This window comes from Abramis brama, assembly GCF_963993115.1.
Source record: "Abramis brama genome assembly, chromosome: 11".
In the NCBI taxonomy this organism is placed as follows: domain Eukaryota; kingdom Metazoa; phylum Chordata; class Actinopteri; order Cypriniformes; family Leuciscidae; genus Abramis; species Abramis brama.
In genome coordinates, this window is record NC_139973.1 from 17,283,200 (window position 1) to 17,406,853 (window position 123,654).

The following is a 123,654-nucleotide window of genomic DNA, read 5'->3' on the forward strand; positions in this document are numbered from 1 at the left end:
CTCAACACATGTATTCAAAATGTAATGCTTTGCTAACAATTTTCTTTTTCTTTTGAAATGCTATCAACTAATCATTCAGCATCATAATAAGACCATATGAACAAATGGAAAAACCTTACTGTTCTTAACTTACTTTTCTTGGAAAAACCTTAACTTACTTTTCTTGGAAAAACCTCACTGTTGAAATTCGTAGTAACACTCCCATTCAACATGTCATTATTGTTTTTTTTACATATTTCTGTACAAAAAATGTAGACATTTATGTTGACTGACTGGTATATCTAGAATCCTCATGGCTGAAGTATAATGAATAAATAATAAGCTTCTCTCAACCTTCATCCTGTTGTTCTATTGTGCCATCTAATAACAATCCACCCGGTTATGTTATTTTGTGTATTTGTACAGTGATTCACTGTGGAAAAACTAACACAAAGTTACTACTTTCCACATTTTGAAAGGTTCCCTCTGAAATTTCAAATGGATTTTTAGAACAGCCATTTTTGTTAGGATTAGTCAAAGAGACTTTCATGTTTTCCAAGCTGCCTTTGTCTCTAGATTCAGACTCTCATATTTGGTTTGGAGTTCTCAGCTATATAAAATTCACCTTTTTTTCTTCATTCCTGCTTTTGAGGAGCTTTACTCCTGCTTTGCAGTTAAATTATTTGTTCATTATTCAATCTTTATTCAAACAACCAAACAGCTAAAAAATAATCATTTCTATTAATCATTTCTATTACTTGCATGAGCTAAAAGGAATTCTTCTTGTTTGCCAAGTACTTTTGTTTTTCCTTGTAATGGATTCAATGGAGAGATAACACCATGGAAAGCTCTATATGTTGAAGAACTACATTCATCAATCATATTTCTCATTTGCACAAACACTCATAGAATTATTAATTATTAATTAATTAGGCTTCATTGTATCACGTGATCTTTCACTGTCCCACATATGACAACATTAAACATCTTATATGACTCTAAAGGCTAAATTCCTTAAACAGTATTTGGATAAGTTGATAATAGAGTAAACAAATAGATGCAGTTTTTTGAGTGATCTCACTGTCTCTAAAGAGATAAGCTACATCTTTTCTATAGGCCCATAAAGAACTGAGACGCCGTGTCCTCAATCACAGACCGCTATCAGTCTGTCTAAGGAGTAAACGACTCAAGCCAACAATAATATTTAAACAGGAAATATATAGTGTCTCACATAGTTCTGTTTTCATAGATAATGCAAACACACTGGCTACTTGAAAGCTTTGTCATATGTACCGGTACGCAAAAAGAAAGCGCTGTGGACGCAGTGGTTAACAAAGATGAAAACATTTGAATACATCAGTTTCAGATTACAGACAGGAAACAAATATATTTAACATATATTGAAATTTGGAATGTGTCCGAATCTCTGAAGTTTTTCAAATGCCACACACAAGCAAACTTGCAGTCTTCTGTCCTTACATTCAGCTGCAATTATTTTATTTTGATATGTACATGCAATTTATCACAATACAAATACATGAATGTATTGACATTTATGAAAAGAAGGTGCATAAGCTCACCTGGTTTGTGTAAGCTCGTTTGCATGTGTTATGCTTTCACTGTACATTGGGACTGATTTGCATGAAGATCTGGAAGGCTGTGTGTAGTCATACAAAAGATAAAAGACTCATGACTGGTATCACTTCAGATCTATTGGTGTACTAAAGTCCAGTTAAGGACTCAAAAAAATTATTTTCAAAAAGTTAAATATTACCTAAATGGAAGGTGCTGAACGAATGCTGATATTTACTTATCAATTTTTATGCATGTCATTAAATATTTTAGTAAGAATCATATATAGGCCTACCATTACATTATATGCTGTTGACTCGGACTCAGTTGTTACGTTTATGTTGTTTTTGCTCTTTCATGTTTATTCTTTGTTTGCCTGAAAACTATGAACATAATATTTTGTTGGTAACATGCAGTTTTTATGGGAGCATAATAATGATAATATAATTTGCATTATTTAAATTAAATTATTGGTCTTGGTAGTCCATCGATGTCGATGATGACGATACTTGTCAAATGCATGACAGCTGGTCATGTGATGTCAACATGCCTGCGCCCATAGAGATTTCTCGTTACATGTAGAAAAATATAGCTAGAAATCTTTATTTTATGTGAGTGTACATCTTTTTAATCTTTCTTCTCAAAAGTCATCCTCACTTTAATTAGAAAAAATACATTTCACGTAGTGCACCAGTGAATGTGGTGTAGCTCACCTCATATCCGCTGGGTGTCTGTCTCGAGTGAACTCGTGAGCGCTGTTTATATGAGCGTGCACACGACGCGAGCACGGCTAGAGAGAAACAGCAGCAGGATGGCGAGCAAGGACACAACACAGAGTTCCCCACATCCAACACGAACAAAATCATCATGTGTTGGACTTCTACGCCTTTTATTTATTGCATTTATTCACGTGGCACAGGCGAACAAACAAGGTAACCTCCTGAAACGCGCCGTGTGTTTTTCAGCTGTTTTTCGCCAGTGTTATGGGTTGTATGTATACCGCGGCTTCACTGCAAGCTAATGACTGTTAGCTTCGAGCCTTAGCGCGTCAGAGAACAAAATAAAGTATGTAGTCATGTCTTATCCACAATATTGAATTCGCAGTTCTGGGTTAGATGACATGCGACTGCTCTGACTGTTTGTATTTTCTTTACGTAAAGCTGCCGGATAATAGTGTTCAGAGACATTAGTTTAGCTAAGTATTAAAGCTAACGGGCTTAGTCATATTAACGTTACATTAGCTATCACACTAAACCTGTCTGAAGTTACTCTCACTCTCAAAACGAAACAAAACAATGGCTAATGTGTTACAGAACTCAAGCCTGTCTAGGATAGGTTTTATCCTTTATAATAACACGTTTTAATGAATCTGTAGCCTACATTGGTGACTACTTCATGGCCGTTTTAGCTAATAAATGCGGGTTTGGTACTAAACGGCTAAGTTTTACCCTGCAAACAACGTTCATGATGTGTCATACCTTAAAAGATCTTTTAGCAGCTTTATGCGGGTGAATTAGCGGAAGGTCTCAAATAAAGTGTGAATGTGAGAGTTTCGTTTCTGAGGCCCAGTCTGTCAGTGACATGTCAACTAACTCAGAGAGAGAGAGGGAGGAGTTGACTGCATACTGCAAGTTCATGCAAGTTTTTAGGATATATCTTCTTGTTGCATCAAGCAAAGTTAAATGCAGCAGTATTGCATGTTACTGGTTGTGTGCAGTACAACAGTAAATACCAGAGCTGCAACCTGCTGATTTATTTTTTGGACTGTTTCTTAGTTTTTTGTGTGCCTGTATTGAAAGGACTCTGAATGTCAATAGACAATTTAAGAGATAGTTACCAAAAAATGAAAATTCTGTAATTGTTTACTCGCCCTATTGTCGTGAGGAAATCACAAAATAAGTATTTTGAAGGATGTTGGTAACCAAATAGTTTTGGCGACTATTGACTTCCATTGTATAGACCAAAAAAAAAAAAAAAAAAAAAAAAATTCAAGTCATACAGGGATGAGAATGGATAATGGACAGAATTTTCTTTTTTGTGTGAACTACTCCTTTGAAGGACTTGTCAGTAGTCAGTGGTCGACCATTGTGGGCTTTTCATTGTCCAACATCAATGTCTATAGACTATAATAGAATATTTTGACTAGTGATAATTACTTATTTTACACAATACTCATGCAATTTCCCTTCAAAGGCAAACCGCTGTTATACATTTTGTTGAAATGAAGTTATGACTGAAATCGGTCTCTTGGTCTGTGATTTGTTCTTTGATACAGGTTTGGCTCTGCTATGCACAGTGGGAAACTTTAGGCTATATCAAATCAGTTCGATCAAAAAACATTTAAGCCATTTTCCTTTATTCTAGTGTTGTCATAGGTGCTGCTTTTTCGGAGTAGGATCATCCATTGTCAAGATTGTCTGTGGATTTTGTGACAGACACTGGGAGTAAACACAGGGAGGCAAAAAATATTGACCGATTAATTGCCCTGGCCGATTGATCACTCTATAACTACTACTAGTTAGGGATAGCAAAAACACATCATGCTCCGACTCATGCTTTAGCCCTGTAGATCAGTGAAGGGCATGATCTTTGCCTTTCAGAGATGACATGTCTCTCTTCTCCACAAGCCCTGGATTACTCTGCTTCTTTTGCATGGGCACTGGGGCAATCCAAATGCCGTTTTATGGCTTTAATGTGCATTTGCTCTTTGGTGATTATAGTTTATTTTGTTGGTTTTGTCTGTGGTGGTTGTCAGAAATTTTGTGAGTTTTTACATATTGTGAGCATATATGCTGTATATATTGTCATTTTTAGACATCTTAAGATTTCCAATTCTTATGAAGTCCTTGCGATTGTAAGTACAGTGTTTTGTTGTAAATGTGAAACACTTATGGTCTAAGCCAACTGACAGAGTAATAAACCTACTCACACTACTTAGTTCTTTCTTTTTGAAATTTTCTAAATGGACCTAATAGCTACAAAGAGGCCAGTCAGGCCACACAGAGGCTTGAGCAGATGGGTTAGAGCTCTTTGGGAAGCACGTGTGAGTTAAGTGTTCTCACTCTTCCCTGGAAATGAATGCACCACTATTTCATTTACTGTGTCAACCCAGTTATTGACTGAAGGGACTCGCTGAGCACATGGAGTGTTTTTTTTCCTCCTTTTAATTCAAGGAGGAATGTGTTTAACCCTTTGGCTTATCTTCACAATGAGACAAGAATCCAGTTGTCAATGACATCACACTAGGCATGTGTCAGTAAAGCAGTGACTGTAAATCTTTGTAATGACAATCGTGTGTGTGTGTTTAGTAGGGGTGTAACAGTTCAAATTCCACATGGTTCGATTTTTTTTAATCATGGTTTTAGGGTCACTGTTTTGGTGCGGTTTGGTATGTGCTATGTTCAGGGGGAAAAAGGGACTACTGTCAAATAAAAAATTAAGAAAATAAGAACAAATAATCAAACTACAAGGAATATCACAAATAAATACAATAGAGCAAAGATACAAATAAAATAAACCGTGCCTTTCAGGTTTTTCCAGGAAAGTCAAACCGTAGTTTTCAGGTGCAGAAATTGAATAAAGTAGTTACATGTAAAATAACTGCATCTTCACTGTATAAATTAAATGAAGATTAATCTAGGGCCCCTGTATAAAGATTTGTTTAGTCAACCACAGTAGTCATTCATTTAAGCCATTATTTGACCAATCGCATTTTCATATTAATTTAATTACTTAAATATATACTGAGAAAATACTTTATTTAAAAATTTTCGTACTGACACGCATGCCTGCATATTCTTCGAAGCTGCCGCTTTTACCGCAATAAGCTTTTCTGTTACTGTTAGCATTTTTAAGATGGTCTTTTTGGGCTCGCCATCTTCTAACATTACACTCTGACACACATTATTTCTTGGCTGCTTAATTGTTGTTTGACTCCGCTGTGTTTATCAGTCCTGGGCGGAACGCTCGTTTTGCTCACATTTGGCACTCCCTATTTGTTGCGGGTGTATTATTGACATGTTAAAGTTTAGACCCCGAATATAAGACGACCCCATTTTTTCAGATGAATTTCCAAGAAAAAAACATTTTCTTATATTTGCAACAATACGGTATATATATATATTTATTTAAATATATTTAATTATTAATTTATTTATATACTTTTATCTTCTTGTGACATGTGGGTTCTGCAGTTATAGCCGTTAAAGTAGCAGAATGTGTGTCCAAATGTCAGCACGTGAAAATTGTGTAAAATCTAAATGTGCAAAATAAAACATCTTTCTTTCAAGGTCTTGGCTTATCTGCTCAACAGATGCCTGAGAGAAGGGAAATGGTTGATGCTCTATCTAGAGATGCTCAATTGCTGTTGCATAATTCTGTTCATGTGTGCAAAAGCACATAGTGTTCTAACTTTTCAAGGCCTATGATCTCACACAGTGTTAGGGTCTCATTGAGCATGAAATGTTTAAAGGGGCATTCCACCCATAGGAACATTGTTTTTTATTGAAAGTTGGTCATATATGTAGTCGAAATGTAAAATAAATTTTGAATTTGGTGCCTTCGTGACCGAGGAAAGACAAAAAATAACTTCAGGACGCATTTGTATGAAAGACAACAACTCCCACAATGCACCACATTGCACAGCTCCGCAAGCCACTCCCACTAATCCAGAACAGCGCATATCTGCCTATAAGAGAAATCACTCTTCCGTCTACAAGGCTAGTTACCACCAGAGCTTGAAATTCATTTCACACAAAATGTCTAGTTAGTTGGCGAACTCATTAGTGCATTACTCCTCGTTTTTATTTCTTTCGAAAAGGTGAATTATTGCATGGTACAGGGATGTTCAGTCAGAACATATGCGGTGCGAAACTAGGATAGTTCACAACACAAACGTCCGTGTCCTCGTCTGATTCAGAGATTTCGTCCAGGAGAAATTGTCATCGTTGAAATTCTTTGCCGCAGACGGACTCAATCTCTGTGTTCGTAGTTGCATAGTGAGATCACCGGCGCCACCAGTCCGCCCTAACTCGAGCCAGTCTGGGCTCCTCGTCCGCGGCAGGCAGGTCTTCTGCCTCGGCTGCTCTTCGCTATAATGCGCCTTGTAAAGGTAGCCACAAACACCTGATTCAAGCATCAGACTTCCGAAATCCTCTTCTTCTATATCATATTGAGTACTCTCCTCCGCTATTGTCATAACTTTACATCTGTCTCCACAGCGCCTGTTAGCTTAGCTTCAAACAAGATGGAGGATATTGCTTTCAGTTTCAGAGAGTAAAGTCCCACCCACTGATCTGTAATAGGTCTGTAGCGTGAGCGGGTCCCGCCCCTGGGAAAGATTGGAGAGATGAGGAACTAGTGCTTGTAGTCTCAACAGAAATCCCCCCCTCTAACACTTCCTCTGACAATGACGCAAAATGACGATTTTTGCGTCATTGTGGGAGGAAGTGTAAGAGGTAAATAACGGATTTCTCCCGTCTCAGGGGAAAATGAGAGAGTGTTGCACGACCATTCAATAGTATGACTGGGTTTCTAACAATGCAAAGCTTAGTGCAAATGGGTGGAGTGTCCCTTTAAATGTTCTGTCATTGATTCGATCGCTTCTGTTTCTTTCCTGCACTGATTGAGTAAAATAGCAGTCAGTGTCTTATACAGTGGCCTGAACTACAGTTGTCCATAGGTTTGTCTGTGTTTGGCTAAAAGGAATCCATCAAAGGTGTGTGTACATGAGCAAGAATTAGCTTCCGGAGTAGCGTGTTGTTTTTGCTCGTTCAGCAGCAGCTTGCTCCCTCCCACTGTCTCTCTACAAAGCCAATAGTGAAGGGTCTGACACACATTCCTCACAATACAACATCCATGATTGTCTTCTGGCATTTAAAATGAATGTGTAGAAGCCACCTTTGTTGAAAATGAACACAAGCCATAGCTACATTTGTTTGGTATCCCTTTGAATGGTTTGGTATTGTTAGCATGTTTGACCAAGCATCAGATTAAGAACTGAGATTTCCATGGACTTCCACTACAAGCTCTATGTATACTATAGCAGGACTCAACAGGCCAGTGGTTCAAATTTTTACTTGCCCTGCCAAAATGTTCACTGGCCCCCCACCCAGGGCTTGACGTTAAGGTATACAAAGAGACAAGTAAAATTATATATATTTTACATGTCACTAATTGCTGAAGCTTTTATCACAGTATATGGTATTATCACAGTAATGAATTAAGTTACAAAAATGGTTGTATAACTTTTTCTTATAACAAAAAAAAACTCAAATACAATTTAAATACAATAAAACAATACACAAAAATATATAAAGAAAGAATCAGATCATTTTCAGTCAATATCTAGGCCATGTTTTAGTCTAGATTTAAAATGTAAAAATGTTTAAGTTTGAAAATAAGTAAGGGATAATCCACAGCCAGCTGTTTTAAAATGGCCAAACTATTTTAATGCACAACGTGGAGGCGAAGCGGCGCAATATTTTACCGGAAGTTTAAAACTGCCGGTTGTTTTCGTCAGTTACCGCTCGTTAGATCTAGCATTCTGCTCTCTTTGAATCAGACACATGAGATAAAGTAGTGCATAAGATTACATTTATTTGAATGAATGAATTATAGCATTTATTTGAATTAAATTATTGAGAGATAGTGAATGCATACCTGCATCTGTTCAGCGCCTCTCTCTCCATTAACAGCAAAGATGTTTTGTGAATGTTTTTTTCTTTTCTTTGTCCTTTGTTGTTTAATTAACATTAAAAATAAAGACAGCAGCAGATTTATTAGGCTGCTGTCACTTTAAGAGCTGCACCCCTGGATCCAATTACACATGCATTTTATTTCTCAACTGTTTACGTTCACTTCAGACATAACTGACTATGTTTTTAGGAGGATACTCGCCAATACGGCATTTTGACATAATTTTGTGTGAATACAGAAGAAGACAAGAAGACGTGAAAGTCAGAGAACTCAATTCAGCATTCGTGCACTTTCTAAGAGCCCTGCCAAATAATACTTGAATTTAGTTCTCTTTTGCGCTTGAATATTTAAATTGAAAAGGCTTAAAAACACATGCAAATGATAAACTTTTGTGAAGATGGACAGTTCCTTTAACTGTCGCGAGCTTCATTCATGCTGGCCCAGGGCCGTCGGGCAGTCCTTATTGTCGAGCCCTGGGAGTTGTAATATACATACTATGGAATCTTGTTGTGATCTATTTAAAATCCCCTTGACATCACAGTATCTTGGCAAAAATTGTACTAAGTAACAACCACACCGCTAAATGCAGCAATACAAAGTCAATATTGAAGTATTCATAGTAAACAAGTTTTATTTAATACCTAAGGCAAATTTTAAGTTTAGTTAAGAAGTTTTTAAGATGTTTTATGAAAAAAAAAAACTATTTTTGCAGTAGGGCTGTCACATTATCAGATTTTTGCATGCTTGTTGATGGTACATTGCGACATTCCTATTTTTGTATATGTATTAAATGATGCAGCCCACGGTAATCGGTTTTTGATTTTGTTCTTGCCCAAATCTAAAAGGATGGGAATTGGTCCATTTGACACTCGACTCAAGATTAAATTAATGTTTGTAGATGAAATGGACACCACAACATGATGTGGTGTGGAAAGTGATGCATGTTTTGTGTACCCATGAAAGTGTATGCAAGGGATGTTTTGAGCTTCATGAGCGTGACCAGCTTCTATCACTATAAACTTCACTAGAGTTACAGAACTGCAGACTAATAATAGCACTGCAAGTACACTGACAAGAAGCCGAATATGAGATCTTGGCAGCTCTGGGAGGACTTTACTTTTACCATCTGTTAATCTGTAAAAAAACTTTAATGTCATGTTTTAGTGTAAGCACAAGAATAATTTCATTAGCTATTAGCTAACAGTATAAGTGTTCACTCACAATTTTATGTTTGGGTTAACTTTATTCTGTGTCCATTTTTGTGCATTTACTGTCATCAGTGGTTTTCCTGTTTGAAGGAAATTGATGATATATTGATAAAGTGATGAAGATACGCATTTCAAACATCTGAAAGCAGACTTAGGTAAACTTCATGTTGACCACAAGCATTTCTGACATTTCCATTTCTTTTTTGCTTGCTTTTTTTTATGTTTCCTGGCCTCAAAACCTGTTTCCAGGAAGCTGTGGCAACTATAGCTTCTCTTACAAAGTAGCGCATGAGACAGTGAAACTATATGGTTCTCCACACGCCTTAATCAAGAGCTCACTTGGGACATATCCAGACAGTGAATGATCGCAAAATGACTGTAATGATTCCCTGTCTCTTCAGTCCTTTGTGTTGCCTGATGGGTAATTGTGTCCAAATCTGATACACCCCTAGAGAGCCACTTGCACACACTGCATCAACATGCATGGCATTGTTTGCTGATATTCAAACCTCATGGGAATTTTCTCTGTCTGTCTACAGCTTTCATACAGTCAGACAACATCTTGGAGGTACTACACTTTGGGGAAGGAGGCCTCTTGCAGGTACGTTTTTGTGACTGCGATAGCTGATAACATGAAGCTTGCATTGCAGTTTAAAGGCCATAGGAAAATCGGGTTGAACTGTGAATACATTAAATACTACAAACCCTGATGTGAATAAATGACAAACAAATTTGATCATGATTAGTGGATGAGACTGTAAAGGTAGTGAGACAATCAACAGAACTATTTGATTAAAAAAAAAAAAGGAAAGTGCTAGTCACTTAAATGCGAGTCTTTGTTCACAGAGCAACAACTGTGAAAAAAAACTGAAACACTGTGTTTGTCAGCTGTGAAGTTTTTTGAAGCTGTTGCAAACAGAGTTACATGAATAGTTAATCCAAAAATGAAAATCATCCTGTAAATTTACCTCAGGCCATCCTAGGTATGACTTTCTTCTTTCACTTGAACACAATTGGAGTTATATTCATTAATATCCTGGCTCTTCCCAGCTTTGCAATGACATTGAATAGTGCCCCAGTTTTTGAAGCTCCAAAAAGCGCATCCATCCATCATAAATGTAATCCATATGACTCCAGTGGGCTAATAAATACCTTCTGAAGCGATGGGGTTTTTATAAGAAAAATATCCATATTAAACTATATTTTAACTTTATAATCAATGGCTTTCGCCAACGGCCGTACGTAAAAAAAAAACAGACTTCTATAAGAAAGACTGACACATCCACATAAAATAATTACCTGAATTGAATGGATATTGTGAAATACCACTTTTTGTGATACTCCAGTTTTCCATAATTTAGTTTTTACTCAATGTTGATGAGAGCTTAGCAACAGCTTAAAAGCTTCATCTAATTTTATATCTGATTAAGGGTGTGTTTTGCATTTGGCATGTTTGGTTTGATTAAAACAAACCCTAGAGCGATTGCTCTGTTAGTGTGGTTCATTTAAATAAGTGTGAACGCTGCCATCTGAACCTTGGTGCGCACCAAACAAGCGGGATGAGACCGCTGAAAAGATGAGTCTCGGTCCACTTCCAAACAAACTCTGATGCGGTTGAATGCAACACCGACCAAATACATGTAAACAAACCAAAAATAGAACATGATGTCTCAAGATGCAACCCTAAAAAGGACAGAATGCTCAAGCGTACCTGTTTTTTTCTCGTCATAGTCGCAATGTTGCCCATCACAGTTCGGTACAGGCATCAGAACCGCGTCTCCATGCAGCAGATCTACGTTTGTGTGTGTGACAGAGGGATTCCTGTCGCTGTTTTCACTACTTTACTAATTTTATCAAAATGATACCATCATATGCAGGCTACGCATATACATCGAGCACATTTAGCCCAGCACACAGCATTGTTTTGGATGTTCGGTAAGTTCCGTCGCGAAATATACGTCATAATAGCCAACCAATCAGGTTGTGAATGTTTCCCTATCCCTCTTGGTTCGGTGTTAAAAGATCAATGTAAACACCAAGTGGACCAGGACTAAATGGGTTTTTTTTTTTGGTCCAAACCAAGCGAACCGAACTACAAGTGTGAACACACCCTGAGTCTTTTTAAGTCTTCTGTTTTATCCTTTTCTACTACTGTATGTTTGATACTTTGCAGTAGGGGTGTAACGGTACTCAAAAATCACGGTTCGGTACGTACCTCGGTTTTAAAGTCACGGTTCGGTTTATTTTCGGTACAGTAAGGGAAAGAAATGCAAACATTAAACTGCAGGTTGTTTATTACTATAAACTTTTTTTTAACAATTTGTTTACACTTTTTTAAACACTTTTTAATAAAATATAATAAAATATATATAAAATAAAAAAAAGAATAAGAAATAAAATACTGCTGCAAAGTTCTCCACTAAATAAAATACTCTGTCTCAAACCAATATCACATAATAAATTTAATGAAAAATATAAATAAATAACTATGATTACAGTGCAGCATTACCAATCCCAGCTTGTAGGCCTGCTCATATTTAAAAATTAAGGCTGGGAATCGATTAGAGATTAGCAGAAAGCGCAGCGCAAACACAGTCGAACATTGAACATTGAGCGCGCGCACACACACACACACACACACGGAACGGAGAGTGTGGCGGCGCACACAGAGCGGAAAAGCTTTTTTTCGCCCTGCAGTCGATTTCATTGGTTTAGGTTACAGTGACGACGGGTAAAACTTTAGAATCGGCTGCAGGGCGGGATTTGCGCTGAACGCGGAGACTTCCGCCACTTAATATGTTCTTGTGGAAACACGAAAATGTACCGCACGTGCACCGAACCGAAAGCCCTGTACCGAAACGGTCTGGTACGAACACACGTACCGTTACACCCCTACTTTGCAGTACTAGTTATGGTTTATTAGCCTTTAAGAGATAGGTCACCCAAAAATTAAAGTTTAGTCATTCTGTCTTCTGTTGAACTCAAAAGACATTTTGAAGAATGTTGGTAACCAGACAGTTGACTGTAGCCATTGACTTCCATAGTAGGAAAAAAGAAAATACTATGGAAGTCAATGACTACTGTCAACTGTCTGGTTACCAACATTCTTCAAAATATCTTCTTTTGTGTTCAACAGAAGAAAGAAACTCATACAGGGTTTGAACAACATGAGGGTGAGTAATTGATGACAGAATTTTCGTTTTTGGGTGAACTATCCCTTAATAAACAATTTTGTCAGATGGATTTCATTGCCCAATAAAGTTCTCCCTAATAAAATAAAATATCTGAGCGGTTTTGAAATTATAGCTGTAATAGTCCCTTGAATGGGACTATGAACTCTATAATCTTAGTGGTTTTGTGTACATGTGAGTTTGGACTTTAGTGGAAATGTTAAGGTTTATAAATAGACCAAACCATATTCCCCATCCTGCCGTTTCCATTTTATTTTAGCCCTACAGGATTGGACCTCAGTGAGAACATCACCACGAGCGTCTTTTGAGAGTCTAACTCACACTCAGTGTACACAAACAGTAGCCCATACATATAGCAAGCTCCTTGTCCAACAGTTAGACTTTAACACTTTGGTGGGACATGTTTGACCTAGACCTTCTGTCTTTATAACCTGCTCTGTCTCTGCTTTAGTTGTCCTGCATATTGGTACTATTACTTTTAGAGGCTAATTTTGTTTCTTTTCTTCCTACAGACAGAGTCTGATATTGATCTTAGCTCATATCGTCAAAAAAGGTAAGGTTATACTTTCATACACCCAGAGATTCTCTTCATGCTTTGCTTTGTACGTGCTTGGCCATAGCCCGCATGTGGTTTATATTAGACTTTCCAAGAAACATTTGTTTGGTTCTTAACGAGACATGTGAACTGAACATTCCCACTAAACTATGAGACATTCCTGTGCTCGAGGAAAAAACTGATGAGCAAAAAATGCAAACGTCACCAGCTGTCATTTCACCGGACTTCTTTCACATTTCAAATGATTTAATCAGATTCAGATACTCTCTTGGCGGTCATTGGCATTCATTGAATTGTCACACAGCTGAGCGAAGGGAATGAATGAATCAATGGATGACTGAATGGTGTGGCTTTGCTGTGGCATTTTAAGTACTTCAGTGATTTTACTCTGTAGATCAGAGTTCAGGTAATAAGGTAATTCCATCCCTTGTGAATACCTATTAAATTGAGTTTATGAAGAGTTGCACAACACTGTCTTTTAAGTTTGTAGGCAGAGGAACTGGTGTTAAAGAGCAGTGAGTCAAAGATGGAAAAGCTATTGTTCTCTTAAATGCCAGAAGAATTTTGATGTTCACCTTCCCCCTTGAATGTTTTTATTTCAGGCGTGTTTTTATCTAATTCCAGTAGATCAACTTTTTGTGTACTAGATAGCCTATTCATTTCTCAACCAATCAAGGTTTTCCAGCTCGAGGGCTTGGCCAACCTACTCGGCTGTATGCTAGCGGTGGCTGGTTTTCATTGGCTGATTGTCTGTGTTATGACTCGTCATCTCAGCTGCAAGCGGACACACCCTCAGTCGACACCATCAGCTTGGCGTGAACAGTTTAGCATGCATGTCAAGTGTAGTGCAAGCAAGAAAAAGAGGAAGAGGAAGCATTTTACAAAAATGTGTAGCTTTGTGGTCTAGTGCTTAATAGAGACTGTGTTTTTCTCTTATGCTTATGGATGGGCAGTTTTTCTGTTGTGTTATCAGATCTATTATTGAACTTTGTCTACTTTAGGGGTGTTTTTATTGCAGCTCCTCAGGTTTTTTTTTTTTTTTTAAGCACAACAACACACACGCATACTGCAGTTGGGAAGTGGTTGACATTACTGTGTTAGGGACAGCTATTTTTCATTCTGTGGTTTGTGCTGCCAGACCTGTCAGCCTAGTTAATGCCTTTTGAGACTTTAATATTTGAGGTTATCTCTGATCTCATCCAACAGAAACATTGCATGACACATTGACATGTTTTTTGCATCTTTAAAGTGTCAAATTCATCTGCTGGTGGTGTAGTTATTTCACCCTTTAGCTCTTTTCTAACTCGTTTTGGCTAAACTGTGTATCCACAGGTCATGATGACTGTTTATTTGAGTCAAGCTTTAGAATCATCTACATATAGTTCACATAAGTGTTTGTTGTTATCTCGGCGTAAATTACCCCTGCAGTTGAGAGATTACAAGATACAGGCTGTATTTCACTCAAACACATTGGTGTGCAACTTGACGCGTCACATTCTGTTAATCCACAAATATGCTGCTAGTCTTGCCCCAGAGCGACAATGTCCTTAGTCAAATGGAATGAGTGTCTGTCACTGTTAACACTTTCATGGTTTGAGAGCCGTTATAAGTTTTTTTATTTTAATTGTTTTTGTTTAATTTTTTTTTACATAAGATTTGCCTTATGTTACCCCTCTATGAAAACATTTGTTATGTTAGTAACTTGTAAATGTAATAAATAGTTCTAGTAGAATTTGTTTGACATCCTGTTAAGATAAGGGTTTACTTCAGTCTTTTATCTAGAGATAAAAAATGCTATTACTATAATTTTTTTCAATTACCTATTGGTATTATTATTTATTATGATTGACGATGATAATAATTAAGTCATCATCTTCAAATAAGTAAATAAAAAAATTAAAAAAAATAATCATACAATAAATATTATTATTATTATTATTATTATTATTATTATACTCCCATAAAAACAGCAAAGACTTAATTTCAAAACATTTTTTTCTTAGTTACTAACTAAATCACTTCAGCTTCCCTTTGTCATTTATTTCCCATGATCTTTGAAACATCCTTACAGTGGAAGGATGTTTCACCTTAGTGGGTTTCTGAACTTTAATGTTTGGTGTAAACCTGATGCTTCCATGCCAGACAAAGACTATTTGTTACTGTGTAGGTATAAGTGTGGGTGTATCTTTCTCTTTGCCTAAAGGGAAATAGAGAGGCGTCATTTGATCCTCAACGGGCCATGTTGTGGTGTGACAAAAAAAAAGCACATTGGATTACAAAAAACAGTGTCTCTCACTGTGTCCCCCTCATTTACAGTGTATCTCCTTTCTCTTGCAGTGCATCCTCTCAGCGGGGGAACAGCAGACCCATACGCTTTGAGCCTCCAATGCTGGACTTTCATGAACAGTAAGACAGCGCTAACTGGATGGTTGACATGACATTTAAAGCTGTGACAACATTGTCCCACAGTATCATGTGATATTGAAACAACACAAAAACACAATTTTTATTATTTATCTATTTATTATGATATGATGCATGAATATTAATGACAAGCCACTATTTATATTAACTGTGATTCTATATGGAAAAAAAATGAAATGGTGAAAACATATTTATTATTTCCTGCAGGCTTGGTGTCACTTTTCTAGCTTAAAAAAAAAGGCCAATTAAGTTCCTGAATAGCTTGCTTTTGTAGATGTATTATAACAAGCTATATATAACTATACACTGATTACAACATTTCCAATTTAATCTAAGTAATGATGGGTGGTTTTCCACAGAAGTTAGTCATTATTCAGTGGAATATTTTAAAGTATTTTGTGTGCTCTTGAATGTAGTTGTATTATTAGTCTTGTATGCACTTTAGTATGTGTCATTTAAAGAAGCCAACACCCATCCCTGCCTGATTAGATGCATTAGTTTAATAAGCTCCCTCCCCAGCTGGTCAGGTGATCCCAACAGAATGACACCATACAAAATGATGAACCTGCTGTGAAATGTTTGTTTTGAAGCAGTTATACTTGAGTGCTTTGTTTTCCAATTTATATGCCCTACATGGTTATCATTTATGCAGTTTGGAATGAGTTGTAAAACAAGCTTTCCTATATTATCCTTAAAAATATGGATGTATGATATTTTCTGCTGGTGTTACTATTCTACCAGATAACCCTTACTTCACCCCCTCTTGTTTGCATTATTTCATGCTAAGTTCAAAGTCTCTTTAGTTTCCTATGAAGTCATTGTACAGCATCGATCAGGCCAGTCCCTCTTTTGCCTGCAGCAAGCAATTGAACCTTCGATAAATTCATAGCTCACCCTGTATCTCGTGCTTTAATCTCATGCTGATAGCATGTGTGAAAAACTGTATATATCTGTTATTCATTTTTTAACATTTAACAACAATTATTTGTCTTATAATTCTATCAAAAACACATTTTTAACACATTTTGTTCATATGTACTTGTACATAGGCTGATAAATAGAAATGAGCCACCTCAGATGCTGAATACATAATTTTTTTTAAAATTTACCTGCGAAGTCGTCAGTATGTACCATACTCTTCTGTCCTTTTCCTGGTTGCTAATTGTTCTTTTGCCTTTATCCATAGGCCAGTTGGAATGCCAAAAATGGAAAAAGTTTACTTACACAATCCAAGTTCAGAAGAAATAAGTTTAATATCAATATCAGCAACAACATCACATTTTCATGCATCCTTTTTTCAGAATAGGGTAAGTATGATTTTTTATTTATTTATTATTATTATTATTTTTTTTTTATATATATCATGTTTAAATCATTGACAGTTATTTCATACACTACCGTTCAAAAGTTTGGGGTCAGAATTATTTTTTTTTTTTAAAGCAATTTAATACCTTTAGTTAGCAAAGATGCATTAAATTAAATTAACCAAGATGACAATTCATTGATATCAGTTAAATAAATTCTGTTCTTTTGAACTATCTATTCATCTAAGAATCTTGAAAAAAATGTATAATGGTTTTCACAAACATATTAAGCAGCACAACTGTTTTCAACATTGATAATAAGAAATGTTTCTTGAGCACCATTTTTTGCGCTTGTATGAGGTGGTTTTTCAGTCAATTCAAAAAAGGAATATTCCGCAAAACTGCAAAGGAAACAGTTTTTTCACATTTACAGGTCACCTGGCGTACATAAAAGTCGATCATTCTTTAAAGATGACGCAGTATGTTTGGACAGAAGATGAGACGGTTCTTTATTAAACTCATAAAAGACAAAAGAATTCTAGGAATTCTGGATTCTGAACAACAAAGAAATGGCACTATTTATCAAGACCTCAAAGCAGATAGGAGGGAGAAACACTCAGAAACGCCTCATACGAGGCCACTCCAAAGTATAAGGGACTTTCCTTGCCATCAATGCTTGAATAACATGCCTACGTCTCCTTCAATTAAAAATAATGGCTAGTGTGGTGGCTGCGATATACATAAACCTACCAACATCCGTTGGCATGATTTTTGGAATGACTTATCACGAGAAAAAAAAAAAGTTTTATTCGCACAACATCGGTTAATGGAAATGCCGTCGTTTCGAAATAGTTTATTTTATCGACATTTAGAAAATATCGCAAAAGTTTTGTGCAAATCTGTAATGGAAACCCGGCTTCTGAAGTCTGCTGTAATGACTGATTATTTATTTCAGCATTTATTTTATATTTCACGATATTGCTTTTTTTATTAATGTATTATTGGTCAAATAGATGCAGCCTATTTCATAAACTTCTTTATGAAATTGAGAATGAGACCTCTTTCATAAACATCAGAAATCTTACTGACCAGAAACTTTTGACCAATAGTGTGTTGTGTTATGTATCACAGAGAAACCCTAGGTGTGATCTACAAAGTACTGTGTCAGTTTTGACTTCCTGTTTAAACCTAGCAAAAAAAGAACTGAAGAAATGTTCTTTTAACTTGTGTGCCAGCTTCTGCATCTGTGTGGTAAATGCCTCGTCTTATTGTGTGGCGCAAGACATGACATAAATAAACATCTGAGCTCACACCAAAGCTCATCTGTCAAAGACCTCAGTGGAGACACCACCTTCCCTTTGTATAGTTTTGATGTGTGAAGGGAGTCATTGAATGTCACCCATACACACATTCACGTCAGTGAAACAGCAGGACACTGACCTCACTGAAGCTTCTATTTAAAGCTTTTAGTGTGTGTGTGTGCTCACACTCCAGGCGGTTATAAATTAAACACATCCCACCTGTTCTTGATGTCTGCATAAATCAGCTACACTCTGCCCTGGCTAATGACTTGTGGGCGACCAGCTGCCGTAAACTCGGTGTACTCTTGGGTACCAAAGGTTACACTTGGTGTTAGCATCCATTTCAGGTAAAACATTTGAAATTGGGAGATGCTAAATTCAAGTGTAAACTGGGTCAGACATGTTTTCAGAATCATCCACTTCAGCCAGTTCAGAGATGGTTGAAAAAGCATGTGACCACGTCATGTTTGCATCCAGCTAAAAACTTTGTTTGTGTTTAGATAAAAATAATAATAAAATAATAACAAAATGTAAAAATAATAATAACCGAAAAATAATGTCCATATTATTTATTTATTATTTTAATTATTAATATATTTATATTATTATTTTTGCTCCTGCATTTTTTGCTTTATATCAACACTAGGTAACGGTCTGACAATAGTGAGTGAAGTGTATGGAGTGACGCATGTAATCTTGCATACTGTTACATGTAACACTTTCTGTTGTTTACTTGCAGGTAATTCCACCTGGAGGCAACACCTCATTTGATGTGGTGTTTCTAGCTCGAGTAGTAGGGAATGTAGAAAATACCTTATTTATTAACACATCTCATCATGGAGTGTTTACATACCAGGTACATTTCATATGCTTAAAAATGTTGTTCTGCATTTTGGTGTACAGGCATTACATTGATCTTTTGGACAGAAGATTTGACTGTAGTTTGATTTTAGGTGTTTGGTGTGGGCATCCCCAATCCTTACAGACTCAGGCCCTTCGTAGGGGCCAGAGTTCCAGTAAATAGCAGCTTCTCTCCACTCATAAGCATCTTCAACCCACACAGTGAACCACTGCAGGTACGCAAAACTTTATAACTAGTTCAGACTACATGACTTAAAGTGTCTGCAGATCATTGTGGTGTTCACACTACGTGAAACTACATAAATGATCTGCAACAAGGTGTCAAGCAATACACGAGCTGACAACAACTGTCACCCTACGACTCTATCTGGTCCCCAAACCACGTTTTGTTTTGTCATGAATTCACATGCGAGAAGTGGAACACCAAACGCACTTGCAAATACATTACCAACCAAATATAAAACACATTTTTATTCACCTCAGTTTCCATTATTATACACATACGCAACAAGTGCCCCTTAAAATATTTTAACATTCTCATTTTTCTCCTTTCTCCTAATGCGCTTGATTAATTAATTACATAGAAGTTATTGTCTCATGAAGTTAAACGCATGGACTGCAAATACATGACCAAAAAAAAAAAAAAAGCACTCCATCCATGAGTGATCCAGGCTGATATCTGATGTTCAGTAGCGGTTCACTAAAAATAAAATAATTAATTAAATTAAATTAATTAAAATAATTAATTAAATACCTATTCACAATAAGTACTTAACTCAAAAATAACTATTAAAAAATAAAATGACTAGATGACTAAAATCAGCTTGAAAATGCTATCTAATGAAACAAAGATGAATTTAAAGGTACACTGTGTTATTTCATCAGTCAGTTGTGAAAGTCTGGTGGTTGAAAGCTTTTTCAGTTCTAAAGAAAGAGCAATTAGAGATTCACAAGTTTTCAGGACAAAGTTTGAACGTGCACACATAAAATCTGAGCGAGAGCAGAGCCATGCGACCACTGTATATTTGAGAGCGCGCGCCCAGTTTTGTGCATGAGTGAAAGAGAATAATAATAATGCACTCTCGACAATTCTCATTAAAATAACGCCATAGAAACGGCATCAAACGAACTATAAAAACGAGAAGAAAGTTGTGTCTGAAAGCTGCAATCATTTTTCTTTATTATTGGTTAAAATTAATGGCAATTTTCCGTGGGCGCTCGACCATTTCCTTGGGTGCTCAAGCCTATGCTCTCATTGGCTGTTGTTCATTGCGTCGAGTCAGCCGACAGCTCCAGATATTTAGCATGCTAGATATTTGTCTGGTGTCGGTGAGGCATCAGCGAGCCTCTTTGATGCGTTGAGTAGTTCACACATAAAGATTGGCGAGCGCTGATCACCCGCTGATTTGCCCCCGAACACAGCCCGACCTATCGGCAAGCTCGTTGACTCGGGCTTAAAATCCTGTAGTGTGATCTTGGCATTTGCGTGTGCTTCTATCATATTTTATTTTACCAGTGAGCCATTTTGGTTCTTTATCTTTATCATTGTCTTTTCATGGTATGTTTATGGTTTCAGGTTGTAGAGATGTATACCAGTGGAGGAGACCTACATTTAGAGCTGCCTACTGGACAGCAGGGTGGCACCAAAAAATTATGGGTGAGCATAACTTTTTATTCACACTTAAGTGTGCTCACTTAAATCACTGTCGTGGTACAATTTATTATTTTCATGTGCTTCATTTTCTGTGTTTTATAGGAGATCGCTCCTTTCGAGACAAAGGGTGTGATGAGAGCCAGCTTCTCCTCTCGAGATGCTGACAACCACACAGCCTTCATAAGAATTAAAACTAATGCGTCCAACGAGGACGAGTTTATCATCCTCCCTGTGGAGGTTGAAGTCACCACAGGTCAGTTGGAATCACCTTTTCTGATACCATCTGATCAATATTATTTCAGCCCTGACTCATGGTTTGTGCATCTTTCCAGCACCTGGTATATACTCCTCCACAGAGATGCTGGACTTTGGTACGCTTCGATCGCAAGGTGTGCTTTTTTTCCAATACATTTGACAGCAGTATGGTAGATACTGTGGGGATAAAGGTAACAATTCTTTGTGTCCTTTCAACTTTGCAGATCGACCAAAACAACTGAATTTGCATCTGTTAAATTCAGGAGCAAAAGATGTATCGATCATGGTAATTTACAGGGCTTATTTACATGGATTATTTGTACACTACCGTTCAAAAGTGTGGGGTCGGTAAGTCTTTTATGCTCACCAAGATTGTGTATGTTGTTAAAAAAAATGCAGTATAAACGGTAATATTATGAAATATTATTCCAGTTTAGAATTTAAAATGTCATTTTATTTTATTACAAATCATTCTAATAAGCTCATTTGTCACTTAAACATTACTAATTATCAGAGTTGAAAAAACTGTGATGCACCTTTTTTGGGATTCTTTGATAGGAATGTTCAAAACAGCATTAATTTGAAATAGAAATATTTTGTAACACATGATTTTACTGTCATTTTTGATCAATTTAATTCACCCTTGCTGAATAAAAGTATTAATTTCTTTAGGGAAAAAAAATCTTACTGACCCCAAACTTTTGAATGGTAGTGTAAGTCTGGCAAGGTTTTTGATTTAACTGGTGAATTAAATATCTATTTTAATGCTCTCTATGTGTTTGTGTTGTATAGAGTGTTAGGCCAACTCCATCGAATGAAGCTGTTGTAGTTGAGTTCAAGCAAATTACACTAAAAGCTGGAGAGAGCCGATATGCCAAAGTTGCAAGTATTAGTTTTGATGGTAAGTACTGTTCTTCTTCGAGGTATCATTAGGAGGGCATTTGGCCTTTGTCCTCATATAGATTAACCCGTCATCATGCATCTCTCTATTGATTTGATGATAATCCCTGTCAGTAAACAGATTTTTATCCATAAGTCAAAAGTTTATTAAGTTTGAGGAGAAGGTAGAAGCATTTGGGGTTTGAAATCTGTAATGATCATGTGGATTTTGATTAGAAAAAAATGTTGCTAAAAAAATAAATAACTTAATAACATAATAACTTAGTCTGATCACATCAAAGCAACTAAAGTCTGTTTACAATGTTACCAGTGCTTTTTCATTATCATGAAATTATTTTAGACATTTTTATTCATTGTTTTACATGAAACAAAGTGTTTACAGATGTGTGTTGTGTGTGTTTTTTTTTTGTTTTGTTTTTTTTCCTTCCAGCTTCAAAAGCAAGAAGACCAGACCAGTTTTCTGGAAAAATAACAGTGAAGGCAAAAGAGAAAAGCTACTCAAAGCTTGAAATCCCTTACCAAGCTGAAGTTTTAGAAGGGTAAGAATTCTTTAAGTTCGCCAGCATATATTTAGAGTTTTGTAACTAGTTTACAATGTATTAATGCTTACTGTTTCTAGGTACCTGGGCTTTGACCACACAGCCACCCTGTTCCACATCAGAGACAGTCCTGTAGATCCAGTGGACAGGCCCATCTACCTCACTAATACTTTCAACTTTGCCATACGCATCCACAATGTGTCCCTTCCCGAAGAAGCCAAGACAATGTTCAATGTGAGCAATTTTTCTAGCCTTCACAATTTTGTCAGCAGAAAACTTCTTTCAAGTAAAAATATTAAAATGAAAGTAAAATATTGGTGTGTTTTTTTATTTTTTATTTTTTTTTACAGGTGCATAATTTCAGCACACCAGTTCTTATCCCTCCCCATGAGTCCCGCTACATTTTCTCCCTTCTGTTTCGACCAGTAAGACCCTCCATCCACATCGACAGCAACATTCTCCTCATCACCAATGCTTCTAAATTTCACCTGCCAGTCAGGGCCTACACAGGCTTCTTGGAGGTACATTAGAAACGGCTTACATGGGACAAACTGTCATCAATCAAACCTAATTCTGAATTTTAAATGTTGTGAATTAATTGTTTCATTTTAGAGATTATATGGCCATGATTTGTCTTTGCTTTCTTATTTAACAGCCCGTTGTTCTTCCTCCCTGTCTACGAGAGCATATCTTAGACTTTGGTGTCCTTAGTGCCACAGACACCAGCAGTTTGGTGTTTGTGGTGGTCAACAGCAACCCAATTGAGGTGCGAGGTCATCATGTTCAGTACTTTGTCACATTTTTCTCATTTGGATAAGAATAGCAGTCCTCTTTTAAACTTTCAAGATGTTACTGGAGTGAGCAGTAATGTCGATATGGCTTTTTCTTTATGAATATGTGTTCAGGGATTTCTCTGTACTTACAGTTGGAGATAAAGTCGTGGTTGGTGACAGGAGACAGTCTGTCATTGGAGTTGCTTAACACAGAAAGAGGGAACAGAAGTATAGCACTGAGCAGAATTCAAGAGCTGCAGAACACATCAGCTGCCCAATACAAAACCGTAAGAGCGCAGTCTTTATCACTCCTTTACTGCCCCTTACCAGAACTTATGTTTAAATCATTCCAGAATCATTTTCTTTGTATTAGACAGCATTTCACAGAGCTTAACTTGTCTTTTTGCTGGAATATTCATTAACTAAGATAATTATTTCTGTATCATAATAAATATCTGATAAAAGTATTTACAATCCAGATACGCTAAGTTATCCAGTATAAATATATAATGTGAAATGTGTGGTTAAAAAGTATTGTAAAGTGTGGAATTGTCAAAAGCTGTGCTAGTGGTTGTAAAAGTGATACTAATACCATTATGAAGTACTGATGCTATTACTAATACTGTTTCAAAATTCTGAAAATGACTACATTCAAAGATTCTGAATGTTAAAATTGATCATGACTTGTGCAGCAAAATAAGACTGCAATAGCACACTAGTAATTCATATTTTGTTTTCATTTTATGTTCATATTTTTATTTAAAATAAAAATATGAACATAAAATATGATTCTTTGTCCTCAAAGAATCAACTTAACACCTGAAATTATGCACTCTCCCACGCTAAATATTGATAAACATTTGTTGTACCTTCTCTGTTCTAATAGTTTTAAATGTATATAAATATTTTGTGGTCTATATGTGATTGAAAATATTTCAGATTTTAAAGATTGGAAAAACAGCTGATAACCAAATAGAGCCACACATGGCTATCTCAGAATGGATTATATCTGCAGGCAGTCATATGACTTCCGGTGGAATCTTTACATGTCCGTACTTGTGGTAAAATTGCAGAAGTGTTGCAAGATATGTGGTTTTGGGGTACTGCAAGCACAGGAGTTATTTCATATATATATATATATATATATGAAATAGATTCTGAGATAGTAGAATAGATAGTTCTATAGAAGTAGAACTATATATATCTCTATATATATATCTCTCTATATATCTATATATCTATCTATCTATCTATATATATATATATATATATATATATATATATATATATATATATATATGTAGAACTATATATATCTCTATATATATATCTCTCTCTCTATATATATATATATATATATATATATATATATATATATATATATCTATATATATATATATATATATATATATATATCTATATATCTCTCTATATATCTATATATCTATATATATATCTATATATATATATATATATATATCTCTATATATCTATCTCTCTCTATATATCTATCTATCTCTATATATCTATCTATCTCTATATATCTATCTATCTCTATATATCTATCTATATATATATATATAAATATATATATATATATATATATATATATATATATATATATATCTATATATATATATAGAGAGAGAGAGATATATATAGATATATATAGATATATATATTTATATATATATATATAGATAGATATATAGAGATAGATAGATATATAGAGATAGATAGATATAAGTTCAGAGCCAAAATACCAAAATAAGTTAATGTAAACTGATTGCTACAGTTCACAGAGAAATGCTTCAGTTAGACTATAGAGTTTTTTATGTACACCACTTAACGTTAGAGTTACACTAAAGAGAGCAGTGGCCTGTTGCACAAAGCTGGTTTCAGTTGCTACTGTAGAGACAAAATCTTTTTGTCTCATCTTTTGCAGCTAATTATTTATTATATTTATATTATATGAATCAGTGTTTATTCCTGCCTTGTAAATGCTAATTTTCAAAATGATCTCTTAATCTACAGAACTGAGAAGTAATTTGCGCTGTCTCTCTCGCGAGAAGTGAATCAAACTGACGCTCTCCATGCTCCGTTTGCCGCACTTGTCACTTTTAGGTGCACGCGATTTAGAGTTAATCGCAAACTCTGGATCAAACCAGAGTTGACAGTTGACAGACAACGTTTATACCGAGCGTTGTGACCCCGCTGAACCTGATCTATTTGTCAACTCTAAACCTACTCTGAAACTCAGAGTTTGTTCATCTAACTTCGTGCAATATGCCACTGGTGCATTAAATGTAAAGTTTATTATTCCATGTTGTGATATTTATAGGGCCATCACACAATGTTCCAACATTAATGATTAGTATAGAAACAAACATGCTCTCATCCATCTAATGATGGAAGATTTATAAATTTAATATTTTTAAAAGAGTTGTTTGCCATGTGTGCCATGTTTTTCATATTTTAAAAGTAAATATGAGCATCGGTTAGGTTTAATGTAGTTGTGTTCCAGTATGTATTCGCATCCTGCAAGAAAAGCAGGATGGTTACAGGACTGTCATTTGTACGCATAGATGTTCATAACTCTGTATTGCATGTCTGTTTCCTCAGGTAATTTTAGCCTCGGGCTATTATGCAGCGTTTAAAGTCACTTTGGTGGCTAAAGCTCTAGAGGGAGTTTATGATGGAGCCATACACATTACAACAGACTATGAGGTATGTTTCATCCTGAATGTGTGGGTCTCTACTTCCGCCAATAGTTCTAGGAGTTCTAGGAACTATGAAAAGATTCCTCCGATGCAAAAGCCTCTATAGGGGCTTTCACACCGGAGGAACCTTTTCATATTTCCTAGAACTATTGGTGGAAGTACCTGGTTTTTGGCGTGTTCGCCATACCAGAACCGCAGGAACTATATCGTGCGGGAACTGTTATACCGCAAACTAATTTAGCTCCTACTTCAAGGCAGGATGTAACCCAGCACTATAGGAACTACCAGTGACGTTAGTGTTCGCTGATTGAAAAAAAAAAAAAACCTGTGTAAACACACAGATTATAGCCTATATATTTACTCCAGAAACTAACTCTACGAACATGGAAAACAGTGATAGATGGGCGTCTTAACCTGTAATTCTGATCAATTCTTTTCATATACTGTCTACTTTCTATGTATAACAGTTCTATCTAATAACGTATTAGACTTTTAGACAGATCGCAAACTAATCAACACGGACAATGCGAGCACTGTGTGCTCAGGCTCTGCCGTTCTCAGCACCGTGAAAATAAAGGACCGCCACAGCGTTAAAATAAGTCACAACAAGAAGCGCGGCTTACTTCATATTTCAGAGTTCCTACTGGCGGTGCGAACGCAAACAGGAAAATGTTCCTAAGTCTTCCTAAGTGTTCCTAAATGTTCCTAAGGGAACCATTAGATCTTGGACCTAGAACTACACGCTGCGAAAGCCCATATAAAGGCTTTTGCATCGGAGGAATCTTTTCATAGTTCCTAGAACTATTGGCAGACGTATGTGTATATATATATAACATTACTTTCATTAATTTATAAGGGGAACTTTCTAGATTCTTTCACGTCAATCTTTGCAGATTGAGCTGTTCTGAAATTTTCATTTTGGTGTGTATATTATACTGGGCTGACAGCCACTGATGTTAGCGGTTCCTGGTTTGATACCAGCAGGTTTTAGGGGTTTTGTAGGGGAGCAAAAGTTTTAGAACAGTTTCAGATCAAGCTCCTGCACCAGCTCAGGCACACTATAGGTAGAAAAGTGGCATATATATATATTTAACAACACAGTGGCAACCATTGAGCAAATCTTCAGCTAATATGTTTCTCTTTCAGATATTGACTATCCCTGTAAAGGCTCTCATAGCTGTTGGAACATTAAGCTGTTCACCCAAACAAATCATTCTTCCCCCTTCATTCCCGGTAAGTCTTAAAAACCATAATGTTATATAGATTCTCAGTGTCCTTCTCAAAATCTTAGTCATATCCTTTTGTCTCTAGATTTATTATTGTAAATGGTTCAAAAGTACCTGTTCATTGAGATCTCAACATACTAAAGACACTTCTATTGTACATGTAATGTGAGAATGTGATTCATCCCTGCTTTTACCCCCAGGCACTGTTTGATCACCACTCCCTGTGTCCAGTGCCATGTGCTAACATGACCTGTTTTGCAAACCACTGTTTTTTTTACAAGACAAGAGACCATTCATTAGGTTTCAGACTATTTCAAAGTGATTTTCATCAGCTGTTAATGTTTTTCTGTGTTTTCTGTTTAGGGAAAAGTAGTTCACCAAGGTTTCAGCATACAGAGTTCTTTCTCACAGAAAGTAAGGCTTCAGCAAATTCGCTCTCTCACGGAGGATGTCCGGTTTTACTTCAAACGACTTCGCAATAACAAAGTGGAGTTGGAACCCAGACGAAAGTCCAAGGTGCCAGGCCCAATTACAACACTATAACGCTATACTAAATGAAATGCACCTGCCCACAGTTTGCTCAGTTTACTTTGCTATAAGTACAATAATACAATATAGAATCATTTTGGATGAATCAGATGTTTTATATCTTAAGAATTTACTTTTGTTTTTTACTCCTTTTCCAGATAGCAAACATTTATTTTGATGCCAGCTTGCAGTGTGGTGATCACTGTTATGTGGGATTACCGTTTGTATTGAAATGTATGCTTTCTTTCTGAAAGAAATTAAGTCTTTATTAAAAAAATTAGTTGTTTTCTCAATTAATATTTATCCTATGTGTTTTTCTTTCTGCAGCGGAGTCCAGGCCCCATGGTTTAGTTATGCAGGAGGACATGTGGGATGCTGATGTAGATCTACACCAGCGGCTCCTGAAAAGATGGCGAGAGCTCAAAGAGCAATCAGGCCTTGAGTGAGTCTGATACATTTTGCTTGAAACCAGATTTAGATAACCACACAGTGAATGTATTGTGTATGTATCTTTGATGTGATTGTCTTGTTTGTGAAGGGTTGAAGCTTTCTTCGAAGTGAACACAGATCTGCAGAAGAATGTTCAGGCCAAAATCTTAGCACAGCTCACATGGCCCTCGCTGGTCAACTCATCACAACAGATCCATTTTTCACTTACAAACACCAACAGCTCATCGGTGAGTGTATTCACACACCAATCATTTACAAACTTACATACCCCTCTCCCCTTTGTGTGCCTATTTATTAATATCTTTGTATTAATTTGTTTTAGCTACAAATGATTGTCCACTATAGTATTTTCACTGTAGTCAAATACATTGACCTGAACTTGTCTTTTTAGGAAGAAGAAGTGATTCTAGAAAACCCAGCCGATGTCCCGGTCTACGTCCAGGTTCTCCCTCTGGCTCTGTACCCAAATCCTTCAGTGTTCACAGGCAAACTTGCTGACAGGTAAGGCACTTCTAATGCGTTTTCATGTATGAAGACCTGTTTATATATTTACATCCAGGGCTTGATATAAGGACTGCCCGATGGCCTGGGGCCTTTATAGTGCAAGAAGATGTGAAAGAGAACTCAATTCAGTACCCGCAAGCTGTTTTATAGATAGTTTTCCGCACACACACATCTGAAGCATGCACACAGAAAGCCGCCTTTCAGACCAAATTGAGTTCTCCTTTTCATCTTATCGCGCTTGAATGGACAAATGCACACAAAATTCACAAAAGTATCCTCGTAAACAGATTTTGAATTTTTCTTAAGTGAGTGTAAACCGTTGGAGAAAATCGAATGTCTATCAGTATGTTAGATCCGTACATAAGTCTGAAAGTGACAGCAGCCTAAATATACCTGCTGCTATGTGTGCCATTATTGTTAATCAAACAACAAAAGAAAAAGAATCACTCATTGCTCTTGCCTGAAAACATTTAGCAGATAGTAGCTTCAACCCTTTCACACGCAAGTTTAAAATATTTGTCTACGTTTTTTCTAAGGCGAATGTTATTTTAGACCGGATCATCTTTTATTTCCATGATGTCGCGTCATGCTTTTCATGAGACATACTGCAGCCACAATAGCGCTGTATGACAGATGTATTGCTTTTATTTCGTTTATTTTTTTATTCAAAATATATGACAAAACACATTCACTTACACATATTTGACAATCTGAATATATCAGATAGTTCATGATATAGTTAACAAATTTGTGAAATATTCACAAACTTATGAACTATCTGATAAGGGGCTTTCGCACCGGTTAGTTATAGGAACATAGTTCTAGGAACAAGTCACCAGCCACCAACGAGTGGTTCCCCTAGGAACATTTTCATGTTTGCATTCACACCGCTAGCAGGAATGCTGAAGTGACGTAAGCTGCGCCTGTTGTTGTGACTTTTATTTTGACGACGCGGCGGACCATTATTTTTACGGCGCTGAGAACGCCAGCCAGAGCCTGAGCACACAGTGCTCGCATTCTCAGTGTTCATTCGTTTATGATCTGTCTAACAGTCCTGTCTAATACGTTATTAGACTGAACTGTTATACAAAGAATGTAGTATATGAAAAGGTATTAGTTTTCAATTGCCAATAGTTCTAGGAACTATGAAAAGGTTCCTCCAGTGCTAAAGCCCCTATATATTCCGATTGTCAAATATGTATAAGTGTATGTGTTTTGTCGTTTAAACACCTTAATTATAATTATGTTCTAAATTAAAGGAGAACTCCGGTCAATTTTAACATTGAGCTCATTTTTTTGTAAATTTGGAGTGCTGTCAGTACAGAGAACAACAACAAAAATCGGTGTTGCCTACACCGTGTTATCCTCTTTTTAAAATTTGCAGCTCAATGTTAAAATTGACCGGAGTTCTCCTTTAACACGAATAGGCATCGCCATGTTAGTTCGTGCCTCATTTCAGTGAATCAGATCTGTTGGATTTACATCATGTTAATTCACTCACTTCTCCCAAAATACATGAAAGTAAGTGGTATCTGATATGAATAAAACATGTCGTCAAATTATAATTGAAAGGATTATTATTGCTGCTTCCATAGATGTCAGTGTGTATTTTACAAACTATAAATGTATATTTGCTTGTACTTATGTGTATTTAAATGTCTGAAAACTAACATAAACATTATGTGGTTGAAAACTGAATAGTTGTGATGTCTCTGGCTAAGCGCCAGCCAAAGTGCGAAAGCACATTTGAATTTAGCAGTTGATCACATTATACAGTGTGATCGTACATGTCAAAGGATTAATCTGTTTAATTTATACAGTAAAGATTGTGCAGTCATTTTACATTTGATTACTTTATTCAATTTCTGTAGCATTTCTTACCTGAATACTACTGTTAGACCCACCTGAAAAACTTGCACTATGTATTTCACTTGTATCTTTTTGTTGTTTTTATTTTTACTGTTTATTTCTCTTTAATTATTTTTAAACTTTACATTAGTTAGGCTTGTATTAGTTGCTGTGGTATTGAAATTTTTGGTGTTGCAACAAACTTATTTATTAGAATGCAAGGTATGTGTCAAAAACAATGAAAACAATTACTTTTTTGTTTTTTGTAGCAATGCCAGTGACATTTTTGGCAGGGCAAGTAAATATTAGAAATACAGTAGAAAAAATCTTAGCAAGTGGGATATTATATGAAAACAAAATATGGCTTAAAAATAATAAATACATCTCCAGATAATATTTTATTTGTATTAAGTGCTAGATGTGAAAGAACAATATGTACAGTAAATGTACAGATGTTAGTTCTTTTGCAATATCATGCAGCCCTAAAATGGATTTCATCTGATGTTTTACTTCCTGTTGTTCCTTAAAGGTTTCCATTAGGAAAGTTGTCCAACATCAACATTGACACACATACACTGGAATTCCAGGTCCATAAAAATCATGTAAGTAACAATGACTTTTTTTGACCATGTAGTGACATTTCATTGTATTATTGAATCAATTTAACTTAATTCTTCTACTTGGCAAAATTCCTTTCATGATGTCCACCCAAATAAAGAATTGCTGCACCATGGTTAGGGTGTGTCTATGCTGCTAATGTTTTGTGTATGTTTGTCAGTCTTCAGTGATGAAGAGTTCCACAGGATTTGTTGAAGGTTTGATTCGGCCCTACATATACAATGTGCTCCTTATGCCTGGGGAGGTAAAGTCCTTCAATGTGAGGTTCAGACCCATTACCAATCACAGTGTCTCTTCTCTGCTAGTCGTCAGGTAATTTTAGTGTGCCAAGTGAGTGCCAAAAAAAAAAAAAAGAATGCTATGAGAGTGCTGTTGCACATTACCCTTGTCATGTTTGCACAGGAACAACCTGACGATAGTAGACTTGATCATGGTTCATGGTCAAGGCACAACAGAGAGTCTTAAACTGGCTGGTAAAGCCCCAGGTCTAGGCAACTCTCTGAGGTTTAAACTTACCGAGGCATTCCTCAAAGACTGTTCAGATGGTGAGTGTCAAAGTTAAATAAGACTTCTGAAGTTTGATATTCTTTACCTTTCTATTCACATACTTATTATGCTGTTGTGTTTGTTTCTCAATTCTTTAAGTTAAAGCCAAGGAACCAAACTTCACTCTTCGAAGGACTTTCAGGCTGGAGAACACAGGTCTTCTCCCGATTCACATTCGATCTATGGAGATCAGTGGCAACGCATGTGAGGGTTATGGCTTCAAAGTTCTCAACTGTGAAGAATTTGCACTCAAACCAAACAGTTCAAAAGACCTCGTCATACTGTGAGTGGTTTCATGGTTATCATTTTTAACAGAAAATAAATGTTGTGTTAATAATGTCTTTAAAACGTAGCTGCTTTTCATTCCAAATGAATTTCATTTCCCTTATTTTAGAGAGTTCGGTCATAAATAACAGTTGGACAAAGATATGATTAACTCTTTTCCATCTTGTGATGTGCAGGTTTACACCAGATTTCACATCATCCAGAGTGATCCGGGAGCTGAAGTTGGTGACTGCGGGAGGCTCAGTGTTTGCGTTCGTGCTGAATGCATCACTGCCATATCACATGCTGGCAGTGTGTGCCGAGACCCTTCCCCGACCCAACTGGGAGCTTGAGCTCTACATCATCGTCTCCCTCATTATGAGGTCTGATTTATCATATTCGATCACCTGATAGCTAAGAAAGTCTAAACTCGTACTCATAAAATCTTATAAACATTGCACAGCAAAAACTAAGCCTTTGTTCACACTGCACAAAATTCTGATTTGTTTTTTCAAATCTTATCTTTAGGATTAACTGTCCACACTGCTCCACTAACATTCCAGTAAGATTTAGGGGCCAGTAAGATTTATTTTTATTTTATTTAAAAAAAAAGTCTCTTATGCTCACTAAGACAGCATTTCAGCATCATTACTCCATTCTTCAGTGTCACATGATCTTTCCGAAATCATTCTAATATACTGATATTGTGCTCAAGAGACATTTCTTGTTATCAGTTTTGAAAACAATTCTTTGCTTAATATTTTTGTAGAAAAATAGTTTTTTTCCTGGTTTATTTGATGGAAAAAGTAATTTAAACTACAGTATTAATACTTAACTCTTTTTAAAAAGTATTAATTTCTTTTAGAAAATACTGACCCCAAACTTTTGAACAGTAGAGTATTGGAGTTGGTTAGGCCTAAAATTCAAGTATAAATAAAGTATGAAACCCTGGCATTCATTTTTGACATTTTAAGAAATGTTTGCTATAGATAGGCCTATGTATATTATATAAATTGAGCATTGTGTTTGTAGTGTATTAGTATCGTCTTTCTAATTCTGTTTCATTTATAATATTTTTTTATATATTCTAACACATGGAATTAATAAAATACTTGTTTCTTTATCTGTAAATGAATAACAGTGTGATATTTCTTTAGCTCCATGTTCCTGCTGGTCATCGCTACTGCCTATCTGGAGGCCCAGGGAATATGGGAGCCCTTCAAACGACGGCTGTCTGTGGAATCCAACTCTCCCATGGAGACTGGAAAACCTTTTGATCTCAGGGAAATTGTACGAATTCAAAGTGATGCTAAGTGAGTGAGGATTTTTTTTTTTTTAAATAAAATAAAAAAGTGAAATGCCATTTTTGTTTCTCTCTGATTTTCTCTGCATCATTTTATGAGAAGTTTTACGAAATGCATTTAATCCGTTGCAGCTTGAATGATTTTGCCGACTCAAACCAGAACTCAACAAGAGGAATGTACGGCTCAAACGTTGGTGGGCGGACTGGGGGTCGGCAAGGTGGTCCGCACTCCACTTCCAACAGCAACGGTGTTCTGCCAGACAGCAAGCCCAGATCTGGTTCAGGCCGCTCTGGATCTATGCAATCCTCTTCCTCCTTTCCTCTCAATAAAGATAGTGGCCAAGGACTCACTCAGCTGACTAACCGAAAGGCCCGTAGTTCCAAACAACAGCAGCACGGCTCAGGCCTCCTGGAGGACCTCCCGAGCTCAACACCCTCACAGTCCAACAGCACAAGGGCCAACAGTACAGAAGATCAGGATTACAACCGACTCCTGGTAGCCATGGATAAAGACATTGACAGGCCTGAGTCTTCTGCCAATAATGTGTCTTTAGAACACAATTCACAACAGTTCTCACAAAACAAAGGTAATGTATAACAATATAGAAATATAACTGTATAGATTAACATTCAACTACTTATGCCAGGTGTTTGCCCCAGAGGTCAGTGTAATTTGCAGAATGCACAATATAACTTAATTTACTTGAATGTTTTTCAGTGCTTGAATCAAAAGGGAAAGTGAAGAATAAAACAAAAGCTCTTAAGAAGAAAGAGGAGAAGGAGAGGAAAACAAAGGGAAAGGCTCAAGGAGAAGATTTAAAAGAGCCACTGGCAGACAATGATGACAGCTCCTCTACTACCACAGAGACCTCTAACCCAGACATGGAGGCCAATATTAAAGAGGTACATACACGTGAGACATACTAGACCAAGGGTCTCCAACACGTCGCTCGCTCGCTACCAGTAGCTTGTGGATTGATTGGAGGTAGCTCGCCAAGGGGTCAGTTCGTTAAGTTCGTGTCAAGTTCGTTACTTCAAATGTAGAATTTTGAAATGTAGAAAAATGACCGAATTTTACTATTAATAATAAAAGATAAGCTAATGTGCATTGTAAATGTCAGTAATTTATCCTTTTGACTCATTCTTTTTATAAAAATGATTTAAAGGATGAAAGATGTGAGGTTTATCTTTTTATAAAACCTAAACTTTATTTTAACTTGTACATGTTAGTAGATGCTAATTTTATTTGCTGGTTTTCGACATAAAACTGATTTTATTGTGTAGTATTAGTACTTTTTTAACAGGATTTGGTGATAACCGTGATCATTTTGGTCACTATAATCATCAAATGAAATTTTCATGCATTTTCATCTCTAGTTATGATGCACTATAAAATCAACTATAATTATGTGTTTTTACAGTATAATATGCAAAGTACAATTTTCTAAAAAAAAAAAAAATCTCTGATTCTGTTCTTTTCTCTGACATTTAAGGGTGATATATAGGCCTACAAAAACTCTTTTAGGTCTAAAATAGTTTGGATAGTTGTTAATATGAGAGTTATGAGACATTATTTAAGAGATTTAAGTATTGTATTACATGAGTTTCTCTCGGCCACTTTCATTTTTAAAAAGTAGCTCTCAAATGAAAAAAGGTTGGAGACCCCTGTACTAGACCAACAGAGTACTTCCAAATCAGCTTGCTATTAGTTGCTTTTTAGATGAACTCTTTGACTACAATTTGTCTTATTAACCAGGAGCCAGTGAAGGTGAAAGGAAAACCTGTGTCAATGGACAATGGAAAAGAAAGAGAAGAAATTACTCCCTTTCCTACTAAACTAAAAACTAAGAAACAACCAACCACAAAGAAGGAGAACCAAGTGGAAAAATCCAGGTTTGTTCAGAGATTGTTGGTGTTGGGGGATTTGGAAGGAACAACTTCTGGGATATTTTATGTAATTTGCAGGCGTCCAGGAGACACTATCAATATGCCAGAGACTCACTGAACTACTGGGAGATGTGGGATGTCTGCAGAATTGCATCAAAGCAGCTTTACAGTATTAAAAAAAAAAAAAAAAAGTTGTAGTGTCAGGTTCAGTGTTGTAAAGTTCAACTTAAGTTTTTCAGGAATCAGAATTTCAATTACAATTGCAGATTCAATTTCAACTATAAAGCATCTTTCCAGTGTATTCACAGTGCAAGCTTTCGATGTCAAATAAGGTGGAGCCTATTTACCCACCTATTTATAATCATGACCAATGGTAGTCTGTAGGTGTTAAACAGCCAGTGAAAAGTTTTCTGGTAGTTTCAACTTCAACTTTTGTTCGAAATGGCATCACACCTGTTTATTCTTTGACTTCCTTTTATTTGTGCAACCCGATGTGCTATTAGTGGGGCAGAAATGGCGTACTTCATCTTGAAGGCCTTAAAGTTTCCAGTGAGCCTTTTATCTGTAACTTAGAATACTGAATATAAATGAATTGAATTATGGATTTTTGTTTTGCATCAGATTTACACAATCTCTATTATTACTCTGATCAGTTTAATATATTAAAAAAATATGATGTATTATAAATATGATATCATATTTTCTACACAGCTCTCTTGAACTCCCTTACGTCACACCCCTGGAAAAACAGGATAAGCAGCGCAAGACCTTCACCAAAACCCTTGCCAATACAGGAATTCACAGCTTCTCCAAACCACGAGCTCTGGGCAAACGTACGTGTCCGCTTTTCCACCCAACTTTTGAATCTTGAAACCATTTTAAAATATTTTTTTTTACTCTATCCTAGTAGTCAGTGGGAAGATGGGTGATGACCGTCTATCTCCACTTGGAAAGTTTGTATCCAATGGCTCCATGTCAGAGCTGGGTCATAGCAGTGGATCAGAAGGAGAGAAAGAGTCCCCCCCACCAGAATGGGATGTTCCTCTCAGCAAAACTGGCAACCGTAAGTAATGAGTGCAGAAGTTTAACCTGGGCTTATTTTTGAGTCAGCTTGTTATTTTATGTACTCTTATCCCAAAATTTAAACATTTGTCTCATGTCTTATCAGAAGCAGACAGTCTTCAGCAGATCTCTATGCAGACCATGCATGCAGACCCCTTCCTGAAAGGACCCAGTTCAGTCATCTCCAGAACCTGTTCCCCACCCCCAACCTCCCCAACCTCCCCTGGCCTGGTGCCTCGTGGAAGCTACAGCAGCGTGATCCACACCAACTGGTAACTTTAACAGGCGTCTGCTTTAAAGTGCCCATACTACTAGAACTCATTTGAGAAACTGCCATCAAGGCAGGTTTCATCATGTAAATCCATGAGTGACCTTTTTTTCTTGTATATTTTTTTATAGCGAGGCTACTTTAAAGAAGGCTCCAGGGAATAAGCTCACCAAGTCGGCCTCTTTGCCTGGTCAGAATGGAAATCCAACTTTTGCAGCTGTAGCTGCTGGCTATGACAAAAGCCCTGGTGAGTTTGTACTTGAATGTAGTTGTGCACCGAATTTGTGGGTGATACCATTAACTGATATTTATTTTTAAAGTGCCAACACATTTATGCGTAAATGTTATACAAGTTGTGTGCTCTTGTTTTCACAGGTGGCAGTGGCTCAGCTAGTAAAGCTGACAGTCTGGGGAAGGTGCCACTGTCTCACATGACATCAGTGGAGAGTGATGGATCTGACAGGTGCAGTGCCTTCATAATGAAACATTGCTTAATGCATTGCTTAATCAATGTTTTTACAAGTATATTTATAATGTCATTGTGCATCTTTTAGCTCTGGACTCTGGAGCCCAATAGACACCACCAGCAGCCCCGCTTTTGTTCCAGTTAACTCTTTCTCTGCTTTTGGACCCAACAACCCACTTAATCTCTCTGGAGGTATGCAAAAACCAGTCTATATTTAAAATTTTATCAACCAAGATAAAATGCTAAAAATCAGGCATGTGATCAGCTAAAGACAAAAAGGAAGGAAAACTACGCCTGACCCCAAGGCAATTATTATTATTATTATTATTATTATTATTAAAATAAATAAATAAAGATACAAGAAATATTGCAATAATACTACGACTGCCCCTGACTAAAGATTTTTCTAGTCGACTAGTAGTCATTCATTTAAGCCATTAGTCGACTAATCGCACATTTTTATTAATTTAATTATATACTGGGGGTGGAATATATGCCTATTCCGCGCTCAAGTGCTGATAAAGTTTGCTGCAAAGCACTGGCAAAAATAATGATTATGATTGTGTCGGAAAAAAATAGCAAGGAGACGTTTTAATTGTTTATTAATATACTATTGATATTTGAGTCTGTGTCGGCTGCAAAGATAAAGTATTAGAGAACGTATCATTTTGCGGTAACTTTTAGTAATTGTTTAAGGCCATTTTGCTATTTCAGTCATCATACAGTAACCACCACCCTTCCCCAAAACTCTTTTTTTTTTTTTTTCTTGGATATTAGCAACTCATGCGGTTCATACTTTTCAGGGCAGAAAATATGGAATTCAATGCGGAAAAATTACATCCCCGTAAAGTCCAGTTTGCAATGCTAGTGTATCCAATATTATGGTTATTTTCTCTATCAGTTTTCAGAGGCATGACCGTTCCCAAGAGTTCAGAGCCCCAGCAGAGTTGGCCTGAGTACACTCCAGTGTCTCCGTCCATCTGGGAGACTGAGCCTGGTAACACCTGGGCTACCAGCACTGGATCCCCATCAACTCCAACAACTGTAAGATTTCTCTTCCTTTGTCAGCAGAACTTTTTAGTAGTGTGTGCATGTGTGTGTGTGTGTATATATTATACATGTTTCAATATACAATATACTTAACATGTTTCAGATTTCCCATGACTATGTGTGTGTATATATATATATATATATATATATATATATATATATATATATATATATATATATATATATATATATATATATATATACAGTGAGGAAAATAAGTATTTGAACACCCTGCTATTTTGCAAGTTCTCCCACTTAGAAATCATGGAGGGGTCTGAAATTGTCATCGTAGGTGCATGTCCACTGTGAGAGACATAATCTAAAAAAAAATATCCAGAAATCACAATGTATGATTTTTTAACTATTTATTTGTATGATACAGCTGCAAATAAGTATTTGAACACCTGAGAAAATCAATGTTAATATTTGGTACAGTAGCCTTTGTTTGCAATTACAGAGGTCAAACGTTTCCTGTAGTTTTTCACCAGGTTTGCATACACTGCAGGAGGGATTTTGGCCCACTCCTCCACACAGATCTTCTCTAGATCAGTCAGGTTTCTGGGCTGTCGCTGAGAAACACTGAGTTTGAGCTCCCTCCAAAGATTCTCTATTGGGTTTAGGTCTGGAGACTGGCTAGGCCACGCCAGAACCTTGATATGCTTCTTACAGAGCCACTCCTTGGTTATCCTGGCTGTGTGCTTCGGGTCATTGTCATGTTGGAAGACCCAGCCTCGACCCATCTTCAATGCTCTAACTGAGGGAAGGAGGTTGTTCCCCAAAATCTCGCAATACATGGCCCCGGTCATCCTCTCCTTAATACAGTGCAGTCGCCCTGTCCCATGTGCAGAAAAACACCCCCAAAACATGATGCTACCACCCCCATGCTTCACAGTATGGATGGTGTTCTTGGGATGGTACTCATCATTCTTCTTCCTCCAAATACGTTTAGTGGAATTATGACCAAAAAGTTCTATTTTGGTCTCATCTGACCACATGACTTTCTCCCATGACTCCTCTGGATCATCCAAATGGCCATTGGCAAGCTTAAGACGGGCCTTGACATGTGCTGGTTTAAGCAGGGGAACCTTCCGTGCCATGCATGATTTCAAACCATGACGTCTTAGTGTATTACCAACAGTAACCTTGGAAACGGTGGTCCCAGCTCTTTTCAGGTCATTGACCAGCTCCTCCCGTGTAGGTCTGGGCTGATTTCTCACCTTTCTTAGGATCATTGAGACCCCACGAGGTGAGATCTTGCATGGAGCCCCAGTCCGAGGGAGATTGACAGTCATGTTTAACTTCTTCCATTTTTTAATGATTGCTCCAACAGTGGACCTTTTTTCACCAAGCTGCTTGGCAATTTCCCCGTAGCCCTTTCCAGCCTTGTGGAGGTGTACAATTTTGTCTCTAGTGTCTTTGGACAGCTCTTTGGTCTTGGCCATGTTAGTAGTTGGATTCTTACTGATTGTATGGGGTGGACAGGTGTCTTTATGCAGCTAACGACCTCAAACAGGTGCATCTAATTTAGGATAATAAATGGAGTGGAGGTGGACATTTTAAAGGCAGACTAACAGGTCTTTGAGGGTCAGAATTCTAGCTGATAGACAGGTGTTCAAATACTTATTTGCAGCTGTATCATACAAATAAATAGTTAAAAAATCATATATTGTGATTTCTGGATTTTTTTTTAGATTATGTCTCTCACAGTGAACATGCACCTACGATGACAATTTCAGACCCCTCCATGATTTCCAAGTGGGAGAACTTGCAAAATAGCAGGGTGTTCAAATACTTATTTTCCTCACTGTGTGTATATATATATATATATATATATATATATATATATATATACATAATGTGTATATATATGTATATATATGTAGTTTTGCAGGTTATGAGATGATAGTCTTTCTCTTTCTGCTTGTGTTTAGTCCATTTTGGGCAGTGCGCGCAGTCCCTGGTCCTTCAACAGGTCTATCTGGTCCACTGGCAATGACTCCACCCTGCACCCCTTCAACCCTCCTCCTTCCTCCGCTCTCCCTGACTTGGTCAGCCACACCGCACCGCCCACACCTGCCCCCAACGACGTGGGTCGCACCTACAACCCCTGGAACATGGGGTGGTCTCCCTCACTCAATCGCTGGAACTCAGAGCCCTGGCCCAACAGCCCCGACAACAATGGCATCTGAGGCAGAACAGCCTCACTGAGCAACAGAAAATGCAGTGGTTTCTAATCTTGTTTTATTTTTCCTGGTTGAATATAGTATGATGTACACCAAGATCATTTTAATGATTGGAAAAAATCTTGAATTGTAATGGTACAAATGTCCATTGGAAACCCAGTGTTGCAATTCCAATTCACCTCAGAATTCAGACCTATTTATTTTAGTGGGGTATAAAAATGCCTTGAGTTCAATTTTAACAGACAAAGTGAACGAAAAATTTACGACATTGGTTTAATGCTATTGCCCTTGTAGGGGTATTTTTCTTTACCATTTTAGAGATTCCCTGTTTTGAGTAATACTGCATTGTTTGGAATTAAAGTATATGATCCAGTATTATTGTATTAAAATGCAAGATGCAGTATTACTCAACCTTAAAATAAGCACTTTGCGTAAATCCCCACTCCTACAAAATGCTGTTATATTGGTTTGATGATTTCATTCTTGGCATTGTCTGGCCACACTTCTTGGTTGATTTAACATTTGGGAAGATGAAAGTGGTTAAGACTACGATTACCACATTGATTTGAACCCCTCTAAGTCCAAGCCAAATCGTAAAAGTATTCAGAAGTTGAGATTTTATTTTATTTTAATTGGCCTCAGCTTGAAGCGAAAAGCTTCATTTGCTGAAATTGGCTTTTAATTTGAGGGAGCTTAAAGAACTTGAAATGTGTTCTGTTCATCATTCATTTGTCACTTCAAGAGTGAGCGTTTGGTCTCATTGGTTGAAATAAACATATCAGGCTGGAATATTGACTTCTCGTTTTATTTCTGCCTAAATTTTAATTTGCTTAAAGGGACAGTAATTGTCATCTTGTCCTTATGAAATTTCAAACTTTCATCTATGAAACATGAAACATCAGGTTTAATAAAACCTGAGAGATTCCCTCCATTGATGCTTCAAAAAGTTCATAAAGACTAACAATCCATATTAACGTTTTATTTCACGTCTTCTGAAGAGAGACATGCAATTTAGATTTGCATTTAATCAGTGATCAACGCATGATTCATATGGATTACTTCTCAATGTCTTTATGAACTTTTTGAAGTGTCAAAGTTTTGGTTGTGTGGACTTTCAGTGAAGGGACAGAAAAACATCTTTATTTGTGTTTTTGAAAACGTATGAAAGTCTTGTGGGTTTGGAATGACGTGAGGGTGAGTGACAGATTTTTGGCTAAACTAACTCTTTAACAGAACAGGGACACTTGCAGAGGATTCTTCATGTAATACAAATGCATTGCAAAGAAACTTATTTCTATGCTAATTGTAAAGAAGCTTTGAGCATCAAGCTGAACTTTTTAAGGTCACATGTCTTCATCACAAACGCAAGATGGCCTTTCTTCAGAGTATTGGCTTGGTCCACAACCATCATGCCTCGTCCCAATACGCCTTGTACCTCCACGCGAACGGCACACTGTACACTCTCTGTAATCACGCTGCTGTCCACACAAGCTGCCACAGCAAAGGCATCGTAGGGCACAAACCCTTGCCCAAAGAGCACATCTTTGTTGCTGTTGATGGAAAGCTCTCTAGAGAAGGCCCAGCACTTGGAGGTTATCTTCTTCATGAATCGAGCAGCTGATGTATCCTGATTGACCAGCTCATCAAAACACTCCTGGAAAAATATGAAGCACACAAGTTTGTCAGGCCTATAATGTTCACGCAAGAATGGATTTTGCTCATGTTGGGGGCTCTTACCCAAGATAGTTTGTTTCTGCAAGTGAACTCCCAGGTTGCGATGTGTGTTGAGCAGGTATATTCCTCCAAAACTACGTAAGCTGATTCAGCGTCCATTCTAAAATTAAACTCTGCCGTTGGTGTCAGATTTCCCTTCCCTGGAAGATTTAACAGTGGACAGTGTGGAGAGATGAAGCTCAATAGAAAGAGACCCGATTAGGGGAGCGTGTCTTGACCTGTGCTGTTCTCAGCACTGGCTTGGTTTTTATGTTATACATAATCACTGATATACAAAGTAAAATTTGGAGGTACCTGCACAGCAGCTTATTTTCTTACCTTCCATATTACCGCCCATAATATACAGATCCTTGAGTTTCTGAGGGAAAGTGGGGTCTAAATTAACAGCCAAAGCCAAGTTAGTGAGTGGACCAAGAGCAATGAGAGATACCTGTGTATTTAAACAAACAGGGATGTTTAAGTTCCATTGTCAACCACAAGATGGCATCACAACATTCAGAAGAGTTCACTAACTGCATTTTAAACATTCTTACCCAGTGGTTCTTAATCTTTTTGACCTTAACCCACTATTGTTAAAAATAATATATGATTGCACTTCAAGTTATTTCTTGATACTTCTGTAATGACAATGCTGCTTTTTTTTTTAAACGTTCAAACCAGAAATATACTAAAAATTTCAATCACTTCAGGGCTTATAATTTTTATTACCAGTGTATACATGACTTTTCTAGTTGATGGTGTTTACAGGGTTTTTATTCCTGATTATCAGATTATTTTACAACCCTGATTTTTAAATAAAAATAGCAGTTAAGGGAACAAATTATATTTAAAAAATATATATATTATCTTACATTTTAGCTTATTTTAAATTTTTTTTTTTTGTAAGATTCAGGTCCTCTCACATACTGTTCTTTAGGATCTCTGAGGTAAATAAAAAATAATCTAAACACTACATGGCCAACAAAACTAAACAAATACTGCAAAGTGACCATAGAGACTCAAAATGTGTGATTTGAGTTCAAATGAACTAAAACAAAGCTTATTAACTAAAAACAAAATAATACGCAAGTTGATAGAAAATGTTACATATTGTGCTTGAATGTTTTTTTAATGTTTCTATTCAAACTTTTACATCAATATTCTATAACTAAAGGGGGTTATTAGTTTACTTCTTACCTCTCCCTGGTTTTCATTCACCAGTCGTATCATGGCATGAACGGCATGCTCTTTCTGTATCTGCCTCTTCCAAATCTCAGAGTTCTGCAGAACATCTCCAAGTCCATCTGTGCCAAAATGATCTTTACATGGTGTGTCAGATCTAACTAGAGGACCAGCAGACCCTTTGAAGACTGGAATCTGAGGGAAAACAATACAATAGAATGCAATTATCTCATCTTAGTTCTTGACATTTGTATTGGTACTGTTTTAAATGCACATACCTTGGTTTGTTGACAGACTGACAGTACTCGCACCACATTCTGACATACATTATCCACATCAGTGTTTCCAAAGCAGCAGGTAATGCCCAACACCTTCACATCGGGAGCTGCAAGAGCAACTATGATGGCTAGAGCATCATCTATGCCACAGTCTGTATCGATTATTAGCAGCTTGCAAGCCATGCTGGTTAGATTCTAGAAACATCAGTCAAGTAAGGACACTTGATCACACAATACAGGGTTGGGATGTTATCTGGAGATTAGTAACTACTAGTTGATTTGTAATCAACTTGGCATTGCACCATTTGTTCTTAAGGTCATAAACTTTCTGTAAATCATTGTGTAATAGCCCTAATATTATATTTGATGTGATAAAAGATTAACATGAATATATATATATATATTAAATATAATTATATATATGGGTACATTTAGGTTGAATGGGACACTCATAGCCTTTGAAATGACTTGAAATTTGAATTTTTTTTCATGCTAATCTTTTATCACATCAAATATAATGTTAGTGCTATTACACAATGATACCTTAAGAAGAAATCTTTTCTAACAATATAAATCTTTACTATCACTTTTTATCAATTTAACACATCCTTGCTCAATAAAAGTATTAATTTCTTTCAAAAAAATGAAAGCAAAAAATTACTGAGCCCAAACTTTTGAATTTAATATAAATGCTGTTATTTTTTCACCCTAATCCTGAAAAAAGTATCACAGGTTATAAAAAAAAATATGAAGCAGCACAACTGTTTCAACACTCATAATAACTATGTATCAAATCAGCATATCAGAATGATTTCTGAAGGATCATGTGACACTAAAGGCTGAAGTAATGGCTGATGAAAATTCAGCTTTGCATCACAGAAATACATTTTAAATATTTTTTAAAGTATATTAAAATGGACAACCATTATTTTAAAATTGTACTAATATTTCACAATATTACAGCTTTTTTCTGTATTTTTGATCAAATAAATGCAGGCTTGATGAGTATAAGAGACTTATTTCAAAACATTAAGCATTGCTAACAACTCAGCTAATGTGAGCCTTATTATTATTATTATTATTTTTTAATCAACACTGTCCCAAAATGGTCAAGATACAGTTCATTTTAATAATAATAATAATAGTAAAATTGGAGTAAAAAATATCTAGTGAAAAAAAAAAAGCTTTGAGGTGTCATGATGCATCAACAATCAAGTTTTGATCAGGTAACTTTCTGCAGGTTAAACATTTTCAATAAATTGTTTCACATGGAACGATGCTTTAGTTTTTAGCCACACTTCATAAACTCGCTTTATTTGATTCTTGTTGCTTACCTACCCAGGTCTTTGCACCTCCTTCAGTTCAGTAGTTCACTGACAGGCAGTTCAGTCCTCTTTAAAGACAACCATGCTCTACTTCCCCTGAAAGAACAACGGAGGTGGGGCCATCTTTACCACTATCTTCATTTACAAAACTATCTGCCATAACATTGCATGTATTATACGAGCGTTCTTAAAATATATTCAATAAAACGGTACACCGTTATGTAGACCGTTTAAATCCGATAAAGGAAATATTAAAATTTTCTATGTCGTAAAACACCCCTGTCTTTGAGATTGGTAGAGCCCGTTAAAACACAGCTAGGCAGTCAAACAGAGAGCTCGCGCAGAGCATTATACATAAATTATTCTTGCAGAATTGGCAAGGTAGGTGTTTATTATGAATATTTTAACTAAGGTTAAGTAAATAAGGATAAATATTTGCGCTATGAAACCGCATTCATGTAACTTAAGGGTTAAATTATTTCGAAGAGCCCATTGATGCTACATTGATGGTGTTTAGCTATTATTCAGATATCTATATTATTTATATGGTGTTCTCGGTGGTTTAAACTTACATTGCAGCGATTTATCTTACAATCTATTCCTGAAATGATGCCTACCGACCATCATCGATAAATAATGACCTAAAAACGATGGTAGGTAATGTTGTTGACGATGATGATGTTGTAGGTCGAATTCAACCATGTGGTACCATTAATCTATATAGAAGATTAAACGTCGTTTAAAGCTATTGTCAGTTTCATAATTTAAATTAATAGCAATCTCTGGCTTAGTGTAGGGACTATATCATGGTGATGGAGACAACAGTGTCACACCACACCTTATTTTACAAAAAAATCAAACAAGTTTTTGTTTACATAATATTTGTGTTTTTATATAGCCTATTATATGTCTGTGTGTGTATATCGAGTTATATATATATATATATATACATACACAGACATATAGTATATAAAAACACAAATATTATAGACATATATATATATATTATATATATATACACACACACTTATATGTAAACAAAAACTTTTGTTAGATGTGATTAATCGCGATTAATCGATTTGACAGCACTAATATATATATATATATATACATTATTATTATTATTATTATTGCACTTTCTGTCTTATTCTTAATTGTAGTTAGTGGATGAGATTCTTTCTTTGAGCTCTCTTCTGGGACCAAGCCGTCACAGCTGGAGTACACCTGTATTCTCCTAACCGTCATCCCAGTTCTCCGTTCAATGCCTAACACTGTGGAAAGTGAAGGTGCCAACGGATCTGCTAGAACTGATCAAGAGGCCCCATCACGGGCCCCGGGCAGAGAGGATGAGCGCGAGCGCAGCTTCCTGAGCCCGTTGACGAGTGATGCGCTGCGGGTGCGACGGGCCTCCAGCGCAGAGCTCCAGCTTCCTTGGACCTGCCCTGTAACACACTCCCGAGAGAAGTTCTACACCGTCTGCTCGGACTATGCTCTGCTCAACCGAGCCCGACCCATCATCACATCTGAAGATGCACCACCTACCAATCCAGACACCGGGGTATCATTAGTCAAGACTAACACTGCAACCCCCTCCCAGTGTCACTCAGGGGGAATAAGTGTGTCTTTAGATGGGAACTGTGATATGGAGGTTGTGTCATCCAGCAACAAGCCTGTGCTGGCCTGGGAGATTGACACCTCTGATTTTGATGTGGTTTTAACGCGGAAAACCAAAACAAGTATGAGTCTCTCTAAAATTATCACAGACATCTACATACTGTTGACCAGGAGTTTTCAAACTTTTTAAATTTCTTCCAATTATTTAATTCAGGAAACATTAGATTTAGTTGTTTTCATGATATAACATTTAATATTTTTCTCACAATATAAATTATTTTAATAAATGAAAATATAAAGCTGCCTATATATTTCAGGTCAGGATAGGGCATTATCATGTTTTGGGAATTTTTGCTGTAGACCACAGATCACACTGAAGAATCCTTTGAAAATAATGTTTAAGCTTATTATGACAATAATTTTATTATCGGTAAACTAATAGTGAAATCTGAAAAGTTACAAAAATATCAGGGTCATTTTTATTCTACAAGCTGTTGAGCAAAATATGCCAGGAAAATGAGCTCATTGACCATCTGCTGTGATTTATGTAACTGCAGTGATGACTTCACTGACACAAGTGACTCTGTCACATGCATTTCACCTAACTAATTTGTAATTATTCCCAGATTCAGCGTTTATAGAGAGAATGCATTGGATGTGTGCCATCACTCAGTGCCTGATCAAACAGAGTCTAGAATTTTTTAGACTGGAATTACTGATCTGAGGAATCTTTAACTTTATCCAAACTTCAGCTAAGCCATTTTTAACTGCATTTTAAGGGTCTTTTATATATTCCAGTGAAACAAATTCTTGTGACAAAATTCTACTTGATAAGCGAGTGTAAATTTGAACCAGAATGAGTATAATATATATTAATATATATTACCTAGAATGATTTTAAAGGATTAAGTGTGTTTCCTCAGGTAATTTAAAGAAATTCAACTCTAAGAAAATGAAATCATCTGACAGGCTCAGCAGAAACCTACAAGATCTCCCACCACAAGCCTCTCTGGAGGAGATCAAACAGAGAAAAGTCTTGGACCTCCGTAGATGGTAATACACTAATGAATGAGAAATGACACTCAAAAAGTGCACATTTAACCACTCCTCTCTGATGTTTAAGGTACTGCATCAGCCGACCCCAGTATAAAACATCTTGTGGAATCTCTTCACTTATTTCTTGTTGGAACTTTCTCTACAGTACTCTAGGAGCAGGCAGGTGTGTTCCTTGCTGAAATTTATCAACAGCTAGCTAATTTCATATTGTAAATGATATAATTTTTGGTTCGGCCTCTGCTGATTTATTGCATGAGACTTGGGACACTGTTCAAAAATATACCAAGGAATATGTATTTTTAGGAGCAAAAACAGCACATTCACTTGATCTATTTTAAGATTTCTAATCTGGTCTGGTAGAAATTGCAAAGAGTAACCTTTAGGATTGATTTGTTTAGTCTCCCACCTATTTCTCAAGAAGAAGCCCTGAATATACTTGGTTTCCAGCCTCCATTTGAAGACATCAAGTTTGGACCGTTCACCGGCAATGCCACTCTGATGCGGTGAGTTTACTGTAGTTTTTGCATTTTAACAATTTCTCAAAATGTGTTAACATACATTCATTACCATTAAAAAGTTTGGGGTCTGAAAAAAAAAAAGTCTCTTGTGCTCACCACAGTTGCTTATTGTTATAAAGTTGTTATAACAGCAATATTGTGAAATATTATTACAATTTAAAATGTGTCACATGATCCTTCAGATATCATTCTAATATGTTAAAAAACATTTCTTCTTCTTCTTATTATTATTATTATATCATCATCAGTGTTGAAAACATACTCAGTTACTAACGTAACCCCGGTTCCCTGAGATAATGGGAACGAGTATTGCGCCGCAAGACACGATGGGGGGGAAAACAACATTTTCTGTGAATGTTGAAGCCTTATTGAATAACGCAGTGAAACTGCACAAGCCAAAGCACGAGCCTATTGGCTGAGCAGTGTAATCTGCACGAACTTATGGCGATGCAGTGGACCTGTGCGAACCAGTGTCTGCAGCCCGTCAGAATGGGCGGAGCATCCGTCTATAAAACGGGCCCGTCTCGCCATAGGATTGAGATCAACTCGACTAAAGTGACGAACGCCTAGTCATGTAGCATAATAGCACGGCCAGCTACATAATACGCATTCCCGTAATGTTAGTAACCAAGTATGTTCCCTATCAATACGGTTCACTTGTATTGGAATGGGTAACTAATCCAATCACGCCGTGCTATGATTGCAGAACAACAATTGTTCTAAAGCCTGGAACACACCAAGCAGACGGTCGGCCGTCGGGCAGTTTCCTCAGTGTGTTCCGCACCGTCGGCTGAAATAGGTCCTTGTCGGCTTTTTTCCGTTGGGCCGTCGCCGTTGGGCGTTGGGCCGTCGGTGAAAGAGGGAACTCTGATTGGCTGTTCAGCTTAGTGAACGAGTCAGTGCACGAGAATAATAGCAAACCAGCGAGCAAAGTCAAAACGGTACAGATTGAAGGCTGTTCTAATGTTATGTCATCTTACCCGAGTGTTCCTTGGCAAATATTTCAATATTAACACGAGAGGAGTGGAATAAAGAAAGTGTTTAGCAGGATTGATATTCAAAACGGTAAGCACGCACTGCTTTGTTTACGTTTGTGTATCTGCAGCCGGCAGCGTCGGTTTCCCTCTTTGAATGACGAATATAGACGAATATATCTGCAGAAATAGACAGTTTTCTCATTTACACGCAGGCGCAGAACGCGCATTCTAGCTAACAGTCGGCAGTAGTTCTCTCGGTGTGTTCAAGTGCAGCTTTTTACCCCGATGCGAGGCGACAACACAGTCTGCTTTCATCAGCGCTAGTTCGTAGTTCGGCGTGTTCCAGGCTTAAGGCCCCAGTCTAAGACACTTGTATATAAGGGTCTAGAGGGCAGTAGGGCTAAGCAAGGGCAAGGTATTTGCCCGACTAGAAAAAGGGGCTCGGACCATTAGATGGAGCCTCCAGTGGGATACTAGTGGGCTGAGCTCACTCTGAGGTCAAACCCAGCTAAACAGAGAGGACTCGGGCTTGTAGTGCAGGAACATCCAAGTTGTAAAACCTGGCAGAGGTGGACGGCGAGGGCCAGCCGGATGCCGCACAGATGTTGCCAATGGATACACCACTGGAACATGCCCAGGAAGAGGCCATGCCTCTGGTGGAGTGAGCTCTTACACCGATAGGGCACTGAAGGCTCATCAAAGTGTAAGCCAATGCAATAGGCGTCCACTATCCAGTAGGATCATCTTTGCTTCATGACCGGATGCCCTTTGTTGCGGCCTCCGAAGCACTCTTATACACTAATCCTAATACACTCTTATGCTGGGGCCACACCAAAACACACCAAGACAACACACCACACACAAACAGATTTTCAACCAGAGGTCCAACTGTGTCCATATCCATTCCACTCTTTGCTGCGCCATGACTGCAGTTGTTATGCTTCCATCTTCTGTCAGCTCCTTTCTGATTGAGTATCATTTCATTCCACCTGACAATCAACATAGTACGTGCACGTTTGTCCTTGGGGTTCCCCCCACACATCAGGATTTCAGATCGTAATTATTCAACATGTTTCGTGATCGGGGCGGCTCCGACGTTCTTCCGAGCAGGTTCTGTCACTCTTAACACATGTCACACCACAGGAAAATCTGAAAAGATCATCTGTAGAACCATCAAGATAATTGGGACTTCACTTAGGATTGTCGGAAGGGGAGAAATCGGCCCGAATATCTTGTGGTGTGGCCCCAGCATTAGGGCCCGAATGGTGCAGAGTAAGTGTAATTCACACTCATCTTAGTAGCACCTTGGGCACGTAGCCGTGTCTTGGTTTGAGGACGACTTTGCAGTCATTAGGCCCAATGGCTTGGCCGATGCTAAAGCTAACAGGAGAGCGGTCTTAAGCGAAAGTGGCTGCAGCTCGACCAACTGTAGCTGCTCGAAGGGAGGTTGTTCCTGCCTAGAGACTGGCCGGCCACAGGAGCGTGGTATGCTGCTATGGCTGCCCGTGTCCATAAAAGGGATGCAGCCCGTGTCCATCTGCTCTTGTAGGAAAAACAGTTACAGGAAGTTGGGTCTTTGTTCCAGACTGCACAACAGTCAGAGAAAACAGACCAAGGAAGTAAAGATGTCTCGTGGACGGGGCTCTAGCCTCAGAGACAATGTTTAGGACTCTTTCTAGGAGGTCCGTAAGTTCCCATTAAGGGGCCATACATGGAGGGCACACAACTCGGGTTGGGGGTGTCAAATCATTCCTTTCGCCTGGGAAAGGAGGTCCTTCCTCAGGGGAATTGGCCATGAGGCTGCTGCTAGCAGCTGCATCAACTCGGGGAACCAAGGCTGGGTCCGCCAGAGGGGGCCACCAGAAGGACTGTGTGTCTGTCCTTCATGATTCGTTTGATGCATTTGGGCCGAGTCGAGAACTGCTCACAGGAAATCGATTCACTGGCTGGAAGACAGTGAGCTCTTTGGCTAAGTTGATCCTGAGTCCCAGGCATTCTCAATGGCTGAGGAGCAAGGATCTGTGAGTGTTTAACTCCCACTGGGCAAGGATCTGTGAGTGTCTAATTTAGGCTCCGACTGGGCTAAAACGAGCCAGTCGTCGAGGTAATTCAGGATGTGTGCTCCCTTCTGTCTCAGAGGGGAGAGGGCTGCATCCATGCACTTCGTGAAATTGCGCGGTGACAGAGACAGTCCGCAATCTGGATATGAAATTAGGCATCTTTCAGATCCACTGAGAAAAACCAATCCCCTGGGCACACTTGCGAGAGGATTTGCTTCAATGTTAACATCTTGAATGGGTGTTTCATAAGGGCGCGGTTCAGATGCCCGAGATCCAGGATGGGCCTGAGGCCGCCATCCTTCTTGGGGACGAGGAAGTAGCGGCTGTAAAAGCCTGACTCGCTGTGGGCCGGCGGAGGTTTGTGTAGATTACACTGCTCAGCCAATAGGCTTGTGCAGATTCCTGCACTGCTTTGGCTTGTGCAGTTTCACTGCGTTATTCAGTAAGGCTTCAACATTCGGAGAAAAAGGAGTTTTCCCCCCTATCGCGTCTAGCAACGCAACACAAGTTAACCGTATCGATAGGGAACATTTGTGCTGCTTTTTTGAAAACCGTGATACATTTTTTCAGGTTTCTTTGATTAATTGAAATTTCTAAATAAATATTTTTTAACAATGTAAAAGTCTTTGTCACGTTTGTTCAATTTAATTGCATCCTTGATGAATAAAAGTATTCATTTCTTAAAAATATATATCGTACTGACCCCAAACTTTGATTTTTTATGTACAATATGTATTTTTATATTGGTGCAGATGGTTCAGACAAATCAACGATAATTTTCGTGTCCGGGGATGCTCTTATATTCTGTACAAACCTCATGGGAAGCACAAGACAGCAGGAGAGACAGGTGTGTGAATTCTGAATCCTTTTTCATAACAGTTCATATCAGACAGTGATATGACAGTAGTCAGCAGAGAGTAGTTAAAATGTAATAATCGAGTCTGATATTTCCTTAATCTTATGTTTGGGTTTAGATATAGACAGTTTATCTATTATAAAAGAATATTATTCTGTCATAAAAATACTTGAGTTGCATATTATAGAGCATGTGTGTTCCTTCTAGCTGAGGGGGCGCTGCTGAAGCTGACGCAGGGACTCAAAGATGAATCAATGGCCTACATTTACCACTGTCAGAATCACTACTTCTGCCCTGTGGGCTATGAAGCTACACCACTAAAAGCAGCCAAAGCATACAGGTACAACATACAGCAACTTTGGTTTTCATTTTATTCTCATATTTGTTAAATTCAGGTCATTATGGTTGTAAGAAAAATTCAAATAATGTATTCAGGCCTATTTTTTCCCTTTTTTTGTTCAAGCTTTTACTTGCCACACCAAAAAAAAAAAAAAAAAAAAAAAAAATTACCAATCATTCAGCGCATATAACATATAATATATACAAATTTTTTTATATATATACTATATACTGTTTTCATTTTTGAATGCCAAATGTTTAGGTTTTTAATGCAAACAAGCATATGTACATTCTCGTTCAAATGTTTGGGTTCAGTAATTTTTGGGTTAAGAAATTAGTGTTATCATATGTTTTTAAGTAAGTTATATTAAACTTTCTATTCATCAGAGTATCTCGAAAACATGTATCAAAGTTTCCACAAAAATAGTAAGCAGCACAACTGTTTTTAACATTGATAATTATAATAAATGTTTCTTGTTGTGCACCAAATCAGAATTTTAGAATGATTTGTGAAAGGATCATATGACACTAGCTACGTTTACATGGACACAATCGGAATGAAATCAATCCGATTGATGAATCCGAACAAGGTGTTTACATGAATGATAAATAAAGTAATCGGGTTGATGTGCGCGTTTATATGTCACAAGTTTCAAATCGGATCTGATGTTTTGACATGCGCACACTGCATGAATATACAGAGTTTCCCGCTTTTCACGCATAAATATTCTCCTCTATTGGTTCTTTATTTGTTTTAAACAGCAGACGTAATATTAATTCGTCTCTGATCATAATTTAGAGCATATTAACCGTTTTGCTGTGCTGCTTATTGATCACGCAGTAAAAATGCCCCTCCCCGCGGCCAAAACCAGTCATCTGTGGATGAGAATCCAAAACAAGCACTGGTGGGACGTTGTCCTGCTTCACTTCACAGACGCGCGAGTGAAATGAGGATTTTAGAATGATGGGAAACGTATTAATACAGGGCTGCCAACTTTTGAGTTTAGCTTGGAGTGAGATTTTTTTTTTTTGGCGAGGGGGAGGGGGGTATGTAAGAACAAATATTGCATCACAATAAGTGTAATTGTGATTGTCAAAACATTTGGTAACTAAATAGAATTTTATGAAGTTTAGTGACAACATGTTACAATGTTTACATTGTACAATGACTGGTATAGGATACAGTTTTTATTATTGCTTGACAAAAATTTCAAGATTTCAATTCCATTCTTGTGATTTGATTCCGATTTTGATTCAATATTGACTAATTTGGATACATGTTTATTTTAAATTTTATTTAAAAAAATAATCTCACCTAATGCTGTAAACATAGAGGGCCCAATCTGCTGGTATTATTAAAGGTTAAAAATAACATTAAATTAAATATAATGCAGTTTTTGTTATAATAACAATTATTTAATGACATAAGTAAAAATATAATAAATATGTAATATAGTGCTCAGCAAAATCTCCTCTCTAGCTATTTTTTCTATTCAATTAACATGCTATGGTCGTTAAATGGCTTTCCTGAGGTAAATAACGTTATGTGACATAATTGTTCTCCTGCTGTTATATTGACCTCTTTCCTTGGTTGAAAAACACTAATTGGTCGATATTATGTATACTTTCGGTAAGTTGTACTGCATCTTTAAATAAAAAAGTAACAGGTGATCGGTTCACGTGCACTTGAACTGAGGCGCTCAGCGATCTGTCACGTCACATTTACAAGCGCCAAACGTATTTTTGTCTGAATTTCGTAATAAAATTGACGGAATCTAAGAGCTGAGAATTAGTTTAATATTAAAAGTAGGCTACCTCTTTGCACCACAATTTTTCTGTGCGTGAGAAAATGGATGTGTGGCGTGAGAGCGTGTGAAAAGTGTCAATTGCGTGAGTCTCACGCTCAATGCGTGAGAGTTGGCAGCCCTGTTAATATGACACTTTATTCAACAGGAAGAACAGCTCGTTCCGCGCGTCATACGTCATTACGCTAGTTAACGTCATCGCACATGCGCAGTCCTTTCAGTTTCGGTTTTCAATCCGATCAAGGGTTTACATGTTCTCTCGATCGGATTACAAAAGGGATAAACCACCCCTTTCAATCCGATAGAAATTTCATTCGGATCGAGCTCAATCGGATCGATTAAGGTGTTTACATGAAGGTTTTTTAGTCCGATTGAGCCGTCAATCCGATTAAGTGTCCATGTAAACGCAGCTACTGTTAACTGTAATAGATGCTGAAAATTTAGCTTTACCATCACAGGAATAAAAAGTTGTTTTAAATTTTCTACTATTACAGTTTTGTAATATTTTACAATATTACTTTTTTTCAAAATGATCCCCGAGCTTCCCAGTGGTAAATACGACTTGAGAAGGCGTTCATGTCCAATTTTTAAATAGGAAATTTGTATTTATGATAATTCCGAAAGCACATGAAGGCAGCATTTGTGACAATCCACCAAAAGTCAAAAAAATCTCTCACACTGACCCTGGGCCATCCTTATTATTGAGCACTGGTATTACAATATGAAATGTCATGAAAGTGTAGAGGAAAATTACTAACTCTTTTTCTTCTAATTAAGAAAGAAAGCTCATTTCTTTATTTTTTTTTATTTTTTACAGGGGGTCACTGCCGCTTAATGAGATGGAACACTGGATTCTCATTGGCGAACCAAGCAGGAAACACCCTGCAATCCACTGTAAAAAGTAATGGTTCATTTTATGGAATTGTAGTACTTGGTCAAATTATAATATGACGCACACATTCTAACCTAATTTTTAATCAGATGGGCAGATATTGTGACGGATCTGAATACTCAGAACCCAGAATACTTGGACATTCGTCATACAGAGAGAGGCATTCAGTATCGCAAAACCAAGAAGGTAAGCGAGTTGAGTATGGTGATGGTACTTCTACAATAATTTGGACATTAGAATTGTTTCACATATTTGTTATTTCAATAATATTTTTATAGGTTGGAGGCAATCTGCATTGCATTATGGCCTTCCAGAGAGTGAACTGGCAAAAGTTGGGACCATGGGCACTGAATCTAGAAAATCTGAGGCATGATCTCCACCATCAGGCTTCAGAACACAGAGGTCAAGCTGCAACAGAGGACAGTTCTGAGGAGCGAGCGGTGAAACGTCTGGGTAGGTCCCTCAGTACGGGGAACAAGTCCGACAGTGCCTGGAAGCGTTTGTCCAACACAGCAGAGTACAGGCACAGAGGCTCTCCAGACAGTGACCTGGATGAAGACATAACTGACTAAGTCTGAAGTCTCCAACCCTCCTCCTGAAGAGCCAATTGGGTTTCGACTGTTTAAAACAAGAATATTTATCTCTCCAGGTTGTTAGCAACAGTGAAAGGTTAGATATGATAGATGCGGTTGCAAGCCAAATGGTGTTGCTTAGTAGGTATGGCTGGTAACCATAAGAATGCCGGTTTGATGCCCATAGGAAGGACGATAACCTCTCGTTGGGGAGGTTCTTGTAATGCTACCATTCTACAGCAATGTGAATCAAATTTCACAGGCCTTGGTAATGTGAAAGTGACATGTGGCCAAGTATGGAAACCCATACTCAGAATTTGTCCTCTGCATTTAACCCATCCAAGTTAGTGCACACACATTAGGAGTAGTGAGTAGATAACACACACATCAGGAGCAGTGGGCAGCCATTTTTGCTATGGTGCCCGGGGAGCGACTGAGGGTTAGGTGCCTCGCTCAAGTGCACCTCAAGTCATTTCCTGCTGGTGTTGAGAATCGAACCCACAATTTTCGGGTTACCAATCTGACTCTCTAACCATTAGGCCACGACTGCCCCATTGTGGGATTAAAAATACTACTTAATGGCTCTCCGAGAAGAGGTTAAGTCACTTCTGATGCTGCTTTGCTAAACACATTGTGAATAAATGAATCATTAAATAAATAGTGCGGTCACATTTACCATTGTGTAGCTAATTTTTGCGTGCAAAATCCATGCGATCGGGAATTTTGCGTGAGGGCTAAAGATTTCCCCATGCAGTTTTCACAATGGGTTCAAGTTGGTTGGGTTCGAAATTTCGCCAAAATTTGGCTCCGGAACAGAGGTCGAGATGCGACAGAGGACAGCAATAAAACGGTTTAAATTGGTCATGAGGATTCAGTGACCAACAGAAAGCTGCTTGGTTTCAAAGCGACATTAAAGTGTGAGTAAAGCGACATACATTGCTAAACTTTTTTGTCTGCAAAATTTCGCCGAAATTTGTGACTGCATGCACCTTAAGTATACCAAGAGCATTTAGTGAATATTTGATTTTCTGATCAAAATCATCATTCCATTTTAGTTATATGCTATTTGGTGTATATATATATGCTACTGATGGTAGATAATTGGAGGACGGTATGGACTTAAAAATGAATAATCTGCATAAAGTGCACGCAGAATGCTCCGAACATTGCATAGAAGACTGTTCTTTATGAAGACTACACAAAATGGTTTTATTAGTCTAAGTCTAAAAAAATACAAACTAAGTTATCATGAAGATATCAGACTGTTTAATAATGTGTCAGTGGATCAGATTCAGGCTATAGTGAAGTGACAGTCCATTAAAATGGCGCTATCTTATTGTAAATACTAACTTGAAGGATTACAATCACGTTTTTGTGCAACGCTGTGAGCTAAGATTGCATGATTGCTTCCATGTTATGTGCATTGTGATTTGTGTTCTTCCTTTAACACAGCGACACCTAATGTATAATGTTCAATGTCTAGTCATCTAGTGTTGGTATTATTTTTATTTATAAATAAAATATTTATACACCTTCTTACACATCGGTGCATTATTTCATAGGTAACTAGATGTGAACGGTGTCATGTTTCATGATGAGTCATTGCTATACATGTAGCTGTTGCTTCAGTGCAGTTATATCAGCAGGACCAACACGGCAGCAGCCACCTGTTAACAGAAATCTTGGCGAGTCAGCGCAACAGTAAAGGAGTAAAGCAGTAAAGTCTTAGTATTAACTGGTGCAACTCGATACCAACCAATCCACAAAGCCCCTTGTTCTTTCCAGTCGAGACTTAATTTGGCAAATGACGTCTGTTTTTCCGTTATCCATCTGAAATAGATTCAGAACAGCCTTACACAATGAAACTATTGAGACAAATTGTGTCAGATACAATCTAAGTAAATCAATTCAGGGTTCCCATACCTTTTGACCAATCAATTTCTATGAGTTTTGCAGTCATTTGTGATTATTTGATTACAACGTTTTATTTAATTACACGGTTCAAAGGTTGAGGTTGGTAAGAATGTTTAATGTTTTTGAAAGAAGTCTCTTATGCTCACCAAGGCTGCATTTATTTGATCAAAATACAGGACAAACAATAATAATGTGAAATATGATAAATTAAAATAACTTTTCTGTTTTAATATTTTAAAATATCATTTATTTCAGTCATGGCAAAACTAAATTTTCAGCATTAATTACTCCAGTCTTCAGTGACACGATCCTTCAGAAATCATTCTAATATGCTGATTTGGTGCACAAGAAACATTGTTTATTATCAATGTTGAAAACAGTTGTGCTGCTTAATATTTTTGTGGAAACCGTGATATATTTGAGCAAAAGAAATTCACATTATTTTATTTCATTCGAATGGAACAGCCACAAGTGCTGAATTATACAGGTCACTTTATATGACAAATGAATATTGTGGGGTAACGCAACACTATTTTACTTGGTCAAAACAATGTGTTGAAAGTTACTCTGTGTTTACTCGGTGGCTGGTATGAGACACTTGTTGCACATTGCAGTAAGCTAGATCGATATTAGAATATCATATATTAATAAAAGCTGGATGACTTGTGTCATATTGTGCCTTTAATAGCAATGTCTAGCACACTCTTACTTGTTTTAATCACATAAATGGTTGCAAATGTGTTGCAATTTCTCATTGCATATCATAATATATGTGCGGTATTTGTAATTCAAGGAAAGCTTATGTAAAAGCTTAATATCAGTCACCTTACAGGAAAACGAAAGCCAGGCTTTAATTTCGGGAAATTCTTTGAGTACTTCCACCAAATATGCTGATTTGGTGCACAAGAAGCATTGTTTATTATCAATGTTGAAAACAGTTGTGCTGCTTAATATTTTTGTGGAAACCGTGATATATTTGAGCAAAAGAAAATAACAGAATTTATTTTAAATAGAGTTTACTGTCACTTTTGATCAATTAAATGCATCCTTACTAAATAAAAATATAAATTTCTTATAAAAAATTACATAAAGATTACATTCACAAAAAGCGATTTTTAATATATGAAATATATGGGATGAAATGGAATCAAATATTAATGTCCATGTCTTTTTCATGTCTGGAAATGATCATTTTAATGATCACCACGAACGTTGGAACCCTGTCAATTTAATTGAATAAATGAAAAGTTAAATGAAAAAATTATTGATTAATCTCACCCGGTCTTGGGGTCCCATCTCTCTCCACTGTTAGGATAGACCACCCAGCTCAAATCTGCTTTCTTGTGTGACTTGGCTGACTCTAGAAGCGGTTTCACCAAAGGAGCGGGACAACAGTTCACGCCCACAGCAACCAGCTGTGTGGACCTACAGGCCACCTGAACCGCCTCAGAAAAGCTCCTCCCGCTTGAAATGTTATGAATGTCCTGAAACACATTATTGCATTAAACATGTATTTCCAAGAAAAATATTATATATTCAGAACAATACGGTAAGTTTTGCCGCTAGAGGTCGCTTATTAAAAACAACAACAAAGGTGTAGCTTGATGACGCCATGATGAGCGTGGAATCATGGGAGTTGTCGTCCTCACCTCCACGGCCAATGGAAAGCAATTCGAAGGAGCTCAGGGAGACATTGGGTTCATGGATGAGCTAATGTATTAAAGATCTTTTAACGTTACTGCGGTATGAAGCAGGACGGGCCGAGAGCCAGCAACATTACATTGCTGTTTTTATTACGCTTATATGCCGCAGTCGGCCTCTGCCGCTCTTTTTATTTTGTTGTTTATGCATATTTTACAATTAAAGTTACGTTTAACGTTCACCTTCCTCTCTGAACTTGAACGTTGTTACAGTTACGTTTGATCACTTAAATTCACATTATTTTATTTCATTCGAATGGAACAGCCACAAGTGCTGAATTATACAGGTCACTTTATATGACAAATGAATATTGTGGGGTAACGCAGCACTATTTTACTTGGTCAAAACAATGTGTTGAAAGTTACTCTGTGTTTACTCAGTGGCTGGTATGAGACACTTGTTGCACATTGCAGTAAGCTAGATCGATATTAGAATATCATATATTAATAAAAGCTGGATGACTTGTGTCATAATGTGCCTTTAATAGCAATGTCTAGCACACTCTTACTTGTTTTAATCACATAAATGATTGCAAGTGTGTTGCAATTTATCATTGCATATCATAATATATGTGCGGTATTTGTAATTCAAGGAAAGCTTATGTAAAAGCTTAATATCAGTCACCTTACAGGAAAACGAAAGCCAGGCTTTAATTTCGGGAAATTCTTTGAGTACTTCCACCAAAGCCTCCGCCTCTTTGAGACCTGGAATGGTCTCCATGGCAACAAGATCAGCTCCAGCTTTTACTAAGCACTGGATCTGTGGACGATGCCAGTCTTTCAACTCCTAAGACAAAAGAGAAAACATGCACTTGATATTCTTGTGAGGAGGCAGCTTGGGCGGACAAAGATCTTTATCTTTCATTACCTCCAATGTCATCTTGTCCTCATAGGCCCCTGTGTACTCTGACCCGTCATGTAGAAAGGCCCCATATGGACCCACTGAGCCTGCAACCAAAGGTTCTCTTCTGTCTTCTAGGGGATATATTCATTTTAGAATTTGTGTAGCAGAACTTTGACCAAATTAGTGATTTAGCAGAAGTTAGACTTGCACACACCTGATTCGGGTGAATGAGACATGAACTCACGCACTGTCTCTTTTGCCAGTTGAACCCCTGACATCATCATCTGCTGCGCTTCCTCAGGCCGGAGACCAAGATATTTCACGAATCCCTCCATGGTGGCCTGATATGTGGCTGTTGTTATGACATCAGAACCGCTTTGAAGAAATCTATTTTAAAAAGTCAGATCAGTCATTCATCAAATATGAATTAATTCTTGTCATAGAATAGAGGCATTCAGAAATACCAAAGAACTGAAAGATTAATAAATTATGGTAAGATGTTTTTTAAAAAAGTATCTTACGCTCACCAAGGCTGAATTTATTTGATCAAAAATACAGTAAAAACAGTAATGTTGTGAAATAGTATTACAACATTAACTGTTTTCTATTTTAATATATTTTCAATTGTAATTTATTCCTAATTTATGGCAAAGCTGAATTTTCAGCATCATTACTCCAGTCTTCAGTCACATGATCCTTCAGAAATCATTCTAATATGCTTATTTGACACTGTTATTATTGTTGGAAACAGTTTTTTTGGAACCTGTGATACTTTTTTCAAGATTCACTGATGAATAAAAAGTTTAAAAGAACAGCATTTATTCAAAAAAAGAAATCTTTTCTAACAATATAAAGCTTTACTATCACCTTTCATCACCCATTATATTTTTCTTGCTGAATAAAAGTATCATCAAAAAATGAAAGAAAAAAAGACCCCAAACTTTTGAACGGTAGTGTATATTGTTACAAAAGATTTATATTTTTTAAAAAATGCTGTTCTTTTCAATATATATATAGTTTTAATAAAAATTACAAAAAACACTGCATGTATAATAAATATACAGTAATTATTAGAATGATTCACACTTCCAGCACTGCATGACCACCCAAGTACAGAACATAATGAAGCCTGTAATAACCTGTAATGTACGTCCTTAATGGCCTGTGGGTTTGTATGCAGAAGTCTTGCACTCCACAGTGGATCTCCCTGCAAACACAATATAAGCGTGCGTGAGTAAACTTGTGATTAGTGACAGTAAGTCTGTGTAATAGTATTAGTACCTACCTGTAATTGGAACCCACTTGCTTCAAGTTCTGTTGCAAGACCTCCATCTAAAATGCGTGGACTGGGATCCATTTTAACTGCTGTGGTTAGTGGAAATTCCTCAAACTATAACGTTAAACCTCACCTATACAGTAAATTACTTTTGAAATTACTAAACACCTTTGTCTTATATTGTGAAAGGTTTGCAACATTTTAAGCTAACCCCAATTTTAAAAGCGTGTTAAATTGTAGCCAATAGCTTAACAATTCTGTCAAAAAGCTCCTAGTAATAGCGAAACTAATGTCAAAGTCCACACCATAACAAACCCATGTGCGAGTGTCAGTTGGCGGTAAAAGGTCAGAAAGGACTACTTCCGGGTTACGATAGACAATCGTTCAAGTAAACTATTCGTTCCCTAAACGTCTGTATACTCTCCAGGCTTTAAATATCTAAGTCAGCCGAATGTCAAAACACTACGGAATATAGTTACGAGTTCACATGAGATATGTTTAACAATTTTATTTGGCGGTAGGCGTTTGATGTTGTTGCTATGGTGATGGGACTTAACAGCGAGGCTAAAGCAAGACAATCAACCGTCTGTTAAACAACAATCAACAACATTATCTTTCCTATAATAAATTAATTCAGACATGGTAAGTGAGAGAATATATTTTCCAGTCTTAATATGTTCGTAATGAAGGACTGAACCATAGACTAAAAAAATGAACTCATGATGAATTTGTTGTTGTTTTTTGTTGCTTTTTTAACAATGTTTTTTTTTTTTCACTGAAAGAAATAACGTTACAAGTCACATAATCCACTGAGACGTGTTGTGTTCACTAAATATAAAATATAGCATGTAACCTCTCGTGTAAACTGTAATCTGGTCTGTTATAGAGCGATTCATGATGAAGTTCGAGCAAGTGAAAGTTGACACTAGCATCTTGGATATTTAAATCCCAGTTAAATAAAGACACTTCATAATAATTTAGAAAACAAAACAGTTTTGTAACTGCATAATTTGTAAACTCGTTTTCAGCATTTTTTTTTTCGTTCTGAATGCTCTCATTTAATGTGCCACTAGATGTCAGTATATGCCTGCAGAAGGAAGGTTGAAATTTAGTTGAAATTACAATTTAGTTTAATCAAAAGCTCTAATGTCACTGAGTGGAATAATATGCTTTTTTAGTGTCATTTGCACAACAATCTAAACTTTGTTATTCTGTGGGTAACAGGATACTTTGCCCATCATTTTTCTTGCTCTGTTGTACTCCTACGCTATGTTTATTTTCCAATTCGCATTCTGTCTCCTTAAGTAGTGTACATTGATCCATCTCCATGCAGACAGCATGAAATGTTTGCAGTGATAGCATAGGGCAACAGCAGGTGTCTGAGAAAGTCTCAGCTTCCAAGAAGGCCTCTGAGAGGAAAGCCCTATTTTTCATAGTGTTAGAAGTGGCAGATAAGCCCAGCTATATCTAGTTCAATCTGGCCAGGATCATTAACCAGGAGAACAGTGATTGTGTAGTGCTGGAATGTTCATTTAGATCACCATGCCCCCTGAACGTGCTTTCATTCCTGCTGTAAACACTCACATACTAAAAAACCATTCAGTTTTTATGACACTTTCCTTTTAGAAAAACAGATAGGGTGCACTGTGTGGTGCTTAAATGAGTGAAAAAGCCCTCCATCTTTCTTATTAGACATACAGATGTCCTCAGGTAACTTTGGCCCAGGCAGAATGTGGATATATAATATCTCTTATTTTGCACAAATCTGTAGGGGGTGACTACCTGCCGAATCTTCCCCACTTAGATTGGTGAAATGCCATAAAACTCCTCAGTAGTCTTGATTATGAAAATGTAGGCTAGTGTTTTATTACAAGAGCTGTTTTTGTCATATTGTCAAAGCACTGCACTGCAAAAACTGATTTTATTGCTCAGTTCTTTTGTCTCGTTTTCCGGTACTAAAGTCGATACTTTCTTAAGTCATTATATATCTGTCAGTGGGGTGAAAAAAATAACCTTAACTTTGTAAACGCCTGACATATGAACAGTTTATTGAACCTTTAGAAAAATGCAAGCGTCACTCTATATCTCCCAATAATGCGTTTTAGTAAGATGATATGTGACCCTGGATCACAAAACCAGTCACATCATGTCGCACGGGTATATTTGTGGCAATAGCCAACAATACATTGTATGGGTCAAAATTATCGATTTTTCTTTTATGACAAAAATCATTAGGATATTAAGTAAAGATCATGTTCCATGAAGATATTTTGTAAATTTCCTACCGTAAATATATAAAACATTTATTTTTGTGAGTGAATGGATCAACATTGCGAACATACATGAACAACTTTAAAGGAGATTTTCTCAATGTTTTGATTTTTTTGCACCCTCAGATTCCAGATTTTTCAATAGTTGTATCTCTGTCAAATATTGTTCTATCCTAATAAACCATACATCAATGGAAAGATTATTTATTCAGCTTTCAGATGATGTATAAATCTCAATTTCAAAAAATTGACCCATGTGACTGGTTTTGTGGTCCAGGGTCACATATTTAAATACTTAGTTTTATGATCAAAGCTCTGCAGTTTTTATTGTGAACGGCAAACCATATAATGCAATAAAATACATTGAGAGATGTACTAAATAAACGTTCCTCAAAAGCTGTGATGTATCATATTTGATACGCACATTTTAACATGATTTATCCAAAATGATGTATGGATAATCAAGTAAACCTTAAGTTGCTTCAGTCCAGTGTTTATCTTAAAATATTACTAACAATATAAAAGTTATTATGTTTAATTTATAAAAAATCAATGCAAAAAGACAAATGTATCATGACCTGAAGGGGGACGTTTTTAGAATTACTAAAAGGCCTTTTACTAGCAAAAAAAAGTGCAGAAGGCATGTAGTAGACTGTGTACAACAAGTTTTTCAGCAAAGTTTTGATCATGATGATAAATTTAGAGGCATTAGTTAGAAATTTGTGTAGGCCTATATGATACAGGAGACTTTTCAAAGGAATTTTCACAGGTTATTTAAAAGGAAAAACTAAATTATTTTACTTACTCCATTGACAGATATTTTTGCAAGTAAATTCATCTTAATTAAGAATTGTTAGATATTAGTAATGGAACACAAGATTTAAAAAAAAATACAAATCAAAAACTATTTTATGTAAATTGTTTAATGTTTAGTGCTGGCAAAAAATAGATTTTAGCTGTCTTCACATTTATATTTACATCTTGTTGACTGGTACAAGGCCTCAGACACAAGGTGATAACTACTGGTGTCAGTGCAGACAACATGAGAGCTTTTAGCTTCAGCCCAAACCTTCACTCTAGACATCACTCTAAATAGAGTCTGGAGATGTGTTTTATGGCTTTTCAGACCTGTGCCTCAAGTGTATTTTTGTACAAAGAAGGCTGTTCATTGTCAGTATCGTCTCTGTCACAGCTGACTGAGAGGTAAAAATAGCTCTTGTTTGGGGAAGAGGCCCTGTTAGGTTTAAGATGGATCGCTCAGTTATGTTAAAAGGATCCTCATTCTCTCATTGAGTGTAAGGAACGATGAATAAGATAATGTTGCAGATGCACTTTTGATTTGTTGTTAAATTAGATAATGTGATGCTGTTAGCCCTCACTGTTGACATGTGTCCTTGCCTCTATAAATTATCGAGCAAGAAGGATGGATGGCATAGGGCCTAGAAATGCAACATCAAATTACTGCCATTCTAATATGCACTGAAGATGATTATTTATCTGCCAGTTATTATGTCAATTATTATAAATATTAATAACTATTATGAGTTACTGTTGTAGGCCTACTCTCATGTGCATGACTTTAGATGTCCACTGATCAACAGAAAATCAGCAGATATTTTCTCATCACTATGCAGCTTGTGCGGTCGGTTACGTGCCCCTCAATCACATGTGCCTGTTCTATGAAGTTCACCCACAAGGTGGCGCTCTGCAGGGACAGAGATCACACCAACATGCTAGCTCTCCATGTTTTGTTCAAGGGCACCTCTGAGTTGGTATCAAGGTGAAATCGGCTACTTAATAGTGGAACAACAGTAACACTGATTTTGGTAGTCTGATCTATTTTAATAACATCTATAATTTGTTTTCAAGTGCTATATTAAGTACTCATGAAATAATATTTTTTGTATTAGAGTGGCAAAGTCCTAAAGGGTCCTGATTTGGAAAAAAAATTATTGATTTCCTTATGTATTTATTTATTTATGGTTGCATTCATTGTCTGGTTGTTAGTATGTTACTTTAGTTTATATTCAAAGCATTATTTTTGTGTCTACCAGTTTATACAGTACAATACATTTACAAACTGTTACCTACCCGTCATAGTGTGTGTGTATGTGTGTGAGAGAGAGATCATGTTGTGGTGTCTAAATTCACATATCTATAGGTGCAACCCTAATTTGCAAACTTATGCGCTATTAGAGTATTTATATTTAGTATAGTAGAGTAGTGTGTTTACACAAAAAATTCCAACAATAACAAGTGCACTCTTATGTTTAGTTTAGTTTTTTTGTCATACATGGCTGGATACAACAAAATTTCCACAAATTATTCCATTAGGAAGAGAGTGTTTATTGCTTATCACTTTGTCGGGTTAGGACATTGTATTAAGTTTTTAGGATTTTTGTTTTGTTTATTATTATTTTATATTATTTTTATGTTTTGTTTTGCAAACACGGCTGGATAAAACAAAAACTCAATTAAGTAATTGTATTAATATGGAAGAGAGCTTTTATTGATTGTATTGAGTTGGGTTGTTTTGTTTTGTTTTGTTTTGTTTGTTTTTAATTAATTTTGTTAGTATTGCGATATAATGGGCCATTCTAAAAATTCTTGGAACACAATTTTTATTCCATCTTCCTCAGGCTCCATGAGTAAAAGCTATAGCCTATAGCTTAAATGCCCCTTCTAATCACACGGGCCCACGACAACATTTTTGGGTTGTGCCCTCCAATGACGACATGTGGATTTATAATATATTAGCGATCATATGGATAATTAGTTGTGCAGCCCTAATGTTTGCGCAAGTGTGTAGTGCTTGTTTTTAGGAGCAGTTGGATTATGGCTCCCCATTTGCAGCGATGCTCCCCAGGGGATCATCATAGGGCTGGTTCAAAGTCGCAACCTTTGACTCAGCATGTTAACAGGCCCAGCTGCCCGTCTCTATTGAGGGTCAGAGTGCGGCTGTTGTGACTCCCTGTCCAAGCAAGAGGGTCAGATCAGTGACATTCCCCTGCCGGGCCTGGCTTGACTGTGTGTTTTGTTGTGTCTGTTGTGTTATGCACAGGAGGAACGCTTTGCCTTTCTGGCTGAGTGGTTGGACCCCAGCGCTGCTCTGCTGCGACGATACCAGCTGCTCTACTACCCTAAAGATGGCTCCGTGGAGATGGTGCGTTCCTATACTCAGATTTCAGCGCCTGACTTTCAGCTATGCTTGAGCTTTGTCCCTTCACATGTATGTTTCTCTTATACAGTTTGATATGAAGAATCAGCGTACCTTCCTACGGAGGATCAAGTTTGATGAGCTTCATCCAGAGGATCTGTTTGTTGGCAACCGAGTAAACGTCTTTTCACGTCAGCTGAACCTCATAGGTTATGGGGATCAGTACACCGCCAACAAACTGGGCAGTAAGAAGGAGAGGTACTTTATTCTTGAACATCTACTGAGGCAAGACCTGTCTTATTAGTCACGAAAACAGAGCCTTAAGGCCCGTTCACACCAAGTACGAAAAATATAAAGATAACTATATTAGCGTCCACATCAGCGGACAATATGGTTCTGTTTATTCTAAGCGCTTGCTTGTCTGTCACTTTAAATGCTCAAGCTCGTTACAGCAGGATGGATTCTGATTGGCTGTCAATGTTTTTATCGTTCATCAGCTGGATAAAATCATTCTGAAAGTGATTCCAACGATATCGTTTCTCTGTGCCGTTATCGTTCTTGATGTGGTGTGAATTCTGCTATTTGTTAATTTTGAGAACGATTATCTTTATCGTTACCTTTATAGTTATCGTCCTTGGTGTAAATGTGCCTTTAAAGGGATAGTTTGCTAAAAATATGAAAACTATTTACTCACCCTCATGTCTTTCCAAACCTATATGACTTTATCTCTTCTATTCAATTCAGCGCTTTTCACAATACATATTGTTTCAAAGCAGCTTTACAGAATATTTTTCATTGTTACAATTATGTATTCTGAAGTATTCTGTCATCAGCTAGAGTTGAACGTGTCAAAGTAATGTCAATATGGGAGTAATATACAGCTATAAGAAACTACATGTTATGTGATTAGTTAATGTCATTTACAACACCAATGCCAGAAAAGTTGGGACATTTTGTAAAATGCTATAAAATGTGTGCTGTGGTCGGATGAGTCGGAAAACGTACATTGAGTTTTGAGTCCCAAAGATGAAAAGGACCATCCAGACTTTCATCAGCAACAGGTGCAAATGCAAACATCTGTCATGCTAGGGTGATGCATCAGTGCAAACAGCATGGGTGATTTGCATGGGTGTGAAGGTGCCATTAATGTGGAGGCGTATATTGGGATTGTAAAGAGACATATACTGCCATCAAGATGACATCTTTCCTGGGAAGCAAGACAATGGCAGGCCTCATTCTGCACGTGCTAAAACAGTGATTTCTAGACTCTACACCATAGAGTGGATGTGCTTGACTGCCTGCAGTCCAGATCAGATTTAAAATGTATGGCCCATCATGTAAAGGAGAATCAGACAACTATCACTACAGAGCGTTGAGCAGCTGACTTGTATCAGGTGAGATTGGGCAAATATTTCACTTGCAAAACTGCAGCAATTAGTATTCTCAATTCCCAAATAAAGGAAAAAAAGGAAAGGTGATGTGACACAGGGGTGAACATGCTTCTGTCCCAACTTTTTTGGAGTGTGTTGCAGCCATCAAACCATCAAAATTTGTCATTTAAATAAAGGTTCAAGAGAATTAACAAATCACAGATTCTTGATTTTATTGCAAATTAACAAAACGCCACAACTTTTCTGTAAATTTGGCTGTAGTTATACAGACACAATGAACGTGTTAGGCAGCGATTACAGCTTGTGCTCCAAATATTATACAAGGATATTATATAATAGTTTTTTATATAGATCCAAAGTTGGCAAGTTTCTTCTGCCGAACACAAAAGAAGATATTTTGAAGGAAGTTGGCAACCAAACAATTTTGGTTACCATTGAGTTCTGTTGTTTGGACAGTGAGACGTTTCTCAAAATATTTTCTTTTATGTTCCACAGAAAGTCATTCAGGTTTCATTTCATGAAGTTGAGTAAATTATGACAGAATTTTCATTTTGGCCAACTAATCCCTTTAAAGGAAAGGTTCACACCAAACAAATTAAATGATATTAAAATCAAAATATTGTTAAAATAAAAGTCATCAAAAAATCCCGGGTCTTCTGAAGTCATACTATAGTTTTGTGTGATAAAAGGCCTAGATTTTGTCATTATTCACTGATAATCTTCCCTTCCACTAAGATGTTAACCACTGCATTCATTGATCATTGAATTACTCACTCATTGCGTTGAACTGAACCAAATCAGTGAATGAATAATGAAAGTCATATAGGCTTGGAACGGCATGTAGGGGAATACATTATTGAGCTATTCCTTTAAACCAGATCGTCACAAGACATTTAATCATCTTCTTCATTTAGGGTGATGAATAGCTTATTGTATGTCACAAGAAAAAGTAATTAACAGTTCTTTTTCTTTTTTTCCCCTGTGGCGGCTCCTCCTCAAACACCTGCTAATGTAATTTTTTTAAATATGTAGATGAGCTGCTGTGTCTCCTATTAAAAATCACTGAACAATGATTACTACTGTAATGAATCAGCTCTTCCTGTTATATCACTCACATTCACACTATTTCCCACTGCTCTTTCTCTCCTGTGAGATTCATGGTGGTGTGCCATGAATATAAATTTGGGAAATATCACAGAGGGACAGACTCAAGGCAATATATTATGCAATCTTCAAAGTAAACTTAAACTGACTCAATTGACTGCTGTTGTTTAGCCAGACCATCATATCTAGTACTGTGACAGCAACTTTATCTAATGCTTAGGGTAAATTTAAAAGATTCAAGTTTCCCTTTTTAAAGAAATTATTTAAACCCTGTATCAATTTTTAACTAGATTAATTTGATGATAACTTGATGAAAACCTCAATTGATTTTTCAGTGACTCATTAATATTTATGAACCAGCCTTTGAGAAGTCTGAAAGCAGCAGTTGTTGCTTTGAGATGGAAGCCATTTGCTGTGTTTTACTTTACTCTTTAACCAAATATTAACAAGAGCTAAATGTTCATGGTGCTGAACAGCTGCAATATGTATGTGGTGTCTTTGCCTCAGATATGCCTATATGTGTGGCTGTGTTTAATTATTGTACTGGGCAAAAACACTGGCGTCTTTGCCTTGCATTTTATATATTTCTCAAAAACGTTCTTCTCAATAAATCTCAAAACATGGTCTGTGCTACAAAATATTAAATATAGGGTTCCAAAATGTAATATCTCCAGGCTGTTTCTACTTTGGTTCAATTATGAGACATATCTTACTTTCTGATTTGCTTTGTACTTGGGTACTATATTTTTATACTATGGTAGTATATCTGTTTTGTGTCTTCTTCAGGACTTTGGCTATGATTAAGCCAGACGCTGTCACTAAAATTGGCGACATTATTCAGATGATTTATGATGCCAACCTTATCGTCACCAAAGCCAAAATGATCAAGCTTACATGGTAAGTAATTTATGTTTAATTTATGTAGACTTTCAGAATGATGATACTGGCAGCAGTCCTTCAGCAAAATTACACCCTACAAATAGGTGCAAAGAAAAGGATTCGTGCTCAAAGCAGTTTAAGACTAATTATTCTAATGAGGTGTTTCAGTTTTAAAGTAACCCACGAGTGAATTCTGAGAAATGGTCATGGGTGGATTTGCCAAAGTCACATGTTCAGTTAAAAAGTATATTTCAGCAAAAAACTCATGCACTGCTTGCTCTATACATTAACCTGGCAAAGACATACACTTTTTTTAGCACAGACAGATCAGGTCAAGAATGAAAGATTTGCACACTATATTCTGAAGCAATTTGCTATGTAAGACTTGCAAAGAGCAGGGTGTTTCATTAGTGGCTGCCTTTGCACAGTACCAGGAGTGGATTATATTCACAGCACAATGCAGTAATTATTAACTGAGGTTGTGAGAAGGGAGAGCGTAAGAGAAAAGAAGCAGTGTTTAAAGCTGCAGACATGATTTCTTTGGCCTGTTTTGTTAAGATCAGTTTATGATTTTAAAAGTGGTGGTAATTTGGGCACTGTTAAAATAAAAGTTACAAGTCTGGGCTGCCAGCACAAAGACTGTGTGTTCAGTCACAGGGAGAAATGACCCAAGAACCGGGGAGTTACTGAATCACAATTGTCTTCAAGTAAAATTGTGCCCTTGAGCAAATCAGCCCAGATTGCTCTACTGGATTCGCCCTTCAGATTAGAGGAGTCGTTACGAGTAAATCTGAGGACATTTCTGGTAATTTCACAGTAAAATGGCTTTAAAGTGATTTGTGAGCTTGTGTGTTCATAACTACAAAAATAGGTAATAAAGGACACAAACCACAATGAGTCGTGCAAAGCAGAGACCTTCAAAATATGATAAGTTAACTTCAACCAAGGTTAAAATCAGTAACCAGCAAAATAAATGCATTATTGTTCCTCCAACATTAAAATCTATTAGGAATATTATGTTATAAACACTACATATGTAAAAAAAAAAAAAAAAAATGCATTTGCTTTGTAAACATTATAACAAAGTATGTAAATGCAATGATATAGTACTATACACATTAATAGGCTCAAACTCAATTAAAAAAATTTCAGTTTTCATTTTAATTTTAGTTTGTTTTAGTCATTTTGTTATGTGCCTTTTGTTATTTTTATTAGTTGTTTTTAAATAGTTCTATATGCTTTCATTTATTTTTATTTCATTTTTAGTCATTTTAGTGCTTCAATTTAAACTTTAGGTAGTTGCCAAAGCAACATTTCTAATTTTCATTTAAGTTTTTTTAAGTTTAGGTTTTTCATCTAATATTTATATTTTTTATAAAAAAATGACAAGTTTAAGTTTATTATTATTATTTAGTTTTTATTAGTTTATTAATTTTAGTTATAGTTTAGTTTTAGTTGTAACAACACGGGCCCAAACTGCAACACTAAACAACAGTATTAAAGGGAAGTCAGATAATAGTACATAGCTTATTTGTTTTTTTTAAAGCTTGGACAGCCTGATTGTATGAGAGGGAATAACGTTTTCAGGTCTTTTAGATGCCTGAAATGACAAAACTAGCGTTGTACATTTGTAGACACCCCATCAGCACTAAAACATTTGACAGTTTTATATTTATGTTTATGTATTTGGCATAAAATATGATTCAAAACTACAGTGAATTCAAACTATATGTTTTTGTCTGTATGTCACTATACATGTGGTTTAGTACTACATTTTTTGGAGAATGGAAAATGCTGATGTTTAATCTTTCCTTTTCCTCTTGAAATATGCTGACTCTTGAGAGTTTCTCTGATAGACCATGTTGTTTTAGCCTGGTCAGGTTTTGCTGCTTTAACCTTTCCTCAAAGTAGCAAACAGCTGTTCATTGACAGAGACAGTCCTTGTCAGAGTATGAAGATGTGCAAGTTGTGTTAGTCATATTTCTCACACTAATTGACGTGTCATCAGATTAATATATGACATAATTACAAAAAACGGTATTAAGATGAAATTCACACTTTATAAAAACTTAAGGGCACTTTTTGCTCCTTAGTTTCATACATAAAACTCTTTCACTTTGGAGTCAGCCGAGAGATGGTAGGGTTTGGAGATCACTTATTAACTCTGTGTACTTTTATGGCTTTCTTACAGGAAGCAGGCAGCGGACTTTTACATGGAACATCAGTCAAAGTCTTTTTTCAAGTGAGTCTTTCCTGAGTCAATGATTGACTTATATGTAAGGGCTGGTTTTGAAGGAGACTCTGACACCTGAACCACCAACACTGAGATTGTCACAGTGACTTTGACATGACTTCTTGTTTTTAACCACAAATACACTCAGAAACACCAAGCATAAAGTTGCTTCTTCTTCAACAACAGTAATCTGGTGCAGTTTGTAAGCTCTGGTCCCGTGATTGCTATGGAGCTGATGGGGGATGAGGCAGTGTCGACCTGGAGAAAAGTTCTGGGCCCGACTGATTCTGGTGTGGCACAAAAAGAAGCAGCGCATAGTCTCAGAGCCCAGTTTGGTACCGATGGCACTAAAAATGCAGGACATGGTTCAGACTCATTGGCATCTGCTGCACGGGTAACAAAAAAGCAACTGTCAAAAGCAATTATTCAAGCTTATAAGTCTTTTCTTAATCAAATTATTCCAGTAATATACTAATTAAGTCAAAGGAAATGATTGGTTGTGTTTTTAATTATAATTAAAAAAAAAATTAATTTTAATTATATGTTTTTTTTGTCTGTTAGGAGCTGGAGTTCTTTTTCCCCTCCACTGCTGGTCACGGTCCCTCCAACACAGCCAAGTACTCAGACTGCACCTGCTGTATCATCAAACCGCATGCCATCTCAGAGGGTAAACCCACACACAGACACTGACAATATCATGTCTAATCAGTCATCTTTGAAATGACCTATTATAGATGAGATATAGCATAGTTAAATATTTGCTATTTGTAATGTGCTGTTTGTAGTGTATTATTAACCCATCTCTGTTTATAAGTGCACATTATCATTAGAAGAATGTGCCGATATGTCATACCCCATCATTCCTGTCCCAGATACTAACTTAGGCTATGTTCTCTTAAATGCTGGTCCAAGTATATATATATAGTATTTTAAAACTGTAAATGTTTTTTCTTTGTACATTTTGTACTATATTTTGCCATTTGAAGGTTTAAACTAAACCTATTTTCCATCTGGGAACAATGCTCTTGTAGAGTGCCGAACTTGCTCTGAAGCCATAGTCACGGCTAATTTGTGAGTAAATCTTTTTTTTAATTTTATTTTTAGATCTTTTCAATAAATAGGTAAAACCAGTTCATAAATTGGTATATAGTCTGTTTTTACAGCGCATAGCATGCTGAATTCTGAATGATGCACTATAAGCCTAAGCTTTTATGAAACCTATTGCTAGAGAGGGAATCACTCACCCATTGTTGGAAAAAAGACATCTGTCAGGTTTGATCCGAAGGTACACAGTGACAGACATTCAAACAACACTTCCTGTTCAGTAAATCTGACTGAATCCAGACCGTTTATATTTTGCCTTTTGAAGTTTGCGTTCTGTTTGAAGTAGATTAATTACTATTTAGTTGTAAGTTGGACTGTTGAAAAGGCCTCACACAAATTAGATCACAACCATAAAATTATAAGAACTTCTAAGCAATTTATCAATGGATTCTGATAACCATTCTATAATTTATGGTTTCATTTTATGCTTTTGCAGTTATGTGTGCGATGTGAAAAAGGCCTCCACCCAGACCAGTGCTGGATTTTAAAAACAACAATTTCATTTTTCATATCTTCTCAAAATAATTATTCTTTTCAAAGTGAAACCAAAGTGGTGGATTTGGTGGAAGTGCAAACTCATTTCTTATGAATGAAAGGAGCAGTTCAGCTAGTGAGGGTGTTACTTCAGAGTCCTTTGGTCCTTTCGTGATTGTCTTTTGCTTATAAAACTGTCTTCATGCCCTCCTGGCCTACTGTTGTTTTGCTTGTTATACGTTGATGAGTATAAAACCCCCAAAGCCAGTTCGTACTCTTAACCAAGCCTTCGCTCCGGATTTGTTCAAATCCTACTCCTGATCCCTGTTCATGGAGCATGCCGCCAGGGCACTGACCTGTGAAATCTCAAATCCTCTCGATAGGGCTGAGGTAGATATTTCACATAGTGGCCATGGGCTAAGCAGGCCCCAAGTTGATTTTGTACATTGCTGTGGGCTGAGTAACCTGGAGGGAATGTTACACAATCACACACACACACCAGAACCCCAACAACAGACCCAATCAGTCATGAACACAAAAAGATACGTGCTTCAAGACCTCAAACAGTTTTGACGCACTTTATCTGTCGATTTTAGGGGTTTCAATCCTTCACTTTTAATTTGCCTCATTATTGAAATGTTCTTTTCATATTGTGAATCTCGCAGTCCCATCAAAATAACATTCAAAATGGTCACTGTTAGTCACCAAGTTGTCCAACCAATTGCACACCCACACTCATATTCCAGCTACCAACCTCCTGCAGTGTGTTTGTTCTCAAGAACTCCATCAAAAGTGCTGGCAACCACTGATTTAAAGAGGATTGCAGCCCTGATTACCTTTTGATTGGAGATCTGGAGCCCACCAGGTTTCTAAAAGGAGTAAATAAAAATAGCCAGTAATAAAAGTCCCTGCCGAGAGAGCCGCTACATGACTGTAATTAGACAGATTATGCGGTGACTGCTCTGTTAATTTTTTCAGCATAGTCATGTGGCTTGGTTCACTTTGTGTTGTAACATTACTTTTGGATTATAGACTACAATAGCATGTTGTTCTCATCTCTAAACTGTAGTTACGCACTGATTTTAACTTAAAACTATAGTCTCATCCTGTGCAATGTCATAGTTACTGTGCAATGTTACTGTGTAAGATTGGATTGTGTGATTGTATGCTTTCCATTTCTCGTCTCCACCTTTAGACCTCAAACCTATTATAAACACTTTAATCCTCAAAAAATGGCAAGCCGAATGGAAGCAGTGTAATTTAAACAAACTTTATAAAAAAATCAATTCTGTGGTTGGTGGAAAATGCTGTGTCCATTTAGAAAATTGGTGGGACCCTGTTATCTATACTCACTGTCGAATAGACCACTCCAGACTAACCCATAAGTTTTTGTTAATGGGTGAAGAAACTTCTTTTTGCCAGAGTGGCTTGAACTCGGTTAGGAGTCTTTACTTTTCAGTTGACTCTTATGAAAAGTAAGACCAGATTTAGTTTTAGATCTTTTTTTATCAAAGATAAACTTTAAAAAAAGTTTATGATTTTAAACATTCTAGATATATTTTTATGGTTGTTTTTTTTTAACTTTTTATATATTTAACTTTTTTTCTCGCCATGAATATAGCCTGGGTAGCTGGCATCTCGCCCTCAACAGGAGCAACCTGGAATGTTGTATTGGGCCTGCCAGTATAAACCCCTATAAATTTTAGCAGCGGCACTGCTACAAATTAAAAACATACAACACAATGTTGTATGAAATGTTAATACAATTTAAAATAACTTTTTAATTTTTTTTATATATTTAAAAATGTAATGTATTCCTGTGATGGCAAAGCTTAATTTTCTCCAGCCATTACTCCAGATTTCAGTGTTACATGATCCTTCAGAAATCGTTCTAATATGCAAGAGGCATGTCTTAAAATATTTTTGTAGAAACAAATTTTTTATTTTCTTCAAGATTCTTTGATAACAGTTCAAAGTTCAAAATAACAGCATTTATGTGAAATAGATTTTTTTTATATTATAAGTGTCTTTACTGTCACTTTTGATCAATTTAATGTACCCTTGCTGAATAAAAAAGATTAATTACTTTAAAAAAAACTTAATGAGCCTAAACTTTTGAACTGTAGTGTATACTGTGGAAAATTTGCTAATTATGCCATATGTGACCTTGGTTTGTTATATTATATAGTATGCGTAGTGACAGTGCACACTGTAGCTGTAGGTAGGGTAAAGGTCATAATTCTCTGAAATGTCTGTGCTTGGCATATACTCGACCAAACAGCATGCCATAATAAATGGGTAATGATTTACTCAAACCTATTGTCCAGGGTTAGGGTCATATCACAGAGTTGTTGTGCATTTTTACCTTCCCAATTTCTCTGTTCTTTTAATAGAATACAATGATTAACCTAGTATGCAGTGTGAAGTGAGTTTCTTTTGATGGTTAATGTTGTCATCAAGGTCAAGGTCCTCCTTCATTAATGAATTCATTCTGAGATTCACGCCATATGGTCCGAAGTCTATAACAATAAGGTCAATAGTAGCTGAAAGCATTTGTCTGACTTACTGATATCAGACCTTCAAACACATTTGACTTCCTTTCAAAACTATTAGCCGATAAAAAGTCACTTTAACAATGCAAGGGTTTAAGTATTAGTAAATGTCATCCAATTAATCCGTATTTTTTAAACTGAAAAACCTCAACCAATAGTAAAGCAGTTTGATTTGTTTTGAATTGGCTCATGACTGGAATAGACAAATGTGTTGCCAGGCAGCACTGATACCATTGCCTAGCAACAGGGCTGATTGTGTCTGGAAGCTGCTATCAGAAATGGAACCTTTAGGGTCACCAGTGGTGCCGAGGAAAGGTTGGGGATGTGTGAAGATGTAATTTATGTTACAAAAGAAAATTCTCCCGGGCAGTTACTACTGTGCATAGGGAAATAATCTGTTTATGCTCTGTCAGCTACATATCATTTGCCTCTTATTTCTTAGAAAATTTTAAATATTACATTTTAAATATGGAAATATTAAACGGATCCTTGCCCTTTTCTGCTATTGAAATAAGATTGAAATCACATTTGATTTGTGCTTTGCAGTATTTGCCTCTCTTAAAGATATGAGAAAAAAAATAGCAAATGTAATTGCTTTTTTGTCAAGGACAGCCATGAACATATCTGACTGCACTGTGAAACAAATTCAACATGAATATATATATATATATATATATATATATATATATATACACTCACCTAAAGGATTATTAGGAACACCTGTTCAATTTCTCATTAATGCAATTATCTAATCAACCAATCACATGGCAGTTGCTTCAATGCATTTAGGGGTGTGGTCCTGGTCAAGACAATCTCCTGAACTCCAAACTGAATGTCAGAATGGGAAAGAAAGGTGATTTAAGCAATTTTGAGCGTGGCATGGTTGTTGGTGCCAGACGGGCCGGTCTGAGTATTTCACAATCTGCTCAGTTACTGGGATTTTCACGCACAACCATTTCTAGGGTTTACAAAGAATGGTGTGAAAAGGGAAAAACATCCAGTATGCGGCAGTCCTGTGGGCGAAAATGCCTTGTTGATGCTAGAGGTCAGAGGAGAATGGGCCGACTGATTCAAGCTGATAGAAGAGCAACTTTAACTGAAATAACCACTCTTTACAACCGAGGTATGCAGCAAAGCATTTGTGAAGCCACAACACGCACAACCTTGAGGCGGATGGGCTACAACAGCAGAAGACCCCACCGGGTACCACTCATCTCCACTACAAATAGGAAAAAGAGGCTACAATTTGCACGAGCTCACCAAAATTGGACAGTTGAAGACTGGAAAAATGTTGCCTGGTCTGATGAGTCTCAATTTCTGTTGAGACATTCAGATGGTAGAGTCAGAATTTGGCGTAAACAGAATGAGAACATGGATCCATCATGCCTTGTTACCACTGTGCAGGCTGGTGGTGGTGGTGTAATGGTGTGGGGGATGTTTTCTTGGCACACTTTAGGCCCCTTAGTGCCAATTGGGCATCGTTTAAATGCCATGGGCTACTTGAGCATTGTTTCTGACCATGTCCATCCCTTTATGACCACCATGTACCCATCCTCTGATGGCTACTTCCAGCAGGATAATGCACCATGTCACAAAGCTCGAATCATTTCAAATTGGTTTCTTGAACATGACAATGAGTTCACTGTACTAAAATGGCCCCCACAGTCACCAGATCTCAACCCAATAGAGCATCTTTGGGATGTGGTGGAACGGGAGCTTCGTGCCCTGGATGTGGGCCAATATGGGCCAACATTTCTAAAGAATGCTTTCAGCACCTTGTTGAATCAATGCCACGTAGAATTAAGGCAGTTCTGAAGGCGAAAGGGGGTCAAACACAGTATTAGTATGGTGTTCCTAATAATCCTTTAGGTGAGTGTATATATATATATATATATATATATATATATATATATATAATATTTATTTATTTTTTATTTTATTTTTTTCTTAAATATGTTATATGCGCTAAATGATTGGTATTAGCCTTTAAAACAAACAATAAAAACTTACTGTACTGAAATTGAAACCACAACCCCCTAAATCAGTTCTAATATATATATATATACCCTGCTGTGCCTTTTATTAATATAATCTTTCAGCACTCAGTCCAAAGGAGAGGACCTGGAGATTCGCTCTCGTGTTATTGAGATCAAAGTCTCTCCTTTGAAGTCACACCTTCATGATATTGTGAACTGTTTTTGGCCTTTAACTCAGCATGATCTGGTTAAACAGAAGGTCGAAAGTCTTACTTGCCACTTAACTGATGTGGCTAATGCAACATATAGTTCTTTAACTGCAGGGACAGTCACCCTAGAGCAAGGGCGTATAGTCGAAAGAGCAGGATCACATGAGTTCCTAGATTACTGCTACTTGGTATTGAACTTAAACCTTTGTGTTAGCATCTCAAAGCCTTAATCATTAGACTTCTCTCTAATGATTAGTCTGCTCTTAGAAGTGCAAGTTATGTTTCCAATAGCATGCGAATATACCCTGCACTATACTTTGCTGTGTCCTTAAAGGGGAACATGTCATTTTTGCAATGTTTAAATATACACTTATTAGGGTTACACACTTCACTTTTAAATTGATTACACACTTCACCTTTAAATTTAAGATTCATTTTAATCTTTTTTTTTTGTCTATTTTTATTTGAACTTTTTTGTTATTTATTTATTCTGTTGGGCCTGAAAAAAATCCTTAATTTATACATTCACTGTACCCCATAAAGCTATATACTCATATGTGAATGATTAAAAAAAAAAAAAAAATCAGTCTGTGTTTGCATGGTTTATTCTTGCATTCACAGTCACAGGTAGGTCTAGAGAGATTTTTGTATAATGTAAGATTGCGTTCATTGCAGTTTTTGCATTTTTTGCCATTTTAAATGAGCATCTTTCATTTAAACTCTCTTATTTTTTTCCCAGCGTTGACAGGAAAGATTCTCAAGTCAGTCACAGAAAATGGATTTGAGATATCTGCCCTACAAATGGTAAGTTCAATTAAAATTTCAGTCTTTAGATGCAAACTTGCATACAATAGCTATCATTTCAATCGTTTGAATCGTTTCAAACAGTGTGTCCAAATAATCGTTCAATTAATTTCAGCAATGAAAGATATACACATTTTCTGGATATTAAACCAGCCTCTCAGCCTTTAAAAGAACAAATGATCAAACTAATTGCAAACATAGGCGAAGAAAAAATAATTTCTGTATGAACCAAGGGCAAACACAATTATGTTTTCCCTTTGGTGTAACCTGACCCCGTCATCGACCATACATTCTGTGGCCAGATCAGTAGCCTCCCACATCTCCAAATGAGTCCCCTGCTGACCAATTACAGGGCTGCAGCTTTGTCACATGACCCTGCCTAAAATAGTGTATAGAGTATGCCCCTGGGCAAGAGTGGATCAATGGTGGTTTTGTTACTATTAGAAAGCATGTATGTCCAGGGCTGAGTTGGTGGTCAATAAAAAGAATATCAGAGAGTGATAATGGTGTGTTGGAATGGGAGATTTTATCTCCAATGTGTTGGATAACCCTCTCAAATGCACCATTATAGTCAGAATTGTGATTAATACATAAATTTTGCTTGTGAAAATAAATATTCTTGTTTATTTGTTTTTATTTTATTTTTTGATATAATGCAGATCTTATATTATTCCTTGAGATTGACTATATTTACACATTTATACAAGTAATAATATCCTTCTAGGTGTTTTAGTTTGTTTTTATTTAGTATTCAAATTGTGGCTTGGTTTTCCATTATTCCACAGTTCAACATGGATCGAGCGAATGCTGAGGAGTTTTTAGAGGTTTACAAAGGGGTTGTAGCCGAGTACACTGTAAGTATACGTTGCTTCTCTCTCTACTATGATTTCATGTATTCTAAAGAATACATGGCTCACTTTATATTACATGTCTTTAAATATTATGTAATAACATTTTAATTAATAATTTGATACAATGCACAAATTGTGTTGATACACAATAGTATTTGAAGACACATAATATAAAGTGGAACCAAATACATTTAAAAAACCCTGCTATATAGTATACAATTTGATTGCCGTTTTAAACTCTATGATAATTCAAGGGTCCAGTCTAAGAAGTTCAGTTCTGCTCCCTTTTCCAGCACAAATGAGATTCCAGTTGTTTAATTATTCATTGAGTGAAAAAGGCGTAGTCGCAGAAGCATTGATTGTAACTGCATGCACACCTGTCTCCTGCAAACCTCTCTGAAAGGCACCGACAATCGCTCGCCTCATGGCAATTTCACTGTTTTGGGCAGTGTGTTGTTACAGTACGTGGAATTTTGGTTCACAGGAACAACCTTCACATTCTTGTTTGCTATTTAGCTTCAATAAATCACTTTCTAGTCTTTGTATTTCAGCCAAAAAGCGATAATTTATTTTGATAGCGTCCACACAAGTCTTTTAGACCAAAAATAAGCCATTTTCGGTTCTGGGTCATTGAAGCCAGTGGCGTTTGGAGTACGGGTCCTTGTCTGTTGCCATGAAAACTGTCTCATCAACATATTGATTGCCTCACATTTACAAAACACAGACTGCATGCTGCAGGTGCAAAGTGCCTATGAAACAGAGTGTGCCACTATTTTTGAGCTATACTAGTATATAGACAAATTGAGAGAATGGGGTCCACTGATGTTGTTCTGCAAAAATACATAAAGTTATGGATTGTCTTTCTCTGGCTGCTGGAACAAAGTGAATTTTATGCCCAGCAGATCTTATTGTGATCTTATCAGTTATACATGTTAAGACAATGTGAATTATAATACAGCGAACAGTGATTTTTCTCAAAATTCATCACCATGTTGACATGTCATCACTCAATGACTCATCCTCTTATTATGTAATACATAGCACAGCCTTTGGTAGTAATTTTAGAGTAACCTAAACCAGTATCTCCACTAGAGGCATGCTCCTTGCATTGCTTTGAAATACTCAAATATATATTCCATGTTATCATTGTATATCATTGTAACAGCACTGCACATAGGTTGCAGAGATTGCGGTTACATTGGCACTGAGTGGAGATTTCTTGTGAAATAGGGAAGCTCTTTGATGCTTCTCTATCTTCAATGTTTAACGATAACCTACACTTAATGTTGCTTTATTGGCATTTATTATTTCATATAACCTTTAGCATCCATGGAACCTTTCGGTTGCACAAAAGGTTCTTTATTGTGGAAAAAGGCTCTTTAGATTATTCAAATGAAAGAAAAAAATCTTTTTAGATCTGTATTCTGAATTGTTCTCTGGGTAACCTGAAATTGTTCCTCTTATGGCACTGCTGTGAAAACCCTTTTTGGAACCTTTATTTTTAAGAGTACAACAGTTTCTCATGCAGGTTATAAATGGTTTATGATGGTAATTTATTGGCTATATAGTTTTTTAATTGTTGCTATTATTATTGTAGATCTCATAAATACTTGTTTGTATAGTCACAAAAAGTAACCCGTACATTGTTAATAGGTTTATCTGAAAGGCTTTGTGTCTTTTACACGCAAAAATGGAACCAAGTACTTATTATTCTTTTTGAAATATAAAACTAAAAAGATGCAATTGTGGACACCACAACTAGATCAGAGGATGTGAAAATGGCTCATGGGCTGTTTAGTGGTCTGTGCTTGGTGGGCTCTTCAAATTCGCCCCATAATTTTAATAGCCCACAAACTTATACATACAAAACACAGAGGCCAACTCATCAAACCAGATTAAAAGAGAATTAGAACTAGTCTTGTTGCAAATAACCTGTTCCAAGAACAATAGCAACAATTGTTTGCTTTAACATCCTTTAATTTATATATTTATTAAGAGGCACACTGGTAACTTGAGTCCTCCAGCTGCTCCAATGTCTTCCCAAGGTCTGTTCAGATAATAAGCTCTTTCATTGGTACAGGCACCGCAGGTAGACCAGGGGAATCGTTAACTCTTGACTGCTTGTGTTGCAGAATATGGTGGATGAACTTTGTTCTGGACCTTGTATGGCCCTGGAGATCCATGCTGCCGATGCGGCCAAAGTCTTTCGGGAGTTCTGTGGACCAGCAGACCCTGTGAGTGACCAGACTGCTGAATCCCCTGCCATGTTATAGTGTGTGTTTCTTTCCCAAAAACAGCTTAAGTAATGTGCTTATACCCACAAGCATAGTATTAATAATTTCAGTGCTCTTTTTATATAATGTATGTAAGCATACATCTTTAACGTCACTTCAAGGTCATATCAAGGTTTTATGAAAGTTATAACAGAGACTTAATGGTCCTTCAGTCTCTTTTACTCAGTGACCTCTTTTACCTTATGTATCATGTTATCTGTAGTGCTCTGAAGGCATATCATTTGTACGCCCCCAGGTAAAAACCTGCTTTGTGTCTGCATCAACCAGTCGAAATGTACACCTCCATGCAGGTTTCGTCTTTTACGAAAGATTAGTCTGCCCACTCATGTTGCATGACGACTGTTTCCGCTCTAGGTGGCCACAATTCTGCCAAGTTTTCTACAAATGTCAGAGATAGCTTGTAAACTGCAGGTACCAGTCATGATGTACCATTAGATAAGAATTACAATCCTTGGAGTCCTTGGTTAGGGTTTATCAGCCTTACGCACAGTACTAAAAGGTTTGATAATAATGTGGACTTTGTCATTTTCAGTATGGCACTCGCTTGTGGTCCATTTGCTTTCCTTTGACGGATAAAAAGGTGGACGCTAGAGTTTAGCCTTTTGGTTAAAGACCCCATGAAATCAAAATAATGGAATATTGTGACTTTTAGTGCTTGTTAGCTTTTAGTTATCTATATATGTACTCATTAAGTTAAAAATAAATTGACAAAATTATCATAACTATTTTCCATTTGGCGAGTTGTAACTAATTCGTATGAAGTTGTATCTCATTCGTTCATTTTCATACGATCTGCTTACGCCCCATTGATGGTTAGGTTTATGGGTGGACAGGGCTGCAGACTAACATTTGAGAGCATTAGCGCTGGTACCAAGGTTATTATAGTTTTGCATTTTTAAATTAGTTTTTATTTTAATATCATTTTCAAATTTCAGTTAGTTTCATTAATGGTTGTGTTAGTTTTAGTTTAGTTTTTATTTTGTGAACACATTTCTATTTAGTTTTTATATATTTAGTTTCAGTTTAGTTTTAGTAATTATAGTTTAGCAGAGTCAACAGAATACTTCCAGTTAAAAACATTTAATTTCAGCAAAGTTTAATGTTTGCAGTTTACAGTTAACTCTTGTGAAAACCTCTTAATAATACAAATAAAATAATTATTTGAGGATGAACAAAGAACCAAACAAAGGCAACTAAAAAGTAAAAATTATTCATTATGTTATATTCACATTCATATTAAAAATTAAATCTTGTTAAACGTGGTGTAAAAGAAAAAGATATGCATATAATTATTATGATTATTCTTTAAGGTTATTTCTATGATTAATCCTTTCAAATATTATTCTTGTATAGATCAATTTATGCTTTTTGTCTATTGCATCGTGTAAAATCATATACTCATAGTTATACTTATTTTCAAATGTTCTATTCAGACCAGACATTTAGTATACTTCTACTCTGACAAATATACGTCTATTTCTGGGCTATAGACATGCTATTTGTTTTTTCCGTTTTCTGTACAGTGTGGTAGGCAATATCTTGTCTATTATATGTGGTAGGCCTATCTTGTTTAGGCTAGTTTCACATGAGATGGTTATCTTACCTGGAATTAAGGTACAGCTGTATTTGCATAAGGTCTGGACATGATGGAAAAACTTATTTTACCATTTCTGCTTCTTAGGCTGGTTCACACAGAAAGCGTTTTTTCTTTGAAAAACGGTAAAAAGACACAGGCACAGTGGAATGGGGCAAAAGCGCAAGGTCTCGATACTTGTCTTTTAAAAGTTTAACTTATTTTAACTTGAGTGCCGCGTTTTTAGAACGTTGTGTCATGCACGTGATGCTGCAGAAGACGCGAGACTCGAGAGCAACGGTTATACATTGAAAAATAAAGTAGCGCAGTGGAACTTAAAAAAAGTGATTTTCTGGTAGGCTAGAGGATGAGAGCTTAATAATTACGAAAACGATTATTTATTTTTGCTAATTATTATTTTGTTTCAGTTAGTTTTTCAGTAACTGCTGTTAGTTTCGTTTAGTTTTAGTTTTTCATTTATGTTGAAATTTCTGTTTTATTTCAGTTTACGAAAAGTTGAGATGCAGCTAAAATTAACTTTTTATTAACAACAATAACATTTAAAACCCTTTTTTTTTCACACTATATCACACATTTAAATTGTATATTATTTAGAGCTTTGAAGTGCTGGAAAAAGTGTGAACTTAATCAGTTTTTTGAGTAACTTGAAAGTAACTTGAGTTTCACTTGTGCAAGGTTGTATGAACCCTGAAATGAATAATGTATTCCTGCCACAATACCATGGTTACAGTTAGCGTTATTACATTAAATCCATGGTGAGTGTTAGTAATTTGTGGGCTGTAAACTATAATGACTAACTTGTTCATTCATGGCACAATGTTTCTCCTGGTTTCCACATTAGTGCTGTTTAATCTGATAATCTATGGGTTTATAACAGACAATTCTGCTCTAATTGTGAATGCTTCTCACTAGATTTTGCAGCGATGTTATTAATTCTGCACCAAATTCAAACGGTTTCTCATTGGATCTCCCACTGCTGTGTAGTAGTAACGTGTCCCGTGATCAAGATCAGCCCGCGAGTAATCCTGTTCTGAGCTTGCACTGTGCTGTCTAATATTGGTCCGAGCTGAAAAACTGCCAGCGCTGCACAGCTCAAACGAGAAGAATGCTTTCATTTTGTTTGCTGTTTGATGTTTTTCATATGCAACAGAAATGGCAGCTCTTATCAGTTGGGAAACATTGTGATCGCACCAGTGCAACCTCTAACAAAAACCATTTGATCACAGTCTGGACCCTGGTGGACCATTTTGCTTTCCTAAAAATCATGTTTTTGTTTAAATCAAATTTATACGAAATTGCCACCCTGTAAAATAGCTGCTTTTTTTCTGAGATTGAGTTGGACCTCCAGTTGTGCAAACTGTCCTGTTGTTAGCATTTTATTACTTTTATTACCTTACACAAGCTGATGCTTCCCCCCTAGATATTTGTGTTCTTTGACACAAATGGCTTTGATATTCTGAACATGGCTCCAGTGTTGTGACCTTTACAAGGTCAAACTAGATTGCTCAATCATGGGTTCCGGAAAGAGCTACGCACTTCTCAATTGACAGCCCCGCCCTGGGTCCTCCCCCACCCTCTTTTTCTCACACACACACATATGGTGCAGAGGGAAAGAGAGAGAGCGTGAGAGTGTGTGGTTGGTTTTTAAATACTCTGACAGGCTGTATATCAGCATTGTCTGGTCACAACAGCAACAATATTGTCTTATATCTCACAAGTTCTTTGAACTCATGCTCTTTATTTTGACATGTTCTCCTGTTTTCCCCCCTCCTTTTGTGCTGGATCTGTGGCTGCATGTCTGTGGTTTATAAACACTGCCAGAATGATGCATAAAACATAGTTATTATGTGTGTTTTGGGGAGATAGACTGGTCTAGATAATGTACCGTAAACACTTTTTGATTGTTGCTGTGAATAAATGAGGGGTTACAACCCATTCCCTTCCATTTACCAAATCACACTAAACACATATACAACATAAACATGTGCTGAGCCGCCTTTTACCTCCATTTATAATGTTATAAAGCCTTGTATTTAGCCTAGTAATTTATTTCCTTCATCAACATGAATAAATGTTAAACTGAAGCTCAGCACTTAACAAGGTATGTAGATACTGTATTTTGTAGCCTTTTTATTGAAAGTACATTTAAAATGTTATTATTTCTAATTTTAAATTCAAGTTTAATCTATTTTTATGTGGTAGTGGTTTATCGCTCGAGCTGTATTTGAGCACATTTTTCCTGCATAAGAGTGTTGCAGCTATATGTTGGAGCTAGCATAGGCTACTAACTGCAAGGCCTTACTGAACAACTCCAATTTGAACAGTAATTCTAATGTTTATCGTTTGGATTCAGTGAATGTTCTTACAATGAATGTTTGCTAGATAGTCTTGCGATATGCACAGTTATGTTTTGTGTTGATGACCAGATTTATTTCAGATGAATAGGCAAAATAAACTGGCTGGAGAAGGTGCACCACAGACCGCTTCATCAATTGTAATGGAAGCAATCTTGTGTTGATCACAAGCATCTAGTGCCGACAAACCTAACTAAACGTTTTTCAAAGATGTGTGCATGCTGACATATTTGTTGGTGTCTCCTAGACCAGGGGCTTTCAAACTGTGTGTCGCAGCAGCTAAATTTGCATTTCAGTGAATGACACACTTACACAGACACAAGCAGTTTAGTCTAGGGCTGCACGATATACCAACATTAAAAACTGAGACATTACCTATTTCGAATCGCAAAAGCTATCATTAAATAATATAAATATAAATATATGCGCTGTGTTTCAAAGTCGAAGTATTGCATGAGATTGCATTTGTGAGGCTGGAAGCTTACACTGTAAAAAAAATCTGTAGAAATTACAGTATTACTGGCAGCTGTTTGCCAGTAACTTACTGTAGATTTAAATTGATGTTATTTACTGGCAACAGTTTGTTCAAAGTTAAATGAACATTAAACATTAACAAGTCTTTATCTTTACAGAATAAAACTAAAATAACAGCCTCATGCAAAGCATTCTGGGAACCAAAATCTGAAGGAAAAAAAAACAGAAAAAGGTTGATGAAGATTTCTGGTTCCCAGAATTAGTGGTCGACCGATATTGTTTTTTGATGGCAGATGGCCGATATTTATATATATATTTATTTTAATCAATATTTAATAAATTATAAATAAATTATAAAACCATTTTTTAAAATAAACATGCTTTTATACTTTAGATGGCAATTTCTTAAATTTGCAATACTATTACAGTATGTTTCACAAAGTAATTGTTTAGAAATATGTGAATATGTGAATAAAAAGAAGGTAAACACTGTAACGGCACTCAGTAATCTGGTAATTTCGTATTAATCATATTTTTTCAAATAAAGACAAGGTAACGCTAATTTTACATACAGCACAGTGAAAACGATACGAATTTGACACAGTTGGCAACTGGTTATATATCAGCATATTTTAAAATGAAGGATTTAAAGTTTTTCGATCGCGTCTCCTGAAGCTGATCTTCTGTTCGCATTCACTCACTTCGCACAGACCGACCGTCACTTGCAGACAGTAATGCACACTTCACAAGATATCACAGCTGGATTCAATTAAATCTGCAAGGTTTGTGAAATTAAATGTTTATTCGATATTCAGAGATTTGTTTAAATGACATAGATGCGCATTTGCTGAATGTTGACGGCAAATGAGAAAGTATTTTAGCCTGTTTTTTTTTTTTTGCCTTTTCTGTTACAAATAATATAAAAGCAAACGCTTTACATTACTTACTTCGCATAAATTACCATTTACTTTCTTTGTTTACCAGTTCTGTCTAACAAAGTATTAGATATGACTGACAGAGATCGTAAATTTATGAAGACGGAGAATATGAGTGAGCACTGTTTGATCTGAGGAGCAGCCGTTGCCGTTCTCTTCTGGCGCTGGTGTTCTCAGCGCCGCCCGTCAAAATAAAAGTCCCGCTTCCAACACATCGGCCAATCAGAAAAACTTATCGGCCGATGCCAATACTTCAAAAATGCCAAATATCGGCCGATATATCGGGCTTGGCGATATATCGGTCGACCACTACCCAGAATGCTTTGCATTAGATTGTTATTTTATAGTTTTATTCTGTAAAGACAAAGACTTGTTAATGTTTAATGTTCATTTAACTTTGAACAAACTGTTGCCAGTAAATAACATCAATTTAAATCTACAGTAAGTTACTGGCAAACAGCTGCAAAACTACAGCAATTTTTTTACAGTGTACGTTGCTATTTTGAACCAATAATTGGAACAAAAGGCAGTTGAAGGATGACGTGTATAATTCAAATATTTATCTGACTCCAATATAATTAATCTGACTCCATTAAAGTTGTTGTTATTCTTTAACCTCTTATTCTTTAAAGGTAAAAGGTCTTTCTTAGAACTGATAGGAAAACGTAGGATTTAACCTGAACGTTTAGATAACGAAAGTTATCATCACTTTAGCTTTCAACATAATCAGTGAAAAAAGGAAAGATTCTCAAAGCCTTTAAAGCAGGCAAAGTTATTTATTAAGTTACATGTTTAAATACACAGACAGTAGAATGGAACAACATACGGTATAGAAAACAACAAGTTATAACAAATAATGCACTGTTGTGCGGAAGAGGCCGTAAAAGCCTTTCTCCTAGTATGAGGTTACGCACCGGTGTGCGAGAGTGGCGGGGTTAAAGCCTTTCTCCCAGATCAACAGTTACCTTTCCTCCTTATACCCTGAGCAAAGCATTGTTAAACATGAGTGGAATACCAACACCGAAACCAAAAGATGAGGCAAATGGGTATTGATCAAGGGGGGGAGAAGAACATTAACATATTCTCCTCACTGTATGTTTAAGCAATAGTACCTAGATTGTACATTAGGATACTTTAATATCTCTATTAAGTTCACCACAGTATGAACTGTGTGATAAACAGTATGTAGTTGAAAGCATATGTCCTGTGAAGCAAATGCCCTACACATTACACCAAAATATTCAATGTCATGAAAGGCTGTGTTAGGTCTGTTCGTTCATCTCTGTGGTCTGTTCAACTCGACGCTGTTGTCTTTCAGAGACATGGTCGTGTTTGCATTCCCTCCTGTGCATTTCGCTACCTCATGTACACACGGAACGAGCGTGAGAGCGTTTTCTGCCCTGAACACGTACTTATATGATACTATGTTGTTAAATGTTTAATTTGTATCTGCCATGCCGTTGATGGTGATATCACAATAAACTCAAATACTATTACTACTACTGCTGCTACTGTGCTGAACACCGCAATGAGTTTAAAAACACTCGGAGCAAACATGTCAATTTTTGTGGACATATTTCATATACTCTTTAATGTTTGTAAATGAAGAAATTAAAATGTAAATATTAGTATTGAAATTGTACGGTTGTTATACTATAAAATAAAATTATTATTTTTAAATGCTCGATAAATGTTTGATTAAGATTAAGCTTACTGTACTTCTGACACACCTCCCCCATCCCAAATATTTTAGTGGATCTTAAGATAGATTCTGCTTGTCTAGGTGGGTCTTGGAATGGAAAAGTTTTGGAACCCCTGTCCTTGGATACAGCAATCCTTAAGATTACATTGCTGGACCAAAATGCAGAAAGACCAAATTGAGGCGGATATAAGGATAAACCATTAACACTTTGAGACTCCAGGATTGTGTGAACAAAAGAGGGGGAGCAATATTTTCAGTATTGTTTGTGAAGGATTAGTTGTAGTTCATAAAGAGAGGATAATACTCTTCATCGCTGTTTGAGTCTGAAGGCAGGCGTGTTTTTCTTTCATTTCAGCCGAAATTTTCAAAATCCTGTGCAAACACAAAGATTACATTAATTCGGGATGGAATGTGTAAAGTTTTATGAGAGCATCATAAAGTTTTCCGAGCGCAAGTCAGCTTTAATGTCATGTTCTGTTGCACAGTTTGGAGATCCGTATGATAGATTTTAGGGGGAAAGGGTCAATGGTTGATAATGTGATTAGTCAGTCTAGATTCAACATGCTTCGTTAACCACTCTTCTTTTCTGGTAACCTCCACACCTCTAAGCTTTTCCCACTGCTGAACACACTTTAGAGTCGTGTAATGCCTTACCAAATGGTAGTGAAATGAGAAGGACCATGAGAGTTGCCTTGTAAAGTTTATTTATAAGGGAGCAGTACCACAGCATGGTCCATCGTATGGTGGGAAACAAGAATAGAACATGTGTCTAACATTATGTCAGCAACATTGAATGAGAACACATGCTTCATTTGGCAGAATTTAGCTAATTTTGGACCACTTTGTGTGCTAGTGTAGCATCAGCCCCTGTAAAGAAGACATGAGATCAGTCAGACCTTGTTGTTTTGTCCTTTAGAACAATTATCAGTTTAATGGTTGTGGTCATAATTTTAATATCAGTGCATTCCCAGTTTTTTTTAATGTTTTGGCCGATATTACAAATTTATGCTAATACTACTAAAACATTTTATTAAAACTAAATAAAACAATAAAAACTAAAATAAATAGTAGGAATGCACAGTATTTTAGTACCATATCAGCTATTGGCCAATGGATTTTTTTTAAATTATCGGCATCAGTTGATATTGAATATTTAATTGTTCATTTCCCTACAGTTAGCATATGTTCGCTGTCGTCTAACGTTTACTTAAAGTTGATCTTTAAAAACACTAATAATTTAATAACACTGTTAATGTAATCTTTGGCAAGTCTCAAAATGAATAGCCTATCTTTTTTAGTATTGTACATTATGATTTATGCCTAAATTCACTTGTAGCAATTAAAATGACTTGAAAAGCATTTTAGTTTTTAATTTTTAATGTATTTGGGCCATTTATTGGTTGTCGACATAAGACGATAAATATTGTAATGTTAATGGTTGTCAGTTATCGGCCATAATTTTTATAGTTCTGCATCCCTAATAAATGGTTTGTTTGCTACAAATGATTTGGATAAAAAATTCCCTTTGAAACCTATTATAGCGAGACATCACCTCTCCAAGCAATCCAAATGAATTATATGAAAATATACTGCAACGTTTTTGAGAATGTTGTGGAGCTTCTCTGCAGATTACTGCAAATTCTACGACCTTAACAATGGACCCAGTGGGATTTTACATTGGTCATAAATCAGACTTTAATGTCCCAACTTTGGACATTTCCCTTGTCGCATCTCATTTTAGGACAGTCTTAGGTCAAGGTCAACGTAAAGGTTTTTTTTAACCAATATTTTTTTAAGAATGTGGTTTCTGAACACTTCTGGTCTTCTGACCTATTTGTTGTGTAGAAGTGCTGTATTCAGGAATGATATCAGCTGTGGAACACTGCTCCTCTCCAGTACCTTTATATTACAGATCTCTTTATCATGTTGATAGAAGTGTAAAAGAGCAAGGAGATACGTGTGAAGGAAGTGAAAAATTCATCATGGCGGATCCTGTTGGCTTTAAGATGTCAACTCAAGTCAATTGTTGGGAGATTTTAACTTTCTCATTCCTTTTTTTGACAGTATTGTTCAGTGTAACCAGATTATCTGACTCAAGTGTCTGTGTACACAAGGAAACAATGTATTTCTAGACAAAACTTCCTTGTTCAAGGTTGTTTCCAAATGTGTGAAGTTGTATTCTGCTGTGTTACTAAAACAGACCAAGCTCACAAAATAATTAATTCTCCAGTTTCTATGTTAATACCTGCTGTTATTGTCTGCCTTTCTGCATTCATTTACATTCTATATGAGTCTGTTTGAACTTAATAAGCTCCAAGGCTGACTTTGGTCCATGATTGTACAGAAGAAATTAGCCATTGGTTTTCGGTGTGAGAACGCACCAAGATCCTGTTCTCTTAGTTGTGCTTAAGTCTCATATGGTGTTGGAGTTCATGAATAATGTATTGTGCCGACAGATCGTATCAACTGACAAAGTTCAACTGAATGCCTGTCAATGACTGACTGGCTTTCAGCTCCAGGTTCCAAAATACCGTAACTGAACCTCCACTTGGAAACGAAGGTAACTTGTAACACGGTAAACCTATACAGTCGGAATGTAACTGTGCCTGATTTTTTTACAGACAATGGAGATAAGATGTATTAGATGTGTGGACACAGTGTTTGCCTACTTTACACAAGAGCATTTTGTGTATCCATGTCCTCCAAATGTATCAAAAGTAAACACAATGGTTTGTGGAGGTAGAATTATGTCTTTAATACAGCTCTACAGTGTAATGTCAAGTTTGTGAATTATTTTTTGAGTGCCCTGCGCTCAGTTTTATTAGGATGTTGCTAATCTAGTGTTCTTGTTCTAGTATGGCTCTGTGTCAGTCAAGTTCTCGCCTGCTACACAAAGAAACAAAGCACAATTGACACTGTCGTCTCACGTGTCTTCTGTACAGCCCTGTTAGATCTGTCCGTGAGAAATATGACAGACCAACATGTTATAGCCTGTAAATAAAGAGCAAAGGCAATTAGTAACAAAGAGGTTTTTCCTGGATTAGGGTATTTGACAAGGCATGAAGCACTCAAGTACAAATAACAGAATGTGCTATAGATGGTTCTCTTATGTTTGTGCAAAAGCCTGTTTAAAAAAAGGTGTAGTGTTTCTAGTGAGAGCAGTTGCATTTTTAAAAGAAAATCTGCCCATGGCCTGTTTTATAGCAAATTGTTCATCCACAACCGAGATTATTCAATCAGTCAGGGTTTAATAGTGACCTCGAATAGTGCTAAGTGCTAGCATGTGTCAGTGCTGTAAGTATGTGGGCATAAAGTCAGGGCCATGGAGACCTGTAGTTACCATGGCGGTGCTCTCTTAGGAGGCTCCAGTGTCGTCCCCACAGCATCGATTGCTGCTTAATTAAGGCCCCTCTTACATCAGAGTGGCACCAGGAACAGGGAGTGAGTGAGCTATGTGACCGGGACTGATCTGGAACTGCCTCGGACAATCTGCCCGTCATCTGGCATCATATTAGTGCAGATCTACTTCCTCTATTTTCCTAACGTTAAGAGTCTGCTTTGGTTTGTTTTTGATCATAAATTACAAAAAAAAAATTTTTTTGGCTATATATCACCACATAAACCTTTTGTCCTACATTCACTCTAGCTTAACACTCTAGCCTTTGTTGTCATGCCTTAAGGTGCATTCACATCAGCAAAATGTTAAGCAAAAATCTGTGGGCAAAAAGATCTATTGTCAATAGTGTGAAGCACAGCTCACACAAAAGTCACTTTCAACCCATGAAAAGAAAACAAACATTTAAAGCCAAGGCACTCAGGGTTAAGAAATCAAAAAAAAGTCTTTATTCACCCGTGGCTTAAATTATATAAAACCAATTCCAAATACCAACGTGTTGCAGCTAACAATCATTCATTAGGCCACTTTCAACCCAAGCAGCTTTCTGTTGGTCAATGCGGCGAATTCGAGTGACTAACTTGAACCTGTTGCAAAATTGGCGTTGGGAAATATTTCGCTGTCACATGAAATTCTCAATTGCATGGATCCTTATTTAAATGACAGGATTTCACCCAAGAAATGCTAAATGTGGCCTCACCTTTAGATGAATGATTACTTTGTGCATTACCATTTGCCTTTTTATTCAAATTACTTCAAGTATGCTAATTACATGGACAATTACCTTGCCACCACCTGTGGTGAAGTGTTTTCTTTGAGGGGACAATGGTGAAAGCACAATTGTGATGTCACTAATTCTCAAGGTCTTACATCACTCATGTGGGACTAAAGGTTAGTAAATTTTTTGCTCCAAGGCTATTTGAATGTGCACAAGCCGAATATTTCCACATTTCCAACATTTCTACTTGCGTGCATTTACTGTATATCTGAATATTTGCTAGACAAAATTATCAAGTAGGAGAAAAAGACGGGATCTTGTGGTTGCCTTACAAACTTGAACCAAAACTTGATATCTCAGAAAACTCTGTTGAAACCAAATCGACTTTTATGCTATTTTACATGATTTTTGGCATTTTAAATTGGTTTACGTATGTTTAATTACTGTATAGAAATAGGGATTGGTTTGATATTTACATGTGTGATTTGTCTAGAAAGACCCATTTTGGCTTGTTTGGGATTACAAAAGGTCCTTATAAATAAAAGTGGCTTGAAACTGTTGCTTGTTAATTAACATACACCAGGCAGATTAGCACATTGACTTTTGATAGCTATGAAGTGAGAGACCTTGATGGAGGGGGTGTGAAGAATGAGCCTCATTTATTAAACATGGCCGTTTTTACAGGTAAGAGCCCATTGACGTACACAGGAAACAAAACAATTCTGACCTTGTGATCAGCTTCAGTCAGTGTCAATTAAATGTCTGAGACTACACAAAAAATCTGAAATTCATAAATTATTCAAAAGTATGGGGTTGATATGATGTTTAATGTTTTTTGAAAAAAGCCTCTTATGCTAACTAAAGCTGCATTTATTTAATTAAAAAATACATTAAAACACATTCATTCTAAACAGCAGGCACACACGGGGGTTAAATGTGAGGAGTTTAAGTCTGGAACAGTACACTCTTCTAACACAAGCTATACACCCAGATTGTCTTTCAACCATTTGACCAAATAAGGCTAGTTTACCCATCTAGTGTGAATTTGTCCCTCTAAATTACCGTTATTTTAGTTTTCAATAATTTGTGATGATTGCCAAATACTTTTAAATGGCACTAAGAGTCAGATATCCATATACTCAGACGTTAAGTCATGTCACTTGACTCTAAGACTGAGACGTCTCTCTGAATACGGGCCCCATTTTATCAGCGAACAGCGAGAGGAGGGTGTGTGAGGTAACGATTTTTTCGCCTCGGTCTACATAGACAGTGTTACGTCAGTGTGTCCTCTCTATTGACATTCTCTTTATGTTCTGTGTAGTGGGTGTGGGAGGTTTGTATATGCAGTGTGTGTCTGGCAGCGGCTCTTTTTAGAATGAGAACACACGCACACTATGAATGCTGACGTCAAACAGCGGCCGTTAGAAATGGATATCACCAACATGGATATCTCAGTCATACATTACAAACGTGCTGATTAAAGCAATTTTCCCAAAGGAGTTCCATGAGAAAAGAGGCAGTGAGAGGCGAAATGAACTCTCTTAGCTTGTTTTTTCCTTATCCTAGCCTGTAGTTTGTGTAGAACCATCAGTGTTTGGGCTTGGCAGGACTCATTACAGTGACATTAAGCTCAGCGGCTGCAGGTCACTAATGGGTAACTAACGCAATTATAGTGAGACAGGTTTTGCCAGGAATTGTCTCAGCACTCAAAATGAGCCTTTCTGTGAGCATATCTATGTGTGTTTGATGAATAAGTCCAATTCCAGTCAGACTAAAACAATAATTTGTCTATTTAAAACAAAGTAAATCAGCTGATTAAGATAAATGTTCTGATGAAACCTATAATACCGTTCGAATTTTGGGATTGGTAGGATGTTTGTTTGTTTTTTGTGAAAGAAATTCATCTTTTTATTCATTAAATCAATGTCACTCATTTGTAATGTTACTACAGATTTCTATTTGAAATAAATTCTGTTCTTTTTAATGGTTCTATTCAACAAAGAATCCTTAAAAAAAAAAATTAAGCACAACTGTTTTCAACATTGATAATAATAAGAAATCAGCATAGAATGATTTCATGTGACACTGAAGACTGGAGTAATGGTTGCTAAAAAATCAGCTTTGCCATCACAGGAATAAATTACAATTTAAAATATATTAAAATAGAAAACAATTACTGTTGGTACTGGTTTTTTTTACTGTTTTTTACTGTTTACTGTACTGCTTTTTTTTTTTTTACGTCCCGTCCCGTCCCAAACTCTGTGTCCCAAACCACGTGTCCCGTCCCGTCCCACTGATGGTACTCAAAAAATAATTTCAAGGTTGGCAGGTCTGTTTTATTAATATTTCTCACTTCAGACATTTTCATACCAACCCCAAACTTGTTTTAAATGAATCACAAAGCAGACATCATATCTAGATAAAGCTAAAGAAAGGATTGCCTTCATGTGCTTTTTCAATGTCAACAAGATAAGGATAATAACTAACCAGCAAGAGTCTCTAAATATGCCAAAGCTTAAGAAAGGAAATCACATGTTACAGCGCTCTCTTTATTTGAACCAAAACACTCATTTTGCCTGAGACTTTCTCTCATAACAATGTGTGGTCACTTACTACTCGCTCTTTGTTTAAACTGTGTGGTCTTCAACAGGTTCCAGGCCACTGAAATGGAAATCCAGAGATCAAAATGGAGGTGACAAGATGGGTGTGGCTAAGGAAACCCAATTTATTTACATTTAGATAACCCATCCCCCATGGGCAGAGATTGGGAGTTAGATTTCCTACTGGTAGAGATTAGCAGAGGACAGTAGAGCCGCTGGGGCTTGTGTCCTCAGGAATATTTCATTTCATCACGTTCCATTTTAGCCTTAGCCAGTTGGCCAGCTGAGCTCTGAATGAGAAGCACATGTGAGCGCGAATTGAAGTCAAGACCTGGTATTAGTCCAACATTCTGCTGAAAGGGCATTGAAATATAAACTCAAAGTAAACTCAACCAAGACCCCTTGAACTTCTGTAACGCTGTAATGGCAGGGGAGGAGTATTTGTTTAACATTTTTGCATCTTTGTAAAGGTGATCATATATTTTTAAAATCGCTCATACTGTTACACTCAATCAGTCCCATTTTGTTGGTCTTTATGTGGGACTTTTGTATCTCTTGTATTCCTCTGTTACCTTTTACCTCTCTTGTTGTTGTTTTTTTGCTAAATGACAGCATGCCTAGAATGCTGAGCAGCCTGTTCTCTGCCAGACTGGTGTTAATGTCAGGTTGAGATGAGCTTGACCAGAGAAAATAAAAGCTGGTCACTATTCTGGATTGCACTGGTATTTAAATTCTGTCCAATACAGATAAACACATAATTATTTTTATATTATGGCTCACTCTTTGAATTTGAACTTATTTACACCTAAAAGGTTTATAGTAGAACATATTACGTGTACATAGCACAACATAATACTATTCTAATGAACTAATATGCACATTTTAGTGGTTAATAAGGTTACAATTTAGCAAAAGAATTTCTGACAGTGATAACTGTTAAATAACCAAAAAATATAGTACTTTGTCTATATAAATAAAAAATAAAACACTAAAAACTAAAATTAATCATTCATTAATCATTTAACAGTGTTATTAAATTATTGAAGTTTAGAGTCGGCATTAAACGGTTGCTGCGATAGTCTTTTATTTCCTATTGTGACGTATATTCGAGTTAAAAGGCTTCTCAAACAAGAAAAAAATTTAAGGCGGGACTTGATTTTGTCCATCGGGAATTGGATCATTGTGAATCATTGCTGTGATGTCATATGAGTGACAGGTTGATCCCTCCCTCATGCCAGTAAACACGTCATCATAGAAGAGAATAGATGTCGCATACATGAATTTAAAAAATAAAGATGTGCACGGATAAATTATTATAATAAATACTGCAATATTCCATAAAAAAAAATTTTTTTTGGTTTTGATTTCAACCCGACTTTGAGCGTTAGATGACGGCAAAGATAATCTAAATGTAAAGGATAAAGATAATCTAAATGTAAAAATAGTCCGAACAATTATAGGATGTAATTAATATATATGGATATGGGTAAACAATTGTATATCCAGAATGGTACCAATATATCGATAATTTTAATGCTAGCCTAAAAATGTCCAATCATGTTTAAGTTGAACAGTGTTTACTCTGACATAGAACTATTTAGGAAGTTTACTGATGTTGCAGTAATCTGTTTGAGTGACATGAACAAGCACATGCAAGTAACCTGATGCCCTGGATAGAATGTGATGTTATGTGATCTCGCAGCAGCGTTGGGCATGAGTGACCATCACAACACATGCATCATCACCTGTTATTTTATCCAAAGGAAACACTGTTTCAAAGCATGTGCTCCATTGCTCTAACAAACTAACCCATCACAGAGCTGTTGTCATGTTGTGTTTTATTTCCATACAGGAAATTGCACGCCACCTTCGGCCCGCCGCTTTACGAGCGCTCTACGGCAAAAACAAAGTGCAGAATGGCATTCACTGCACAGACCTACCAGAGGATGGGATTCTGGAGGTGAGCTCATGCAAATCCCATTCAAACTCAATGTTACGCAAGAGACACACAGTCACGTTTTGTCTTCGGACTCGTTTTACTCGCTTTGAGGATGTTTGTTTGCCTTCAAAAATATTTCTGGATCCCACAAATGCTAATGAAGCCCAGAACAAAATGGCATCCAGGTCTCATGACTGTCCGCAGTGGGCAGAGACAGACCTACAGCCCAGCGTGTCTCACAGGAAGGGATGCAGGCGGATAGAGTCGGTTTGGTAGAAGGGGGAAAAAAAGGCTTTGTTATGCCAGGGAGTGGGTTTGGCCCGGTGGACGTCATTGTTGTGCACAACTCCTGATCTGTCCAGCCTCCCAGCACAAATGGCCCCTTGTTAATCATTTGCCTGCTGACCGACTCACCCATGACATTCCAAGAGCTCAGGCCTCACAGAGGCCCAGCACAGACGCCGGCTGCCGTAACAGGCACAATTCAAGGGAAAGTCAATTGTTTGAAAGTAAAACAAGCTGGTGAGCTGATGCCGAGGCCTGATGAAGTGCATCACAGATTAAATCAGGTTTATCTATTATGATGGGCTTTGTAATTTTTTAGATGTTCTATTTAGGTGTGTGCAAATTCATGTACTTATCCACAATTCTATGCCTGTTGAGTGTTGGACACTTTATGCACTCAGCTTAGCTGTTAGAGTTTAGAGTTTAGCTCCAAGCCTAATCAAACACACCTGAACCAGATAATCAATAGTCTTCAGGGCATTACTAGAAAGCTACCTTTCCATTCTACAAAAGCTTCTTTAGAGTGGAAAAAGGTTCTTTAGATGTTTTAAATGTCCGGGGGAAAAATGGCACTTTTAAGAACAACTCACTGAAAGGTTCTTTGGGGAACCACAAATGGTTATATGGCATTTCTGTGAAAACCTCCTTTTTGAACCTTTATTTTTAAGAGCGTAGGGTACATAGTGTGATATTTGGGATAACTATTGTGTTTTGGAGGAAGATTGGACTGAATTGTGGGAATTTCTGTTTTGCAGGTCCAGTATTTCTTTAAGATTTTAGATGGGTGAAGCAACTGTGGAGATGTCCGTCCGGCTGTTATTTAAATAAAGACCACTTTAACAACACCTCAGTTGTCTGTCCATTTATTTCTTCTTAGGTCTTACCCAGATTTAAATAACATTACAAGAGTAAATGCAACCCTTGACAAGTGTTCTGATGTCCAACAATGAATTTTAAGAACTTTAAACACAAACAAAATATCCTATTACATGGGGTACTGCTTTGCATCTGATAGGTTTCTAACCTTTGACCAGTGACTTTGGTATTTGGATTCATACATTACACTCTCTCCTTCTGAAAAAAAATTGTACAACTGCATAAATATAAAATTCTTCCACCATGAAAATGGCAAAAACATTCATTAGAAAGTAACACCACAGCATGTGATGTCTCCAGAACAAAAAAAAATTAAAAGCACTGAGTTGCCATGGTGACCACTGGCCACTTCAGTCCTCCACACTAGACACACAGTTCTACACTTAATAGTAAAGAAAAATAAAAGCCTTACACAGAATTTTCATTAGCCCCAATTTCCCAAATTGCAATAAGATCAAATAAAAAGTCAAAAGGTGATGTAAAAACATTCCCCACAATCAATGAAAAACAAAAGATGCAAAGAAAAAGGAAAAAAAGGTTTGAACGGAGTGCAGTCACTTACACACACACACACACAGACCTGGGGAGTTCAGAGCGTACCATGCCAGTATTTTCAGTTTTTAAGTAGACGAATACGCACATTCACACTCAACCTCTCTCTCATACACACACACACACACACACACACACACACACACACACACACACACACACACACACCTTGGACCGCTAAGTCTTTCTCACATAAGACAACAGAAATTACAACATGGCTTGGAAAGGACCATTGTATGCGACTACTGCACTGCACACTCCATAAAATTTAAAGAGACCACACTAGGCAGAAATACTCAGGGGACAGAAACACTGCTCGCTACATCAGTAGTGGAATTATAATTTACAGTAATAAATGAACGTCCCATGGCTCACGGAATATTCTCATTTACAGTAGAATAAATACTTTGCTATTGCTACTCTTCCTGTAATTTACATTCTAACCCTAGACATGCAGAGAAAGCTAGTGTAAAGCGTACAGATTAAGTGTAGGTCCCGTATGTTGTGAAAGTTTGTTCAAGACTAGTTGTTGTTGTTGCTTTTTCCAATTGAATTTGTACTCGTCTTTGTTTATTCATCTAAATTACTGTGTTTTGAAATGGGCAGAATAAAAGTGCTATTTTCATAGCTAAGGTCATGACTTGATGGTGATTTTGATGTCAAAACGTCCCTGAGAACGGTCCTTCTCGCTGTAATCGATGTTCTGTCCGTATACTTTACACTCTATGCGCATGTCCATATCCTTCGTGATGTTGTGGAACTTGATGGCCACCAGAGGCTGGAGGTAATGGGGCTGTAGCAGCTTGCCGTAGTAAGGATAATACTGGAGGGGGAAACCAGTACCCAGCCCGAAGTAATCGATCGGTCCGAGCTTATCTGCTTCCTCATCTCTCTGTTGACAAGCATTACTCATGTTAGATCATTCACTGGAGCACTATGACATATTGAGTTTAACATCACTGTGTATATTTCTTTGATAAAGGCCTGTTCACACCAAGGACCATAACTATAGTAGCCTCCACACCAACGGATTATTATAAGCGTGCACAGTTATGTTGTCTGCTGCTTTAAATGTACGGGCCTTTTGAACTGGATTCTGATTGGCTATCAAAGTTTTTATCATTCATCAGCTTGAAAAAATCATTTTAAAAGTGATTCCAACGATGTTGTTCTTCTAAGTCATTATCGTTATAGTTGTAGTGTGGACTTCCCTTTTCTCACAGAATTATCTAGTGATTATCTAAACTTTATGGTTCTCATTATAGTTGCCTTGGTGTCATGGGCCTTAAAGGGATAGTTTCCCCAAAAAATGAAAATTCTGTCATCATTTATTCACCCCCCAAACCTGAATTTCTTTCTTCTACTGAACACAAAATAAAATAAATATTTTAGCCAAACATTTGTTGGGGCCCATTGACTTCCATAGTATGGGGTAAAAATAATATGGAAGTCAATGGGGCCCATCAACTGTTTGGTTACCGACATTCTTCAAAATGTCTTCTTTTTTGTTCAGCTGAAGACAGAAATTCTTGAGGGTGAGTAAATGATGACAGAATTTTCATTTTTGGGTGAACTATACCTTTAACACTTGACTGGCAAGAGTAGGGATGCACTGATAATGCAATTCTGGCACATAATTGTAATAATTTAGCTATAGACGATATTATAAATGCATGCACAATAATAAAAATAAAATCTCTAAAATCAGACATTAACCAATATGTTACCAATATATTGTGCATCTCTACACAAGAATGCTATTTTACCAAGATGTGTTTTAAGTATTTCGTTACCTTGCTTGAGCAGTGGATTGGGATCAGATTGGTCTGAAAGTTAGGGCGGGCTGCCTCAGGGAGACTGTCATTCGAAGCTGGAACCTGAGGAGAGAGAGATTGGCAAGTTTTGTATATGGCAATCCCAATATTAAGGTAAATGTTGCCTCAGGCTAAAAAAGCAATTGACCTATATATATGGCAATAATACAGACAAGATAATCTTGAACGACAAAATAAAATGCTTTTTTTTTTCTACATCCTGCTTATCTTGGATAACTCACCCGTGGCCTGAAGAACACAATTCTATTGAGTTTAACGATGAGGCAAGGCTTGCCTTCACTGAAGCCATATGAACGGTCATTTTTGCCCGAGCACTCCTTCAGCAGTTCTCTACTGAAGCGGCAGGCCTTCCTTATGCCGTCAGTGCTCTCCAGTTCTCCACGATCTTTATAGGTTTGTGGTGTGTCTGAACATGAAACGCATTAAGGCTTATTAGTGACTTATACAACTGCATTTGCTTGGCATTACTACAACAGTGCACAGGCATGCAGGACAGCAACATGGGTCAAAGAAAGCCCCAATTGTCTACCTAAGCAGTGAACTGTTGACTTGTGAATGATTATCATTTGACAGAGCTGGAGAGTGATGTAGGAGGTCACTTCCTGGACTGAACCCTTTTTATATTATTTTTTTTTTTAACGATTTTAAAATCAATTTTTTTATTACAGAATCGATATTCATTCAAATTAAATTGCTTTATTTTTGCCCTTGCTTATAGATGAGGTTGACAGAAGTTAGCCACTTTCGTTTCAACAGAGGATGAAATGTGTCGTTATCTTTGAGTGTTGAGTGACGTAATATAAATATTGAAAAGCCCTCACGAGGCTCACGCACGACGAGCAGCGCTACTCATATACTAAGAGAGAGATAAGACAGTAGAGCTGCACGATTCATCTTTAAAAGACTGTGATCTCGATTCAAACACCCACGCGATCTTCTTCCATTTCGTCTGTTTATTAACCTTTGACAAAATCATATCGCAACATTCAAATCTGTGTTGGCGCTGCCGCTGACCCAGAGAGAGTATTTTCCTCATAGTATCATTATTTCTGTGATACAATAGTTCAAATAGTTCAGAAAGCTCTCAGATTTCATTAAAAATATGGGATGGGAAAATAAAGGGATGACATGAGGATGAGTAATGAATGACATAAATTTCATTTTTGGATGAACTAACCTAACCCTTTAATAACAGAACTAAAAGCTTGGGTTTATTGAGATGTATACAATTTAAAGATGATCTTAATACTCATCGTACTTCCGCAGTCTTCAAATTTGATGACATCCGTCTGCTTGTCCTCATTGTAGCTGCTCAGTAATTCTTCAATATTTTTCACATATGCAGCGTAACTATCTTTGTCCGTCATAGAAAAGCTGAGCTCCGCTTTTTCCGGGCGTGGGGAGTGTGATAAGCCTGTAAATAAAATGGAGAGGTTAAATGTGGCCCAAGCAACTGGTGTTGTGAACATTTAGAAGAGTGATTTTCCCTCCAGCTATGAGAGCAGTGAATGCCAGGTCCATTCATTGTCATGGAAGTTTGCTATTCAGATTCCCAGCTTGGCAGTAATTTTCCACCACGAACGTAAGGCCACAACGGGGCGTGGCGTGAGCGGAGCAAGCAGAGGAGAACAAGCAAACGGAAACCTTATATTTTCTGTAATGCCAATTTTTGTTTCAACAGCCTGGTAATGAATGACCTTCCATGCATGTGCTGCATCTGGTGTAAAAGATGAGCTTCTGGCTTATTTGCACATGAGAGAGTTACATAGACATTGTTTAGTTCACTTTTAAGACTCCGGTTAGAGCTTGCGAAAGTCTCCCAACCTTCCCCCTCCTCCTCTCCACAACTTCACGTGCTCCTGTCACACAATGGAAACTTTTAGCCCCTAAGAGGGAGGCGGGACTTGAACGCAGGCAGCATGTCATTTCTATGTCCGGCCTTCTTTGCAGCAAATAGCTGCACACCATGGTGATCTCCACTTCATTCCTACTCACGTTGTTTCTTTTTAGACTTTGGCGTTCAAGGGCCGCCTCTCTTAAAGGGGAAAAGGCTCTTCTTGGCAGAGGCATTTATGTTCAAAGCCTTCACGAATACATCTAAATGTAATGCCAAGGCGGGAGTGTGCACTGTGCAAACATTCACTGACATGGCTGGTGTGGTGAATGGCTGGCAGTGGAGCAACGGGCAACCTAACAGGGATTATGGAAACTGCACAATGCTCTCCTCTGTTTCTTTTCCCCATTTTTAGCCTAAGTTCAATATCAAGACGATCTTTTTTGTGCCTGTTGTAAACTAATTCAAAGCTATGTTTAAGCTCACAAATGCTGATAACGTCAAAGACATACCAGTTCAAAGACATGCGAAGTGTGTGGATGAGGAACAACAATGCTGTTAGAACCCAAACGGGAAGCCTCGTCAGGCTGGCCGGGAGTGTGAAGGTCAAAATGGCTTTCTGTGTGTGTCTCTCCTTCTACTCCCTCACACTCCTACCACCTCCACTCATTCTCTCCGAGGTCAGGCGAACCTTTAGAGCCGCCCAAATGTCAGGGTTTACAGAAGCAAGATTAACTTCCAGCGTTATGGAACAGTTTGAATGTGTGTAAATGAGAATGTCCCAAAAACCGTTTGTTCTTTTAATTTTTCCATATCAATGACAAATAATAACATGGAATGTCCCTGTTGCCTCAATTACATTTAAGAGCACGTGACGGCAAGGCTTGTCAACCAGGTGACAAACAAACGCTTCTGGTATTTCACTTTAAAATACAATGATTTACAACAAAACTGAAAATGTAGAACAAGACATAAAAACATCTTTCAAAAGTTAGTCAAAATCATCAACTACACAACAACATTCTCCAAACACTGTCGCATATGGTACTTATCAAATCATGCCAGTCAAAACAACTATTAGCGTTAAAGTACATATAGTTCATTCTGTATCTCTTCAGTTTGGTGATTCACTCTCAGAGCTTTTACGTACAAATAGTACCCAACCTCTGAACACTTTTGGGCATGTCATATCTTCAACATCAACCAATCTGGTTTGTTACCTGGGGGTGCAACCCTGTCCTGGTATGTGGGCTTGTAGTTGCTGAGAGTCAGAAGCATGGCCTGGATGGTGCCAATGAAAATTCCAGCCAAGCAGCCATAGAAGATAACGTAGAAGCTGAAGATTTTGACTGCAAAGAAAAATGTATAGCATGAAATCAATGGGATGTTTTAGAGCACATATAAAATTGCATTCAGTTTCCACAAACACAAAACTCAAAGGTTTAAAATGTATCCACATTCAGTCCACATTCTTTTGAAAAGCATTTAACTTTACCCTATGTATGAGGCATAAAATGAGCATTCAAAGTTGGCATGACATAAAAATTCACCTCATCTAGTATTTTCTTTACATGTTATAGTTTTTTCTGTGAATGACTCATCCATGCACACATTGCATTTTTAAAAAATTGTTTTGACCATGTATTTTTAAATCAAAATGCCATAACTCAATCTTCCGGTGAAATGCTGGACCCCTTTCGTGCAATCCACTGCAAGCTCACATTCAGATCTGCCTTCATCTAATTAGCAACTACAATAATCCATTTCACTCTGATGTACATTCGGAAGATACGATCTGTCGCTACTTCCATTTCATTGTGGCTTTAAAGCAACAAAGCACCAAAGACTAAACTATGGAAGCTTGGTTACTTGCCTATTTTTATTGAACAATTCTGACTTTTTTTCCTCAGAATTGCTGACTTTATAACCCACCATTGTGAGTTCACAATTCTGAGAAAAAAGTCAGAATCACCAGATATAAACTCACAATTGCAAGAAATAAAGTTTATATGAGTTTATATCGCACAATTATCACACAAAATTGCGAGTTAATAGGGCTGGGGAAAAAATCAATTCACATTGAATCGTGATTCTATCTTCTACCGATTTGTATTGATTCACAAATTTCAAAAATCGATTCTTTAAAGTGTGACATTTCTTTAACTTTGCAGTACAACTTAAAATTATTAATCAGCATAACCCCCAAAAAAGGGCTCAAAGCGGGGCTTTGATTTTTTCCAAATTCAGTTTTCTTTGAGAGTGTGTGGAGTATTCACGTAAATACAGTCTGTTGTGTCCTGCGCAAACTTAAACAGCTAGGAGAAAATTGGATGTGTAACAGTATATTAGATCCGTGGATTCATTCTTAAAGGGACAGCAGCCTCATAAACTGTTGCCGTCTGTTTCTGTTTGTTTATTTAATTTGTTTTGTTTTTTTATTGTATGCCTATTTGTTCTATTTTTTGGTAATTTGCTTCATTGTTCCTATTTTTAATAACAAAAATAAAATAAAATGTCCTGCCTTGCTTTTACAGAGACTGTCAGTCATGTGTGTAATGACTGCACAGTCAGCTTAAATGGCATTTGTTTTATAATATTGGGTTGAGTAAAATGGGAAGAAAAACAGGTTCACATTTAATTTAGTGGGAAAATAGAATCAAATCTATGCATATATCCAATCAAAATTTAATTCAAAATCGAGAATCGGTTTTTAATTGAATCGTGATCTCAAGAATCGATTTGAATCAAATCATAAGGTACCAAATGATTCCCCTACAAGTTAATATCTCCAATTCTGCCTTTATTGAATGATTTGAATCTTTATAATTTTCCTACTCGCAATTGCGAGTTTATATCTCACAATTGTGAGAAAAAGTCAGAATTGTGACATATAAACTCAAAATTGCAAGAAAAATAGTCACAATTACCTTTTTTTTTAATTCTGTAACAGGCTTCTATACAATATTTAAACTACTTAGAATAAAGAGAAACAAAACCCCAGTCAGTTGTCTCCTGAGATAAGTGACTCGTGAAACGCTAAATTAAAATATTATTTAAAAAATCATAATTGAGAATTCTTTTTTAGAACATTTATCTGATATACACTGATTGTGTCTTTAATTCAGTTTTACTGATCATAAAAAAATATATATTTCCAATAATATACAAAATACCAACACAAACATGCCAGAAATGTGGGTCTTGGGGCCATTCTAATTTTCCAAACTGAGGTAGCCAGCTGCCTTCTGAGCCCAGCCATTTTATGCAAAGTTGCCAGTAATCATGAAACAACCCAAACTTTCCTGTCTAAAGTAACTGCGACAACAGAAATCCCAGTGTCTGTGTGACGCAACAGCAGAATGCGACCTGCAGAATAACATTCCTGTCTGTCAGTTACTGTGGTGGGTAGTATGTGGGCTTCATTGAAAGCGGCCCCCAACAACCACTTCAAACCAGTCGCCACCAAACACAAGGGTCGGTTTGTCTGTGTGTGTGGATGATGAGGTTATACTTCCTTTCCTTCAGCCCTGGCACTAAAACCTTTGCCGCCTCTAAAATCTACAGGAAACACATTCAAGTTTGAATACAGTCCCACAAACAATAGTTTTACGTGTCATACTCTCAGTGTGGGCAGAGGAAGAAGCTTGTCCCTGAGGGTATAAATAATAGGATGTCTGTTTTTAAACTACTGTGATGTTTAAAGCCTTATTAAACCCACTTTCACGAAGAGTAAGAGTAATGCAAACAGTGAACGCAACGCCTCTATTGGCTGTTAACTATGTCATTCAGTCTCTCACACTTCTCATTGGTTTCCCTAAGGCTTCACTAAAACCAATAATGTAACAATACATTTTATTTTCATGTAACGTTAGTCTCCAGTTACAGTATTTTGCGGACAGCAGCCTGAGTGAAAAAAATGGACAACTTTCCATAAACAATTATCGCCGACGGCAATAGAGAATGAAAGGTGTTAAATCGATACAATAAAGTCAAAAACTCCTCTTTAAATGAATAATGCGGGCTCTAATGAAATCATATGCCAGTGAAAATACTTCCTCTACCGCTAGCATCTCCTTACTCTCTCAACCCGGACGGTTTGTTTGTTCGCGTTTGCCAAATTCGTCTAACCAAACTATATACACACGTTAATTTAAAGTCTACGACTTTACGAAAACTTTACGAAACGTGTCGCAGACATTTCTATTCATTTTAAAATGACACTTCAAGCACACAGAGAGCCTAGCTGGCTAAGCTACATGTGACGGACTCCCACATGTGTCAGACTCAAACCTGTGTTTCATGATCTTTCCACCCGTTTCAGTGGTTAACTACGTGTTTTAAACAAGTTATTGAGTCTTATTAAATATTAAAAGCATTTTATTATAACGCGTGGTTAGTGGATAATGTAACTTTTTAATAACAGCCATTTGAAAGTGCAACAAATGTACATACATCAGGAGGGCAGAGATAAACACAAATGTTAACAACTGATTTAACGTTACAGTCTCCAGCTTTAAATGCCTATATTAAAATGGCAAACTCCGCTGATATATATTTACAACAAAGGCAGGAAGATGAATCAGTACTAAATAAGCAATTATTATTACAATATTACTAACTGTAGGCCATAATTTAAACAAGCCAAATTACTTGGGAGTCACCTTGACGAAAGAAAATATTCACCAGCACAAACACACTGAAATTTGCTGTTTTTTTGTTTGTTTTTTTGTACTCTTCACTGTGAAAATGTTGTTTCCATCCATGCCACAATAACTTATACTCGATTTTCTTAGTAGTTGATAGAAGTAAAATGAACTGATCACTGCAGGTTGTAACTTTGAAACCATTTTGATGCTTAAAAATCTACGATCAAAATTACATTTTCTGTTTTATTGGTTGGAAAATTGCAAATTGTCCTTGCTGACCATTTCAGATGAAGCTGACTGACATATTTCCTACACAGTAATAACATCCGTATAACAACGACCTTCAAAATAACCTTGTTTCTTTTCAAACACCCCCAGCATGGACCCAAACGTTAACATGTAAGTAAACAATTGATTAAATATACAAATATTTTGTGTAAAGCACTGTTTTCATATTTTTTCCATTCATCCGTCGATGCCATTTCACCACCTTGTGGCTCATCACGCGTATGAGTCACTGATCAGTCCTTCTGTTAACGTTACATGAATCAACTCGATTCTTTCGACACACTCTATGCACTAGAACACTATTTATCAATTAGCTTCGTTTATACGAATACTTCAATCAAATATGATAATCTAGTTATAACAGCAAGGCGCCATCTCGAGGCGTTTTTTCCCCTTTGAAAACGAAAGTCACGACGCAGTCAGTCAGATCAAACAGGTGCTGAGTTTTTCCAAAGTCTGGAAACACGCTGTAGCCGTTCCCCTGTTTTTAACTTTGGTACATATCAATATTAACATATAACAAAGGAGAAAAACTAGTTTAATCCAAGAGAAGAGGCGCTGATGAAACAATCTTGAGAACACTTACACCAACTGCAGCCTGTGCGTCCTAAAAATTCGTTCTTGTCCGAATTCCAGATAAAGCTCTTCCATCCACCGTCACCTTCTTTTTTTGCAGACATTTTCGGTATTTAGTTCCCTTTTTGGTGGTGTTTGAGCGGGCCTTGTGGACTTTACAGCGATGTTGTCCCCTTCCTTAATGTTGTAAAAAAGGACAAAGTCGTACCCGGTACCTTTGGTTGTACCCACTCAATATATAGTCGAGGCGAGACTCCGCCCATCGGCTCTTTTAATAAGTTACCTTCAAAAGAGGGAGGGCAGATTTTGACCAATCACAAGCCGCCTTGCTTTTGCGTAATAACTCGTAAACGGGGGTGGAATTCATACTCGCTTGAGCAGTTCAGTGCTGCTTCTTTCAAACTCTAAACTGTGTGCTTTACTCAAAATTATAGATTATCTCCTTTCCTGGTCCCATGAATTAATGTCATACGTAAATCCACCGGTATATTTTGATTGTTTGAACGACAATAAAGTACTAAAGTGATTTTTTGAACATGTAGACCTGTCAGTACTACTGTCAGAGTTTTATGGGCATGTATAATGGTGGTACCATGTTATTCTTGGAGAGTACCATATATTATAAATACCATTATACATTATTTCATCTCAGAATACCATGGTACTGACATCTGATACCATCACTGTACCATGGTAGGCCTACTGCCTATTTTTTAAAGGGGATAGACTGTTGCTGCAGATCAACTGATCAGAAAACAATTTAAGTGGTTGAATAAAATTTTGAATATTTGTTTTAATCATATAATTTACTCAAGTGGCATTTATGAAAGTACAGATGGCGCTATGATACAAAGCACACTTTCTTCTCTTTGTGGGTCTTCATTACAGAGATAAAATGTGTGTGTTGTTAAGGGGAGGAAACATTTTCCCAGTAACCTGTTTTGGAATACTCAAGTTCAAGTATGTGATCTGCACTCCATTCAAGGTCATTTGTGGGAGGCAGCAGAAGCAGAGGTGAATCCACCTACAACAGGCATGTACACATGCACTGAGCCATATTTTCAGTCTCTCAATAGGGTTTAAAAAAAAAAGTCATTTCACTCCTTTTTCTTTCTCATAAACCATAGACAAGCTCTAACAAGTGCAGGTATTAGTCCCTGCACACTGGGATTACTGGTTCTTTCTTTGAGTTTTGGGGGGTCTGTTGACCCCAAAGCTCCATTACAGTTAGGCTGCATTTAATTAATAAGTTAAATGTAAATATGAATGTTTGGCACTTGAGTGATACAAGAATGAGTTGTTAGAACACTGTATGCTTAAACTGCTGCATCTCTTAATAAAACATCATGCAGTAAATAGGTGTATGTATTGTTGTTGTGGGTGTGGAGCTTGAAACATGTACACACAGGTGATTCCACTGGGGCCAGTTACCTGTAATCCATATAATTCCTCTCACTGCAACACCTCTCAGTTTCTTTTGAAGCCCGAGGTATACTTTCATTCGAGAAAAGAATGAATGCATTATCAATGAATCCCTATTATAGTGGTAAATGTTGTGAATGATCTAAAAGGATTGATAGATTCATAAAATCACTAACACTTTTATTAAAAATGTTAGGTACAATGTGCTCATTGTGTTCATGTTGCATTGCAAAACTATTTTGCTGCTATTGAGGTGGGATATGGGTAAGGTTAGGGACAGGTTTGGTGGTATGGTTAGGTTTAAAGGTGGGTTAAGGGGCAAGGGGAGGGTCAATAGTGTAATTATAGATGTAATTACAAAAAAATAATTACAGCTGTAATTACATGCGTGATTTTAATATATAAGTTAAGTACAATGTAAAAACATGTACACAATAAATGCATTGTATCAAATTGTTAATTCAAATGTTACTACATAGTTAAAGACACTTAAAGGAACACTCCACCGTTTTTTTAAATAGGGCTTATTCACTTTCTTTCCTACATTTAGATAGGTGGGCAAATGCATTTTTGTCTCAGTGCATGCATTGTTTTAGTTTGACAGGGTCGGCGCTAGCTTAGCTTAGCATAATGAATGGAATCCTTTGTTGCCAGCTAGCATGTCCTGAGTAAAAGTGATATAAAAAATAAAAAAAACCCACCTAATTACTTCTTGTGGCCTGCGTATTCACAACAAGTACAAATAGTGATGCAGATTAACACTAGGCGATTTCCTAGGCAGATATTGACTTATATATTAAGGACTATATTAGGGGGAAGCACAGGCGAAGCACTGCTACTTGGGCGTGATATCTCTGCGCCCAAGTAGCAGTGCTTCGCCTGTGCTTCCCCCTAATATAGTCCCAAGTCAATATCTGCATAGGAAATCGCCTAGTGTTAATCTGCATCACTATTTGTACTTGTTGTGAATACGCAGGCCACAAGAAGTAATTAGGTGGGTTTTACATTTTTTTTATATCACTTTTACTCAGGACATGCTAGCTGGCAACAAAGGATTCCATTCATTATGCTAAGCTAAGCTAGCGCCGACCCTGTCAAACTAAAACAATGCATGCACTGAGACAAAAATGCATTTGCCCACCTATCTAAATGTAGGAAAGAAGGTGAATAAGCCCTATTTCAAAAAACAGTGGAGTGTTCCTTTAATATAAAGTGGGGCCTAAAATCCTTATTCGTATACAAACATATATTTGTAATTTTAAAGGGATAGTTCACAAAAAAAAATCAGTCAACATACATTTTATGCATTTTTTTCTTCTGCGGAACAAAAAAGAAGATATTTGAAGAATGTTACGACTTGTTTTCTGTACAATGAAAGTCAGTTGGGTCCAAAATAACACTGGACGCCATTGACTTTCATTTTATTGACCCAAAACACACACACACACAAGACTTTTTTGTGTTCTGCAGAAGAAGAAAAAAACATATTTCTTGCAATGGTTTGGAATGACATGAGTAAACAACGTGAGAAGATAATTTCCGTGACATAAACATCAACACATTTCTGAAGTCCTGCTGAGAAGGCAAGGGCTTAGTATTTACATAGATCAGGCTATTGGCAAGTCCTCTGGGATGTTCTGCATTCCAGTATAGGTTTGCTGATTGAATGTGGCAAGTGCATGAACTGCCAGATCCCAGTTCATCAACAATGCCATACCTGTGCAACGGCACGGAAAGATGGCATCTTCTTGAACACACTCGTCTGTTCCCCCTCCCTTTGACACTAAGTAAACTCTGCCATTACTTTCAGCTTCAAAACAACTCTTTAGCTGACAAGCTGAAGTGTAGATAGTGTGTTGAGCCCTTTGATGCCTGAACTATTCTTAGTGGTGGCTTTTTTCTGTGCCCTGCCTTTCCCTCCCAGCCAGTGCATCGTCGAGTATCAGCAGTGTTTTCTTGATCTGTGTGGAACACAGTTGTGATCCAATTAAATAAATCTAGCCTGATAGTTTCAAAGACTGCCTGGAGCTCTAGATGTTTTAGAAAGCATGAAGTTTGTGGCCTCTTTTGTTTATCTTAATGACACTGGCTCACATTGCCAGTAGAGAGTATGGATGGTGATAAGGGTTTTCCCCCCGGCCTCTAATGTGCCATGGGATGGATATCTCTCAACCTCAGCTGACAGCGGTGTGCGCTGCAGTTACAGTAGTGTCAAAATTCAGTGTAGATGTATAAGAGCTACACTAAATGACAAAAGAGAGGTTGACAGAACATTGTGATGTTGCTAAATGAAATGACAGAGGTATTAATTTGTGCCTATAGTGCATAATTGGTTAATTACCGTCTCAACAACGCTCAAAAACTTCTGAATTTAGCATACTTTTTATATGTAGGCTACTTTGAAAGATTTCTTTGGGTAAAACATTGCATCATGATTTTGGTGGAGCTGTAGACTTCTCATGTCACCTCTGTGTCATATTTACATAGAGCCTTTGCTCTGGAATGCAACCTCTGGCTGGAAGGTGGTACATTTTAATGACTAAGAATAATAAAATGACCACATTTATCCTCTCAGTGTAAACAGTTACACACCTGTAGTGTTTAGGCCACTTCTTGCTTCACGGATGAGTAGGGTTCATCCAAGTGAGCTGAAAAATATTTGTGTCCAGGGTATTTTCTCAACATATGATAAGCAACAGAACATGGTTAAAAGCTAACTTAAAAAAAAAAAATTATTCACAATTATTTATATTGATATATTAAAGGGGTGGTTGATAATGATTTCACTTTTCTAACTTTAGTTAGTGTGTAATGTTGCTGTTCGAGCATAAACAACATCTGCAAAGTTACAATGCTCAAAGTTCAAAGCAAAGGAAGATATTTGCTTTTAAAGAAATCGTTTTTTAAGGACTACAACAAATGGCTGGTATGGGACTACACAAGCTTCCTCCCGGGTTAGTGACATCACTAACCCTATAATTTACATAAACCCCGCCCCCAGGAACGAGATTTATAGATTATCATGACAAAATATGCTAATCAATGACTAGAAGATAACTACACATAAGCTACCTAAATTCATTCAGAAACGTCCTGTTGCATTCTACATGTTGTCACTTCTTCTTGAGTCTCTCCATCATTGTCTGACTCCAGTTTAAACATAAACATTGACATTTCCAGTGCATGTCTGTGTGAGGTAAAAGGACACGAGCTCCGCCCCCTGTGCCGGGAGCAGCAGCTCATTTGCATTTAAAGAGACACACACAAAAACGGTGCGTTTTTGCTCACCCTCAAAAAGTGACAACTTTAACATGCTATATAAAAATATCTGTAGGGAATTTTGAGCTAAAACTTCACATACACACTCTGGGGACATCAGAGACTTATTTTACATCTTGTGAAAAGGGCATTATACCACCCTTTTAAATAATGTTTTTTAATTTAAATTTAAAAATGACCTTATTTTTGTAAGCGATTTTATTGTAAACTACAGTTCTCAGTGATTTTCTTAATGTCAGGAGGGTTATATATGAAGATCTTGGAAGTGATTCAGCTACCTAATAACTATTTTATCATGTATTTTAATATGTTTTAAAATGTAATTTGTCCCTGTGATCACAAAGCTATTTTTTTTTTGGACCCTTCAGAAATCATTCTGGTGTTTAAGAAACATTTGTTATTAAGTTTAAAACAGTTGTGCTGTGTAATATTTTTCTAAGGAAAACATTATTTTTTTTCCCTCAGGATTCTTTGATGAATAGAAAGTTCAAAAGAACCGCATTTATTTATCTGCATTATTTATTGCTTTGTGTTTTATCTGTAGCCATTAGGACACGGTATGAGTACAGCCCTGCAGTCATGGCCTTTATAATGAGAAACAACAGGTGTGGGGAGAGAAGAAGAAAAGAAGATGAAAGCATTTTCATTAGTGATCTCAGATATTTGGACCCCACTTGTGAAATATATGTACACTACTGCCAAAAGTTTTGGATCAGTAAGATTTTTAATGTTTTTAAAAGAAGTCTCTTCTGCTCACCAAGGCTGCATTTATTTGATAAAAAAAAAAAAGAAAGAAAAAAGTAATATTGTGAAATAGTATTACAATTTAAAACAGCTGTTTTCTATGTGAATAAATAGTCAAGTGTAATTGATTGTGATCAAAGCTGAAATTTTTAGCATCGTTACTCCAGTCTTCAGAAATCATTCTAATAGGATGATTTGATGCTCAAGAAACATTTTTCATTATTATCAATGTTGAAAACAGGTATTTACATTTTTATTTCAGGATTGTTTGATGAACAGAAAGTTCAAAAGAACAGCATTTATCTGAAATAGATAGCTTTTGTAACATTAAATAAGAATTTGTAAGAATTTGTTGTTGTTTTTTTTAGGGGAAAGAAATAAAAGAAATCAATACTTTTATTCATCATTGATGTAAATTGATCAAAAGTTACAGTGAAGACATTTATATGGTAATGTTACAAAAGATTCTATTTCAAATAAAAGCTGTTCTTTTGAACTTTCTATTCATCAAAGAATCCTGGAAAAAAAATTGTACACAACTGTTTTCAACATTGATAATAATAATGAATGTTTTTTTGAGCATCAAATCCGCATATTAGAATGATTTCTGAAGGATCATGTAAATATTTAACAATATTACTATTTTATTTATTTTTTTTTAATCAAATAAATGCAGCCTTGGTGAGCAGAAGAAACTTCTTTTAAAATCTTAAACCGTTCCAAAACTTTTGAACGGCAGTGTATATCAGTATTCTCACTGGTGTTATAACAACACAACTAGATGTTGTGCAAGCTGAGCATAGCAGGAAGCTGTTAGATGCTACTAAGATGTAGTTTCCATCACGTAGGTTTATTCTTCTCTCCCGCCTCATGTTTCTGTCAGGTCGTCCTGGAGCCAGCAGGTCAGCGGGGTGCCTGAACTCATCTCCCCACACACGATTAGAGGAGCTATCTAGGAAGCGATGAAGAGACAGCCAACACAGCGCGGGACACAGCCCGAGGGAAGTGTGGGCCAGACTGACAGCAAAATCAATAACCCTCCTGCTCCAAAAAAATGGCACGCTATTTACTGTATGCGCTGATTTACCATCACTTATATTCAAATATTGTGTGCATTTGTGAGTTTGCAGTTGATGCTGATGTGATTAACCCTCTGCTATGTGAATACATTGTGCCAAGTATATTCAGTAAATGCATAGGCAATACTGTTGCCAGTTTAATAATCTGTTTTTGTTGTTATCCATCCATCAGAGCATAATGAAATGAGTGCAACGGAAAGCATACATGCTCTCCTTGTCTCTCAAAGATCATCCACCATCTGATAAACTTTGTGTCAGTGAAGAGAGTAATTCATACAACGCTAACTTAATCAAGGGTGCATCAACCTTTCGTATTAGTAAACAGAACACAGACATCACTGGAGCTTAAACTAAAAATCCTCTGCTATGGCAGAGAGGCTCACTTAACTTTACAGGCTTGTAGGCTGCTCCACAGTGACATGTGAGAGAAACAAAAGTCAATATTGTGCTTTCAAAAGAGCAAGTGTTACGATTGGTCTTGACATGAAGATAACCCACACCCCTCTGCGGTGAAAGCCACCGATAGGTGGAGAACACTTAGGCTCCGCCCTTGAGTGGTGGCTGTTTTAATGAAGCTCTCTATTCACCAAGCCATGTGAGAACCCTAGTGGTTATGTGCTCACTAAAGGTCAGTGAGACAGAGGATGTCACAAGGTCATAGTAATCAATGGAGAAGAGTGAATGATTTCTATTTTAATATTACAATATAATGTATTACTGTGATGCAAAGCTGAATTTTCATCAGTCATTACTCCAGTCTCCAGAGTCACATGATCTTTCAGAAATCATTCTAATATGCTGATTTGGAGCTTAAGAAACATCGCTTATAATTATTAATGTTGAAAGCACTTGTGCTGCCTATTTTTGTAGAAACTGTGATTTCTTTGATTGTTGAGAGTTCAAAAGAACAGCATTTATTTGATTTAAAAAATATAGTTACGTCATAAATGTCTTTACTGACACTTCTAAACAATTTATTGTGTCCTTGCTGAATAAAATAGTAGTTAACTGTTAATTTATTTATTTTTTAAATCGTACAAACCCCAAATTGTAGTGGATGTAGTGTATTTAAAATGATGTACGCTTACATTAGGTGGCATCCAGTCATATCAGTGGCCTGGAAGCTGTTGTGGTAAAAGCTGGATTGCATCGCGGCATGGTGGCAGCCATGTTGGGGTCACATGACCAGGTGAATACTACTCATTTAATAAGAACCCTATTATCATTATTATGATTGCAAAAATAATTAGATTAGTGTGCTATTCCGAATTCAGCACCATACACAAAAATAAAATAATCATGGTTGACTAGTGCATTTCCATTTTGAATGATGCTGTATCCACACCAAGATGACATATCTGTCAGAACAACATTAATACGGATGACTGGGTGGACCTGTAATGTCCATGATAAGAGCAGGAGTAGGAGTACTGTACTGAAAGTCAAAATAAGAAATATAGCTGATATCAGGGCTCCTGATTCACAATAGTTGCCTGTGACTTCATGTGGATAGGAACATTTACATAACAGTTGTGTCATATTTACACAACTTAATAATGTATTCATTAGCAGTCATTTTTCCCCCCATGTGACTTACAAATGAGGAACTTTAAAAAAGCAATTCATGTCTTCTAGTGAGTGCCTTTGGTTTGAGGTTTTTGAGTGGTAAGATGTCTTCAAGAGGTGCTATCTGCTGCATATTGAGGTTGATGACTCCTTAGTGTGCAAATAGTTTCAGTTTTAACAAAAGAAGGTTTAGGGTGAGACAAAGAGAAATGGCGAGAGCCTTCTAAAAGTCTTCTGAGGCGTGATTAGTTTCTAACTCATCATGCTCTTCTCTCCCATTATTCCCCTGTCAAGGCAGCTTACAGTAAAATGCCCACCGCCTTCACAAAGGCTCTCGACACTTCTTCCAAGAAACCGTGATCCATTGCTCTAATGAGGTGGGTGCCCTGGAGTCAGGCAAGTGCCTCTTCCTTTTTTTTTTTCTTTTTTTTTTTTTTGAGAACCCTTTAATGCATGGTGGCCTTTTAACTCTTTTCTTTTAATATATCAGTGAATCTCTCTTAATCATAACAGATCTAGAAGAAAAACAAGCCCTTGCTCTATTAAACTTCGCTGCACTATTAGTACGGTACATACACACACTAAATTCTTTACAGTGAATTTTATATACCTTGAGATTTAATTGTTATTTGATAGATTATATTATAAATATTAAATATGATTTAGTAAATATTCTAGGCATTACAAAAACATCTACATCACATGAAAGATATACATTCATTTCTGAAAAATTTCCTTACGTGACATGCCACTCAGTTACATGACATTATTTCACATGACTAGAGTCATTTCCTGTATTATGTAATGGAGTAAACACAAGACTATGAAGTTACCAAAACATTTAAATGTGACTGTTGCAAACCTGGCAGATATCAGATTATTTACAGTACTTATATTCATGAAGTCAGCCACTCCTTCTTATACAAGCTATGATGAAGCTATCAGAAAAGCTCTGCGCTTAAGCAAATTGGCATGATGTAGCAGAAATAGCTAACATTTAATGATGTATGAAGCTGGATCATGGGAGCATCTGTTATGTGATGAGTGGATGATGCCCCTGTCAGTAAAAAGCCCTGTTGAGTTTTGAAAGAAGTCTCTTATGCTCACCACAAGGCATTTAAAAGAGACAGTAAAAACAGTAATATTGTGAAAAAATATTACAGTTTAAAATAACAGTTTTTTTATCGTAATATATTTTAAAATGCAATTTATTCCTGCAATGGAAAAGCTGATTTTTTATTTTTTTCAGCATCATTACTCCAGTCTTCAGTGTCACATGATCCTTCAGAAATCATTCCAATATAATGCATTGGTGTTTTATCAATGTTGAAAACTGTAATGATGACTTTTGATCAATTTCAAGTTTTCATTTATTTTCTTCTTTTTTCTTAAATCGTACTATGTAAGCATATACGAAACAAGATGGAACTAGGCAAGCATAAGTAGTGCTGGTATGTATTTGGGTCAAAGGGGTGGTGATGGTTGTGTAGATAAAGCCACACAAGAGGGAGAAACTGCCGTTTTTCTCTTCCTGGAAGCGTGCACTGGAGAGACAGCGTAATGTATCATAACCACAAACACTCACTCACACATGCAAAACGGGTTTCCACAGCCACATGTTGTACCTTATTTGCAACTATATTTAATTGCTTAGGTTTCAAATGCTTGTCAATAGCAGACATTTTGAGGGACACATGACAGTCATTGAAAAGAGAAATAAGGATTCAGTTTTGTTGTGGTGGAGTTTATGATCTGCAGGGATGTAAATGCATCTCTTGAGTGACGTGCAGCTTTGCTGTGAGTAAACAATGATATTTAAAGGGGTGGTATAATGCCCTTTTCACATAAAAAGGTTTCTATAAGTCTAAAATAAGTCTTTGATGTCCCCAGAGTGTGTATTTCAAGTTTTAGCTCAAAATACCCCACAGATATTTTTATATAGCGTGTTAAAATTGTCACTTTTTGAGGGTGAGCAAAAATGCACTGTTTTTGTGTCTGTTCCTTTAAATGCAAATGAGCTGCTGCTCCCAGCACAGAGGGTGGAGCTTCAACAGCTTGTGTCCTTTTACCTCACACACACATGCACTGAACATTTCAAAAACTTTTAGCCTTTTATGTTCAAACCGGAGTCAGAAAGATGGAGAGACTCAAGAAGAAGTGTGAAGACAACATTTCTGAATGGTAAGTTGATGAATTTATGTAGCTGATGTGTAGTTATCTTCTAGTCATTGATTAGCATATTCTGTCTTGATAATCTATAAATCGCGTTCCCAGGGGCGGGTTTATGTAAATTTTAGGGTTAGTGATGTCACTAACCCGGGAGGAATGTTGTGTAGTCCCTACCAGCCATTTGTTGTAGTCCTTAAAAGCAATTTATTTAAAGAAAATATCTCCCTTTGCTTTGAACTTTGAGCGTTGTAACTTTGCAGATGTTGTTTATGCTCAAACAACATTACACACTAACTAAAGTTAGAAAAGTGAAATCATATTCAACCACCCCTTTAAATAGAAAACAAATTAATGAAACAGCATGTGTCCATGTGTTTTTGTTTGCACATTTCCTTATTTCTCTATTTCTATTCTTGCAAGAACAGGACACACAATTTCATCATGAAGGCACAATAAATGAATCACAGATGCAAAACATTGAAAAGGAAGTTTTAAAGCTGTTTTAATGTACACTCTAAAAACAGTCTAAAAATAAGGGTCAAACATGGACAAACACAACTGGAAGTTTAAATGTTTGAATTCATTTTTTAAACCCACTGGTTGGGTTTGTCCATATTTGACCCAAACGTTTAAACTCTTGACACCTTACATTCCCACTGGTGCAAAATCATAACCGTTATCACCTTTTCTTTTCTTATTCATCTCTTATTGTTCACTCAAATCTCCACAGTTGTAGAGCAGCTTTTGGTGTTATGGTTTGTAAATGAGATGGCTCAGTTGTGAAGGTGATTATAGGGTAACTAAATCTTTTGGCCATTAACAGCTTTTTTAGGTTAGCGTTCCATTCAGGACCTTTTCTGCACCTCTGCCAAACTCTAGACAAGTACGCTGACCCATTAATCCACTGTAAAAGAAAAAATCAGCTTTGCAAATTGAGTGATCAGTCATTCTCCATTATGAAACATTGGAGAAATAAAAAAAATTGAAAGTTTGTACATACCTGTTGTGATGATGAACTAGGTTAATGACATCATCACTAGCCTAGTGCTAGCCAGAAAGTACCATTTTGTTAAGAGGGAAAGAGACATGAGTGCTATGAGGTGTTAAATGTTTGAATTTGTGTTTGTATGTTATGCATGTTTGTATTATGATTATTGCATGTCAGAAATTAGTTCTTGATTATTCATGTGCCAATGTTTTGCTGTGGAATTGAGTGATGAGTGTCACGGGGAAAGGTCCCACCCCGTGACAATGGTTCGTCCCACTAGTGTTTGGCGGGAAACCTGTATATTTAAACCATTGTCTGAGCATGTTTGGGGAGGTTGCCTCTTGTATATACTGTGCAAACGGTTTGAACCTGTCTGAGGTGAGACATACTGATATTTTGTGGATGTGCCACTATAGTGTCAGGTTATAGTATTTAGGTTATCTAGCAAAACACTTATGCAAAGTATGCTCAAATTAAATAGCAATAACCCTGCCACTATATAGGCATTGTTTAGTGCCAGTTTTGCTGCATTTTTTCTTTTGTTTTTAGCACCAGTATCTGTTGCATTAAGGTGTTTTTGTCTGCACATTATGAAATGCTGTTTCTAAAATAAACCACAACTGGCATTTTGAAAACCACTCCATTGTACTGAGCCTTCCTAAGCTTCTCTCAGGCCTCTCGACGATGACACTTGTGCATAGACTGATCAGTTATAAACTATATTTTATGCAAAATTTCTGTGCTGCAATAGTTTAAATTAAATAATTTCCTCTTGTCTACAGATGTACAGTTCTCAAACACATTTGTTTTCTGACACAAAACATTTTGTGCCCATATAAACTATAAGGAAGTCTAGTACATAGCCATGTTGCTTCAATGATGTCCAAAGCAGAGGTGAACTATGGCTTCCTTTACTATAGGAGAAATGGAGCAGTTGACGTTGTTGTTGAGTTTGGATTTCGTGTGGTGTTGTTTTTTATTTGTGCCTTGAGCTGCTATAAATGAAACGTTACTTACTGGTGCCCAGTAAAACTACAGGAGAGAATGAATGAGAGAATGAACACACACGTTTGAATCCCACTGTCCCAAATAAAGGTGCTTTTAATGGAATGATCCATCTAAAAATACACATCTCCGTGATCTGCTCCATTTAAACTGATATGAAACTCAAGAAGTGACTCGCACACTATTTCTGAACATGTGCAGTTATTTATTTTTGTACTCTTTGAGAGTGGCGCTTCTCCAAACAGATCAAAGTCACTGTGCCAGATGAGGACAGACAGAATTAATCTCTGTAACACAGAATTGAAGCGAAATCCAGACCAAAATGTGGAGAAATACTTAATATTAATATTAATGTATTAATGTTAATTAATGTTTCATCCAGATGTCTCCACGTTTCTCACTGTGAACATTTTTTTGTAATTGAAATAAAAACAGAACATTAAATGTCATTTTACAGAAAAATGTTGTTTTTCGCAAGTAAAGATATGAATTATAATATAATTTACATTTATTAAATCGCAGATACCTGCAAACATTTGGGGATCATTTTATTCTGTGCATTAACACAGGAACTAGCCTGATACTTTTTTTTCAGAGTATTAGGAGCTATTTATGATTCGTTTGCAGTTTTGGTGAAAGGCCTAATAAACAGCACTTGTAATGTATATCTCATTATTTGCTACTTGAAATATACTCTACATCAGAGGCAGAGCTACTGGAGCAGTGGGACTCAGTGGGATATAGTTGCCAGGCTTGAACTCATTTCCTTATGCTCTACCACTGAGCCACATTACAGACCAGAAGTCATTTATTATGTTCTCTTTACTCAAATAATTCTTTAGCTGATATCTGCAAATGTTTGGGCATATTTATGATAGTGATATTAAATTACTTTACAGTTATGATTTTCAGGCTTATAAGACTTATTTTATTATTTTAAGTGACTGTTACTTGTGAGGGGAGTAATCTTCTGTCACTGGAAACATCAGTGAATGGATGATATAGAAGTGCAAATTACAAGGGCCTACGTAAATCCTGCTGCATATACTGAAAGTCAGGACTAAAATTAAAATCTAAACTGTCATTATTGGTCTTTTGTATAATAGAATTGTCACAACTTGATTCACACAGGGAGAGTAGAGGGTCTAACCGTAAGCAGTACTTTTATTAATACAAAAATAACAACACTTGGAGAACTGAATGGATGACCTGCTTAAACTGACCTTCAACTTCCATCGAGATTCTGAAGTGTGCATCCACTGCATACTTTACTATCCCATGAGGCCATGGGAGAGGATTTGTGAATGGCAGTGCTTCACTGATGACCCAACTGATGCCATAGGTCACATGAGTGACAACATGGCAGATGTAGTACGTTTGATTTTCATTCATACTACACACATTCAAACTATAGAACATATTTTTTTTTATCAGTTGCAAAGTAAGTTTCAAACCAAATGTACCTCTACTGTACAGTATATATATCAAGGGACTAAACAAAGAAATTACACTCAAAGCACAATATAATATAATATAATATAATATAATATAATATAATATAATATAATATAATATAATATAATATAATATAATATAATATAATATAATATAATATAATATTCTCTGCACCATATCCCAATTCTATTATGCATTATGTTCTGATATGCAATATTGCAACAGTGTTAATACTGTCAATATTTGTTGTAATAACTAGTGCTATATGCCTGTGCTGTTTTATGTTACATTTCTGCTTTAGGTGTAGTGTTACATGTTTGCACAGTGGTTTATGTGAAGAAGAAAAAAAAAAACGTCATGTAGTTTCCTCCTGTACAATGTAAATATATCGACTTTGACTTTGGCTTAGGTCTTCAAATGTTCAACAATCCAACCAGGCGCATTATGGCTTTGTAGCTCTGTTAGTCGCTATGGTACAAAGTTTGCTTTGCACCCAATCATTGATAAGACAAGTTAATGTTTAAACAGAACACTATGATAACTTAAAAAACTCTGCAGAAGCCCTAAACACTGATTGTTATCTGAGCTCCAGAGATAAATGTTTGTGTTTTACAAGATTGTGCTTAAGACTTATCTCTGAGAAGACTGAGATAAAGTTTTAGGGGATCAAAGGCTTACAGCATCTAATGTGGCCTGACATAAATAATCTGTTTTTATTGTTACTAAATATTACTTACAGCATGTTGGATTTTAAAATAAGGAGAGGATGAACTGGAATAAAATTGCAATAAAAAGTGCTCTGCAGTCGCTTGTGCTGAAAAAAGACTGTAAACATTACAGGCACATTAACACAATGCGCCTCTGACTGATATCAGTGACCTTGAGTAACTTGTGAGGTAGAGGTCACTACCAGTATTCCCCATTCTGAAGGGTTATTGCTATTTAATTTGAGCATACTTTGCATGCTAAAGTGTTTTGCTAGATAACCTA

General features: G+C 36.8%; 6 protein-coding genes across 12 annotated transcripts; 3 read left to right on the forward strand and 3 right to left on the reverse strand.

The window, feature by feature from the left end:
* Nucleotides 1-2,304: 2,304 nt before the first annotated feature.
* On the forward strand, nt 2,305-40,925 carry tmem131 (transmembrane protein 131). 2 transcript variants are annotated; one of them, XM_084129839.1, is made up of 41 exons: nt 2,305-2,483; nt 9,995-10,056; nt 13,159-13,199; nt 15,540-15,608; nt 16,813-16,933; nt 18,971-19,087; nt 19,185-19,307; nt 20,669-20,749; nt 20,849-20,999; nt 21,079-21,135; nt 21,226-21,287; nt 21,794-21,902; nt 22,332-22,440; nt 22,521-22,674; nt 22,791-22,961; nt 23,096-23,206; nt 23,366-23,500; nt 25,836-25,940; nt 27,080-27,166; nt 27,523-27,675; nt 27,846-27,921; nt 28,015-28,129; nt 28,226-28,364; nt 28,529-28,638; nt 31,019-31,091; nt 31,268-31,419; nt 31,510-31,652; nt 31,753-31,936; nt 32,115-32,300; nt 33,075-33,230; nt 33,353-33,807; nt 33,939-34,123; nt 34,977-35,113; nt 35,819-35,940; nt 36,015-36,170; nt 36,276-36,441; nt 36,569-36,684; nt 36,813-36,900; nt 36,992-37,095; nt 37,805-37,947; nt 39,885-40,925. In XM_084129839.1, exons 1-41 carry the CDS (start codon nt 2,315-2,317, stop codon nt 40,140-40,142), a joined length of 5,451 nt encoding a protein of 1,816 aa, XP_083985965.1. In that variant the 5' UTR covers nt 2,305-2,314; the 3' UTR covers nt 40,143-40,925. The 2 variants fall into 2 exon arrangements, with proteins under 2 accessions (XP_083985965.1, XP_083985966.1); XM_084129840.1 differs by having other exon boundaries at nt 36,018-36,170.
* Nucleotides 40,926-44,732, reverse strand: LOC311092858 (uncharacterized protein). Of its 2 annotated transcripts, none has more exons than XM_084129846.1 (6): nt 44,648-44,732; nt 43,310-43,504; nt 43,047-43,226; nt 42,189-42,300; nt 41,874-42,010; nt 40,926-41,790 (listed from the first exon to the last, which is right to left on the reverse strand). In XM_084129846.1, the coding sequence occupies exons 2-6, from the start codon at nt 43,490-43,492 to the stop codon at nt 41,431-41,433; spliced, it is 972 nt and encodes a 323-aa protein (XP_083985972.1). In that variant the 5' UTR covers nt 43,493-43,504; nt 44,648-44,732; the 3' UTR covers nt 40,926-41,430. The 2 variants fall into 2 exon arrangements, with proteins under 2 accessions (XP_083985972.1, XP_083985971.1); XM_084129845.1 differs by having other exon boundaries at nt 44,644-44,696.
* Nucleotides 44,704-56,862, forward strand: LOC311092855 (basic immunoglobulin-like variable motif-containing protein). Of its 2 annotated transcripts, none has more exons than XM_084129842.1 (10): nt 44,704-44,747; nt 45,795-46,370; nt 47,172-47,301; nt 47,372-47,467; nt 47,703-47,807; nt 51,612-51,706; nt 51,923-52,055; nt 54,677-54,760; nt 54,841-54,937; nt 55,030-56,862. In XM_084129842.1, exons 2-10 carry the CDS (start codon nt 45,896-45,898, stop codon nt 55,321-55,323), a joined length of 1,509 nt encoding a protein of 502 aa, XP_083985968.1. In that variant the 5' UTR covers nt 44,704-44,747; nt 45,795-45,895; the 3' UTR covers nt 55,324-56,862. The 2 variants fall into 2 exon arrangements, with proteins under 2 accessions (XP_083985968.1, XP_083985967.1); XM_084129841.1 differs by lacking the exon at nt 44,704-44,747 and adding an exon at nt 44,889-45,015.
* LOC311092859 lies at nt 56,812-61,421 on the reverse strand. 4 transcript variants are annotated; one of them, XM_084129849.1, is made up of 8 exons: nt 61,067-61,421; nt 60,921-60,988; nt 59,996-60,168; nt 59,806-59,912; nt 59,563-59,724; nt 58,516-58,721; nt 57,080-57,153; nt 56,812-56,990 (listed from the first exon to the last, which is right to left on the reverse strand). In XM_084129849.1, exons 1-8 carry the CDS (start codon nt 61,136-61,138, stop codon nt 56,929-56,931), a joined length of 924 nt encoding a protein of 307 aa, XP_083985975.1. In that variant the 5' UTR covers nt 61,139-61,421; the 3' UTR covers nt 56,812-56,928. The 4 variants fall into 4 exon arrangements, with proteins under 4 accessions (XP_083985975.1, XP_083985976.1, XP_083985974.1 ...); XM_084129850.1 differs by having other exon boundaries at nt 59,806-59,909; nt 61,067-61,384; XM_084129848.1 differs by having other exon boundaries at nt 56,812-57,153; nt 59,806-59,909; nt 61,067-61,272.
* Nucleotides 61,416-99,195, forward strand: nme7 (NME/NM23 family member 7). Its single transcript, XM_084129844.1, has 12 exons — nt 61,416-61,699; nt 66,389-66,490; nt 66,576-66,742; nt 69,766-69,876; nt 72,050-72,100; nt 72,278-72,485; nt 72,653-72,758; nt 79,146-79,210; nt 79,996-80,064; nt 82,194-82,295; nt 97,979-98,086; nt 99,106-99,195. Exons 1-12 carry the CDS (start codon nt 61,697-61,699, stop codon nt 99,136-99,138), a joined length of 1,125 nt encoding a protein of 374 aa, XP_083985970.1. The 5' UTR covers nt 61,416-61,696; the 3' UTR covers nt 99,139-99,195.
* Nucleotides 99,196-99,197: 2 nt separating this feature from the next.
* Nucleotides 99,198-109,206, reverse strand: atp1b1a (ATPase Na+/K+ transporting subunit beta 1a). The gene is made up of 6 exons (XM_084129851.1): nt 108,968-109,206; nt 104,668-104,796; nt 102,872-103,027; nt 101,835-102,019; nt 101,572-101,655; nt 99,198-100,670 (listed from the first exon to the last, which is right to left on the reverse strand). The coding sequence occupies exons 1-6, from the start codon at nt 109,059-109,061 to the stop codon at nt 100,413-100,415; spliced, it is 906 nt and encodes a 301-aa protein (XP_083985977.1). The 5' UTR covers nt 109,062-109,206; the 3' UTR covers nt 99,198-100,412.
* Nucleotides 109,207-123,654: the final 14,448 nt, after the last annotated feature.

Bases quoted from the DNA above. Each gene is read 5' to 3' on its own strand.
- LOC311092859 (XM_084129847.1), bottom strand. From the start codon at position 61,138: ATGGATCCCAGTCCACGCATTTTAGATGGAGGTCTTGCAACAGAACTT. The intron at 60,989-61,066 runs GTAGGTACTAAT...TTGTGTTTGCAG, and splicing joins CAAGTGGGTTCCAATTACAG to GGAGATCCACTGTGGAGTGC. The intron at 60,169-60,920 runs GTTATTACAGGC...TTTTTAAAATAG, and splicing joins ATTAAGGACGTACATTACAG to ATTTCTTCAAAGCGGTTCTG.
- atp1b1a (XM_084129851.1), bottom strand. From the start codon at position 109,061: ATGTCTGCAAAAAAAGAAGGTGACGGTGGATGGAAGAGCTTTATCTGG. The intron at 102,020-102,871 runs GTACGATGAGTA...TTTCATGTTCAG, and splicing joins CAAATTTGAAGACTGCGGAA to ACACACCACAAACCTATAAA. The intron at 100,671-101,571 runs GTAACGAAATAC...GCTTGTCAACAG, and splicing joins CAATCCACTGCTCAAGCAAG to AGAGATGAGGAAGCAGATAA.
- LOC311092855 (XM_084129842.1), top strand. From the start codon at position 45,896: ATGCCTAACACTGTGGAAAGTGAAGGTGCCAACGGATCTGCTAGAACT. The intron at 47,468-47,702 runs GTGTGTTCCTTG...TGATTTGTTTAG, and splicing joins AGTACTCTAGGAGCAGGCAG to TCTCCCACCTATTTCTCAAG. The intron at 47,808-51,611 runs GTGAGTTTACTG...ATATTGGTGCAG, and splicing joins GGCAATGCCACTCTGATGCG to ATGGTTCAGACAAATCAACG.
- nme7 (XM_084129844.1), top strand. The intron at 80,065-82,193 runs GTAAGTATACGT...CTTGTGTTGCAG, and splicing joins GGGTTGTAGCCGAGTACACT to AATATGGTGGATGAACTTTG. The intron at 98,087-99,105 runs GTGAGCTCATGC...TCTGTTTTGCAG, and splicing joins CAGAGGATGGGATTCTGGAG to GTCCAGTATTTCTTTAAGAT.
- LOC311092858 (XM_084129846.1), bottom strand. From the start codon at position 43,492: ATGGCTTGCAAGCTGCTAATAATCGATACAGACTGTGGCATAGATGAT. The intron at 42,301-43,046 runs GTAAGAAGTAAA...TTAAATACACAG, and splicing joins TGAATGAAAACCAGGGAGAG to GTATCTCTCATTGCTCTTGG. The intron at 41,791-41,873 runs GTAAGAGCCCCC...ATATTTTTCCAG, and splicing joins GCAGAAACAAACTATCTTGG to GAGTGTTTTGATGAGCTGGT.
- tmem131 (XM_084129839.1), top strand. From the start codon at position 2,315: ATGAGCGTGCACACGACGCGAGCACGGCTAGAGAGAAACAGCAGCAGG. The intron at 27,922-28,014 runs GTATGCTTTCTT...TTCTTTCTGCAG, and splicing joins ATTACCGTTTGTATTGAAAT to CGGAGTCCAGGCCCCATGGT. The intron at 33,231-33,352 runs GTGAGTGAGGAT...AATCCGTTGCAG, and splicing joins CGAATTCAAAGTGATGCTAA to CTTGAATGATTTTGCCGACT.